Raw genomic sequence first — 135,444 nt, forward strand, 5'->3', positions numbered from 1 at the left:
TCTAATATTCCATCCTCTCCGGGTCTGTTCCCGTGTTCATCCCTTTATGTCAACGTAGAGATGCTTCTGAAATACTCCAAAGATCCTATTCAACTTGGAGAATGTGCTGCGGTGTTCCCATGGATCATGTGGTATCAATGGAAGGCCAACAGCAAGTGCTTTAGTAATCATGACACTACTCCCTTGGATACTCTGCAACTGGCAAGTCAGGAGGCAGAAGCTTGGAAGATGGCTCAAATGGTAGAAACGACCTTCACAGCAGAAGAAAACAATCAGACGATAGCTCATCCTATCACCGCACCAGTCATGACGAGCAGCTGGAGATGTCAAGTCGATGCTTCATGGGTGGAGGCAAGCGATGGAATAGGGATATGGGCTTTGTACTGTTAGACCAGGAAAAAGAAGTGATAAGAGGACAGTGCAAAGGTACACAAACAGAATCCCCACTCCAAGCTGAGGCGGAATGCCTATGCTGGGCGATGAAAGAGGTTAGCAAACGCGGTTTGTCTCAGGTGACGTTTGAGTCCGATTGCCAACAACTGGTGCATATTATTCAACAGAAGAAACACTGGCATGCTCTGGATCCTGAACTGGACGTAATTGAAGCTATGATACCTTCGTTTAATGTCTGTTATTTTAAGTTTATCTCTCGCTCTGCAAATGTCCGTGCGGATAGTCTTGCCAAGGACGTCCGATCACGAGTGCGAAGCTTCAGTTTTTTTGAAGTTAAGGATCTGCAAAGGTTAGCCGTAGAAACTAGCTTGTATGAATCTTCATAAGATTGGAATGAATTTTTTTGGATGACAAAAAAAAAAAAGAATGCATATCTCAATTCAAACTTTTAATTTCGAACAAATTTACCAACAAGGCAAGCACATTTGCCCTCATAGTTTTCCAGGAATATATTTTTACGACAACGACATCAAAAATATATATCATATAGGGACGAAAGTGAAAGGAAAAATCCATATAAAGAAAAAAAAATTCTTAACTCCGGCGAAGAAAGACAAATTCACTTTAAACTTATTGGGAAGCTAATATATTATCTACATTTGATCATATTTCAGAATTAGAAATTCAAAAAGAAGAAAAAAACCTTACAAAATCATTCGTTTATATATTTTATATAAAACTCTGAAAAGTCAGATTACTATGTACTCCCTCCATCTTCCTCTATCATCTGCGGCATAAACAACAACATAACGAAATGTAATATCAAATAACTCTTTACTAACATTAAGTTGACATTATACCCTATATCAACTGTTAATTAACATTATTTTTAACGAGTGATATATTCAATAATGTATATTGCCTTTGAAATCTTCTTGTGTGCATGAGTTCAAGTCTCTTACCTTTGAAAAATATGGAGCAGCTATTGGTTTTTGAGATGAGTGTCATCAAGAGCATCGAATTCCCAATCATTGATTTCATCTGCCAATAACTCTTCTCCATCGTCCAGTTCCAACTCCAGCTGATTCTTCGCCAAGTCTTCTTTCTCTGAAGACCCCTTTTTACTGTCTGGAGTATCAACATCAGCAAGTTTTTTCGGGACTGTGTCCGAAAGCGGAGTGTCGAGCGTCGTTTTCAGAGAGGGTGAGCGTGAAGAAGAAGATGTTCTTGCAGGAGATTCAATATCTAGAAGCGGGCGTTCGATGGACTCAAACTCTTCTTTTGTTTTGTCCAATGCCTCAAATAGTTCTTTCACTCTTTTATCGTCTTTCCTGGATCAAACAACACCAAACCATGAGAGAGTGAAGTTTTTTAACTCATGCTTTCATATCCATCCATAAATGAATATGACTATAATGACTAAAAATGAATGGACATGGTTTTGTAACTTTACCTGGAGATACCTTCCGTCTGTGAATAGAATGGCTTTTTCATAGCATCCACCACACTTAATGTTGTTACAAACTGAAAAAGTTAATAAAGAAGAATCATAAATATTGCACACTTTCTTGTCTCCGCGGTTGAAATCAAGCTTAGGAATGTTCTGTTTCATTATTCAAATAAAGAAAAGTGTCCTAGATATCTATTTTACAAAGCCACTTACCTTGGCTTCTAGGTCCAGATACTCCTTCTCAAGCTGTTTTCTAGAATCGATTGGCTTTGCATCCTTATCATCTATCTTTTTTTCTGCGTCTAACCTGGATATTTCCCCATAAACAAAGCTATCAGTCCTAAAAATTTGGTCAAATAAAATTTACAGGAACAGGTAAGTGATATATTACCCTTTATTTGGTTCCAAATTTTCAATAACGCTTCGGATCTTGGGTATAGAAGGATCCAACTGTTCCTGAGTTGATATTAAAAATATGAATGTGAGATTAATGTTTGATTTACAGTCTAAGGTCTGACATGATAGGAGGTGGAATCAAATATTTTAATTAAACGGCATAGAACTATGTACTGTATCAATGATAAAGTTGGCACTAATTTTGGGTTAAACATATAGAAGCACCTTGTAGAAAGAGAGGAGTTGAACAATCAGGTCGATGAAATGGTCACCATATCTCTCCATCTCCCCACTTGAGTATCAATCCATGGCAAAATATAGATCACATGCAAAGTAATTAAGGAAGCAACATAATTGCTGAGCTCTTTGCATAAGTGGATATAAGACATACCTCACTTGCATTTCCTTTTGTTGATCAAATTTAGACTGTATAATCCAGGTATCTTCCAAAAATTTGATCCACTTATTTACAACATCCGCCTCTACTCGGCATGAACATATCGAACGAGTTAGCTCGTCTTCCTACAACGTAAGCCAGCCAGACATCACGAAATATTCTCATTGGCTAATTAGTATGTTATGACATTTCTTATGTTCCATCTAGCTGATTAGAACAAGTAAGTAGTTAAGTTACCTTTGACTTCAGGTGCAAAAGAATTTCATTGCTTGCATTATCAAACTGCTCTCTTTCTTCTCTAGCATTGCGAAGGCGAGCCCGGACTGATGTTATTGAGGTGTTGACCTTCAAAAAAACAAATTATGACCTACAAATCTAAAACTCTACCAGTTCAGTAAATTTGCTAGTGTATGAGTTCTTATGGAAGTTACCCTTTGCAGCTCAGTTTCAAGATCATCCTTCAAAATCTCAAGTTTTTTTAGTTCTGCCTCTACATCCTGAAAAAGAACGTACAAGAAACTGAAAAAAAAACATCCAAAGCTCGGGCTAATATTTCATTAGCAAGGTTAAGGAGATTATGGGTTGCAAACCTTCTCCTGCTGGCTGACTTCAGTAGTTTTGGAAAGTCGGAAACTAAGAGCTTCTTCTTTCTGACTTCTGCTTTTAGATATGGAAATAAAGATATATGTGAATGTACTATGATAGTTTAGGAAGCAGGTAGCAGTTTAGACTACCAGGTTACATTTGCTCTCTTACCTATGGTCCACGATTCTGTCTTCAGCTTTAGAGGTAGAACTGAGTAAAGATTCTGACAGAACTTTGAGTTTATCAACCTGCATCAATACATAGTGAACTTAGCTTAACATTTAAATGCGAAATTAGGTACATGAGGTCGTACAATAGTGACATCCATGCAATAATAATAATGAAAACCGAGTTCGATCGGTTCTGAGTTGTGTGCAGTTTTCACCTTCTCACTGTGCAGTTGAAGGGAATCGCCATTTCTCAGTGATTTTTTCTTCAGCAAGAGTGCTTCTAGCTTCGAAAAAGTGCGAACTTGCTCAAGAATTTCTCGGAGAGCCTGCAGCAGCAACCAGAAATTTATCAAAAAAATCATGAAAATCCTTAGGAAATAAAACAGTCCCATAAAAGATTCTCACAGAAGCCTTATGGAATTTTTTTCACTTGGCTTATCATTGAAAAAAATAATTTACACACAGTATTAAGACTTGAGCACCGTTCTACACAAAAAAAAGGTGAAAGCTAATAGCTGGAAATCCAAGACCATATCTATTGTGAGCGAACAATGAGGAAGAAACAATCTCACCTCGGTTGATGCAGCATTGGTTCCAGCGGTTTTTGAACTATCCTCATTTGAAGCCTGCTCTAGAACCTTGACCTTCGTCTTATCAAGTTTCTCCATCAGAGCATGGGATTCGATATCTATTCTGATCCAGTCACAAATGAGAATTTGAAACGAGATTAGTAAATAAGACATAGACACACATGAAAATTAAGAGAGTGTGTAAAAAAGGGTTATGATCCAATAATACCTTGCAAGATCAGCGCTGATTTTTAGCCCTCCAATTGCACTTTGGACATATTGAAGAAGTTCCTCACGCTTTGCCTAGGAAAAAAAAATAATACAAGAAAGAGGCATTACAGGTTTGTTCAAGAACATTTAAATCCAGTGAGCTTGTTGATTTTGCAAAGCCAAAAGCATGTGTGCTTAGAGATTATCAAGACTGGAAAAGAACAAGGCCTAGGTGACAGAACACATCCTTACCAAAACTTCATCCTTGTATTTGGAAAACACAATAGCTAACTCCTGCACATTTTGAATCACTGCTTCGTGAACTTCCTTCTCTCCTGACAAACAGAGCCTGTATGTATCAACCAATGTCAATACTCGAAAAATAGCTAAAGTAATAGTTTCAGTGGGCAATAAAGCATCACCCAAACAGTTCCAGAAGCAGCTGGACTTCTTCTTCGTTTGGTGCTTCCAGAATCTGATTTAAAAAAAAAAATAGTTAAAGAAAAAACTACGGTTAAACTCAGTGTATCTCGTGTTGCCCAAAAAAAAAACTCAGCTTGGTGTTGTTGCTTCTGTTGCAAGTTATTTTTTTAATGTAAATAAAGAGGAAGAAAGCGTTGGACCCTAATACCAGAAGCATGGCATAAAACATTATTTCTATCATGTTTCGAATTTAGGATTACAAACATCACCAACGTCTGCGCTTAAACCACTAGTCTACCACATATGGTAGTCCCTATTGCAATGTTTCATAACCAAAGAAAACACGAAGAATCTAACTTACCATAGATAGTACCATTCCTTCAAGGGCCTCGCTGTGAAGAAACACATCTCTAAAAGTCATTGGCTCACCGGGAAGACCAGGATCAACGTAGTAAACCTGTTCCAATTTTCACAAACACCGGTCATAAGTGAAAGCCACGATGAACCAAAGACAACGTGGGATTGAATCACTCACGGTGGTAATAGTTTTGGGAGAATCTTTGGCTTCTTCGGAACTAGGTTGGTTCTGATCTTCTACATTCTCTGACGACGTCATCCTCTCGATCTCTCTAAGAGCGACAAGCCACCTTCTCAACAACTGCACTCTCTCGCCACCTCGGGACGAAACCGAGACCTCTTCTAATCTCTTCACCGCGAGGCTAAAGCTCTTGACGTTCCTCGATCCCTGAAAACCAAACACATCGGCGGCGGTTAGAAACTAATTTGAATTTTCGAGAGGGAAGGAAGAGGATTATTACGATGCGATCCTGGATCAGTTTGGCGCCTCCGGAGACGGCATTGCCGGCGGTGAGGACGACGGAACCGGCGTAACCGCGAACGGTGCGGGTTATGGGGTTCTGCCCGCCGACTTCGACTGCTTTGTGCACCGCCGATCTCAACCACGACATGTTATTATTATTGATTCTCCTTTACAACAACAACAAAAAAATCACAAAGCTGGATTTTCGAAATTTAGAAAAAGTAAATGAAATTGAAAAATAAGATTGGCATTGGAGAGAAAATTAAACGGAGTGCGATTCGAGAGAGGGGGAGAGAACAAGTCAGACGCACCGTGTACGTACGTGCCGTGCCTTCTCCTTCAATATTTTTTCCCGGGTGATGATCGATGGTCTTTATTTTATTATTATTAATTATATGCAATTTCAAGATTATTTCAAGGCCAAACAGGTTTTGTTTTGTTTTTTGTTTTCCTACATTTATCTCTGATTTTATGACGTAATCTGATTTTTTTTTCTTGCACAAATCCCCACTGATTTAAAATAGTGAAAACGTAGTTTTTAGTATGAAATATCCTTTTTGGTATAATTTCAAAGTTATAAACTTAGAATCTGTTACTGATAAGATGAAAAAGATTAATTATAGTCCTGATTCCTGAATATAGGAGCTATCATTAAGATTTATTTTCAATAATTAATTATTTATGTTGATTTTATCCAACTTTAAAACTTTCAAAATTGTTTTTATGTGGATATATCTAAATTTAGGGATTATATAGATTTATGTAGATTGACTTATTTTCATAAATATATATTTTTTAATTAGGAATCAAGTAGGGATTACAATTTCCTGTATTTATTCTAAATTTTAATCAGGATAAATTAATGTCATGTAACTATGTCATTAATCAGGATTAAAAAAAATGTCATGCGTTCGTGTATTTAGTAGCTAGCTTGTGGTTATATTCATTCCGTAGCCATCTCTACAGAAAATGGTGGTTACACCAATGACGAATTAGCATTAGCTAAGTCTTTGCTATCGCGTCTTTAGGTTGATGTTAACCTGACGTAATCATAACGTATTTAAGTGAGAACTTCTCTTAATCATATAGCATATTTGCGAAAAAAGTCTACCTAAATCAAAGAAGACTTGCATGACTATTTATAAAATATGCTCTTCTTCTGCGTTAACCTTAGCACACTTCTAAAATCTGCTGAATGTTTCAATCAGAGCAACATGTTATAATTTTATACAAAAGAAAATCCATAAATATATGTTTTAATTTGATAGGGATTGAAAATGACGACATGCAATTCAGTTTTCAAGACTAGGCATACTAACACGTGCTTAAAATGGCATGTTGCAAGCAGTCAATATGAGCCGGTTATAAAATGTTTGCTACATGTTTTTCTTTTTCAGTAATTGTGATTTCAACTTCTGAGCATTGATTATGATACATCTTATTTTACTCTAAACCCCTACTAATATCTATGTCTTTTCATGATCCTTAGATGTAGTCCAATTATACCCAATGGAGAGGGTTAAGGTCCCCTTGAATTCCCCATGTGGGATACTTTATCCGAATAACAGCAAGGCGGATCAGACCATGATCAAGACAATAGAAATGACAGAGACAAAGTTGTTAGTCCAGTTGTGGGACGCAATGGTGACAACCCGAGAGAGGACCGAAGCCCCCATTGATGATGATTACGAGCCTAACTGTGCTTCCCATAGAGTCAACTGTGCTTCCCATAGAGTCACCTTGACTCTAATAGCTCGCCGCCTCAGGTTGCAGGCACTCTAGCATGTTGTACTATTTGATTGTTTTGGATGTTTTTTGTTCAGGTTAATTACACAATATGTTTTTAAGACATAATGGTTTGGTTTTCAATTTCAGACAATTGGCAAATGTTGTTGAAAGTATAAGGATGATTAAAATTTCAACTTGAGAAGACATGAGTTTGTAACTGGTAAGCTTTAGTGAAGAAAGATGGCCAACAAAGATACGTACACATGATGCTACTAACCGTGGCTGCTCCAACAATCATGTTCATCACAACGATCTGTAGCTGAATAGCTTCAAGAGGCGACGCTCCGCCCATTATCATACCGGTCATCGCCCCTGGTAGAGAGATCAAACCAACGGTTTTGCAGCTATCCAAAACCGGAGATAGAGATGTCACCAAAGCTCTCTTCACCTGTTGCAGCGTAGCTTGTCGTGGTGTTGCTCCTAGTGCTAATGCCGTCTCCACCTATGGTTTTCCGCACATCAATTAAACCGGAAACTTAGTTCGATTAAGTTTGGTAAAATCAATGTTCTAAAAATTGGTCATAGCAAACAATTTTCTTAAGATCTGATTTATGTGATTCAAATCGATTTAAAGCTTTATAAATTGATTAAAACACTCTAAATCTGTTTACATCAAGATAAATTAGTCTAAATCTCTTAAATCAAGCAATAATGTTCCTTAAAATCCACAAATTTGTCTAATTTATTTTCTTCGTTTTTGTATATCTAATTTTTATGATTTGTAAAAACTATTTTATAATATAACTTAAAAACTAGAATATATAACATAAATGTAAAATATATAAAAATAAATCAATTTGTTAACAATTATGCTCTGCCTAGACTTACAAACAATCCGCATAGTTGATAAAAAGCTCCTAGTAACTTTTTGAACTTGGTTCGGTTAAGTTTGGTAAAACGTAAAAGTAAAATATGTACCAGGTTAAGTTGCATCTTGATGTCATCTCGTAGCTGTTTCATTGTAACTCCAATGACCGTCATGGCGTTCCCAACCATCATCCCCGCCACAGGGATCATATACCTCGGAGTGAAAGGAAAGACGTTGAGGACAACAAGCAGAAACATTGTTATACCTGTTCCGGCGAGGATAGAAACCCCGGCCACGTACTTTCCACGTGGAACGTGCTTGGCACGTTGTCCGGCGGTGTAACCAGCGACGAAGACCATGAAGAGATAAGCGAGGATGATCCAGCCTGCGTTTTCTTGGTTAAAGATGAACTGAAGAACGAATCCGATAACAGAGAGCTGAAGAAACGATCTGAAAACAGAGTAAATCATTTCTCCTTCCAAAGAGAGGTTCTGTGAGTAGGAGAGAGCCACGGCTAGCAGGACCACGGCGAGCGCCGCCGCGGGCTTCACCATGTTTCTGAGATACTCGATCAGCCATTCGTAGTCCTTGAGGAAAGTTGCTACCCAGTCTAGATCCATGCCTCGCTCTCTTTTTTTTTTTTTCTTCTTTTGTCGTTTTGGTAGTGGTGGAGAGGTGGGAATAATAGTGGACAACAAGTTACAAAGGAGTGGAAAAAGAAGACACTTTCCACTCATCTTTTAATCATCGACTCATGTAGTCATGTGTTGGATTCGATCACTTTAGTTGTAGACATCTTTGTTTCTGCATTATCAGATAAATAATTTAAAAATCGATGTTTATTCAATGCTTCTCAATATTTAAGAAAACGCTAGACTTAACTAGAGTTATTGATTAGACGAACGTTTAGATCGTTTTTTGTACATCTAAACAGATTTTTTTTCAAAGTTATTTCGTTTAAGTTGAACTTATCGACCATGTGAACTAGACCGTCTAGAACGATTTTTAAACACTGAAAATTCCAGTTAGCACTTAACAGTAAATAGCTAAAATATGAAGAAAATAATGTAATAAAAACGAATAGAATAGAAAATAAGATAAGTTCAGTTGCCACCTACAATAAATAACACAGTTGATGTGTTTCTCTATTTTAAAAAGTTACCTAATTACGTGTACAATAAATAACACAGTTGATGTGTTTCTCTATTTTAAAAAGTTAACTAATTACATGTTTTTCTTAAAAAAACTGGCCTAACTGATTACGTGTTAAGCAAGAACTAGTGATGGATTGCTCAAACAGCTTTGCATTGCAGAGAAGTTGACTTTTAAAAACGACCGTTATCCAAACCTGAATTAAATACAATATCAATCGTGCAAACTCATACTTCAGAAGTTAAATTATAAACCAAAAAAAGTTATTGTAAGAGTGACTCCACTTTTCATTATTTTATTTTCACTTAAATTATTATATACAACTCCTGGGTGCATTTTACCACACTATACAGCCATATTCACTTGATTTCGTCTTGATTAATAAATTAATTCAAAGTCTTTTCGTATAGTTATAGAGTTGAAAACGTTAAAAGTAAAAAAGACGCCGATGTGTGTAAAAGATAAAGTCTATTGTAATATTATTGACTTATCTGTTATGTGTTGTATTAGAGAGGTTCCATGAGATCTACAAGACAATGAAGAACATAAACAATCTCTACTATTCTACAGTTACTACCATCTTCAGCTTTAAACATGAAAACATCGTTATCAATCTCAATCCAACTACACCCTGGATTCGTCTTCAGCCCTTTATCTTTCATCGCTTTCCTCACCATCGCCGCCTCTTTATAGTACCTCACACTAGCGTAAAGATTCGCCAGCTGGACATGCGTGGCTGCACATTCAGGTTCAAGCATCAGCCGTTCCTCTGCAGCTCTGATTCCCGTCCAGACATCTCCGTGAACACGGCAAGAGAAAAGAAGAGATCCCCATATCACTGCGTTTGGTTCCATCGGCATGGTTTCGATCAGCTCTAAGGCTTCTTGCAGCAGACCAAACCTCCCGAGAAGATCTATAAGACAAGAGTAATGGTTGAGCTGTGGTTTCAAGCCGCGTTCAGACATCGAATTGAAGAACTCTCTTCCTTCTTTTACCATACCAGCGTGTCTGCAAGATGAGAGGACTCCAAGATACGTGATTGCATCAGGCTTTGTCCCACTTTTGGCCATCACTACTTCAAAAAGCTCGATTGCTTGCGTCGCAAGTCCGTGCTGCGCGTAACCAGCAATCATAGAGTTCCAAGAGACGACATCTTTGTCTAAAAACTGGTCAAAGACACGGAAAGCATCCTTCAAGTCTCCGCATTTACAGTACATCGAGATGAGAGCGTTTGAGATATGGAGACAAGACTTGAAACCTGTCTTAAGCGTCTGGCAATGAACGCTTTTTCCTTGCCCTAACGCTCCGCTTCCAGTACAAGCGCTCAAAAGAGCAGTGAACGTGTAATCATTCGGTTGTTCGGAGGTTGAGTTTTTCATCTTTGAATAAAGCTTCAAGCAGATATCCACACGCCACTCCTGCGCAAACCCTGAGATCATAGCCGTCCACGAAACCACGTTCTTCTCAGGCATTTCAACGAACAACTTATGTGCATTATCTATCTCGCCAGAATCTCTGTACAAAACGACCAAAGAGCTTCCTACGTATACATCTGAGGCAAACCCACTTTTTAAAGCTAAGCAATGAAACCCAGACCCGGTTCGAAAGTCACGATCCGACCCGCAAGAGCTCACGTTGGAAGACAAACCATAAGCATCGAAACTACACTTGAGAACTGAAGAATGCTCGAGAATAACTTCTTCCAGGACGCTTGAGACTCCATGTTTGGTTCTTGAGAGGCCATGATCATCTCTGAGATGCTTCGAATCTGTTCGCAGAAAGTCCGTAACGATTCCAAGATTGTTCTGGCGACTCGAAGTTCCACCTGGTTTTGAATATATGATGTTTAGAACTCTCAGAGCGCGAGCTCGTCTGTCGACCTCACTTGCGTCGTTCGATATAGCACGATTCAGTGAACGAACTCGAGAATGATATTTTCTCAGACAAGACATGAAACTCAACGAGTCTTGTCGATTCCGACACTTCACTTCCCTTTGGATAAATAGATACAATTACATATGGGTGTAAGCCAATTTAAAAGCCCACTTAATTGCCTCTTGTTGGGATGTTAATGATAGTGACTTCTGTGACACTTGGTGAATAATCGTATAACAATGTAACCATCCTGTAATCAAAAATAGTTAAACTGCAAAAAAAAATTATTTAGGTTACGATTTTTTTAAAAAATTCGCGGAATGATGAAATACATGTTAAATTGATCAAAAAATTTATATAGTATTTACTTTGTTATAAAGAAAAACAAAATGTGAAAATAACTAAAATTTATTAAAAGTACTCTAGTTCCTATTATAAATATTTAGCTTATCTTTCAATACGTTTTAATAATAAATTGACATTTTATAATACTACAAAACAATTTATAGTATAACTTTATTTACAACATAGCTATTTACCACTACAAAAATTATTGCTATTTATTTAAAATTTAAAATGTTATTAGCATATAATTTAATGATATGAAAGTGTTAATTTTGTAAAATTTTCCACAACAATATACTAAAACTCACTTTTCCACCTAATGAAAATTCTCTTTATATTTTTGTCAGCAAAAACACAAACCTGCGTTTTTGCATTTTTTTTTTCATTCTGCAACTTTTCTTGGTAAAATACTTGCGGAATTGCGTTTGAAACGTGATTCCGCCATTCCGCAAGGTTACCAATCAAAGCCAATATGGTTTAGTAATTAATTTTCCTTTGGAATTAACGTCAAACAAGATTAGGGATAAGTTTATGTCATTAATTTAACAAATAGGATGATTCCTCTTGTTCACTCACATGAATATTTATCAAATCATATAATATAAACAAAACCTTGCAGTAAAAAGTTGATTTTATACTTTTTTTCTTGAAAAGGTCTTCTTGATGTGAGATATTACCACGCACGAGAACTGCAGATTTCTGTGTCTTTTAGTTATCCAAAACAACAAAGGTAACAAAAAGTCCAATCCCATATCCCTTGTCGTTTTGCTTACACACACACACTGTCCTTTTGCTAACAATCAGAGTTATTTACTGTCCCTACATCACAGGAGGGTTTTAGGTTCATTTCACTCCTCTCTCTGAAGTGAATGGATTTGAATCTGTTTTTCAATTTGGACTTCAGAATATTCTTGAGTTTTTCTTTGGAAGAGTGTCGTGGTAAGTTGATTTTTTTAAGGTATGATGTTGATATGTTCTTTATTAAATGAATGTAATGTAAATCATAATGACATGATCTAGCAACACATTGGTCTTACCATTGTTAGTTTACCTTTTTGCAGCTAGTTGTGAGTTGAGCTTTATAAGCGTTAACCAATTAGGTTCTCGTTGTTGAATAAATAAAGAACCATATGACGACGATTGATCTGATAACTGTGGAGTGTCTAAGAGGGAGACTACTTGCAGAGAGGCAAGTTTCAAGGTCTGCTAAAGAAGAAGCAGAGCTCATTACCAGAAGGGTAATAACTACTTGTTTAGGAAACATTTTTTCCCACTTTTTTTTCTAGATCTGTATGATCAAGAACCATGAAAGATGCATTTTTGTTACTTAAGTATAAAGAGAGATTCACTTGCTCTGTTCTCTTTTCTTATAACATTGGACCGAAGAGGAGCTGTTTTTTCTTTAGCTTTTAGTGTCATCTGTGTTTGGTTAAAAGCTAATCTTTTGAAAACAGATGAAAGAGCTGGAGAAACATCTGAAAGAAGAGATCAGATTAAGGGAGAAAGCAGAGAAGAGACTCAAGTTTCTGATGAAAAAGCTTGAATTCATTAAAGGATCATCACACTGTTCTGAGGATTCAGAGCAATCCAGTTCATCTGAAGCTTCTTGTTTGTCATCAGTTTCCACTTCAGCAACCAAAGAAGAAGAAAAAGAATCTCATGAAAATGGATTTGTGGAGGAAGATGAAATTAATCAAGCAACCGTTGAAAAAGAGTCACGTTCAAAGCTCATAGATCTTTCTTCTGGTGAAGAGAGTGTTGTTGCTTCATCCTCAAGTCATGAAGGACAATCCCAGTTGGTATTGATTTTTTCTGAGCGCTCAAAATACATCTTAAGAGTTCAAAATTTTAAACCGAGAAGTTCATGTTATGTTGTATTTCATTTCATTATAACTTATAAGTGGGTAGTTATTAGTTATCCCTAACTATTATGAGTTAGCGTTGACATTATCATGTTGTAAACCTATTGGTTTTGATGCATTAGTAATGGTTTTATGAAATAAAATTTACATTTTAAATGTGTCTAGTGGACGACAATGAACGATATCTTACGTTCTTATAACATTAAACCAGGTTACAAATAGCGTGACAAAAAGTACGTATAGCATGCCAGTACAGCAATTTCTAAATCCAAACATTGCTTATAAGTCTCATAGATCGTAATAGAGATTAACAGACCTAAACCGATTTGCATGTCTATATACGATATGATCATGGTTAAGCTTCAACTAGGTGATAACCCCACATCTTGCTCGGGATGAAATATCTACAATAATGACATGTTTGCAATTTAAAATCAATTATGTATTTGTAATTTTTGTTTATTTTTCTACGTAAAACAACGTGTTTCAAATTTAATAAAGCATAAATATGATACAAAATATTAAATAATGTTTTTGTTGTTTTTATTTTAGTGATTTGATGGTGGTAGCTTTTTAAAGATTGAGTTTGTTTTTTTGTTTACTTCATCATAATTGATTTTACATTTATAAAAACGTAATATAATTTTACATTCAATTTTATTCAGCCTATTTTACAGATTCTTAAAATCTATGTAAAGCCTAAAACGAATTCAAATGGACTGAACTAAAAATATAACCTTTTCTTTCAGAGTTTCAATGGAAAGAATCGAAATCATTCTCTCTCGGCAAAACGAAGAAAAAAAAGAGTATGATATGCAACCAAATTTTGCTCAAACTATTCTGTAACATTATATATACAAATATATAAAATTTGCAGGAATTCCTCCGTTTTCATTTTCCTTTTCCAATATTTATTTTCATAAAAATAATCTCATTTTTCTTTTTAATACATTAAATTACTAAACATCAAAGGAAATAGTTTAATGCTTATTTATTTCCATATTTGAATTTGATGATATATATTAAAGTATTGAGTGGTATATTTAATATCACTTTTTAATAATTCTAGTAAAGTCACTCCAATCATAAAGAGAGACTGAAGAACGCTCATACGTAAGCATGTTTTTCAAAATTGTCATTTATCCAATGTTCTATGATTAATATATAAAGGACTAGATATAACGAGATACTGGATGTGATTGGTAAGAGCTGTGATTTCATTTTTTGGCAGTAGAAATATTGATGTGACTTTTTTGGATTTGGCTCTATATTTTTAACTTTTAAAGTCTTTAAATTTGGGCTGTAAGAATTTGTTTCTGCAGAGCAATTATAAAAACATAAATTAAAAAAGTGTTGTGGACTTAAAAAAAGAGCCGTGAGTTTAAAAAAATATATAAATTAAGATTGGTGTAGATTTAAAACCGTGGATATAATTGTGGCTGCGAATAGGAACAACAACAATAACGAAGCAGATCCACTAATAGTAGTATAGTTAAGGCGTCCATTTCCAGATTTTAGAGATACTATATCTATCTATCTATCTATATATATAAAGAAATGTTCGCCTCTCTCCCGTGAAGCCACATCATCAATTCGTGCGTTTTAGGAGTGACACGTGTCCCATTTTATATTTAGGACCAAAATAAATGAATGCAGTTAAGGGTAATTGAACCCAACACCTCTAGCACTGGTAATTTCTCTTAGAACCACTAGGCTAAAGTCACTTTTTATAAATATGTGGCCGCGAAAATACTTATTATCGTGTCAGCTGGAAGTCCATGCTTCTTCTGCTTGTGGCCAGGGCCGATACTGAACTGACGTCAAGATGAAGATCGTGAAGTTAAAAACTTTGCTCCAAACAGTTTTGCAATGTTTCCAACCTTTATAATTTGATGCATATAATATATATCAAAATACATTTGTTGTACACGCTTTTATTAGTTTTGCTTTTAAAAGAAGGTATTTACAGTTATAAATGTTTTGTGCCACTGAAGTAATGGTTGAAAAATCTCTATACATATGTCATTTTAAAATAACACCCAACTTCTATATATAGTCAATACATATGTCCATGTTATATTCTAGACTAAATATATGTATTGACTATATATTTTCTCTTTTAAAAATATAGAAAACAATTTTTTTAGTCTACAAGGAAATGTTGTAGAGCAAGTATGCATTATACAAAATAATATATATTTAAAATCCATACACAAAAACATAAAAGTTGTTATAGGCCTCTTTCTGAGACATGCACACTCCACTATGAATAAGAATTAAAAAAAAAGACAGTATTGTCATCAAACTTTATCATAAATCCACATTTATACATCTATAATTATGAGTTGGACAATTAGTTAATTTGATACAATACCAAAGCAAGAATAATCGAAAAACAACTATACCACCGCATACTAATAAGTAAGACATAACAGATAACCAAATTCTTGAATCTTAAAACAAATTTCAACTCGAGTATTTAGTGAATATCAAATTAAATAATATTCCGCCCGTAAGGCGGGCCGACCCTAGTACTGGATACAATAATGATGAAACCTATCTCAATTTATTTGTGTAGCTCAATTTCAGTTTTTTTTAAAAGAAAAAATCTTCAAAATTAATATACAGTATAGATGTTATGAAATTACGGAGATTTCTTTCAATAAACATTTATTTATTTATTTTTCTCAAAAAAAAAAAAAACATTTATTTATTGCTGAATTTGAAAATGAGAAGATCATCTGTTTTTTTTATGTTTCATGGAAGATAATAATAAAATAAATAAAAAACAATTGTGATCGTGGATATGACCCGATCATGGCGGAGAAACACTTGATTGTTGTCCACAACTATCTCAAAGACAGGTGACTCAACATTTTTTTGTTTTTTTCTCTTCTTCTAAATATATTTTTTAATTGTCTCCTGATTAATCGATAATCTAACATTGACCATTTCTTGATCTGCCATTTGCGGGGTTGGGGTTCTCCATTTTTTTTCCCGAAGCACCAAACCTTTGATCCTAAACTTTAATTTTCTTCTTTTGATCTTAAATTGTCGTGTTAGTGTTTTGTTGTTGTTAATTTTCGGTGCATGATTAAAGCTTTGTGTAGATTAATTAAAACAAAAAAAAAATCGTTTGAAATTTGTGAGATCGGTGTAATGTTTAAGTAAAAGAAAGCTATGGGAATTAAAAATACTATTGTTTGTGAAATATGTTGTTATCTTTGGTGAGCAAGCGCTCACTGGAGGTAGATTCCAGGTAAGTTTTGTTGTTTCTTGATCAATTTTGTAATTTATGATTAATATTACAAAGAAATGAAGATGGATTGATATTGTTTGCAGGGACGCCTATGGATTTGCCTTGAGACCTCAACACGTTCAAAGATATCACGAATACCTTAGCATCTATACGGTGAGTGATTTCTTCTCATGTTACATTGGCTGTCGTCTCAGATAAATATAGTAAATGAATCTCTGTGGTATCATTACTAGTGTTATGAATGCCATGTTTATGTTGTTGCATAATGGTTTCATGTAATAAAACTTTTACTTTTATTTTTAGCAACATGCAAGAATGTAAGAGAGAACAGGAAATGTAGTGAGTTGCTTTTAGTAATCAGTTTTTGTTAAATAGTTTAGGAAGCTGGTTAATGGTTCTTGATTTCTCTCACTAGTAAGCTCTGTACAATCTTCCCTGCTACTCATAATATATGAGCTAAGCTAATTGAAATACTACTACTTACTGGAATAGGAGGAAGAGACAGAGAGGGGAGAGAAATGGAAAAACTTTCTTGACCGGCTTGACCATTCCCCTGAACCTTGTTCCTCTGAAGAAGAGTTCCAGGATACATTCCCTGCTGAGGATGGTTCGGGGTCTGGAGAGGAGAGTGCTGCTTCAGGGGAAGGTTCAAGTAAGGAGAAACATGAATCTGAACTCGGTGATGAAGAAGTGCAACAGTTTGAACAATGTACCTCAGAAACAGTTGATGAGCTTTCAAAAGAGAATGAATTAGACAAGGATCAGGCACATGTTCTTGAAAAAGACAGCAAACCTGTGGAGGATGATAATGAACAACTTGAACCAGACAAGGAGGCACAGGTTCTTGAAAAAGACAGCAAACCTGTGAAGGATGATAATGAGCAACTTGAATCTGAAGAGGAGAGTACTGCTTCAGGGGAGGGTTCAAGAAACGGGAAACATGAGTCTGAACCTGGTGGTGAAGAGGTGAAGCAAGGTGGTCTTGAAACAGTTGATGATCTTTCAAAAGAGAGCAAACCAGACAAGGAGGCACAGTATTTGAGAGTGAAGAGTCTTGAAAAAGACAGTAAACCTGTGAAGGAGCAACTTGAATCTGAAAAGGACAAGGAGAAGGAGCATTCAGACAAAAGTGAACCTGATGAAGAGAAACAATCTCAATCAGTAACCGAAGATCATGCACACATTCAACAAGAGAATGAACCAGAAAAGCCTGTGGCAGAAGCAGATAAATGTCATGAAAAAGGACAACAACACAAGAAGTCCCGTTCAGTCATAGAATGGGCTGACATTAGACCTTGTCTTTCCTCCATAGAGGATATGATGTGCACTCGTGTTAAGAACGTAATGTATGTGAAAAACAGTCGGAGCCACCATGCTTCACGGATAAACAAAGCACTGTCTTCCATTGGAGAATCAGTCGGAGAAGAAACTGACCATGACAGTGAGACTTCCGCTGGTAGATCGGATTCAGTAAAAGAAGAGAATGATGCTCAAAGTAGTAGTGTTACTCCAAAGCCATTCTTCCCTTGGTTTGAAGAGCTTGAAGTACTTGTTCGTTTAGGAGTACCAAAGGATCTCAGAGGAGAGGTATGGCAAGCCTTTGTAGGTGTGAAGGCAAGACGAGTGGATAATTACTATCATGATTTGTTGGCTCACATAACTAACTTTGATGAAAGCAAGGAACATGATGTTCAAAGAAAATGGAAGAAACAAATTGAAAAGGTTTATTCTTGTTGCTTATTTTTTTTTTTTGGTTTTGAAAGTGGTGATCATGATCAATCTTCTTGCTTTTTTTTTTTTTTTTTTTGATTCTTCAGGATATACCTAGGACGTTCCCAGGTCACCCTGCTTTGAATGAGAATGGTCGAGATTCCTTAAGGAGGATACTTCTAGCTTATGCTTGTCACAACCCATCTGTTGGATACTGCCAGGTGACTTAAGCTTCTATTTTAACTGAGTACATAGTCTCAAAAGATATGTTAATTGTAATGCATCTCTAATATCATTACAGTTAGCAGTTAATTATTACAATTGTTCCTGTCTAAGCCAACAATGACCCTGTGGAAATATGCAGGCTATGAACTTCTTTGCTGGCCTCTTTCTTCTGTTGATGCCAGAGGAAAATGCATTTTGGTTGGTTGATACAAACATTCTGGCATGCATTGGTATGTTACAATGAGCTGACTTATGTGTTACTGAAACAATTTCAGGACTTTGGTTGGAGTCATTGATGAGTATTTTGATGGCTACTATACAGAGGAGATGATAGAATCTCAGGTGCCAGTTCATGGAAATGGACTTTGATTGTTTGCTTTTAACAACCTTTTGTGTAAGAAGATGTATTGTAACCACTTTTCTCTTAGGTTGATCAACTAGTTTTTGAAGAGTTGATGAGAGAAAGATTCCCAAAACTCGGTTAGTTTTTTTCTTCTTGATCTCTTCATCTAAATTTCATTTTCCCTCTTTATACAGAACAATGTGATTCCAATAATGCTCCTGGTGCAGTTAATCATCTGGATTACTTGGGAGTGCAGGTAGCATGGATCTCTGGGCCATGGTTTCTATCTATTTTTGTAAATATACTTCCTTGGGAATGTGGTGAGAACTCAGAAAGTTTCCTTTCTCATCCTTTCTTTAACTAAAGTTGTGTGTTTCATCTTGTATGTTTCTTCTGGTCCTAGTTTTGAGGATGTGGGATGTGCTTCTCTTTGAAGGGAACCGTGTAGTCTTGTTCAGAACAGCATTTGCATTAATGGAACTATATGGTATATTACTAATACTTTCTGTACATATCAAATGTAACACTCTTTTAAGTGTTGTGAAGATTTTTATTTATCTTTATCTCCTTAGGTCCCGCAATTATTGCCACACAAGATGCAGGAGATGCTATTACTTCATTACAAGCACTTGCTAGTTCAACATTTGATAGCAGTCAGCTTGTTCTGACCGCATGCATGGGGTACTTATCGACGAATGAGGCTAGACTAGAGGAGCTTAGAGTAATACATAGACCGGCGGTGTTAGAGATAGTTGAGGAAAGAATGCAGAAAGGTCGTGTCTGGAAAGACAAGAAGGGGTTGGCTTCTAAGTTATATAGCTTTAAACATGAAGGTTCTATCTTAGGTGAACACACTCAAAAGGAAGAGGGTGAGAATCTAGAAGATGGCTCAAATGTTGATTTAGAATTAGACTCTTTACCAGATCTTCAAGAGCAGGTGACTCATTTGTTTTGCTAACATGGTTGAGTTTCATCAAGGAAGATCTTGTGTAGATGATTAGTATGAGAAATCTATTATAATATGCAACTCCTTTTAAATTTCATCCATAACAGTTATTGTGCAGGCGGTATGGTTGAAGGTTGAACTATGCAGACTGTTGGAGGAGAAAAGATCAGCTGTATTAAGGTTATTGACTTACTGTTACTTCATTTGTTGCAACAAGACGGTACTAATCTTATGTGTTATTCCTTCTGTACAGAGCTGAGGAGCTAGAGATTGCTTTGATGGAGATGGTCAAAGAAGATAACAGACTGGAACTAAGTGCAAGGGTAAATCTTTTATAGACCTCCTCCAGAAGTTGTTATCAGGTGGCAAAGGAATTCATTTAAAGTAAAAACTCTAAATGTTTACAGATTGAAGAACTGGAGAAGGAAGTTAGAGATCTAAAGCAAGCACTTTCTGACAAAAAGGAACAAGAAACAGCCATGCTTCAGGTCTGTTCCATATAGTTGTTACTCCCACAAGTGTTATCCTTGCTTACATGTTTGTTCGGTGGATACTTCAGGTCCTGATGAAAGTTGAGCAAGACCAAAAGCTCACTGAAGATGCTCGGGTAAGTGCAGAGCAGGATGCAGCTGCACAAAAATATGCAGTACACGTCCTTCAGGTGATTTGGTTACTGCAAACTCATTACATTACATGACTATTTTGCGGCTTTTACCTAAAAAATGACAAGTCATATGCAAAATGTCTTCATTATACAGGAAAAGAATGAGAAGCTTGCAGCTCAGCTCGCTCAAATGGAGAAGAGAGTAGTTACAGCAGAAACAACACTAGAAGCTACTTTGCAATATGAGTCAGGTCAAAATAAAGCACTATCATCTCCAAGGTACATCATAACTCAGCTCTTACCTTTTATAGATCTTCCAAAACTTATACAGGAAACCACATAGCTCTCTCTTTTTTCTTTTTTTCTTTATAACATGCTTAGTGAGTTGTGTACCTTCAGTACTACTGCCCAGGTCCATATGATTGATGATAATTATTTTCTTCTATGTTGTGTAGGTTTGCTCCACAGGAGACTCTTAAAAAGAAGACAGGCTTCCTATCATTTGGGCTTGGCTGGCGCGAGAGGAACAAGGTGAAGTGTACTTAACACTCTCTAGCTGATGAAATATTCAGCTTAGGATATGGTTCACCTATCTGTTTTATAATGATATTAACTCTGCGCACCTACTAATGCAATGTTTTAAGTAACAGGCAAAAGAGCCTGAAGAAACAAATGGTGATAGCACTAGTAATGCAACATCTGAAGCCAAATCTCCTGAAGAAAGCAAATCAGAAGATCTTTTAAATCCGGAGACAAAACGCTAACCTACAAAGAGTCTTATACTGCTATAACATTTAGGTAATTTTTCAAATCTCTCCTAGCATCACATGCACCTTCCTGTGAGTTCTCTGCCCATATTTAAGAGATGAGATTGATCTGTGACCCACATGTGTTTGGCATAGATGACTAAACAGATTGTGGTGTCTGTGGAGTCCTAAACACATTGGTGTTCTGAAGATCCTGAACCTGCTATAAAATCTTCTTGCAGATTCTGTCTATACAGGTCGTTGAAGAGGGCTCATGCTTTGCCGGAAATTCATTTTTCTGATGAAGTCCCACTCTTAAGCTTTTTTTCAAGGCTTTCAACTTCAAGAGCTTACCTGCAAACTTTTGCTCAATGTTTCTTTATTAATTTTGACTAGAATAGTTTAACACTCTGCACAAAAGAGCAGTTCACTTTAAGTACATTTTACAATTATTTTGATAGAATTCATACTGAAAACAAGAACCTGCTAACTATCTCCTTGTTGGCATAATAGTGTTCATTGTTGACATATCCTTGTGGTCTCCATCATCTTTTTTGAAAGTTGAGTTTGGCAACAAAAAAGGCAAACATAGAAGCCAATGCAACTGGAAACGCAATAAGAACAGCGGCTGTAATCACCAAACGGTCATGATGAAACCCAAAATACTCCTCCAAGAATCTCGCAACGGTCGTGGATTCTCCAAACGCATCGATCGTTTCATGAATATCACCGTACTGAGACGTGAAGAACACGTTGAGCGTCCAAGAGGTTGGGGTTAGATAGTAAAGCCACACCCACCACTTTGGTATTTGCTGCATTGTTTTCAACATCAAGAAAACACTATTAACCATAGGTAAATAGATGATAATGAATTGTTCAAAAAATATCTTTACCGGTTTTGGAATCAAGAAACCAGCAAAAAGGTTGAAAGCAACGAAGAAAAGAGACTGGAGAATAGCTGCGACCATGAAGTTCGGAGTCACGGAGATGAGGAGCAAGGCGACGTAGTTGAAGCATAGCAAGTTGCAGAACATTGAGTAGAGACACCAAAGGACTTTAGAGTAAGTAGCGTAGAAACCGATCATTGGATATATTATGATCACAAACTCTGCGCTTTGGATGAATATGTAAGGTATCTCGGTCACAAGCTGAGCCAATGCGTAGGCGAACGCAGAGTACATTCCTGCGAATCTTTCGCGGTACATCACATTACGTTCTGTCTCAAAGTACTGCAAAGCTGTAGCGCAGTTGTTTACTCCCAAGAAGAGGACAAGGCCATAGATTGCTCCGAGGACTGTGAACAAGTTCTGTTGAGTATCTCTGCCAAAAAAGGAAAGTGAATTAGTAAAGATAGTAATAATGAAACTTAGGGTTTGTAGATTTTTTTGGTAAGTTAGTTATATTACATCTTGTGGCCTTGCTTCCAGAAGAGTAGACCAAATATTAAAGAGGAGAATAAAGTGTGAAAGATTCGCATCAGGTTGTAAGAAGGGCTTCTCCAGTAAGACAAGCTCATCTTCCATAGACAAGACTTGAACTGTTCCCACCAGCTCTGCGCAAAAGTTCTGTCGAAATGCAAATCGGTTGACCCGGGATCCGGTTTGCTAAGATCTTTAACAAGTTCAGAGTTGCTTCTGCGGAAACAAGACATGACCTCATCAGACTTATACAGTTTATGAACGTGTAGGCCAGGTTTTAGTAGTTCTACTCACTTGTAAAGATCTGATTCGTTGTAAAATCAATGTTGAGTTCAGTCTCTGTAGACTGTGAAGTAACCTCTAGCATCCATGTTGCTGGATTGTAGTTGTCTCTAATCTTAGCAACTCCAGAGATACTCTGTTATAGAACCTAAAATGTCAGGTCCAGGGTTAATATATAGTTGTTTCTTGTATAACACGCTAACCTCAAAGTACTTGATGACATGAGAAGAATGTTGTCCAAGGTGTCCAGTGTAAATCATACTACCTCCTGTCTTCAGAAGTACCAACTGAACACGGTAAAAACATTATTGTAAGAAAACATTGATAAACTAAATTATAAAAAAGAAAACATTATAAATAAAGTTAGAAACACTTGTTGTACCTCGTCGAAAGCTTCGAAGATGTCAATGCTAGGCTGATGAATAGTGCAGACGATGGTACGTCCAGTCTCAGCTACGTTCTTGACAGCTCTCATCACTATGGCGGCTGCTCTTGCGTCCAGCCCTGTGGTTGGTTCGTCCATGAATATGATCGACGGATTCGCCACCAACTCAACAGCCACCGTCAAACGCTTCCTCTGCTCCGTCGACAGCCCGCTCTCTCCTTCAACTCCCACCAACGCGTCCTTGATCTCCTCCAGCTCGATCGTCTCCAGAACTTGCTTCACGAATCTCTGCAGCCAAATTTTAGGTCATTTCTAGGTCACAGTGTTAGATTGTTAGAATCATTTTAGTGCTTACTATTTTGGTTTCAGGATCTATTTCTGGAACTAGACGGAGCCAAGCTGAGTAAATGAGAGACTCTTCGACTGTGATGTTTGGTGAGTGTATATCCGTTTGCTCACAGTAGCCAGACACTCTTGCAAACGTTTCTTGGACCTTACGGTATCCACTGATTCTGATGTCTCCTTCGATGTATCCGCTTGTTTTTCTTCCGGCGAGAACGTCTAGTAGAGTGGTTTTACCGGCTCCACTGATTCCCATCAATGCCGTTAGAACGCCGGGCCTGAAAGCTCCGGTTATGTTGGAGAGAAGCTGCAGTTTTTTCTCAGTGTATCCTTGACCTCTCATCTCCTGATATTGGCAAAGATCCATGGCTTTTTATAACCTTTGGTGGTCATTCAGTGGTAATGCTAAGTTATATGAATGAAACTATTACCACAGGAACGTCGACGTAATAGTTCAAGTCTTGAAATGTTATGGTGAGTGGCTTAAAAGGTAACACCATCTTCCCTGTTGAATAAATTGAGGGAAAATTGAGAAGAAATAGTTTGCTTGTCTGACAAGAAAGACAAATATGTTTAACCTGAATCCTCTTCTGTCTCTGTTGACTTGTTTTGCTTCTTGTCTGATTTATCTTTTGTTCCTTGCAGCTCAGAGAGCTTGTCATGGGAAATCATGGCACGAGATGACGTTGGAGCTGTCATTGTGTTAACAGAAGCTCTTTAGTATTATCTCTGTGGCATTTATTTGCCCTAATATGTTGAAACTTACATTTCAAGAAACTCAAAGCAAGAGTGAAAATGGTGTTATAGATGAGGGCTAGACCAAACAATGCAGATAAGAAGACCCAATACATGTAATCATCATAGTTCAGTCCTCGGCTTTCAAGTATTGTTCTCCCCAGTGTAACATTTGTAGGTAGCATCTCCAAACATAACCAGAACAGAATACTAATTAGTCTTTGGAGAATTAAATGAAATTCTAAACAAGGGAATTGATAGAAAGTACCTGCTGCCATCTTGGAGCTAAAAACTCATTTACAGAGAGTCCAATCTCAGCATAACTTATAGGATTCACCCAAAAACCCCACTTCAACCACCCTGGCATATCAGCTGCACCAGACCAAGGTCATGTTTCAAGCTTTGGAACAAGATTGTAATGAAAAAGAGTACAAATGTCTTACTATATGGGATGGCGAAACCGGCGAATACAAAGGTGATTAATACAGCAAAACCACCAGCTGCCATTGAAGCAACTCCTGTCTGAAAGATTCCAGCTATACACCGGAACATAGATATCGTTGTGAAGTGAACAGCAAATAGCATAATGAACTGCCTTAAGAACCTGAAACATCACAGATCATTACTTCACACTTGATTCTTTCGTTTCCAATTTAAAACCAATTGGCGGTAACTGAAGTTGTCCAAACCCCTTATATATTCACATACTCTTTAGAGATTAAGTTTATGACCCATTAATCTCTACATAGTCCCAATAGATGTGAAAAGAAGGTCTCAAGGACTCACCTGGAGGCTTCTGGAGTGTATCCGATGACATAGTAAGTGAGGCAGGTCCAAACTAGAGACTGAAAGAAAGAGAGGGGGACCTTCAATACTGTTGCTGGGATTGCATAAGCCCAAGCTGGATAGAAACACAGTTGCTTTTGCTTGTAAAACACGGCAAGGCGTTCAACAGTCATATTAAGCTCTGGAGCACCATTAACCAGAAGCACAACGGTTGCGAAAAAGAGGCAGCTCATGTAAGAGTTTCCATGAACGATGTCTACACCCATCCGTGTTCGAATAAACACAGTCATGGTGAGGATTGCAGACAGAATAAGCTGTCCAATATAAAGGTTCTTCAGAATTAACACTAGAATCTCTTATAAAAAAGGAAAGAGATGTGTAATAATAACCAGAAACGTGTCAAAGAGGTAGACAAAGTAGTTTCTCTTCATAAGAAGAAACTCTCTTGAGAGGCATGCTCTGAACAGCTCCCAGTTTGGAAGAGAATATGCATTGAAAGAAAGAGAATCATTGTGGGTTTTTGATCTATCATATGGCTTAGAGAGAGCTTCCTCAAGCTTTCTGCCAATCTCTAAGTCTTTGAATCTCTTTGCAAACGTTTCGACAGAGACAAAGCTATAAGGCAAGGCCTGGTGCAGCCAGTACTGTCCTTGGTCCTTTCTAGATATAACCTGGCAAAGCAAAACAACTCATGACCATGTCAGTGTTCAAGGAAACAGAAGTTTTTGTTTCTTACCTCTTGTAGAAAGTCTGCAACACCTTTCCTTTCCGGGCATCTAAATCCACATTCCTCAAAAAAGCTTAAGACCTGGTCTCGTGGACCGTGGTACACTATTTTTCCTTTATCCATCAGCACAATATCGTCAAAGAGGTCATATGATTCTGGAGCAGGTTGAAGAAGTGAAACAAGCACCGTTGCATCAGTAATATGAGCTAGCTGCTGAAGAGACTTAACAATCTGAAGAGCGGTTGAACTGTCTAAGCCGTTTGTTATTTCATCCATGAAGAGAGCTTTTGTTGGACCAACGATCATCTCAGCTGAAAAACAGTTTGGAGCTTCTCAGACAGTAAAAAGCTGACCGGTTTTCGGATGATTCTTAGCTATGAACCAAACCTGTTGTAAGACGCTTCTTTTGTCCTCCGGATATGCTTCTTCTCATTGCATTACCAAACAATGTTTCTGCACAAATGTCAAGCCCTAGGATCTGAAAAATGCAAATAAAGACATACTTAAGAATCTGATCAAGAAGGGACCAACTGTATCAGAGAAACTACCTTCAAGATGTAATCTGTTTGTAGACTTCTTTTAAGTCCTCTAACCGAGATTGCCTGCATAAAAAAAAAGATATATACTAAGGCTATGTTCGTTTGTGTACTTAATGCGTCATCTAGATGTAGCATTTGAATACAACATCTAGATCTTGTATCTAAATGTTGTTCGTTTTTATAGTTAGTATTAGCATCCAGATGCAACATCTAGATACTAGAGCAATTGAGTCCAAACGAACAACATCTAAATATTTGCATCCAAATCCAGCAAAAAAGCGAACATGGCCTAAACTGTCTGAGTTAAAAGATCAGTTTCAGGAGTGAACCTTCATGTAAGCATCTACTTCAGGGTCAGGAATGATTCCACCATCCTTTTCTCTTTTAATGACCTCCATCATTATATCTGTTTAAAAGAGAGATAAGTTATGTTTGTCACAAAAAAAGACCACTGTTCTGTGAAGAGATCTACCTGTTCGGCTAGCAACACCTTGACAACGAGCTGAGAAGTCAATTGTCTCCCTCACTGTCATCTCTGCAATGTGCAGATCGTTTTGACTTATGTATGCTGATGTTTTCTGAGGAACAAACTTGTTCAGTCCTTGTCCATTGTAGGAGATTTCACCAGAAACCTTTAGATTTTTGTCTAAATTTCCAGACAAAGCCTTAAGCAAAGTAGTTTTCCCACATCCAGGAGGACCTAGCAGCAGTGTTAGCCTTGAGAAACATGTAGAGACATTAGTTGAGTTTCATTATAGCTTGGATGAAAAGAGAGATACTCCAGCAACTAACCTCCCCGGGTTAATGATGCCACTAACATCATTAAGTATGCTTATCTTGGCTTCTTGTGTTCTTACACCACTCAGCTTCACCAGTTCCTGAAAGAGAAAAAGAGTATAAAACTCATCATTAGCTACTGCCAAGTTTCAATATGCATTATAGTATACTCACTATGAAAACGTGCTTCAAGGAGTTCCATAAAGTTGGAAGCGCCTTCCCTTCAACGACCTCACACTCAGCTTCAACACTTAAATGCTCATACCTCACCTCTATGCTCGGAAACTCCACCCCAACCCTGCAAGTAAACAATTCAGTTTCAAGCTTCACAAGGTTTGTTTCCTTATCTAATATTTTCACCTGTCTATTCTTTTTCTGATCTTCTTGAGCAGCTTGAGATTATCATTCTCAATGTGTTTGATCAGCTTCTCAATCATCAGATGACGTTCCATGGCTCCTAGCTTGGTGACATCAGCCACCCTCTTCCCATTCTCCTCAGACTCACCTTCTTCATCGACCAGAGATGATCTCAGCCGCTCAAAAGTTGGCAATCTCTGGATCTCAGCCCATTGGAGAGCATACTCTGCCTCATCCTCAGGCTCGTTTCTCGAAGAGCTTCTCCTGAAACTAGGTCCCATATTTCTTCCAATCTCTGAAAGCTCCACTCTCATTTCTTCTCCACCCATCTGAGTCAAGCCTCAAAGAGTCCCAAGTTTTCTGATCAAGTATGAGGTATACCTTTTTATTTTATTAATAATACATATGTAATTGTACTTTTCAGACTTAGAATAGTGAGGTGGTGGAAGATTTAAAAAGTTCTAATGAAAAATATATTATAAGACACGACCAGCTTGTAATGAAGTTCTTTTTTTTACTGCAAAGTGAGATTAGCAAACACTTTGACTCAATTATACTGGTAATCTATAAGCCACTAAAAGTAAATTAATGTAAGTTTCATATTTCAAAAATGAAGAACTACTATTAGTTGATAGTTTCATCATCTTTTATGGATAACTTCAAATCCTAGCAATCTCAGTAGGTGATATATGACATGGTGTGTTTGCCTCTATCTAAAGGTAGATGCCGGATGTTCCTTTCATGTAGTTGGAATTTTATTCTTCTTTTGTAGTTTCCTCCCACTTTCCAGTGCATAGATGGGGAGCCAATGGGCCGGCCAATCTACAGAGAATGTTCTTTCTTTGCAGTTTTCGATCCTGTGGGTCCACGACTCCACGGGTTCGACAAATATTATCAAAACCTCCCTCTATTGGTCAGGGCCGGTCCTGGGCAACGCCGGATGAAACATTCGCTTAAGACCCCTAATTTTTTTGAAAAAAACTACATAAACATAGGTCCCCAAATTTTTTAAAAAGGCCCCCAAATTTTTTAAAAAAAAAATTTCAATGAAATCTTTACGAATATCGCCTAAGGCCCCCGAAATCTCGGGCCGGCCCTGATATTGGTTATACATATCTTCTCATCAATATATTTATGACTAGTTGATAAGTATTCTAACATAAAAAATACATAAAGAAAAGCTTGAGTTGTTTTGATGATGCATCTATCGTTTTTGAAAGTTAAGCTTGGCAACAAAGAAGGCAAACATAGAAGCCAGTGCAATTGGGAATGCGATGAGAATAATGGCTGAAAAGATCAAACGATCATGATGGAATCCAAAGTAGTCCTCTAAGAATCTTGCAACAGTCGTGGATTCTCCAAACGCATCGATCGTTTCGTGTATGTCACCGTACTGAGACGAGAAAAACACGTTGAGAGTCCAAGAGGTTGGAGCTAGATAGTAAAGCCAGACCCACCACTTTGGTATTTGCTGCAATTTTTCAACATCAAGAAAACATTATTAAGCATAGTTAAAGATGGTGAGGTATTAATATTAATAAACTCACTATCTTGTACTAAACTCATTTAAATATTAATAATATAATATTTCAAAAAAAAAGAGATAAAGATGGTGATGACTTGTTTTAAGGATCTTACCGGTAGTGGAATCAAGAATCCAGCAAAAAGGTTGAAAGCAACGAAGAAAAGAGACTGGAGAATAGCTGCGACCATGAAGTTTGGTGTCACAGAGATGAGGAACATTGCAAGGTAGTTTAGGCATAGTAAGTTGCAGAACATTGAGTAGAGACTCCAAAAGACTTTGTAGGCAGATGCGTATAAACCCATCATAGGATATATCACGATCACAAACTCAGCGCTTTGGATGCAAATGTAAGGAACCTCGGTCACAACTTGAGCCAACGCATACGCAAACGCAGAGTACATTCCCGCGAATCTTTCACGGTACATAACGTTACGTTCTGTCTCAAAATACTGTAACGCTGAAGTGCAGTTGTTTACCCCTAAGAAGAGCACAAGACCGTAGATTGCACCAAGGACTGTGAACAAGTTCTGTTGAGTATCTCTGCCCAAAAAAAAAAAAATACAAAAAAATAAACACAAATAAAAGTAATTAAACTCGTCTTCAAAACAAGTGAAACTTACATCTTTTGTCCTTGCTTCCAGAAGAGTACACCGAAGATCAAAGAGGAGATTAAAGTGTGGCCTATACGCATCAAGTTGTAAGAAGGGCTTCTCCAGTAAGACAAGCTCATCTTCCATAGACAAGACTTGAACTGTCCCCACCAGCTCTGCGCAAAAGTTCTGTCGAAATGCAAATCGGTTGAACCGGTATCTGGTTTGCTCAGCTCTGCAGCGAGCTCGGAGTTGCTCCTAAGGAAAGAGCACATGAGATCAATAACCATGAATGAGTCAGTCTTTAGCTTTTTAACTTACTTGTAAAGATCTGATTCGTTGTAGATTTTTGCGAAATCAATGTTGAGCTCAGTCTCTATGGACTGTGAGGTAACCTCAAGCATCCATGTTGCGGGATTGTAGTTGTCTTTAATCTTAGTAACTCCAGGGATACTCTGTTTTTTTTAGCACAAAGATTTAAAAAATTATAGAAACTAAACTGACATGTTGTTTCTTGTGTAGCACGCTAACCTCAAAGTACTTAATGACATGAGAAGAATGCTGTCCAAGTGGTCCAGTGTAAATCATGCGACCGCCTCTCTTTAGAAGCACCAACTAAACATCATAAAAACAATATTTTTTTAAAAAAATACCCTCAAATATCATTAAATTAAATTATTGTCCAAAAGATAGCAGGTAAAATCCCTAAAATAGCACATTAAAAAATCAATTGGCTTTAGATTTCAGGAATTAAAATTTGAAGTTTAGTATTTACTGAGTGAAATTATGGTTAGAGTTTACAATGTAAAATATTTAATGTTTTTATTGATTAACAACTATTATTGTGGAGATTTTTCTTTTAAAATGCTACTTTATAACAAAAACTAAAAATGTTACTTATAACTTTTCCCAATATTTTATTAGAAAACAAGATATGAGCCCGTTGCAATGCAACGGGTTTGTTTGATGTTTTAATTTAATAAAAACTATAAAATAATATTATGATTGTTTTTTGCATATGTTGTTTGAGATTTATTTTAAAACTAAACTTTTTTCACACATAAGTTCAAGTTAATATTTATATTTTATAATCATGGTGCATAGATGAGTTATTATAATTAAACTTTATCCTAAGGATTAGAGAAAATAATATATATAAACATTTAAACTGAACACAATCCAAAATAAAAAATGAAAAGTAAAAAGAAATGAAAGTTAAATACACCAATCGAATCAATGACAACATTATACATGTTCGTATATACTAATTTAATGTTTTATTAAATAAGTCTTTAAAATTTTTTTTGCTAGGATTTTTAAATAAAAGGAAAACATTCTATTTTATAGATCGCCTTTTTTATTTACAATAAAAAAATTAATATTAAATACTCTTTTACAATTTTGTTTAAGATTTTAGAAAAGGTAAATTACTGTCATATGACCTATTACAATTATCTTTTTCTTTAGAATTCCAAAAAAAATATTTTGCTATCAGACAATTATTTTTGGTTATTAATAAATATTTTAAAATTGCTATTTTTACAATTCATATCAATACTAATTTTACACTTCTTTTGTTAATTAAATAATTTTTAGTATCATGTTCATCATCAAACACTATCCTAAAAATATTATCAAATAAATTTTTACAATTCTCTTTTGGTTAGGACTTAAAAATATTGTATTGTTTAGAATTTTCTTATAAAAAAAAGAAAACAACTATCAAATATTCTTTTACAGTTTTCTAGAATTTTAGAAAATAAAATTAATATTACATAATCTTTTACAATTATATTTTGTCTACGATTTAAAAAAATAAAATTTCTATCAAATAACTATTTCCAGTTAATATTAACTATTTTTATAAGTCGCAATTATCAAAATTCATTTTTTCAATATCATTAATATTTTTACAATTTTTCTTGTTAATTTAATAATTGATACTATCATGTTTATCATTAAATTTTTGAAGTAAACCTTACTATTAAATAAAATTCTACAAATCTCTTTGGTCACGATTTAAAAAAAAAAAAATTCTTAATTGGTTAAGATTAGAAAAGAATTTTCTTTTAGAAATCTCTTTTATTTAAGATTTTAGGAAAAGAAGAAGTTATTTTCACATAATGGAAGTTTTTATTGACATAATCACAATCATATCATGTGAAATATTTGAAGTTTATTTTGGTTTAGATTTCTTTAACAAAAAGTTATTAAAAAGTAAAGTTAGTTAATTATAAGAAAATTAAGATTACTTTTACGTTTTATTTTATCAAGACTTTTAAAAAGGAAATTAATTATTTTATTTATTTTATTTATTTTAGATTTTTATACAACTATTTTATTTTTAATAGAAAAATTATGTTTAATTATTTATATATTTTTTCTTATACATAAAATCCACATATTTATCATATTTACACATACTCATGTAAGACAATAACATCAAAATTAAAAGTTATGCTAGGCATCATAAGATGTAATTAGGATAATAAAAAGTTGAGTTGTATCAAAAAATTAAAAGAAAATACTCAGGTAATACTTTTCATGCAAATACCATTGTGTTTTGTAAAAATAATATGTGAAAACTTAAACCTAAATATAGATGTGATTATGATATAGTTTAACACATATAACATTTTTAAATATATAACTACCATATGTCACAATCATGTTGATTAGAAATTTTGAAAAACCAAGCTCAATATAATCTTTTATAATTATATTTTCATTAAAAGTTTAGAAAAGAAAAATTAGATTAAATAAATTGTTTTCAAATCTATTTTTTAGGATTTTTAAAAAGGAAAATTTCTAAAAAAAATACTACTAAATATTTTTTAAAATCGTTTTTACTATTAAATAATTTTTAAAAGTAGTTTTTTTCAAAATTCGTTTTTATTATATTATTATATATATTTTTAATCATTATATATTTAAACACATGTCACAATATTAAAAGAAAAATTATTATCAAATAAACTTTTGCAATTATCTTTTGATTATGATTTCAAAAAAGGAAAATTACTATTAAATAATATATATAATAAGATTTTAATAAAATTCGTTTTTGTTAGTAACTTAGTATATATACTTTTAATTATGAGATAAATTAACAATTGTCACAATCTTAAATATACAATTGCTATGTGTTGCAGTAATGTTAATTAGCAACTTTGAAGAACTAAGCTTTATATAATAAGATGAGCAAAGAAAGCCACTTATAAATAAACTCTGCAACCTATTTATTTTGGTAAAAAACTTTGCAACTTGTATTTATACCTCGTCAAAAGCTTCAAAGATGTCAATGCTGGGCTGATGAATAGTGCATACGATGGTTCGTCCAGTCTCAGCTACGTTCTTGACAGCTCTCATCACTATGGCAGCTGCTCTTGCGTCTAGCCCCGTCGTTGGTTCATCCATGAATATGATGGAGGGGTTCGCCACCAACTCCACCGCCACCGTCAAACGCTTCCTCTGCTCCGTCGAAAGTCCGCTCTGGCCGGCGACTCCCACCATCGCGTCCTTGATCTCCTCCAGCTCTATCGTCTCCAGAACTTGCTTTACAAATCTCTGCAACGATTTTTTTTCAGTCGATTTAATTTCTAGGTCATTGTTGATTGTTAGAGTCATTAGGGCTTACTATTTTGGTTTCAGGATCTATCTCTGGAACTAGACGGAGCCAAGCTGAGTAAATGAGAGACTCTTCGACTGTGATGTTAGGTGAGTGTATATCCGTTTGCTCGCAGTAGCCTGAGACTCTTGCAAACGTTTCTTGTACCTTACGGTATCCACTGATCTTGATGTCTCCTTCTATGTATCCACTTGTTTTTCTTCCGGCGAGAACGTCCAGTAGAGTGGTTTTTCCTGCTCCACTGATTCCCATCAACGCCGTTAGAACGCCTGGCCTGAAAGCTCCGGTGATGTTCGAGAGAAGCTGCAGTTTCTTCTCAGCGTACCCTTGACCTCTCATCACAGGAACATCCACATAATAGTTCAAGTCTTGAAATGTTATGGTCAGGGGCTTAAAAGGTAACACCATCTTCCCTGTTGAACGAATTAGAGTTTATGGAAACTGAGAAAAAATAGTTTGCGTGTTTGACAAGAAAGACAAATATGTTTCACCTGAATCCTCGTTTGTTTCTATTAACTTGTTCTGCTTCACTGATGAATCTTTTGTTCCTTGCAGCTCAAGTAGCTTCTCTTGGGAAATCATGGCACGAGATGTTGTTGGAGCTGTCATGTGTTAGAATGACCTCTTCAGTAAGTGCTCATGTCCTTGGCATTTTTTAGGTATTTCGGAAACTTACATTTCAAGAAACTCAAAGCTAGAGTGAAAATGATGTTGAAGATAATGGTCTGACCCAGCAAGGCACCTAATGAAACCCAATACATGTAATCATCATAGTTCAGTCCTCGGCTTTCGAGTATGGTTCTCCCTAATGTAACATTTGTAGGTTGCATCTGCAAACATAACCGGAATACTGATTAGTCTTTGGAGGATGAAGAGAAGATAAGTAAGGGGAAGAGAGACTCACTTGCTGCCATCTTGGGGCAAGAAACTCGTTTACAGAGAGTCCAATCTCAGCGTAGCTTATAGGATTCACCCAAAAACCCCACTTCAGCCACCCTGGCATGTCAGCTGCACCAAACCAATGTCATGTTGATAGTATTAGAGGCAGTCTCCCACATCGGAAGTTGGAAGGAATATATAAATATATAAAAGAGATGAGTCATTTAAATTATAACCAATTGGTTTTAGGTTATGTAACTTAATAAATAGAACTTTGGAACAAGATTGAAATGAAGAGCACAGCCTCAAAAGTCTTACTGTATGGGATGGCAAAACCAGCAAAGACAAAGGTGGCTAATATGGCAAAACTACCAGCTGCCATTGAAGCAACTCCTGTCTGAAAGATTGAAGCTATACACCGAAACATCGATATCGATGTGAAGTGAACAGCAAAGAGCATAATGAATTGCCGCAAGAACCTAAAACATCAAAATAAACATTACTTTTCTCTGACATGTTCTGCGAGTAAGGAGCAAGCAAGGGATGGTTTTAAAAGCTCTCACCTGGAGACTTCAGGGGTGTATCCAATGACATAGTAAGTGAGGCAAGTCCAAACGAGAGATTCAATAAAGGAGAGAGGGACCTTCAACACTGTTGCTGGGATTGCATAAGCCCAAGCTGGATAAAAACATAGCTGCTTTTGCTTGTAGAACACGGCAAGGCGTTGAACAGTCATAGAGATCTCTGGAATACCATCAATCATAAGTACAGTTATTCCAAAAAAGAGACAACTCATGTAAGAATTCCCATGAACAATGTCTATGCCCATCCTTGTTCGTATAAACACAGTCATAGTGATGATTGCAGACAGAACAAGCTGCACAACAAGAAGGGTTGTTAAGAATTAAGGAGAGATATATGTCTGAAAAACGAAGAATGAACAACCTGAAACGTTTTGAAGAGATAGACGAAGTAGTTTCGCTTCATGAGAAGAAACTCTCTTGAGATGCATGCTCTGAACAGTTCCCATTTTGGAAGAGAATAGGCTTTAGAGGAAAGAGCATCCTTGTGTGGTTTTGACTTATCATATGGCTTAGACAGAGCTTCCTCAAGCTTTCTCCCAATCTCTAAGTCCTTGAATCTCTTGGAAAATGTATCAACTGGGACAAACCTATAAGGTAAGTCCTGGTGCATCCAGTACTGTCTTTGGTCCTTTTTAGATATAACCTGCAAGGTCAGTGTCAGTGTCAGTGACCATGGGACTAAGGTCAGTGTCAGAAGGCCGGTCCTAAAATTTTGGAGGCTATAGACGATTTAATAAAAATTTAGTAACGGTTTATGATTTTCTTTAAAAAAAATCAAATTTGGAGGCCTATATACATAATTTGTTTCTAAAGTTTTGGAGCTATATGCCAATGCTTCACTTGCTATGTTCAAGCCCGGCCTAAACAGATGTTTGGCTTCTTACCTCTTGTAGAAAGTCTGCAACACCTTTCCTCTCTGGGCATCTAAATCCACATTCCTCAAAAAAGTTTAAGACCAGGTCTCGTGGACCGTGGTACACTATTTTTCCTTTATCCATCAGCACAATATCATCAAAGAGGTCATATGATTCTGGAGCAGGTTGAAGAAGGGAAACAAGCACGGTTGCATCAGTAATGTGAGCTAGCTGCTGAAGAGACTTGACTATCTGAAACGCTGTGGAACTGTCTAAGCCGTTTGTAATCTCATCCATGAATAGAGCTTTTGTTGGACCAACGATCATCTCGGCTGTAATTACAAATCATTAGAAAACATGACATGCCACCAAAACTATGAACATTTTTCAGGATTCTTATGAAACAAACCTGTGGTAAGACGCTTCTTTTGACCCCCGGATATGCCTCTTTTCATCGCATTCCCAACCAATGTTTCCGCACAAATGTCAAGCCCTAGGACCTGAAAATGTAATACAAGACATGATCAAGAAGCTAATCAAAGTCCAGGACTACAAATCTGAATAGTGTCAGAGAAGCTACCTTCAAGATATAATCTGTTTGCAGATTTTTTTTAAGTCCTTTAACCGATATTGCCTGCACAATGACATTACGAAAAGAAAGGTTTTGTAATAAACCGTCTTGGGTTAAAAGATCAGCTTCAGGAGTGAACCTTCATGTAAGCATCTACTTCAGGGTCAGGAATGATTCCAGCATCGTTTTCTCTTTTACTGACCTCCATCATAATATCTGTTTCAGCAGAGAGATAAGATCCATTTAGAGAGTGCTTTATAAAGAGAGTTTTTCTATAAAGACATGTACCTGTTCGGCTAGCGACACCTTGACAACGAGCAGAGAAGTCAATTGTCTCCCTCACTGTCATCTCTGCAATGTGCAGATCTTGTTGACTTATGTACGCTGATGTCTTCTGAGGGACAAACTCGTTCAGCTGGTGTCCACTGTAGGAGATTTCACCAGAACGCTGTGGAATATAAAAAGATACATGATTACACAAATATGCTGCAAAAGCATCTGAAAGGGACTTGAGAAACAGAATCTGAAACCTTAAGGTTTTTGTCCAGGTTTCCAGACAAAGCCTTAAGCAAAGTAGTTTTCCCACATCCAGGAGGACCAAGCAGCAGAGTTAGCCTTGAGCAACAAGAAGATGCACTAGTTGAGTGCATTACACAAAACTCAAAGCTTAGATCAAAGGAGAGGTCCTCTTTCGACTAACCTTCCCGGGTTAATGATGCCGTTAACATCATTAAGTATTCTTATTTTTGCTTCGCGTGTTCTAATACCACTCAGCTTCACCATTTCCTGAAGATGAAAAAGAGTAGAGTTATCTACACTAGCTACTGCCATGTTGCAATTTTGTTGATTCTAGAGTGAGTAAAATCTCCGTGAAGCATTAAAAAAACATATAATTCTATTGATTGGACTAATGAAGTTTTTCTAAAAAAAAAAAAAAGAAATATTGGGGTTTGAGGCTGTATAACTATGGGTCTATAATATTGTAAATTATTCATTCACGTAATCAATATACAAACTGTAAAACTGATATTTACTTCAATCGTGTTTTGCTCTCTAAGTTTCTTGAATTTATTCGTGTTTGTTCACAATAAATATGCATCATGTTCTGGAGTATACTCACCAAGAAAACACGCTTTAAGGAGTTCCATAGAGTTGGAAGGGCCTTCCCTTCAACGACCTCACACTTTGCTTCAACACTTAAATGCTCATACCTCACCTCTATGCTCGGAAACTCTACACCAACCCTGCATGTAAGAAACTTCGGTTAAAGCCACAAGTTCAAAATTCACAAGGTTTGTTTCCTAATCTCATCTTTCACCTGTCCATTCTTTTTCTAATCTTCTTGAGCAGCTTTAGATTATCATTCTCAATGTGTTTGATCAGATTCTCAATCATTAGATGACGTTCCATGGCTCCAAGCTTGGTGACATCAGCCACCTTTTTCCCTTTCTTCACAGCCTCACCATCTTCATCGACCAGAGATGATCTCAGCCGTTTGAAAGTGGGTAACCTCTGGATCTCAGCCCATTGCAGAGCATACTCAGCCTCAGCCGCATGCTCATTACTTGAAGAAGAGCTGCTCCTGAAACTAGTTCCTGTACTCTTTTTAATCTCTGAAAGCTCCATTCTCAACTCTTCTCCATCCATATCTCAGTGAGTTTCTTGGCGTCTTCTCTTAATGAGATGAGCTCAATTATGAGATATGGCATTTATCGTCTACTTATAATGTAACGTCTATAATAATATTAAAATATAATATATGTTTGATCAAAAATAAAATAAAATATATGTAATTGTGCTTTTCACATTTACAAATAGTTAGGTGATGAGTGGTAGAGTTTATACATCATAACTCTTCCTAAAAGTATTGTTACGTAAATCTATCTAAAATTCTTCACATCATTATGTTTGTTCTCTTTTAGGTTATTTTCGTCCTTTATTCCATTTTGTTTTTAAACCATCAAATTAATTCGAACTTTCGGAAAGCAAATCAATTTAAATTATTTTTAGACTGCAGTTTTGTGTGGTCAACAAAGTGGGAAATATACTATTATCTAACTTTTTGAAAATCAAATAGTAAATTGAATGATCACTTTGTTGAAAAAGTGATCATTTTATTTTATTTCGAGCTAGTACTTCTATTACGCATGTGTACAACTATATATACATTCTATATATATTCTACTGTAGCAAAGGAAAAAGCGATGGATGAACAAACTATCGATCGAGAATGGATAGAAAAAATGTCTTCTTAAAAGAAACGCGCTTCACGCGCTTGACTCCTTTCTCTCCCAAGACGCGAAGCCTTTCGTTTTCTCTTCACCGTCGCCGATCTCGGCGGCGGCGGCTCCCACCTTCTCTCATGGCAAAAAAGAAACCCCCGAAAAAACAATCTTTCGGTCGTCTTCCCACTGGAACGACCAACCCTTCCTCTAGCAAGCAACCCTCGTCGGCGCCTGATTCATCCTCAGCCGCTAAATCAAAGAAACCCTCTGTCTCCGCTCTGGCTGGATCCCCCACCCAAACGACTCAGACCCCATCCTTGCCCAGGAAGTCTTTATCCCTATTCTGGCCATAGACACCGAAACCCCAAAATCCAAAACCCTAGCTACAGTAAACCCTATTGTACCTGGTTCCGCAACCCATTCTTTGGCTCCTCCGGAGACTGAAAAATCCACCACAACAGACAAAGCTCCGCCTTCTATCGCGGCTCAACAGTCACCGACGGACCTTTGGAAAGGCTTTGTAAAAGAAGCCTCTGTGAAGCTCTTTCCAAAGGAGACTCCTTACACGCTAGATTCTGGTGAGAAATGTGTAACGATTCCGAATGCAGTGGTTGAGAAAAACAAGAAAACTTGGGAGTGTTTCATCCTGGGCCAGTTCTATGAAGAAGTCCCTGCTCGTGGAGCCGTTCATGCTATCGTGAATGGAATTTGGAGTCGTCAAAGACGGGACATAACAGTCAACAAGATGGACGGAAATGCTTACCTTTTCCGTGTACCCTGCCCCAACGTTCGGCGCCGTATCCTCAGCCAGAACCTGTGGCAAATTGATGGCCAAACCATGTTTGTTGTCAAATGGTCCCCAGGAATCCAGCAAATTAAACCTGAGTTGGAAATGGTTCATGTCTGGCTTGAGCTCACTGATGTTCCTTTACAGTTTTTCAACAAAGACGCCCTTCAGAAGATTGCAGGGCTCGTTGGGCATCCTGTGTGCTTACACCCGGCAACGGAAAACCTCACTAACATGGAGGTTGCAAAAGTCTATACTGTCATTGATCCTCGTGAGTCTCTACCGGAATTCGTAAACGCACGTTTTGAAGGAGGTGACACAAGGAGAATAGTTGTTTCTTGTCCATGGCTTCCCTCTCGCTGTGAGTCTTGCAAGAAATTTGGGCACACCATTTCAAGATGCAAATCTGCTCCCCGAACCTGTGAAACCTGCAACTCGGTGAAGCACACTACCGCTGCCTGCCCGAGAACAAACCATCTTCCTCCTGACCTCAGGAAACAGAAGGGCAAGGCACCTATAAAAAGTTTGCTCCCAATTGTGGGTCAGCCAAAGACAGCTCGGAAAGCGAAATGAACTAAACTTGTGGACACGTTCGAAACTGTGGCTTCAAACTATGAGGGCACAGGACCTCAGAAGAACTCAGCTGTTGTCCGCTCCTCTAGTGAGCAAAGTGATCACACGGTTTCTACCCACCATGATTTGAGCAAATGAAGTCTATATAAGGACTTATCAGCCGATGGTAAACTACCTAAACAGCTATCTAGCTCTACCTCCTCGTCCGATACATCTCTCTCAGCGGATGAGGACGATCCAGATGATGACAGTGATGAGTTCATTGAGTTCTTCTCCAAACGCTATCAGAAGCGGGCGAAGTTGAAAGCTAGGGCTGGAGGCTCTTAAACCTTCTAAACCCCCCCTTTTTTATGGATTTTTTTTTCTTGGAATGTAAGAGGAATAAATAATTCTGTAAAGCAGCGTAGTTTTCGGAAATGGATTCGTAAGTATAATCATTTTTTTGGTTGCCTCGTTGAGACTCATGTACAGCATCTTAATGCGGTGTCTACGATTAATAATATCTTGCATGGCTGGGTTTCTGAGGAGAATTATGAGTTTTCTGATCTTGGGAAGCTCTGGGTTGTCTGGAAGCCTTCAGTACAGTTGAAAATAATATCTAAGTCCCTCCAAATGATCACCTGTCTTGTCAAACTGCCATTTCAGTCGTGTGAGTTCGGAGTTTCTTTTGTCTACGGTTCAAATTGCAGAAAAGAACGAAGACTATTATGGGGCGAGCTTGAAACCACTTCTTGCTTACCTCAGCTTTGCGGTCTTCCTTGGATTGTTACGGGTGATTTCAACGAGATCATCTCACCTTCAGAACACTCCCGCGCTGATCAATCAACCTCCTCAAGGGGTATGCGAGACTTCAGGGAATGCCTTCAAAGGTGCTCCCTTTCTGATCTCCAGTTCAGTGGTACTACGTTTACCTGGTCCAACTCATCAGTCTCCAAAAAGCTTGATCGTGTCCTTTGTAATGAAGAATGGTTGGAACAGTCTCCTGAATCTATTGCAGTTTTTGGGGAACCAGGAATGTCTGATCACAGTCCTTGTTGTGTTTTCCTTGATCAACTGAAGCCTCTGCAGAAGCGGTCCTTCAGATTCTTTGCCCACTTGAACCTGCACCCTGACTTTCCAGAGCTTATCAAAACAACTTGGAACTCTTTGTCTTTTCATGGTTCAAAGCAGCTTTGTGTGTATAAGAAGATAAAGCACCTGAAGCCTCTTATTCGTTCATTCCATAAAGAAAACTACTCGGACTTGGAGAAGCGAGTCCAAGAAGCTTTTGATCAACTCACCCGATGCCAACACCTGTCTCTAACCTTCCCAAGCTCTACGACCTATGAAGCAGAGCGGGAAGCCCATTCCAAATGGTTTGAATTAGCACGAGCTGAAGACAAATTCCTCAGGCAACGTTCTCGGATCCAATGGACAGTGGATGGGGATGCAAACACAACCTTCTATCACCGGGTTATAAGGGTCAGACAGAATCAGAACCACATCCACTTCCTCATTGATGACGATGACACGGTGATTGATACTCTTGATGGAGTTAAGCAGCATGCTGTAGCATATTTCCAACGGCTGCTTGGTGGTTCTAACGCGCCAACAACCTCTACACCAGAGGACATTGCTTCTCTCATGCAAGTTAAATTCTCTCAGGATGCTATCACTGCTCTATCTGCTCCCTTCACTGACATGGACATTCAGGATGCCTTCATGTCTCTTCCAAGGAATAAATCCCCTGGACCGGATGGTTACCCTGCCGAGTTTTTCATCGGAAATTGGAAAGCTGTTGGCCGAGACATGATAGGTGCAGTCAGAGAATTCTTGAACACATGGGAGCTTTTACAGCAATGGAATGCGACCCTTATCACTCTGGTCCCTAAGAAGGTCAATGCCAACAATATTACTGAGTTCAGACCTATCTCATGTTGTAATACAGTCTACAAAGTGGCCTCAAAGCTCCTTGCCAATAGACTAAAGGTACATTTGCTGACCCTAATCTCAAGCTCTCAGTCGGCTTTTGTTCCAGGTCGTATGCTCGTTGAGAATGTTCTTCTGGCTACAGAACTTGTCTCGGGTTACAACTGGAAAAAAATCTCAAAGCGTTGCATGCTAAAGGTTGATCTCCAAAAAGCATTTGATACCCTTGACTGGGACTTCATTCTCCATACCCTGGAAGCACTTGATTTCCCTCCAGTATTCAGAAACCTTATCAAGAAATGCTTGACAACAACTCAGTTCTCAGTGGCTATAAATGGCGAGTCTTGTGGCTACTTCAAAGGAACAAGGGGTCTCCGCCAAGGTGATCCACTCTCTCCTTACCTATTTGTCCTTGCTTTGGAAGTGTTCTCTCAGCAACTAAAACAGAAGTACTTAGATGGATCTATTGGGTACCGTCCAAAAACGTCTACTCTCCAGGTCACACATCTCTCCTTTGCTGATGACCTAATGATTTTCACTGATGGAACATCCCGCTCTGTACAATGTATTGCTGATACTATGGAGGAATTTGCCTTATGGTCGGGTCTGAGAATGAATAGGGCAAAGACTGAACTCTTCACTGCTGGTCTGAACGATGCAGAGACTCTTGACATCTCTAGGCTTGGATTCAACATGGGTTCAATGCCAATCAGGTATCTTGGGCTGCCATTGATGTATAGAAAGCTGAGGATATCAGATTACAGATCACTGTTGGAAAAGATCTCTTCAAACTTCAACTGCTGGTCTGCTAAGGCATTATCCTTTGCTGGTAGGAGACAGCTCTTATCTTTTATCATCTATGAATCCATAAACTTCTGGACGTCTGCTTTCATTATGCCTAAAGGATGCATAAAAAAAATTGAAAGCATGTGCTCTCAATTCCTATGGGTGGAACTGAAATGAAGAAATGCATTGCTAAAGTTTCGTGGCAAACTGTTTATCTCCCTAAGCGTGAAGGTGGCCTGGGCTTAAGAGACATCAGTCTTTGGAATAAGACTCTGTGTTTAAAGCTGATCTGGAAACTATTCTCTAAAAGTGACTCCCTTTGGGCTAGCTAGGTGAAAGAATACCGAATGAAGGACGAGAACCTCTGGTCCCTTGATGTAGAGAAAACCACATCCTCGACTTGGAAAGCGCTGCTGTCGTTGAGGGGCCTAGCAGCTCAGTTCATCAGAGCTAAAATTAGGAATGGTCAGCGGATAAGCTTTTGGTTTGATCACTGGACTCCTTTAGGACCACTCATCCACAGATTTGGTGACTTGGGGCCAAGGGAACTATCTATCTCTATCTCCGCTACCGTCTCTGAAGCTTGTACTCAATCTGGTTGGCTTCTTCGTGGTGCTCGATCCCCAGCAGCAGAGGAGCTACAGACTTATCTCACATCTATCCCGCTTCCTACTCTCTCCCCAAAAGACGATTATTATGCCTGGGAGATTGAAGGAACCGAGCTGAATACTTTCTCTACTCGTAAGACATGGAACGTGGTTCGAAATAGAGAAGAGGAGAAAGACTGGACTCGAAATATCTGGTTCAAGGGTCATGTTCCCCGTCAGGCTTTCACGGCGTGGATAGCTCACCAAGACCGCCTCCCTACCAGGACGAGATTGATAAGTTGGGGTATGAATATATCATCTTCTTGCTGTCTCTGTAACAGGGTGGATGAAACCAGAACACATTTATTCCTGCAATGTAAAATCAATAGGAAATTTGGGTTTTGGTTCTGCGGAGACTTGGGTATTCTCATCGCGCGTTCCACACTTGGATAGCTTTTGCAGAATGGACAGCGTTGAACGACTCTGTAACAAGTAGAACCCTTAAGAGGCTGGTCTCACAAGCTACAATTTCAAGCATCTGGACTGAGAGGAATAAGCGCCTTCATGACTCCGAATCCCGAACTCCAGCAGCTATTTTCAAGGTGATTGATCGCTTCATCAGAGATGTCCTCCTAGGAAAAAGGAAGCTCAAACGCTTTCAACCCCTGATGCAGCTTTGGTTACGATATGAGTAGTAATCTTGATCTTTTTACTGTCAACTTAGCCTTGTTTTTATTTTTTGTTTTGGCTAACTTGACCTAGTTTAAATCCCTTTTGTATAGTTACAAACTCTTCTCATATTTATATGAAATTCACATTTTGGCAAAAAAGTATGGATAGAAAATATTGAGATAGTTAATGTTCTAAAGTGTATTAAGAAATAGTCTTTGTTTGATTAATGCAATAATCAGTCTGTATATAAGATTATTGAGTTATGGTTAACGTCGTGAAGACTCCACTGCTGGTTTTACGCTCAGGTGGTAAGCTCTCCTCAGGGGTTGTGTATTTTACGGCGAATGTTAATAGTTGATAGTTTGAGCAAAGATTATTTCAGATATTACAAGTTTTATTATATGTTACCATTGCATCAAACTAAAGCTAGATGATCGATGTTTTTCTGTCTTTCTTTTGATCACTTTTTGTAGCCTTTTCCTGCGTCTATTCACATTTGAAAGAAAAAAAAACGATGATCTGTCTTATTAGCCCAATATAATTGTCTTTTTGGTAGCAGTTTTCTATTGTATGGGACCACGGATTTGTATCAAACGTCTGTAGAGTGTTTGTGCTATATTTACTCTAATGTAACGTGTATCGTAAACCTAATGATGTGTTAGCTTCTCGATGATACGCTCCTTCCTTGTTTAATTACAAGTCAACAAAACGCAAGTCATAGTTTAGAAAGATCAAAAGCATTAGTTAACGGGCCCAATTAATGCGTTGTTGCGTCAGTAGTAATATAGAAATAGTTAGTATATTAAAAAAAGTATGATGGTTGAGTGACAGAAGTTGTATGATGAGTGTGTAGTCATATTTCAAAGAAAATGTATTGCTCGCGTTTTAAGAATGATATAATTGTCACGTAAGATTGTAAGAACGAGGTTGGTGGGCAATTTTAGAACAAATTCAACGCAAAGTATGATGATATATTACATAGAAGAGATAAAAACGTGCACGAGAAGTCGAAAAGAGCTCTTTAATTTAATGCCTATAAACCTAACCTATGCCATGTCTATTGCGTGACCTGCGATCGGCGACATGCGACCTACGACTGATCGCAGGTCGCAGGTTGCTGTTTGTTTTGATGTCGCGTAACATGTCGCATGTCGCAAGTCGCAGGTTGCTGTTCGTTTTGGTGTCGCGCGACTGATTGCACGACCAGTTGCAGATTCCCATTCAAGTCGCCCGAAAAAATGGCGACTAAAAATTAAGAAAATTTTGATCGCGCGACTAGTCGCAGATCGCAGATCGCAGGTCGCGCGACACGTAAACGAATGTAATCTAATCGCAGGTCACGCGACACGTAAACGAACATGAACCCTTCCTAACCCAATAAAATATAGTTGAGCAAACACTAAATATCTTTATCATATAGCAGAATTTTTCTATTAATGTATTAAGTAATTGTTATTGATAAAGAACCTCGAATATATATATATATATGACTTTTTGAAGATTAACAGCGATTTCGGTATGAACTTTCTCCAACAAATAAAAAGAAAAGTGGGTCTAAAGTTTTAAGCTCCATTCATGCATGTTTTATGGCAGAACGTCTTGGACCGTTGACTGTAAATAATTTTAAGTTGGTCGTTGCCTTATTTACCGTATTGACTCTATAAATAGATAATGGGGTGTTTTTTTGACCCGGTTAACGCCTCTAGTCAACCTATAATCCAAGTCGGAGAGAAACAAAAGAAAGAAAAAACAAACCCATTAACAAATGAAAGAATACATTTCAAAAAGCCCATTATTGCACCACTAATGGGCCCAATAAAAACACTCTAAGTAGCATAGAATTTTTAGGGTTTTGATTTCTTCATTTTAGACCTACCTTCTTCAAGCCGCGGCTAGCAAGATAACCTACTTCTCTTCCCCACACGACGCTTAAGAGTTCGAGGTATTGCTTTCTTCCTTAGATTCTCTCTATTCCCTCGCTTGTTTTTAGCTAATCCTCTGTTCGCCTCTCAGCCATGGCCGCCGCCGTAGAAATCGACGCTGAGATCCAGCAGCAGCTCACCAACGAAGTCAAGCTCTTCAACCGTTGGAGTTTCGACGACGTTTCGGTAATTCCCTCATCGATTCGTTCACTAATTTCACTAATAAGAGTGTGGTTCGTGTCTTGTAATTGTCTTCCACTCTTCAGTTTCTTTCTACTTGTGTTGTGTTCCATCGGTTCTGTTTATTTGCAATTTAGTCCTTTGTTTTTTCTCAAATTTACTTATTGGTCTAATATTATACAATAGTCACATTAGCTCCACTGTGTGAATTACATGTATACCCTGAAGATGAATAATGTATAGTTGCTCTTCTTCTTAGTGTGTCTAATGATTAGGCTAACATTTGTTTTTGTGTATTTCGTGTAATTTGTAGGTCACAGACATTAGTCTTGTTGACTACATTGGTGTTCAGCCTGCGAAACACGCAACCTTCGTCCCCCACACCGCTGGAAGATACTCTGTGAAGAGGTTCAGGAAGGCTCAATGCCCTATCGTCGAGAGGCTCACAAACTCTCTCATGATGCACGGGAGGAACAACGGTAAGAAGCTGATGGCTGTCAGGATCATCAAGCACGCCATGGAGATCATCCATCTCTTGACTGACGCCAACCCTATTCAGGTCATCATCGATGCCATTGTTAACAGGTAAGCGAATCTTGGTACTACTTTCTTGATTACTACTTTGAACAGTATTCTGATCGTGTTTGTTTTATCGGGTGAGGCAGTGGTCCACGTGAAGATGCGACCAGGATTGGATCCGCTGGTGTGGTTAGGAGGCAGGCCGTTGATATCTCTCCCCTGAGACGTGTGAACCAAGCCATCTTCTTGCTCACCACTGGTGCACGTGAAGCTGCATTCAGAAACATCAAGACTATCGCTGAGTGCCTTGCGGATGAGCTCATCAATGCTGCTAAAGGATCTTCCAACAGGTAAATAAAACAAAACTCCCGACATTGTGTCTCTTCGCATTTGTGTTAGCTAATAATAGCATCTTGCCATCTCTCTGCAGCTACGCCATCAAGAAGAAGGATGAGATTGAGAGAGTTGCTAAGGCCAACCGTTAAGGGTTCTTTTTGCATTATATTTCAAAGAGCATTGTGCTGTTTTCGTTAGCTTTGGTTATGTATCAGAAGATTTCTCTTATCTTTTAATGAAGTTTTGACGCTTTAATCGACCTTGTGATCTTTGATCAAACAGTTTCATATTTAATAATCTTTTCATTTATACTCCCTCTGATTCAAATTGTAAGTAAATTTTGTTAAAAGCACCAATAATATTGAAGATGTACTTGTTAAAAAGTATAATTTAATATATATAACCATTTACATGAAAGTCTACATAAATTAATTGGTCATATAATATTGAGATTATTGGCCGAAAATATCATAATGGAGTAGTATTTAGTAAATACCAAAACTATTTATATTTTGAAACAAAAGGAGATGGGGTATATTGCTAATGTAAGAGTTGGTTGGTTACAATGGGCAATATGGCTTCTATCTTCAGGTATTTTTGTTTGCATATTAACCAAAATCAATTATAGTAAATGGAAGCAATAAACAAATTAAGTTTGAATTTCATCACTCTTTCTATTTGCCTTTCTTTTGTTTGTTACATGACAAATGTCATTAATGTCTTGTTGTCCTTGAAACATTGATGTAAATAAACAAATCCACAATGGTTAACAAGAAAGATTTTTTTTGTTCAAAACAAGAAAGATAATGTAAGTAAACTTGCAATGAAGATTGAAGAAGACAAGTGGAGGTCATTAAATGGCTTGATTAGAATGTTGTGGGGAGCTAAAAGGAAGAGTAGAAGAAGTTGGAGGCCTCAGTTGCAAATGGTGGTGATTGTGTTTACCTTCGTAGGTTGTAATGAAAGCTCTTGAATCATCACTCGCTCTCTCCACGCGTTTCCTTGCTCTACAATTCACGCTCGTGCACCTGTAGTAACTTCTCGGATACGCATTCCCTCCAACCGCTTTCTGTCCGTACTTTCTCCACTTGAATCCATCTTCGAGACTGTCCGATTCCCCTGAGCTTTGGGATACTCCAGCTACACTTGATTGCTTCTCGTTCTTCATGCTATTACCAACAAACTCAATGTTAACTGTAGATGCAGAAACTGGTGTTTGAAAACAATCCAAAACCCTAATTACCTTGTCTTGCTTCTGCTTGGATCATCAAGCTCTCTTTCATCACACTGGCTACTTCTGCAACCGGAATCCGAAGTTCCACCACTTGAGTTTGCTGTTCTTGGAACAGCAAACTCGAATGGTGTTATAACACACCCTTCATTCATCTTCTCTTGATTGCTCCAGAGAGGGTTAGGTTCTTCCCCCATTGATCCTTCAGATGGTGTCTGAAACCCTGAAGAGGATGAAGATGAAGCCCGCCGCGGAAGAGGACAAGAGGGTTTAGAGTGATTATGCTCACCTTGATACACAATCTCTGAAACCTGACCTCCCATTGATCTCTCTACTCTCTTCTTAACCGGACATTTGGGGTGTGTGCATTTGTAGTAACCCCTTGGAGAGTCACTTCCTTTGACTTGCTTCTGTCCGTATTTCCTCCAGTTGTATCCGTCCACGTAAGATCTGTCCCCAGTGGATGTCTCTGATTCTTTAAAGGTTGGAACTCTAGGGATTAGGTTAGGACCTGCTCGATGTGTGCCTTGGCTAACACGCTTCCCATACGCTACTGCTTCTCTTTTTATCCAAGTCTGTTGACAATTTCCCGGAAGCTAACAAATAAAGAGTTAAAACCTGAGGTTCTAAAAAGTGTCGTGATCTTGAAGCCTTGAGAAAGCCACTTACCATATTAGCCAACGCAGAGACGGTTGCTTGGGAGACAAGCTTTGCTTTAGGTTTATAAATGACATAATTTTTGCTCTCTGAATCATCACAAGATTTTCCATTGCCACTTCCTTCCACCTGTGATTATCATATAGACTAAAAGTGACAAGAACGCAATGCGGAAGATTCAGAAAGAAGATAACACGACCAGTTAGATGAATCACCCGTGGAGATGAGACAGAAGCTGAAGCTGAAGCTGGCTGTTTAAACCTCTCAGTCTTTGGTCTTATAGAAGCGTCTACAGTCTCGTGACAGTTCGATTGTGGAGAGACGGTAACTGAATCAGTCATAAGCTCAGTGAATGTCCTGACGCTAGAGCATGAAGGCCTTGAAGCCACTGGTTTTACTATTAGCTTTCTTTCACTCTCTTTCACATCCATTATATTATTCCCAAAAATAAGTAATTAACCTGAAAGAAAGCTCCACGGATTAAAAATAATAATAATGATTCAACATCAACTCCATAATACGTGCGTGATCTTGATTTTATATAAAGCTTGAAAAGAGGATGCATAAAATGATAAAATAGCATAAAATGATAAATTTTATGATACCCATACACTTGTGATAAAGACAAAAGAGAGACAAAGAAGATGGTAAAGTAGTACTCACGGTGAGAGAGTTCATGCAAAACCTCAAGTTCTGAAAAGGATTTTAAGGAAAGAAACCCTTTCTAATGAGTTAAGAAGATCCGGTGCTTGTCCGAATCGATCCGGTTTTTGGTTGTGGCTTGTTGGTGTATCCCTCGTATCAGATCAGTTCGCTGAGGCTCGTTGACACTAAAAGGGACACGTGTCAAATTAGGATACGTTGGATGGATCAAGGTCCGTGCTTAAGATGAGCTTGTCTGTAGTGATGAAGAAGGCGATGAAAAGGAAAGAGAGGAGAGGAGACCAATAGTTTCGTTTGAACGTTAGTTGAGTTTAGAAGAAGCTCTTTGAATGTTAGTTGGAAATACGCGGCCAAAGAAAACGATGTCGTTTCCTTATTTTAAGCGCCAGCCAGCAACAAAAAAGGGACTAGTGGTTTGTTGACACGCGCAGAACTGAACCAAAAATGATCGTACCGAAATTAAAACCGGTTAGTTTCGATTTCACCTATCTCACTTTCACTAAGTATGAGGGGGGGAAAAATTCACTGTCACGTTGTTCTTGTCTCAATTCCATCTTATCGAAAAAACATTATTGCCTACTTAATGTGGACTATATGGAATGGAACATTAACAACCTAGACTACACAAAGTATTATAAAATGATCGAATATGTGTTAGCATGCAGAAGCATTTATCAAAGTTAGCAATGGTTAGTTTGCAACAACTATTAGTGTTAGACAGTATTAACGGTCCAGCAAACAGTTTGTTAGGTCAAGAATTGCTAAAACAAAAAGTTAGTTAAGCCTTAATCAATGTTCATAAATACACTTGCCCACAGATACAATTTAATTAGTATTCTTTCCTATTCATAACTATTACCAATTTACTTAAGTTCAAATCTTCAAACTGGAAAAATGGTTTGAACATATTGTTTTATTTGCTTAATTGTTTTTTATACGAAAAATTTAGTTATTATGGTGATAATACGAGCTTATCACATGAGAGAATTGCAATTAGCCGCAAAGCAAATATAATTTGAAATTATTAAAACATATTTCTAGGAGAGACATATTCAAATAAAAAAAAGAAAAATGATTGTAGCTACCTGAAATATAGGTCACCATATGGCTGACCATGCAAAGTAAATTAAGAAATGCACACTCAACTACACGAAGTATATATGGTATGCATGCTAACATCCATGAACTTTATATTGTTATGTACCTAACATCATTAGCTTAATTTAATTAGTCGGAAAGCGTCACGTGGACGTCGGAAATGGTAACGCCGTGTGATTAGCCGTTTGGTTAGTTAAAAGCCGACCCACCCGACCCAAATTAAACTAAAACTCTACCAGTCCAGTTTTAAGAGAGGATTTTTATTTTGCCACAAATGATATATTTTGGCCTAACAAAAACCTAATATCTCTTTTGGTCTCTTCTTTCACGCGACGGAGGGACAAAATCCCATAATCTAAGGTTCCATTCGAAATCGTGAGAGAGCAAGGAATGTGTCGAAATTGTTTATGGTTATTGATCGAAACCAAGTGACGAGTGTGAATCGAGGGTGAAACCGCGTTAAAATGAGATGGAAGCTGATTTCATGGCTCGGATAGGAGGAGACCAAGCACACGAGAAGGCTGAAGTTCAAGATGTTTCTTCTACTGCACGACAACCAACTCAAGTGCTCCGAAGAAGCAGTCATTTGGCTTTATTGTTGTTTGGTTGTTCTTGTTTTAAAATGTTTCAAGTATCGATTATCATGTCTATTTGTGTTTTGAATATTTTAAAATGTTTCAAGTTTCAGGTATTAGGTTCTTTTTTGGATTAACAATGTGTCATGTCTCGGGTTTACTTTTGCTCATTTTGGATGTGTGAACTGGTCTCTATGACTTAACATTCCCTCACATTTGGTTGTATGATCTTCAAAGCTCTCATCTTTATAACATTAAGTGTGCTTTTGGTTGAATATGTATGAAGAAGATATAAGATAAAGAAAGAAACTTCAACTTCATTGTTCAATAAATTACATAAGATCCATAATATCATTCACTAAAACTTGTATCTCATGGAAATTGCTTTTGTTCAACAACTTCACAAATTCATTACAAATGTTCTCTTCTTCTCCATTTCTACAACATGGTTTCTCCACTGCTCCAACTTCATACGAAGGAAATTGACAGTGGCAGTTAGTTCACTTATCCGTTTTTTCTTCTCTCGAATTTCATCTCGTGCTTCAATCAAACCCCTCTTTGGCCAACCATTGACTTCTTCATCAAGCCACTCAAAGTAAGAACAGTGCTTATTTCCTCCTTCCTAATGACACAACAAAACATGTTACAACCCATCCCATTACCTACAACATCCAAATATCATTTGTTCGATCTACACCTTGTACAATTCACACCCAAAGAACCTTCAGCCAGGATTCTTGTATGTCCAAGCCGTGAAAACCTTTGTTGGCAACCGACAAGCACACAATTTGCGACCACCATAAACTATGTTTCTACTGTTTCTTTATGACCCCGATTTTAGATCCATCTATCGAAGAACCAGTCAATCACTCACAATCGAGAAAAACCTAAACATCTCTTTACTGGGTTCAATGAATCTTACATGTTTACCTCTGTCGAATGGTGTCTCTTCACTTCAATATCTTTTGATTTCGGTCTCTGGTTTTCTCCAGCAAAGAGGATGAGGAAGGAAGCAACCGGGTTGGAACATAGTTGTATTTCATTGGGTTGGGTTGGTTTCTTTTTTTTTAATTTGGGTCGGTCTCGGGTTTTAATTTATCAAATGGCTATCGGGTTTTAATTTATCAAATGGCTAATCACACAGTATTGCCTTCTCCGACGTCCACGTGGCACTTTTCGACTAATTAAATTAAGCTAATGATGTTAGCTACGTAACAACATAAAGTTTAGGGATGTTAGCATGCATACCATATACTTCATGTAGTTGAGTGTGCATTTATTTACTTGGAATGATTAGCTATATAGTGGCCGATAGTTCAGGTAGCTGGCAATCATTTTTCCAACAAAAAAACATGAAGAATAAAAAGCGCAGCCGAAATCCAAATGGATCAAGACATAAAATCAGATATGATAATGTCAATGGAGCCATCATTTGTCAATGGTAGCACATAATCCCGTCTGTATTTCAGTTAATTGTAGACCAAACACCAAATGCAGCTTGTGTTGTAAAACCATAATGGTGGTATATACGAGTTTAGCATACGAGATAATTACATTAGCGGCCAAGTAAGTATAATTTAACTTTAAAAAGTGTATTAATCCATCAATAAATCCAGCAGCTTTTTGAATAGCTTCAAACCAACCAAATATGTATGGAGGAATGACAACCGTTAAACCAATATGACAAAAAAAAATTGTTAAAAAAAAGAGGTTAGAAACTAAATAATGAGAGACAATAAAAGAAACACAAATAAATAATGAAAGACCATTAAAGTTGAGTATATGAATAATGCCAAAGAACTCAATTCATTTGGTAGGCGCTTCACTACCTGCGTACACAAAACAAATCAATTATCAAAACAACTTCCAGCCAAAATTCCCACTTAAAACAAGAAAATAAAAATTAAACATGATAGAGAAGAAGAAAGCTAGAGATGCAATAGAATGCAAATGATCTACTGAGTGTAGAAGCTCAAGTGAGTAGACATGTTCCAAAAACTAAGAATTCTAGACGATAGATAAACAATTCTTTAAAGCATGAAAAAATTAGTAAAATATAAAAATCAAATAGAATAAGTAAAGAAAAAACAATGTTGTGTAAAATATGACTATGTAACAATCTAAATGACAAAATTTACGTAATAATTGTCGGAAGAAACGAAAGACGCAAAAACAAAGATGATTCTGATGGCATAGAAAATAATTGGTTGTTTTATTGACATGAATGTACAAAGAAAGCACTAATGACTTCAGTACCAAAGTACCAAACAGTCAAGACAAGTACCACTAAACCAAACCAAATCAAACCAAAATCAAACTAAATCAAGTAAGTACTAATAATTTTCCGGATAGTTTTCACTATCCATTACAAGAATTTGATTGTCAAACCATACTGTATTATCTGAACTGATTTGAATTTGAACATGTTTAACTTGAAAATCTATACAAATTTAAGTATCAAAAAAATTATTTGAAATATTAATAAATATTACTCAATTCATGTTTATAACACTTAATTTTGATTAAGATAATTGGGTATATATAAAAAGTGAGATTCGTTTTTGACACCAAAACCATCTCCAATGTTTTTTGCTATTTTCTTTCTAAAATAGAAGAACTATACAATAGAGATGAGATATGTTCCAATGTATCACTCTATAAGAGCAATTTCTAAATATATAGTAAAAATAGAAGAATACTATCGTTTCCTCTATAATAGCAATAAAGAAATAAAAATGGGGTTGACCAATTTTACCTCTAAATGTTATTATAAAAATAAAAATAACAATGGGTTGGAAATGCTCTAAGCTTAGATTACGTATTTCCGGAGACAAAATCTTTGAACCAAAAAATATCTAAACTAAGACCAAATAAAACTGAATAACTAATTCTAGTTAATTCCGACCAATTATGAAGCATCAGCAAAAAAAACAAAAACAACACCTATCAGACACAACTCAATTCATGTTTATTTTGATATCTGATGTAATACTTAAAAACAACTGAATTTATAATATTGTCAACAGCTTTGAATAAATTTTAAATATAGCTAAAACTATTATTTAAATCCGAAATATTATTCATCAAACCCGATCTGAATAGATTTTAAACATAGCTAAAAATAATGTTTGGAATCCGAAATATTATTCATGGAACCGGAACCGAATATATAGAAGATCCATATAACTAAATCCAATTTCAACCGGAATGGGTATGTTGAAGCGACGCATGGAACTAGAGATGACAATTGGTCACTCCCGTCCCGTCCCGTCCCAAACCGCAGCGGGTTCGTCTTCGAGCGGGTCACAGCGGGTCAGTCCCGCGCGGGCTGCGGTCCTTAGAATGGCTGCCCAACCCCGTACGGCAAAACATGTAGGCCTTCGCGGGTTGGCCCGCGCAGAGGATTACAAACATGCATATGGCGCATCAGTACGCTTCAGCTGCTTCATGGCGCATCAGTACAGTTCAGTATATGAGTCTAGTCGAGGATTGAACATGATCATGCAATAAACGTGTTTAGTTGAACATACACGTTCACAATTTCAAACAATTAACTAAGCTAACCGAGACCGAAACATAATACATTCACATAACATCAAACTAAGCTAAACATCAAACATCACAAGCAGTACAACTATATCAGAGACAAAACAAACAACTAAAGAGGAGAACTGGAGAAGAAGACGATCATGCATGCATCTAAGGAGAAGCTCCAGTGGTGGATCTTAGAAGAACATAAGCTCCGGCGGTGGATCTAATAAGAATAGAAGCTCCGGTGATGGATCAAAGCAGTCTTCCAGAAGAAGAAGAGAACCCACCTGAAATAATGAGTTAGAGTTTTAGACCTGAAAACATATAAAGCGACAACAAACCAAAATTGATTTTTTTACTTGTGACATGCATGCAGTCACCGTCGCTGAAAAACCCATTGTCGGAGCTGGATCTTCGTCTTCAATGGAAAGTGAGTTTGCATACTTTTCCCGGTGGCTTACAGAAGTTCTACTGTTGGAGATAGAAGACTCATGGGACACCGGAAGCATCATCGACCCTCAAATCACTGTCACCGGAACTCCATAGGTCATCGGCGAACATCTAAGGCTGAATTGCCTTCTCTCTCTCTCTCTCTCTCTCTCTCTCTCTCTCTCTCTCTCTCTCTCTCTCTCTCTCTCTCTCTCTCTCTCTCATTTTTTCATGTGAAGACGGAAATGAAGATTATAGTTGCGGGTCTTCAATATTCCGCAAGTCAACCTGTGGTCCATCCCGCATTCGGCCCGATCTCGCACAGTCCCATCCCGCGAGGCCCGTTTTTTTACGGACCTACTAAAACTTGTCCCAATCCCGCCCTGCAACAGGCCTTTACGGGAAAGGCCCGCGGTCCAGCTCCTACATCGCCATTCCTATATGGAACCAACATTCGCCGTTACCAAACCGAGCTGACGTGGCGTTTATTTTCTCTTTCAAATCTGCCACGTGTAATAGACAACCTCCACGAGATTCACCAACGGTTTGAGTTACATTAGGATTTTTTATTCAGCTTTCCCCGGAGCAGCAGCAACCAACAATGGCGGTTTCTCTCTCCTCGTCGTCGACGATCACTCCCATAACACTCCAGCCGAAGCTGAAACCGATTCATGCCATAGGGACAGTAAACTTCGGTTATTCGATCAATTCTCACGGTATCTCTCTCCGGCGTAGCGCCGTGGTCGTGTCGGCCATTACCGGCGCTTCAGGTAAAGCTTAAACACCTTCTCTTCTGTTCTGTTTTGGAGATTCCAGATGTCTGACAAGATTGTATCGAATTCTCCGACAGGAACTGAAACTGCCGATTTGCTGGAGACGGTGAAAGTCTCGGACTTGAGAGGAAACGAGATTCCGATCTCTGATTTATGGAAGGATAGGAAAGCCGTTGTTGCGTTCGCTCGTCATTTCGGGTGATTAAATATCTTTTCAGACAAGCTTCGAATGAGTCTGGTTACTATGTGTAAGAAGAAGTATCAAAAAGCTTTTGTCATGTTTTTCAGATGCGTGCTTTGTCGGAAACGAGCAGCTTATCTTGCGGAAAAGAAGGTAATGTTTACACCGTGTCATCCATTGGTCACTGAGTGATATATTTTACTCTTCTTTTTTTTTTTGTTAGGATGTGATGGATGCATCTGGTGTTACGCTTGTTCTCATCGGACCTGGAAGTATCGATCAGGTAATGTCACACACACACACTTATTGTAACCATTTAGATGTTACAGATTTGTCATGATGTAAACTCATCTATGCAGGCCAAAACTTTTGTGGAACAGACGAAATTTGAAGGAGGTATGCTGTGTTATTTTTTTCTTTGCGATCTCATTCTAATCTATAAACAAGTTTTTTTTCTTTCCCTCAGAGGTGTATGCTGATCCTAACCATGCATCTTACGAGGCGCTTAAGTTTGCTTCAGGGGTTTCGGTGACATTTACACCCAAAGTAGAGTGACTTCTCTCCTTAACTAGGTTTACCAAAACGTTACATGTCTTTTGTGTGTCTCAGTGACTTTATGTGGTGTTATTGTTGTTATTATAGGCTGCTATGAAGATAATAGAGTCTTACATGGAAGGATACCGCCAAGACTGGAAACTCTCGTTTATGAAAGATACTGTTGAAAGAGGCGGCTGGTAAGTTAAAAAAGAGTGTCTGAATCATTCCTTCATGTTTCCTTACTAATAATGTGTTTGAACGTTGGTCCTGGACCTCGGTGCAGGCAACAAGGTGGAATCTTAGTTGCTGGTCCTGGGAAAGATAACATCTCTTACATCCGCAAGGTACTCTTGTCTCTCTTCTTCGTGTTATACTCATGTGATTAGAGAGGTAGTAAAGAATCACAACTTTGTATTCAAGAATTTGTTTGTTGGGAACCATTTCAGGACAAAGAAGCTGGAGATGACCCGCCTGTTGAAGAGATCCTAAAAGCGTGTTGCGCTTAAAAGGAATCACAAGCAAATCATAAAAAGACATCATTGTTCTTAATAGTAGAGTCAGTCTCTCCTCTCCTCCACAATGAATGAAAATTCCAACTCATTCGTTCATAGGGGACATAAACTTGATAATACTTCGTTCAATAAAACGTGATCTTTTTGTGTGTTTGTAAGATACAAACCTTAAACAGATGTAGTGTATATATCTCTCATTGTCGTTGATCAAGAGCTTAAACCGAGAAGGTAATAACACAAAGCAAGCTGATGTTCTCTCTAGAATGATTAATAAAACGGGCCAAGGAAGCAAGAAAGAGAAGAAACAGAACACAGTCTCTCTATAGAAAACTTAAAGAGGTGAATCTGTATCGTTTTCTGATTGTTTTTTTAACCACCGTAAAAAAAAATTCCTAGTTGAAAGATGATTTGATGAGGATTTTCACTTTTTTTGCTGGAGCAAGTTGAGGGGAAGATCTGTGCTGGAACAAGAGTTACAACTTTCATTGGCTTGTAGTTAAAATATCTGATCTTCTCTATAGATTTTTGTTTTGCCTTTTGGTATGAGACGTGCCATCTCCACTGTCCTCAGATCTCATCTCGCCCATCACTTCACTTCATATTATGACAAGTAGTTAGTGGGGACCACCGTCCAATGAAACCATAAGCAAACACAACCAACTAAAAGCACATAATCACAAAATATTTGGAAAATTATGAAAAAAAAAAACTAAATTAGAAAAGCAAATTAAATAAGACCAACATAATTCTTCATAATAAACACTTTCGACACTAATTTATTATTTTGTTACAAATTAGAAAAATATTTCATAAATGATTTTACAACCAAGATATGTTTTATGGTCAATCCTAATTTTATTTGCTACACACTGAATTACGTTATGATTTTCTAAGTTTTTATGGTTCTATTTATCTTATATTCAAAATATTATATAAGTTTTTTTTATTAATTAGTATAATTATTAACAAATTATTTTTTAGGAATTAGAAACTCAAATTTCGAATTTCATAATGTAAAGTATTAATAAACTCTTAGTTAAATTGGTGCATTAAGAGAGTTTTTACATAATTAGTTTTTAATTATACTTTTTAAAAACAGTTACAGGTTAAATTTGAAAACAAAAATCATATAAGATAATTTGTGCAAAGCGCAAAAGATTTCATTTCGCGGATAAATATCAAACACTCTGCATCCATCCCCAAAGCCAAAAACCTTATCTCTTCTCCTCTCATTCACCATGGCAGCTTCAGCTTCAGCTTCCTTTCTCGCTCTCTCCACCTTCAACCCTAACTCCCTTCCTTTCTCCGTCTCCCGACCCTCCTCCCTCTTACCTCCTTCCGTCTCCTTCAAACTCAACTCCCTCTCCATCTTCTCTTCCTCCTCCGCCAAATGCACCTCTCCCGCCTCTCGCTTCCTCCGTAACGTCGCCGTCACGGAAGACTTCTCTGTCGAAGAAGAAGACGGCAGTTTCGCCGACGACGCACCGCCGCCGCCGCAGGAGCAGTCCTTCTCTGCTGACCTCAAACTCTTCGTCGGTAACCTTCCGTTTAACGTCGACAGTGCTCAGCTCGCTCAACTGTTCGAGAGCGCAGGGAAAGTTGAGATGGTTGAGGTATGAAGATACAATCCGACAATAGATAAAAAGATTGATACTCTGTGTTGTTTAAGTTGTGATTCATCGTTTTTACTTTTGTCTTTGTTAGGTAATCTATGACAAGGTGACAGGAAGAAGCAGAGGTTTTGGGTTCGTGACTATGTCTTCTGTCTCTGAAGTTGAGGCAGCTGCTCAGCAGTTCAATGGCTATGTAAGAATACATATCTCTCTAGCTTAGTCGTAGCTTTAGTTATTTGGTATGAAACTATGATGTGTCTGAGGAGATGATGTATACTTTCTTGTTGGTATGCATTTGTGTTTTTGTGTATTTGTATTCATTTCCACGTCATTATGTGGAGGCTTAGTGTGTTATGTTATGTAATATGCTAGTAATAATCTGCATATTATGTCTTGGAAATTAAAAAAAAAAATTCTTAGATTAATGAAAAATCTTCAAACCTCTTCGATATAAAATGTGAAACCTTTTGTGTGGTTGATTTTTTTTTTATTGCAGGAGTTGGATGGTAGACAATTGAGAGTTAACGCAGGTCCTCCACCACCAAAGAGGGAAGACTCCTTCTCCAGAGGACCAAGAAGCAGCTTTGGAGGTTCTGGATATGGTGGAGGTGGCGGTGGTGGTGGTGGTTCAGGAAACCGTGTTTACGTGGGTAATCTCTCGTGGGGAGTCGATGACATGGCTCTGGAGAGTTTGTTTGGGGAGCAAGGAAAGGTTGTTGAGGCTAGAGTTATTTACGACAGGGACAGTGGTCGATCCAAGGGTTTTGGGTTTGTCACTTACAACTCTGCTCAAGAGGTCCAAAATGCAATCCAAACCTTGAATGGTGCTGTAAGTATCTTTCCCGCTCTGTCTCTTGCTAACATATACACTTTACAATGTGATCAAGAAAACAGCTATTGATATGTTTTTTTACGGTGGTGTTATAGGATTTGGATGGGAGACAGATTAGAGTGTCGGAAGCTGAGGCTAGGCCTCCTAGGCGCTAGTTTTGAACACCCCAAACGATGGCTTCCTATTCTCTAAAACGCGTATTCTTAGAGGGTATGACTTAACCATTGTTACTTATAGATTGCATTAACGACTTCATGACTGACTTATTGAAGTAATCGAAATCTAACAGGCGCTTCGAAGCATATAGAGTTTTGTGAGAGGATGGCAGTTTCGGACCCGTTCTTCACCTATGTTTGTTATGCAATGGATGCACGAATGGTTTTTTTTATTAGAAACATATAAGTAAAGATTATAAGTGAAGACCATGTTCTTGTCTGCCTGAATGCTGCCATTGACTGCTTCGCTGTGGTTTGATTCAAGTTTTATCTCTATTCATGTTGCTTCTCTATTTAACAGTCTAGTTTGTTTTATCTTCTGCGTTTATGAATATGAACACATTTGGAAAAGAAACCGCCGAAACACTAAAATCACGCAATATGACCGAACCAATACATTATTACGATGTAGAGTGAACAAATTGACTTGAGCGTTTGTGGGTTTGGTGGTTCCTTGCTTTGAGACGTACAAGCCAAGTCAATCAACAGATTCAATGCATAGCTCCCCAGCCGGCGTTAATTCCTTGAGGTGGGTTCTTACAAAGCCCAACTCTTTGAATGTTATGGACCCAATCTTAAAAGCATTTGGTCCAATTAGCTCTAGTGGTCGTACACAAAATGTTAGTTCAACTGCTACACGTTGGCTAATTCCATCTATTATATGGAAGTTGGAATACCAAGCTCTCAAAGTCTCCTTTCCTTCAAAAAAAATTGAATGCTTAATTTTTTTTTTGAATGCTTAATTTAGTAATGGAACAAAGAGATTAACCAGATAAGTGAATGCTTAAGACCGTTTTACTGCTTCAGTTTCAAGCATAACCAAATACTCACGGTATATGCCATTCAATCTGGTTTTGAAAGTGGATAAATTTCCACATCGAAAATTTCCGTGGGAAAAAATAATATATAAGAGATTTGAACTAATTAACTTACCATCAATTAGTTTAACTAAGGACATTGCTTCCGCGCAAGCGCGGGGTTGTACATATATTTTTTTTTCATCTCAATATTTGTTAGGGTTATTGTAGCTGTGAATTTTGCGTTTTGGATTGATCATTGTTTTTAAAGTTTTTTATTGTTATAGGGTTAGAGTTGTGATGATGTATTGTGTATGCACTGTTCTCTACTCATGAAGAACTAAACTGTGTTAGTAATGTGATTGATATAGTTCGTACTTCGTAGTGTTGTTTGCTGTGTCACTGAGACTTGTTGTTTGTTTGTCTTTTTAATTTTTTACATGCACTGTTGAGATTACATAAATTATATTAAGGATGTTGAGAGTACCTTTTGTTTCTTGATATTTTTTCTCCAGTTTAGTTGTGTAAGTTGAGTGTATTAAGTAATAATTTTTTTTATTCTTATTATGTTGGTTATATGTTTTTTTATTGTTAAACTTGTTGCTTTTACCGGACTTTTTAAAACAAATACATGAAGACTTGTAGAAATAACTATAAAATGAGTGACAATTAGTATTTGGGCTTTAAAACGAATATATATATTTCTCATAAGAAGACAATAGCATTGGTCTGTTGACATTGAGCATGTAAGCTATTTTCATAAGACAAGAGGAGTGAGCAGGTGGAGATGTTGTAGTCGCTTTTGTATCTGTTGGGATTGTCTCTTGTATTTGTTGGTGTGGCTGTGTTTATTTCTATTTTATTTGATGGTAATATGTAAACAAAAATCATTGTTAATTGTATTTATCAAAGTTTGTAACCTACTCTGTTTTTTTGTTTAGGTAATTTCACTGATCTTGGTTGTCGTCTTCGTAAGCATCTGCGAAAGTAAGTTTGTAAATTGTTAAATAGTTGGCCCTGTAGTTTGTATTTGTTTAGATGGCTCAATGTATGTGTCGTTGAGTTTTAGTTGAGTTGATTGGTTTGGTATATTTGTTTTGAAGTTTATTTGTAAGATTAGACAAAAAGAGAGGTGGTCATTAATGATTCGTCTTTTTGGGGATTCTAGTTTTTGGTGTTTTGATTGTTTGGGTTATTGTGGTTTCTTTAAAGCTGTAAAATAAAGATTTGTGTACAATTAGATTGATAAGTAAGGGAGATAAATAGACGACCACAAATCTTGGGTATGAAATATTTTTGATTATTGATGTTAGCATAATATAGACAGTAATATAAAGGGAATTATGTGTTGATTGTTTCTTACGTATCAATGAGGAGACAGATAACGACTCGAGTTGTTTCTTTGGTGAGGTCAGAGCCCTGGACATAACGGATTTGCCCAACAACATCTGTGAGTTTAAATATCAGTTATGATATCAAAACATAATATAAACCCAGATGCAATATGATAATATACCTGGGAGTTCTAGGTTTGTGTTCGCAATCACTTGGAGATTGTTGAACAGTCTAAGCTTGACTGAAGATTGATCTCCGGAGCACCCGTGATGACTTCATCAATAATGGTTAGTGAGATGAAATGAATGAGGAATAGATGATCAGTTATCTTGTACATGCTTGAGCACCTAGAAACCTCAAAACGATCGACTTTCACAATGGAACCAGCTTTCAAAGATGGTATGTAATGATTAGCACGTCCGACGGGAGTAAACCCATGAATCACAGAATCTGCAAATAATATTATTCAACAAAGAATAAGAAAATAAATTAAAGCAGTTATGTTAAATAAGTGTTATAGATCAAAGATTAACTTACTTTCTCATCAAGGAAGAGAACTGTGATTCCCACAAAATCCCTGTCTTTCTTGAAGTTCAGGGAATCCCAGAAGCGAGGAAGCCAGAGGCTATGCTCTGACAACTACGACCAAGACAGAGAGATTCGAAGGTTGAGTGACGGACGTCGAGACGCCGGTTTGACGAATTGGAGAGGTAGAGATAAACATTTTCTAGAAGTTGGTTAAATCTAAGAGGAATCAATGAGTTTTGTGGAGATGCAGATTGGGTTCATCAAAGATGAGAATCATATATATAGGGTTTATATAGGGGCTACAAATCAGGAACATTTATGATCAAGCGATTTAAGGTGTGGACATGAAGAGTTCACCGGTGAAAAATAGATTACGAACAGACACAGGGCGCAACTCTGTAACTCAGACTTGTTTGAGACAGTGATGAAAAGAACTCAAACTCATGTTAAACGACAACAGTTTACAATATGAGAAAACTATAATTGTTGCAAACTTGAGCTTTTTTCATATAACGTGATGAATCTCATTTAAAAATGAAACCCATAACGCACTTGTAGGCCCGACCCTCAGAGGAAGCCGAAGAAACAAGAGCTTCCGACCTTCATAAATATATATTAGGTTCGACCATCAATGTACAAAGTATGATTTAGCTTAGTGGTATAAATGTTGGTGTTTATATCTCAATAACCCGGGTTTGAGCCATATACTTGACATTTTTTTACACTTTTTAAAAGTGGGGTCCACAAAAGCGCGCCACGCTGAAGAGTGAACAAAAACTCATCTATTATAATATAGATTTAAGATAAACTCAAATTTAACATGGTATTAAAATCCAAACAAGCATTGAACAACTGAAACCAAAGTCGATGAGGCCGGTCAAACAGTTGATCTTGAACTGGTCTGACCCGAAAATGAGTCTGGCCGGTCTGACCCTAATACTGCAGTGGAATGTTCTTACCATTAGTGGTTACAAAATTTGTGTTCAAAAAAAAAAGTGGTTACAAAATTATCATCTCGAGGGGGTGTTCTCACACTATGAATTTTCACGAGACATAGATAGTATGTAATGGATTTGGACTAATTCACTTACTGCCTATTATTTATAAGTTGAAAATTGATGATGAACTCAAATTTAACATATATACCTAAGCATATAGGTGTAATAATATTTTATGCAGAAACGTGAAAGATAACACTTTGGAAGTAGTTTATGATGATGAAAGGCATCACTTGTTACCGATGCCAATTGACGTATTTCTCTTGGTATTGATGCTATCCACGAAACGTTAGTATCTTCCTAATGTTTTTTCCGTAAGTACAATCTCTTACAGCAAACTACATTTTTGTTACATATGATTGAATTAAAAAATTTGGAAAAAGAAGTATATATATTGTAAGAAATGAGTTTCTGATACGAAATTGTTATGAAAAAGAGAAATATATATTGAATACTAGGTTTTTTGTCCGCATATACGGGCGGGTATAATCTTCTTATGATTACTTATTAGTTTACGTATTATTAATCTAAAACCAACATAATAAATTATTTATGTTTTCAAATATTTACATCAAACATCAAAGTATTTATATAAGTCAAATATTTTTCATCAAATATATACTTATTATTATGTTAAAGTTTTTAAAACACTCATATCTTAGAAATAATTCAGAAATATTTCTTGACTAATATTTAATTATAAATTTTTTTCTATCTTAATTTTTAAAAATTTATAATAAAAATATTTTTTAAGTATGTTTTTTGATAATTTTATTATATTATTTTATAATCAATTATTTAATATTTAATATAACATAGAAATTTTATATTATAAAAATAAAATTCATTTTCAATTATATATAAAATTCATTAAGGGTATTGTTTAAATTAATAAATTAGTGAACCAGTTAGAAACTAATAATAAATCAATAAGCTAGGTAAAAGTCTAAAACCTAATAAAAATATGACAAATAAGAAAAACTAATTGAATACTTGATATAACATACAAGTTTGATATTATTAAAATTAAATTCATTTTAATTATATATAAGATTCAGTAAGGATATTTTTTTAAAATTAATAAATTAGTGACTCAGCTAAAAACTAATAATAAATTGATGATTTAGCTAGAACCTAATAAAACATGACAAATAAGCAAAATTATTTTAAAATTATGGAGAACATGACAAATCAGCAAATTCACTTGTCAAATAATAATATAGATCGTGATAAAGCATATATAATTTTGAAACTGCATTTAAGTGTAATTAAGGATATCATAATCTCACAACGGATGGCCTTATTGTAACTAGGTTGTTGTAAGAATAACTACAGAACAATTGTTATTCAGTCTGCACAGTGAGGAGATTCTCCAGAAAAGTTGCTCCACATGTATGAGCTAAAGTTACTAATATACTGCTTAATCCATTTTTTCTTGTATATTTAAGCTTTTAACCAACTCTGAACAATGATCTTGTGATAACAAGAAGGGGACTTTGAACCAGGGTAATGTGATGGTGGGCCATAGATTTATATTTGGTCAGCGTAAGTAGACCCACTTTGACTTATGAAACCTCAAAACATTGGACATGAGCATGTTCATTGTTTTCTCCTTCGCTAAAATCATATTAATTACATTACCCTCTTAGTAACCATATTTTAACATTATATATAGTAAACTAATGTCGACGCCAATACTTTCGAAGTCTGGTCAATTCAATTTCATGTCTAAATGGAAAGATAAAATCCAAAATCTCATGAAAATATTTATAACTTACTATGTGATTCACATGGTGTAAACAGGTCGAACTAAATACTTGGAATAGTAGGCGCACAATATGAGCTTCATAAACTTTTTTTTTTCTTAAAGTAAACCAAATGGGGTATAGAGACGGCCGAAAGTTTGAGGGAATTGAAATGGATGTTAGATAATGTCCCAAAAACTAAGGACATAAAAATTTAATTCCCAAAAGATTAAAAAAACACAAATGAATGTTTCTTTGCTTCTTGGCTTCATCATAATTTCACCACTCTTCTTGCCTGCAAATTAGCTATTTCCTCCTATTGTCTTCATCAACTCCTTACGTACGTGTATACATATTTTGCTCATACCTACTAATCTATTACGTTTACAGACATATATGTTCATCGACTATGTCTTTTTGTCTCGTATGGTCGCTATTGTTTTGATAAATCCGTTTATACACCGTCTATTATTAAACCCATACCTGTTCATACCAATTAGTGACTGAAGAATTATAATACGCAAAACACAAACGCAAAAAAAAAATGGTTGTAACCTAAAATCACGAAAAATCAAAGTTTGATTGGATGACAAGTTTTTACAAAAAAAAAAAAAAAAATTACAAATGGTCGTTTGGTTTTTGGTACTTAAAGCAAATGACCCTTGTTAGAAAGTGTACATAAACATTTTAATTTTATTATAAATGAAAGTAATTATCACTAAATTCTTGAACATGTCACATTTTTATTTGGAAAAACAGAATGTCAGCCTGTAATGTTTACTGTAAATAGCATATTGTACATCTCTTTTCAAATTACCACTACTTTTCCAAAACATAGATTGATTGATGGTAGAGCTGGAAATTTTAGTTTTTACCCGCGGGTCCCGCTCCGTTTGAACCGCTGCGGGGCGGGTACGGGTCGGCCATTTCGAAAAATTCAACATGCGGGTGCGGGTCGAGTCGATTCTACGCGGAGCGGGTGCGGGTCGGTCGATTTTGAATCGCGGGTACCCGCTAACCCGCAAAAAAATAAAAAAAAATAAAAAAGTTCAAAAAATAATATATATTTTCGTAAAAAATATATAAAATACTATAAATTCAGAAAATAATATATAATATAATTATTTTATTAAAAAATAAGTATTATATAATTAAAATATAATTAAAATAATTATTTTATTAAAATTTATATTACCCGCGGGTCCTGCAGGTTACCCGCAAACATGGGCGGGACGGGTGCGGGTATGTGAATCTTTCTTTGCGGATCATGCGGATCGAAGTTTTGAGTGAAAAAAATGAGTCGACCCGCGGGTTGGCTGGGCGAGCGGGGCGGGTTGACCCGCGAACCCAGCTCTAATTGATGGGAAAGTAACTTAACTGGTTACCAAAGGTAATAACTAAAAACACTATTGTATATTACTTTTCAAATTACTACTATTTTTTTACAAAATATAGAGTTACTGATGGGATGGTAACTTAATTTGTTACTAATTGCTAATTAGTGATGAGTGATAACGACATAGATAGGCCTGGGCACGGGTCAAGTACCCGGCATTTTTTAGGTACTTGTTACCCGATTTTGTTTGTTCAAGTAGTTGTATTTGTTACATGTATTTGAATTGTTCTGAACGAGTACTCGTTGTATCAATTAATTGCAAACTTTTTTAATACTTGTAAATTACTTGACTTTGTTTATTACTTGATTTTATGTTTTACTTAATTTGATACTTGATCTTTTCAATTACTTAACCTATTTTCCTTGACTACTTAAAGTTAAAACACATAGTTTTACCTATACGGCTCTGTATATAAACGTCAGATCTCCGTTGGGCTAAATCGGTTAGTACTAGCCCAATAGTTTAGTAATGTTGGGTATTGATATTTAAAGACACAATTCTTTTAGTTTTGATAGACATATAATACATCAAATTTTAATTAACTAATAAACTAGATACCAAATATTTTATAAACTAAATAATATATAACAAGTAAAGGAACAAGTAGAAGATACGAAGTAACAAGTTAAGTAACAAACTAAGTAGTTAAAAATAAAAAAAAATACTTGTTACTTGACTTGACTTGTACTTATGAGTAATAGAATCCGTTTACTTGTTAGTCGACTTGACTGTAGCAAATACTTGTTTTTTCAAACCGAGCCAAGTCTAAGTAGCAAGTATAAACCGGGTATCAAGTAATAGTGCCCAAGCCTAGACATAGACATTTGACAACGGTATTAACTGTCCGACACTTTATGATAACTACCACACAACGGATTTGTCACTTTGTGACCATTGACTGGCCCCCTTTTGACCATGTTCAAATCCATGTTCTTTCCTTTTCTTCTTGTTTTGTTGTCTCCTTTTTCTTCAATTCCTTAATTTGTGGATTTAGCGTCGGTTCGTAGGGGGGAAATAACAATTTTGGGGGTTCTGTTTTCACTTAAAGCGGTAAATAATTTCACGTAAAAGCCATAACTAAAAAATTTTGTCGGAATCATATCAACCTTTGCTGATGGTTATGCTTTAAAAGTTTGACGTCTTATGCATTCAAGATTTTTACCCGGGCAATCATAGTCTCCTACGTGGTGTGTCCTTTTCTTTAAAAATGATCATTTAAAGAATAAACTACACTTAAGTTACAAACAAAAAAAACTACATAAATATGTAGGTTTTTGAGTCTCTAAAACGTTATAGTTTTTAGTCGACCAACAAACCGTATAACGATAGGTCATAAACTCCAATGCACATGCATGTAGATTGTAGAGTACACTATCATCCGTTCATGTCTACTTTTTACTTTTAACGTATCAAACACTATCCTCAAGATATAAACGTACAACATCATTTTCATTATGCTTTATCCAAGACGGTTCAAACATTGTTTTACTGTAAATAATTCGATGGACATTCAAGTAAGTGAACGTATTTCATAAATGACTAAATCAATCCACTTTTGGAACTCTCAGTTATTCTCTCTTTGTTTTCCGAACAAATTCAAAAAAAAAAGTTTTGATAAATAACTCGATAGACATTCAACAACAAGAATTTTCACGTGCCTCCGAATTAACATATGCCGTTTGCATCGAATATACAATAATACAAACCAACTAAAAATATTTATTAACCCATGATAAAACCAGATAAAATTAGGGGTGGACGTTCGGGTACCCATTCGGGTTCGGTTCGGATCTATTCGGGTTTCGAGATTTTATGGTCAAAGATTTCAGCTCCATTCGGGTATTTCTAAATTTCGGTTCGGGTCCGTTTCATATCTTTGCGGGTTCGGATAACCATTTAAATTATTTTAAAATTTTAAAATTTATTATATACTTTAAATTTCTCATAATCTATAAACAAAATAATATATTACGTGTAAATTTGAATAAAATAAGTCAAAATATCTAAGCTTAACATATAAATTAGTTTGATTTGAATATTTGGATAGAGAATCAATAGATATTTCAAGTATTTTTGGTGTTTTGCATATATTTTAACTATTTTATATATTTACTTTTGATTATATATATATATATATATATATATATTATTTTTCAAGTATTTTAGATAGCTTAAAAGTATCTTATATATTTTGGATGTTTTTAAATATACATTAACTCCTAAATTAATTAATATATTTAGATATATAAATCTATTTCGGATATATTTGGGTATCCGAAATATTTCGGTTCGGGTCGGGTTCGTTTTTTTTCTTTTAGATACCAAAATTTTGAACCCGTTCGGATATTTAATCAATTTTGGTTCGAATTCGGTACTACTTTTTCGGAACGGATCGGATTCGGTTCGGTTTTTTGGATACGGGATTTTTGTCCAGCCCTAAATAAAATTCATTAAAAAGGTCCATAAAAACTATTCTAGCAATAGCTGAAGTATATCGTCTTCTTTGTCAGATGTATTTCCCAACAATTAATATGGCAAACAAATTTTCAGCCTTTTGTGACAAAAAGAAAAACAAAATCTTCAGCCTTTTATTAATCGGAGCTAAATATGGAAAATGATACTAATATATATTTTCATTTTCCATTGATATAAATCAAATCAAATTAATTAAGCAATTATTTTTGTAATCAGGGATGAATATTCTAACGAAGACAAGAATATTCTGTCAGATAGAAAGTGTGAAACCTTTCCTTCATATATGTAGAAACTAGGGGGGTGTCCGCGCTTCGCGCGGAATATTGTTTTATTATTGCTAAGAGCATGATTTTTTTTGGATAATGTAATTATGTTATCGTTTTTATTTGTTAAGATCATTATTTGATGTTTTTAGTTTGTTATGTAGTAGGTGATAAGTTAATATATTTTGCATTTGTTTTTTTTTGAATAATGTGTTGTTGTGTGTATATTACTTGTTATTAGTCAAATGAGTCTCTAACGTAAACTAATATTGAATTTCATTAACTTTGCATCTACGCATTTGTTGATTCTAAGATTAACGGTTTCATCGTCAAAATTGTATTATATTTTTTTCATATTTTTGAAAATTATAATTTTTAAGATTTTTTTGCCCTCTCCCCATATTTTAAACTTGAGCCCTCACCGTCTATATATTTCGTTACAAATCTGGTGTGCGGTGCTTCTCACCATCACCATAAAAAGACTCACATTTTTCTCTTGTTCTTCTTGCCTTCTTCACCTATGAGATTATATGGTATTTGTTGCAGATCGGGTTTATGAGTTTTCAGTTATTCGGTTGCTTCCCAGAGCATTGTAGGCTGTTCCAGTCAATATTGATTGCTCCTCTTCTTCCTTAGATTTCAGCTGATGTTAGGAACTGCATCTCCTTGATTGGGTCAGAGTTTATTCGTCTTTGATTTTGTATTCCTCGTCGTTGGCTTACCGTCAATAGTCTCTGCTCGTTTTGGTTTTCAAGATCCAGTTTTTGGTGTTCTGACTTCTATGCTCTCTTTCATATATAGCTCGAGGACGGCTCCATAGTTTTCTGATTTCGCTCCGTCTCCCTTTCCCTCTCTATTCTTGCATCTCTTTGCAGCTTTCATCGCATCTCTGGTGGCTCTCCCTTTCACCATGTTTGCCAGTCGAGATTTGGATAATGTTTTCGTTCGTGTATGCTATGTGGGCTTGGAAGGTTATTTCTGGTCTCAAGTTTAGTCTCTGATTTTTTGGTGGTTGTCTTCCATTCTCCCTCTCTCAAGTTGTTTCTTTTCTTTCCATGTTTTCCTTGGTATAGGTGTGCGGAGTTAGTCTCTTGGAGCTTTGGTCCCTTCTATCCAGAGATTTGTGGTTTTTCAGTTGCATGCCGTATTGTATGTTCTTTTTTAGTCTGTGAGGTGTTTCTTTCTTTTTAGTTACTGGTTGTGATTCCGGTGTTTTAGGCATATATTTTCCTGCTTTTTGGTGGCTTTGGCCTTTAGATTATTATTCTCCCTTTGGCCCGCTTTTTTAGTTTATGTGTTGGTTGTCTAGTTTCTTATTCTTAATTTGATTATCTTATGATACTAATATTGAAATAAATATAATTTGTAAATGAAATAATAAAAATTAGTAAAAATAATAAAATGATGAAAAGTCTTGCTATTTTTAGGTGTGAATAAATTAAATATTTAAAATATATTTATATTATTTTATTTATTTCTTGAATCTTAGAGACCAATAAGTGTGAGAATGATTAGATAATACACAATTAGAAATTGATGGAGAAAATTGCAATAATTTAAAAGAAAAAGAATTTAAATACAAAAAAAAAAACATGAGGACACATGTCAACAAACCCCCCTTCCACATGTCATAAGAAGGGAAAAAGCCAACTTTACATATAAAGATTGATGAGCTTGTATTATACTAATACATTCGCGCCACTTTGTCGGTTAAATAATTTACTCGCTTTATAACGAAGTTACGAGAAATATGAAGGAATTACGTTAACAGAAAGTAATCGTAAAACGGTCAATGTTTCACCAACAAACAAAAATAATACTCCCATATTTAGCTCCGATTAATAAAAGCTTCAGCTTTCGGAGCTAAATATGGGAGTATATGTCGCCGAATTGATCAAAGCTTCAGCTTTCGGAACTTTTATAAATTATATTTTTCTATATAAATTATATGTTTACAACTGAAACTTTTACTCAAAAGAAATTCAAATATGTTCCCCTTTTCTAATTACAAAAGGTGAACATTCAAAACACTTTATTTATGAACTACTTCTATGACAACTAATACTCTTTACAAAAATAATCAGAACACTTTTCAAGTGATTTGAAATTCCGTTAGGTGATCGTTAATGCTATGTTACTATATAAGTCTTTGACATCATCATGTAAAAATCGATTGAAGACAAATATTAACCTTTTTTGTTCAAAAAGATACTTTGTATTTCAAATATCCACTTTTAAAAGTCATCTTTTCTGTACATATTTATTTAAAAAATCGAGTATGAAACATCATGTACTGTATATGTATTTACCAATTTTCATATTATAACCTTTCAATATAATAACTAGACTGCAAGTATTATCTACTGAAATTGTGATATCACTACCATCGTCATGGTTATTAATATAGAATATAATTGGGTCAGAAGTCAAGAAGAATGTGGAGGGAAACTAGAGAAGAAGATAAATGCGCATGCAAGCATGCAGATAGTAGTACACATTAATTTACAAACTTACTTATTTGTTTATAATCTCAAAAACCCTACATAAAAGGAATGGGCAGCATCTACTCAGATCTTGGGATTGCAATTAACATTTTATTTTTATTAGTTAAATACTCACACGCTTATACACATATTATAAACAAGTAAATATGATCTTGATTATATTGTAAAGTGTCTGCTTGCAATTAAGTATAACTGTATAAAGAGTGTGTGGGTGTTACTGGCATTCCAAGCTAACAATTTAATGGAGTTATGATATAAGCTTTGTATGAAGCTAGTCTTTTTTCATTAGTTTATGCTATCACCTTTAAGTGTTTTATTTTTGTTTTTTTTAAACGAAACTTACATTTCATTAAAACTATCCTAATGAAAATAAAAATATAACAAGAACTGTATTTCTTTTTGTTTAAAATTTTATTTCTTTCTAAGAAAACACAAAACTTTAGAAATTGAACTGATGAACTGAATGAGCTCTTTATTTCAAAATGAAACAAGACTTAAAATAATTATTATATGGATCGATAATACCAAGTGGAATCAGAACGACAACTTAGTTACACAAGAAGATGGGGAGAAGCTAAGAACTATATTTTCATAAAATACAGAAAGGTTAAAATGAATAGAGAGGAATAGAAAATAGAATAAATGTTTCCTATGCAAAGAACAAGAAGAAGGTTGTCTACATAGGGAGGGTGAATTGGGATACATTGGTAATAAAAGCCATAACTCACATTGTGTTTCTTATTTCAATCATCAATGGCACATTGCTCCATATCCCAGACATCATCATCCACTAACTTCTTTATTCTATATATCCTCAAAAATATTGTGTGTAAATATGTATTGGTGTACCCATAACATTTACATGGTTCCCATTAAATTATGTTAGTGGGTTTTTCTTGTCTTGGTTATTTTTGTTCATTTTTCATATTTTTGTGCATGAGTATCAGTAAATAACGTTTGTACCCATCTTACACTGTCCAGATATAAGCTGTCCATTTTCTGGTCCTATTTTTTATACAGAAAATTAACTATTTGTCCTATTCTTGAGAAAGGGAAAAAAGCGAGGAACCTTTATCACTGAATCAATTCTAATAATCTAATTCTACTTCCATCAGATATAGTTACAAAACATTATTTAAAAACTTAAGAATTACTAAGTGGTTTTCCCATTGATTCAAAGCTTGTCACTTTGCCTATATACAAACGTAAACCTAATGAAAAGTCTATACAATAAGATGAATCACCAAAATATAAAATAAGAAAACAACTAAATACAACATATATGATTATATCTTCCAATAGTGTGAATTTGTCTCTTTTAACTTATGACCAAATCAAAACTAATCCTCAAATATAAATTAGAAGAATAAGATCTCATGCAATAAGTCACGTATAAGAGTTCAAATATCCAACTAAGAAAGCATTTTACAAACCTTCCATTAGCCTCAATAAAGTATATTTATATTGCATCTCAAACATTGTTCATCTGAAATTGAGTTACATTTACCAAACTGCAATGTGTGCATACAACTCAAAGGAGATTGATGTCCCAATCACAATCGAACTTTGTCAGTTCTGCGTCATTCAATGTATAATGGGACTAGAGTTATTATCCTCGTACCGCCATTTACACAACCTCTTATCTAATAGAGTGGAGATAAACTTCGTTTTACGACCATAACGAAGGTTTTTGGTACTATAATCTTATATTGTTTGACGAGTCCATATTTTGGAAAGGAAAAACCAGTTTGTTGAAAATTAACACAAGGAAAGATTTTGGTCAGGCGTGCCAACATGAGCTGTATGTGCGGGTTGTGAAAGACGCGCGTGCTTTAATCTCTCACGTGTGAAGACCTTAACATTTAACAAATCAGATTTTTATATTGATATAAATTAAAGGGAATTTTTGAAAAATAAAAATATTCTATGCTCTTCTTTTCTTTCACATAAATATGGTAAATCTTCGCAAATTTTTTTGTTATATATATTTTTCTATTCTAGGTAAATGATTTTGAAATATTTTGGTATTCAAAGAATTTTTTTTTAAAAAAATTGTGGTTTAAATGTCGTACTTGCGGAAATACCTAATTAAAAATTAACTAAATGAAAAAATAAATTAAATCGGTGACCAGCATGACGAGAAGACGCACTATATAACAATGAAGTGTTGAGCCAGGACGCATTAGTGGTAAAGGATACACTACAACACCCAAAAAAAACAGAGTTAAAAATTTCAATTAGGTTTCTTTGACACTCATATCTGTCTTAGATTCTTGTGCTCAAAGAAATCTTAAAACTGTTTACCTTTTTCTCTTTCCATACAAAGTTTAGATTTTTTCAAAGGCTTTTGATCAGAATCAATGGAGATCACAGCTGAAAAGATGCAAATGTCAAGGTTCAAAAGAATCTGTGTCTTCTGTGGAAGCAGCCAGGGCAAGAAAAGTAGTTACCAAGATGCTGCTGTTGAGCTTGGCAACGAACTGGTATTACATGAACTTCAACTCATTTTTTTTTATTTTTTTTTCTACTGGTGGATATGAAATAAGAACCATAAGATGGTGTACTTTGCTTTCATTATGTTCTGCAAAACTATATTCTTTTTGAGCTTTGGTAAAACATAGTCACAAGATGTTTTTGAATGTGTGTTTTTGTAACTTTTGCAAATGCAGAGCATTTTTGCTTTCTTCCTTGAAACGTGCCAAATGATATTTAACTTTAGGATATTCTGGTTGATGTTTTGTTAAATGGGTCTGAATCTCAAAACTTAGATTTTTTTTCCGTCTAGTTATTTGCTACCAAATCTAGGCTTCGTGTGTAACTCTGTTCTTTTTGTCCTGCAGGTTTCAAGGAATATTGATTTAGTCTATGGAGGTGGGAGCATAGGATTGATGGGTTTGGTTTCACAAGCTGTTCATGATGGTGGTCGTCATGTTATTGGGTAACTATTTTTCTCTAGTCAAATCACTTAAAACTATTGACTCTGTTTAATCTCCACTTAACTACTTTGTGATCTTTGGCCTCAAGATCTTTCAAACAAACTGTTTTTAATAAGTTTCTATTGGAACGAAACTGTTGGGTAATCTTGTTGATTACTTCTAATTCAACCTCTTTTTGTCATCTTGTTGTCACTCTACAGAATTATTCCCAAGACCCTCATGCCTAAAGAGGTAACTTTTCAAGTTTTTTTTTTAAATAAACATTGCTATTTGTTTATTAATTTATGTTTAAGTTCTGTTTTCTTTTCTCCAAATCCCAATTCAACCCCATTTTAATCTCCACTTATCCAGTCTTTGCTTAGGTTTTACTCTTCTCCCTACTTATAATTACCTTTTCTCCAGTCTCATGATTATTTGTAGTTTCTCTTTTCTGCGTCATCTTCTTTTCTTTTAGCTATCCTAAAATACAAATATCTTCATTTTCTACCTTAATTTAACTAAAAGATATGTGAAGAAAATGATTAAAAGAGGTGGTTACCTAGATTAGGGTTATGTGAAAAAATGTAGGAGATTTCAAAAACATCCAAATATTACGACTACTTGCATTGCCATCATTGCTTTTGCCTGTAGAAGAGTCCAAAGTTGCTTTCTCCCTTTAACTGCTTTTAATTATTACTTCCTTTTATTTAAAAAATTGGTGGATGCTCTTTGCAGTTGACTGGTGAAACAGTAGGAGAAGTAAGAGCAGTTGCAGATATGCACCAAAGGAAAGCTGAGATGGCTAAGCACTCTGACGCTTTTATTGCCTTACCAGGTTTTGTTTTAACCCCATCCACACAAATTTATCATCAATTTTTTCATTTTATATCGTTATAACTTTAGAATTTTGCTTTTCTTTCAAACAAAGTAATGATGATAAGGAAAAACTAGTCAAACTCTAGTGACACAAGGAACCTTAGCAGCACCATTTTAGGCCTGTTGCATCTTAATGAAGGGGGAATATTTGTTCATGAAAATATTTTTCGTTTTGTTTTTGTACTGATTTTGCAAAAGAGAGAAGAAAAGAATTTGGTAAAAACATGATTTCTTGGTCAAGCTGCAGTGTGAAAGCTACTGTGAAAAGTTCCTTTATTTTTGTATGGAAAAATGTAAAATAATAAGTCACCAGAGTCTAAGATAAAGGCCTTGACCCATCAACATCTGGCACTTAAAATTAGACCTTTTTGTTTTCTCTTTTCTTTACTCTGTTTATTGCTCTGCTTTTTAAACTTAGGGGGTATGCTCTGTATAGCTTGTGTAATCTTACCGTGACCAAAGTTTTCTTCTTACCCATTTCAAGTAACAGACAAAACCTGAAACAGTCCCACAAATAGCATATTTTTCCCACACTGAATCTGAAATTATTAATGGAAAGTCAAGTTGCTTCAAGATCCTGCTTTTGCAATCATATTCATACCATTGTACAAACTGTAAGAGAGATGGAGAAGAGTCTATTATTTGGTTTTCTCTTGTACATGACACATTTATTGACTTGACCATATCATAGTAACAGATTAATCAGCTCTTTAAGAAAAAGCAAAGCTAAGGTTTTGTGTGAAAATTGCAGGTGGATATGGAACCCTTGAAGAATTGCTTGAAGTCATAACTTGGGCTCAGCTTGGAATACACGAAAAGCCGGTAAAATAAACAAACACTCTTTCAGATTTTGAAATAAAGATTAAAACTTCAAATGGGAAATCCAAGAACCTAAAATCATTAAATTAATTCTGCAGGTGGGTTTGCTTAATGTTGATGGATACTACAACTCTCTGCTCTCATTCATCGATAAAGCCGTTGAAGAAGGATTCATCAGCCCTACTGCTCGTGAGATCATCGTCTCCGCTCCTACTGCTAAAGAGCTTGTGAAAAAGCTAGAGGTAAATTACAAAAAAAAAAAAGATGAATTGTTTCTCAAATTTTGCATAATCTCATACACGTTATTGTTTTTGTTGCAGGAATACGCACCTTGCCATGAAAGTGTTGCGTCTAAGCTTTGTTGGGAGACATAACGGATTGAAGAATGATCAAGATCAATATCTAATATATCTATCTATATACCTATTTAAATATCTTATATATAGATAATGAAAATGTGGGAGATTTTCAAGATTTCAATCTTACTAAAAAGGGAAGGAATAGATTCTGATTAGTTGGGGTAAAGTAAAAAATATTTCCACTACGGAGGAATTATTTTGTGTAAATTATTATTAGTTGTTGTCTTTTTAACTCCAAACTAAGTGTCTTTTGATTCTGTATGATCACCAACTCTCTTCTGTAACCAGACAAAAATAGTCTCCCACTTTCGTCTCAGATATTTTATTTTGTATACTCAGTTCTAAATAGTAAATACTACGAGAAAGGCACAAAAAAACAGAGGAAAACAATAAAGAAAAAAACAAAATATGATTTTCTTTCAAACTTAACGAGTTTACTAGTGGAATTTTTTCAGTCTGATGATTTAGTTAAAAGTTTATTAATATGTTTACATCCGAAAATTTGAGATTTGATTCCCAAAATGTAATTTTATTAATAGTTATGTAAATTAATGAAAATTTATAATTCTTAAGCTAATAATTCCAATAGTTTATTATAAAAATAGTATAAAAATGTATTTATTAAAGTTTTACTGTATGAAATACATTTATATACCACATAAATGTATTTTCTTTTGACAAAAAAAGAGTAAATGTATTTAACTTTGATAAGTCCCACCAAACTTATTCCAGTTTCAGACAGAAGTAGTCAAGTATCAGTGTCTTGCCTTTATAGGGTCTGAAACTGTCCGAATTTTTTTTGCCTCAGCGTATGATGAACGTGAGCCGACCGGCGGTTCACCCGGTGGATTCGGTTCCGGTAGCTCCGCCCGCTAACGATAGACCGCCAGCGAGGATGAAAGATGTTCAGGGCATGCCCGGAACAACCGGCGGCCTCATCCTCCGCCTCTCTCAATTCGTCCCCGCTCTCATCTCCTTCTCCGTCATGATCACCACCTCCGATTACCGCTCGGCCACCGCTTTTTGGTATCGATAGTCTAGAGCCTCCCTCCCCCTGTCTGATTTGAGATTCTGAAAAAAGTTAGGGACCTTTAGTGATCTCTTGGTCAACCTTTGATAAATTAGGGTTTTTGCTCGGCGAATTGGTGTGTAGTCCACGTTTTGTCCTTCTTGTTCATTTGTTTATTAGGGTTTTGAAATGTTTTTTTCTAAATTATGTTTGAACAATTTGGTTTAAGACAATTAGAATCTGACCAAACAACTTTCACGTGTGACAGCTGCTTGGTTCTTGCGGTTAGCTTGCAAAGCCTGTGGAGCTTGGCTCTTTTTTTCATCGATGCTTATGCTCTTCTTGTCAAAAGAAGCCTTCGGAATCACTTGATTGTTCAATGTTTCACTGTTGGAGATGGAGTAAGTACCTTGTGGAGCTTGTCTCTTTTAAGTTAGTTAATACGAGGCAGCAAAGTGGCTTGACTATCTTTTTTCATCTCAACATTGTTTTGTTGTTGCAGATCACATCCACACTTACATTTGCAGCTGCATCTGCGTCTGCTGGCATAACTGTACTCATCAACGATTTTGATAGATGTAACGTCAACCACTGCACAAGGTTCGAGACCGCCGTAGCAATGGCCTTCATCAGCTGGTTTGCGGTGTCTCCTTCCTTTATTCTCAACTTCTGGTCCTTGGCAAGCTTCTAATTAGCATACAAAGATAAAGTTCAGAGGAATCTAATCTAGTTATCTATCTTTCCTAGTATAATGTAAATAAAGGGTGGAGTATAACTATCCTTCGAATCTCAATCAGCCAATGTTTTGAAGCATATATTATTACATTGAGGAAATCATAGTATTAAAGAAACATGCATTGCGTTCTTGGTCAGACTTTTTGATATAAGACAAACGGTTGTTGAATGATAGTCGGTCACTTTGTTTAAGTTAGCTACTACGAGGCAACAAAGTGACAACCTAACGGGGAACCTGTCTTGAACCATGAAGCTTCTAGCTCTTGCTTTAATGTCTTTATCTGCATGAGCAACGCCGCATTGTCCTAACCCAAGAGACAAAGAACTAATGAGCCACAAGCATTTAACTGACCCAATCCAAATGGATTATTTGAAAATCCCAAAAACACATAAAATTTTTATTTGAAAATCTAAGTTAATATCTGAAATAAATATTTGAAATTAAAATAAATATCTTAAGTATTCAGTTTTATACTTATTTAAAAATAAATTATTATTATTATTAATCAAATCCGAATTTGGATGAAAAACAAATTTTAGAATATTAAGTTATAAAACATATCGAAATGACTCATCCAATAACCAATGTCACTCTGCAAGTGTCTACGGTAGAAGATCAGGTTTTGCCTTTCACTATTCTTTGCATCTGTTGCTATGTATTTGGTGTTATTATCGCTAGCTTGCTTGTACTCTATCACTTTAATATATCTTTTCCTGTTTTAAGTGAGCATTTTGGCTAGAATTTGCTTTGATAATTGATTTGTTTTTGTATGCGGTAGTGAAGCGTATACCAAATGAATTGAGTTATTCGGCATTGCTCATATACTCATCTATGATAAATGTATTTGTGTTTCTTTTATTGTTTCTCATTATCTAATCTCTAGCCCTTTTTTCTTACAATTTTTTTTCTCATATTGGTCTAATTGTTGTCATTTCTCCATATATACTCGGTTGGTTTGAAGCGATTCAAGAAGCTGATGGATTTATTGATGGAAAACACACTTTTGTAAGTTAAATTTTATTTACTTGGCGGCTGATGTAATTCTCTCATATGCAAAGCTCGTATATATCACCATGCAGCACAAGCTGCAGTTGGTGTTTGGAATTGACTGGAATGCAGCTAGGATTGTGTGCTATCAATACACAGCTCCTCTCGGTGAACGATGACTCCATTGACATATCTTTTTTTTATGTCTTGGTCCATTTGGATTTTGGCTGCGGCTTTGATTCTTCTTTTTTTGTTTAATACTAATATTCTCTTAGTTTTCGCTTAACCTCGATTGAAAGTCAATTGCTTAAACAAAATTATTGTTTCCAGAGCTCATGAAATGCTTCGCTTGATGGAGGAGCTTTGGTATTTGTAATTGTTGTCTCACCGGTACTAAGGAAGATCACCAAAATGATTTTCCCACAATCTGTATGCAGGTAAGTGACAGTCAATTGATCAATCCTCTGAAATATCACATATGCAAGTTGATATTTTTTTAATGCAGAATTCTGATGGTTGAACGGCTAATCATCATGGATGAAATTAGAGATGTTGTATGACCATCTGTGTGGTCTTTTATCATCTTCTACATTTACTATGGAAGAGGTTGTTTACTTTGTCATTGAACCTTATTGTTTAATATGGTTGAGACTGAAACTCAAAACTCATTGTTCAATAATTTTTCAGTAAAGGAGGAACTGGAAAGAAGCTACAGAAGAAAATAAATCAAAAGGAAAAGAATAATGGGATTTAAAATTGAGAAAATAAAGAGGAAGAAGAAGAAGAAGAAATGAGCCGTATTTTCCTAATCCAAAAGACAAAACACCTAATGAGCCACAAGAATTTAAACTAATGAGCCACAAGAATATATAACACATCAAAATAGCCATAAGAAATGTCTGAATTTTTTTTGTCCAAGAAAGGCAGCTCTATAGTAACATCAAACTTTCCATAAACAAACCGTCCAGTTAATACTTAATTGCACAAATGCAAAAGTTGATGTGTTACAAACAAGATACTTTCTAGATGGAGCTTTTAATGTCAAACTTAATAAGAGTAAAGTTGGGACAGTAACACATTAAACCTGATTACACAAGAGAGTGATAAAGTTTAGTTTAGCGCCAATGCTCGGTTCTCCATCCTCCTTTGCATTTCTAATATATTCCTCATCTTCCTTTGTTTCGATCTTCCTTCCTTTTTGCTTTATATTCTTCCATAGCTTCTTTCAAATTCCTCATTTCCTGAAATATCATTGAACAACCACATTAAGTTTTAAGTTTCATTTCATTTCAAGCACATTAAGGTTCAATGACTTATAAGTATCAAACCTCTCTGAAAGTAAATGTAGAAGATGATACAATACCAAACAGATGGTCCTACATCATCTCTAATTTCATCCCTCATGATTAGCAGTATGGCCATCAGAGTCATGCACAAGAAAAAAATAAGTCAATTGCATATGTGATATTTCAGAGAATATAGCTTATTAGATGCATGATCAAATGAATGTCACTTACCTGCGTAAAGACTGTGAGAAAATCAATATGGTGATCATCTTTAGTAAAGGTGAGACAGCAAATACCAAAGCTCCTTCAGCAAGACAAGCATCTTCTGAGCTCTGCAGACAACAATTTTGTTCAACCAAGATTACTTTCAATTGAAAATAAGCAAAAACAAAAGATATATTCTTATTCATACTTGAAGAATCAAAACCGCAGCCCAAATCCAAATTGACCAAGACATGACATGAGATATGCCTATGTCAATGGACCCATCAGTCGCCAAGAGGAGCTCTGAATTGATAGCAATCAATCCCAGCTGTGTTTCACCCAATCGTAGAAAAAGAACGAAAGCCAAGCTAGCCCGTCCTGCAAAATCATACGAGCTTAGCATACCAGAGAACTACATCAGTAGCCAAAACATTTAATCTTTTGCAAGGATTGTCGGGATTCTTGGTAAGGGAATGACATCTTATGTAATGATTCTAGCTTTTGATTGAAGGTAAAAATGTTTCCATTTTCAGATGATTCTTTGATCTGTACAAGAAACGCCCTAAAATCAACTGCTATAGAAAAGTAGTGCTTCTTGCACCGAACTATCCAAAAATCCAAACAAATAAAAATTGGATTCGAAAATCTAAATTAGTATAAGAAATACGAAACCTAAGCCAAATATTCATTTTCATGCTTATTTTGATATAATAACTAAAATTTAAACACCAAAATATTATTAACTAAATTCGAAATGATTTAGGATGGAAAATAGATCTTAGATAAATTATAAACATATCCGAAACAATTCAAACATATATAAAATCTTCAAGACTGAATCCGGAAACACGATCCGAGGATACCCAAAACTCCCAAACAATCTAAAAACGGTTCTATCAAACCGAGAAAACAACAAACTAAACCATAACAGAACCGATGTTATAAATTGTACACCTTTTGACTAAAGCCCATAAAGATCACTCTTATCGGGCCCAAATATGTACAAGGGTGACTTCGTCGTATTTCTTCATTTCCATAAACCCTAATTTCGTCTTCAAAAACACATTTTCAAGCGAGGAGTCTCCGAAGCGATCGAGAAGAAGAAACCTCTTTAACCCCCGCAAAACAGCAATGCCGCCGAAGCTTGACCCGAGCCAGATCGTGGACGTGTACGTCCGCGTAACCGGAGGTCCGCTCGGTCTAGCTCCCAAGAAGATCGGAGAAGACATCGCGAAAGAAACCGCCAAGAAATTCGAGAAGTTGGACCCGAGCCAGATCGTGGACATATACCTCCGCGTAACCGGAGGAGAAGTCGGAGCAGCGAGTTCTCTAGCTCCGAAAATCGGTTCGCTCGGTCTAGCTCTCCCAAGAAGATCGCGAAAGAAACCGCCAAGAAGTTCAAGAAGGTGAAGTTGAGATTCCTGAGAATTAATAAAAAGGGGATTTAAAGATTTTATTTTTTTGTTTTTGAGATTTTAATTATGTTTCGGTTGAAAAACGTTTCTGTTGTTTTGCCGCGTTTATTTAATCACAGGCTTATGCAATGCTTTGCTACTTTTTCATGACCATTTTTAAAATGAAATGGTGGAACTTTATGCCTAGGAATCTCAATCTGTCTTAGTTGAGTAAATGCTCATCAAATGATATTTAACTTTTTTTTTATTCAAGATTATGCATAAGGTCATTGGGTGTTGATTCGCCTCCATTTCTTGATGAGTCTTTTACATGTCTAATGAACCTTGAGCAAACTGTGATGTAGTTTTGAATAAACAAGACCCAATAAAACAAGTATTAGATATGAGATTAAAAAAAACGAAGGCAGTGCCTGTCTTGTTTCACTGCAACTTCATCTACATTTCCCAAATTGTGCTCATCTTAAGCCTCCCGAGTAATGGTCTCAAATTAAGACAGTCGCAGCTTAGGTTCTTTTCTTTTCTTGTCTTATTGTATCTTCTTCGTTACAATTATCGGGTTTTTGCACTTTTTTTTTTTTTTGGTAAAATATTAAGATTATTATACCAAATTTTCGGTTTTTGACAGAAATACAAAATAACAAGAGGATTAAATGAAACTAAACAACAAGCATACAACGCACGACAGTCAAAACAATAACTAGAAAGAGGAGCAGCTCGATCGAAGAGAGTCGAAAGTATAACGAGGCGATGGCAAACCAAACAACACCAGAAAGATTAGAAGAGACAACCCGATTGCCACGAGATACCGAGAGATAGGGCGCCCTCAAACCCCAGAAGCACGGTTCCTACAGCTTCCTAGTCACTAAACCGCAACAAACTGAGCCTAGAATCCACCACGGACCTGCAAACCAACCCGGACAGGGAGACGCCGGGAGGATAAACCGACAAACCGATGATGCCGTCGTTCGGTAGAGATAACCGGAGATTACCGCCTCTAGCTCAAACTACCGTGACCGTATACACCCTTTTAACCAGAAGACCCGGAAACCGAACCCTAGGCCGGCGACAACCCATCACGCCTCCAGCCACAGCCACACCAGAAGTCAGAGATGAGCGCCTTCGAAACCTAGCCGACGCCACACGCGCTGCCAAACTCTGGAGAGGGCCGCCACAGTCAAGAGAAAATCGCCGGGAGACAACCAGACCAAACGTCGTCACCGAGGGAAGGAGGGAGCGGTCCTCACGCGCCTCCATGACCGTCGAGAGCCAGCAGATCTAGCAGAGCCGCACCGGACTGAACGCAGCAACACCACACCACCCACCGAGAAGAAACAGAGATAACCGGAGAACAGAAGGGAACAGAAGCAAACATCGAAAGGTGCCTCCGGCGACCGCAAAGCGGAGGCGGCCGCCGGAGTTAGAGGAAGCTTTTATGAAAACCCTAGTAAAGTTGAGAGAAAAGAGTTATTCTTGGGTTCACCCCCTAGGGTGAACCTCTAGGTTCACCAGCCAATAGGATTTCATTATTTCAAATTCGATATCTTTTAAAAAAGGAAACAAAATATTATCAAATTATATTATGTTTTTAAAATAAAAAAAGTGAAAAAAAAATAGCAACTACAGAAAAAAAAGAATTAAAAAAACATTTTTAACGTCGTCAGCAAAACACAAAACACTAAACCCTAAATCATAATCCCTAAACCCTAAATCCTAAACCCTAAACTCTAAACCCTTAGGTAAATCCTAAACCCTTGGGTAAACTCTAAACCCTTGGGTAAATCCTAAACTCTAAATAAAAACAGTAAACCCTAAAACTCTAAACCCTAAACCCTTGAGTGTTTTAGTGTTTATTGATTTTGTTTTAGAGTTTAAGATTTATCCTAGAGTTTAAGATTTATCCTAGAGTTTAGGGTTTACCCAAGGGTTTAGGGTTTAAGATTTAGGGTTTAGGGATTAGGATTTAGGGTTTAATGTTTTGCTGATGACGTTAAAAATATTTTTTTTTTGTAATTACTACTATTTTTTATTTATTTCTTTTTACCTTTTAATTTTAAAAAGATAATATAATTTGACAATATTTTGTTTCCTTTTTTAAAAGATATCGAATATGAAATAACACAATCCTATTGGTTGGTGAACCTAGAGGTTCACCCTCGGGGGTGAACCCAAGAATAAGTCGAGAGAAAATGTGTTTTAGGAGAGAGAGAAATCGAGTTAATACTCTGTAGTTTACTTTTCGGGTTTTTGCACTTCATTTGTAGATTCATTTCTTACTGGTTAGAGCATGATTATTGGGGGTTCTTAGAGCATGATTATCCCATGATTCTTAAGTGAGTTTCTTAATGATTATTTAATATTTTAAATGTATTTAAGTGGGGTTAAGAACTCTATTTAAGAAACTTCCATTTTGAGCGGTCCAATGAGAGTTTCTTAATTAGGGGTTCTTAAAAAAAAAAAAAAAATTTTGTAAAGATAAATTTTATTTATTAAAAAACATATTAAAAGATAATATTTAAAACATAGATTTTTTTTTTAAAAGAACATAAAAATAAAAATAAAGATTAATACAATAATCGAGAATAATTTGGAACATAAAAACAAACCGGGCATTAAACATTGAACATTGAAACCAAACCGGGCATTGAACATTGAAACCAAACCCCGCATTAAACATTGAAACCAACCGAGCATTGAAATAAAACAAACTGACCATTGAACATTTCACATAACATTGAAATAAAACACATAGACCAAAGATAGAAATGTACAAACATTTAACAGCTTGTTTTTGAGATTTAGATGAATATTTAGAAGATAGAAATTGTTTAGAAGATTGTTTAGAAGGTAGAAATTGTTTTAGAAGAATGTTTAGAAGATAGATTGAGAATGAAGAATATGAGAAAGAGAAGATGGCACGAAGGCAGAATTCTAAAGACGATACTTTCATTACAAGATACAAATTCAATACAAGATTGTATTTTAAAGACAATGACACAAGAAAACAACAAACACAACACCACTTCCGTGACTCATAATAGACAAGAATACAAGACACTCATTACAAGATAAAAAGACCAAACAAGTGTGTTGATAATAGAAGACCAAACAAGAGTCCGTGAGTGAATAATACACAAGGATAGAAAAGTTTGTGATACACTAGCAAAAAAAACGTGAGTGACGACAATGACACATCTTCACTAGGCCGATCATACAAAACGTTACTGCTCCCACAAGCACTTTTATGCCTTTGTCCTGTCCTGCATATCAGCAGCATACACTCATATCATACAAACCCAGAAATCACAGTCTCATAGTTTCGTTACAAAGCCTATATACAAGGATATAATCTATTAATCTCAAGCAAACCGTACTGGTCTTGTTTTATTTTCCACCTAAGTGATGTGATCAAACTTCTACCATTGTCATGTAATATAATTTTGACTAAAAACCAATTGAGTTTTACAGATAACATTAAATAACGAAACCTGATGGATCATGGGTAACACAATGAACCAATACTACTAAAGTCAACCAATAGAGAGAAGAAAAGAGGGTACAAACCTTGAGCTGGAGAAATCGCAAGCTCCTTAGCTTTCTTTAGAGTCAACCAGGGGCTTGTAATTTCTCTCATAACTGTATCACAACAACAAGACTCTCATCAGTTACAAGATTTTTTAGAGACAAATTCTATTAGGCTAATACACACACGATCTACAAGCACCGTATATATCATTCAAATCGAAGAAAGTACTAATCTTTCTAACAGTATCTATGGTCTAAACCAGAACCCAATGAATCGAAGCAAAGACCAGTCATTTATCGGAAAAAAAAAAAATCAAAAAAGTGGAATCGAGAATCAGAGGAAACGAAAGAGAGATTAGAGATGAATCAGATACAAACCTGGAGAGAGAGAGGTTGATTTGGTAGCTGAAGAAACAAAAGAAGAGTGCTAAAAACTCAGCGGAGAAGCCCAGAGGAGAAGGAGACGACGACAGAAGACGGAGATAAAAAAAAAATTGAAACTTCGTGGTTTTCCGACACGTGTTCTAAAAACCTCTATCTAAATCGGTTCCCAAATAGGGGTGTTCAATCCGGATATCGGCTCGGTTTCGGTTCGGTTTTTTTCGGTTTTCGGTATTTCGGTTAGTAAAATATAACTACCATTCTAAATCCATATTTACTTCGGTTCGGTTTATATACCGTCGGTTTTCGGTTTATTCGGTTTATTCGGTTTATTCGGTTTTATACCAAAAAACATAATTATTTAGTTTGAGATCATATAAAATGAATTTTAGAGTCATATTGTCAACACAATCATTTATTAAAAATATATTATATGTTCAAATAAATGAACAAAAACGTAAAAATGCTTCTACCATCAAATCTATAATTAAAACCAGAGCCTGAAATTTTGAAAATAAAAGTATGAAACAAAACAGAAACATGAAAGAAAAGTTTTTTCACTCTTTCATATTTGGTGTTCAGTAAAGTCATGTTTTTTCGATTGAACACGAAACTCTGTTTGTTTATAGATAAGAAAAAAGTTGTGAAAATTTTCCATTAATTATTTTTCATCAAATTTTTCATCTTCATATTAATTTAGTGAATACTAAAATAAAGAAAAAAGATATAGAAAAACTTAGAAAATAAGATGTATTGTTATTTAATTATAATTCAAGTGTTTTACAAATTATATAAGGTTCTTTATTACTATAACATTATGGTAATAGTTATTAACACAAATTTAACTTATATAACAAATAGATTTTCATGTATTGTTATAAAATAGATACATATTTACATGTTTCTACTTTTAATCGGTTTTGTTCGGTTTATTCGGTTTAATCGGTTATATACCAAACCATATCCAAATCCTACGGTTTTTATAAAATTATATCCATTCGGTTTATATGGTATATACCAAATATTGAACAGGCTCAAACTCTCCTATTAAGGATCGACTACTCCCATTTTAATTATTTTTGATTTAATTAAATTACTGATTTTCTTAAAAACCATACTTAAGGACCTGGGATAATGATGGTCTTAACGGAATATAAGAACCCGTCTCTTAACTTTTAACTAAAAAAGTTAAAAACAGACTCTTAAAACTCTTATTTAAGAACCGATTCTTAGTTTTTTTAGTTAAAAATTAAGATACGAGTTCTTATATTCCGTTAAGAACCCACCCTAAGAACCTCCAAATAATCATGCTCTTAGTCGAGATATCCAATGCGGGTTGGAGACTGACTTATTAACGTTAAAATTTACACATCGTTTAGAAAAGGAGATCAATAAAGAGAAGCAGAGTAATCGACTTTTTATCAGGGAACAAACTCACTGAAATTGCCAGGATGAAAACATAAAACACTCCATTGACTTGAATTCACACAAATAGAAGCAGAAGCAAAAAAAAAGACATAGGAGGACACATTTTAAAATCACGTGCCCAAATTAGACATAATAGTAACCACTTTTTTGTTTTGTTTTGTGTGGCTAAACTCAAACGTTGGCAGCACTTCTGAAGGATCCGAGGGATTTGGAACCAGAAGCTCTTAGAACGAATTGGTGATAAAATGCAGCTATGGCAGCTCCAATAAATGGTCCCACCCAGAATATCCACTGTAATGAAATGAGACCAAAAGTATTCAGTTATATTTTCCATTTAAAAAATATAACGATTGTTTAGAGAGACAGAAGAAACATACATGGTCATTCCACGGCTTGGACTCGTTGAAGATAACCGCAGCTCCGAAACTCCTGGCCGGGTTAATCCCGGTTCCGGTGATTGGAATAGTGGCCAAGTGTACCATGAACACCGCAAACCCAATCGGAAGTGGTGCCAACACCTTTCATGTATAACCACAAATTAATTACTCAGTTATAACATGTTAAACTAACCATCTTATATTATTGGAACTAGTTGATAATAAATACTTACGGGAACGTGAGAGTCTCGTGCGTTTCTTTTGGGATCTGTAGCGGAGAACACCGTGTAGACCAAAACGAATGTTCCGATGATCTCTGCCGCGAGTCCAGTCCCTGTGCTGTATCCGTCTGCTAGAGAGTTTGCTCCTCCACCGTAACGGACATAGTAAGAGCTTTGGAAAGCTTTGACGAAACCAACTCCACAAATAGCACCCAAACACTGAGCCACCATGTATAACACCGCTCTAATCAACGATACCTTCCGTGCCAAGAACAAGCCGAATGTCACCGCCGGGTTTATGTGACCACCTTCATAAAGTTTTGGGGTCAATTTCAAATAAACAAGAAATTTATAAAAGATGTGAACCGATATGAGCCGGACCGGTTTGTTATATTATTACCTGAGATACCGGCGGTGCAGTAGACAAGGATGAAGATCATGCCACCGAAGGCCCATGAGATGCCGAGGATTCCGACGCCTCCGCACTCGTCGCCTCCGGCCTTAGTGTCGGAGGAAATCTTGTAGCCGATGACAGTCAAAACAGTGACATACAAGAAGAGGAGAGTGGCTACGAACTCGGCTATGACGGCTCTGTACAAAGACCACTTAGTCAGCTCCTCCGCATCGAAAAACGGAGTTGGCGGCGGATCTTCGTAGTCCCTCGCCGCGAATCCCTCTGCTCCTTCCACGTCTTTAGCCATATCGTATTATTATAGGTAATGGATGTTTCTTCTTAGGAACTATTTTACTTCTGGTTGAGAATAAGCTAGAGCAAATGGTTCTTTATATAGAGTTAGCTCTTGATTTGTGCTACTGAGCGTATATCTGACACTTTTTTATCAACACATTTCAAATGTTATTTTGATGATATTTTGTAAGGAAATAAAATTCGGTAATTTCTTTTTATTGGATGCATTTTTGGTAGCAAAATTGACCTTGACTATTTAATGAAGAAAATAGTAATAATCTTTCTAGATTTAGTCATCAGTATTCACATAAAACGAATTGTGATTTGAGCCCATAGAGTGCATAAAATTCTATTAGCTAATTCTATATTTGCATGTAACATATAGTTTGTTTAACCTTTAGTCAACACTAAAAACAGGAAATAAATTAAATCTTTCTCATGCGGTAACATTTCCAAATAACTCCATTGTTTCTACTGAGACATCAACGTCCCATAGTAACGTCATTAAATTTGGTTAAAATGCGACCGTTGACAAACCAAGCAACAACCAATATTAAAACGTGAGCAAATTACTAGAGCGATGAACATAAACAATTGCGATATATAAATTATAAATTGCATATTGTTATACAAAACATAGCTGATCTGTAAGCTGTACCAACATTCATAATTGCATTGCTACTTTAAAGTTTTTGACAAATATTAAAATATCATTTGTAAGCATGAAAAAGTATTTGTCTCCATCGTATCAAAATATTCGTGTGTGTTCCTACCGTTTCTAGCACATTCTGGACTACTCTTGCATCTTTTTCATGCTTACACTAGTAAATATATCACAAGCGAATATTTTTTTTATAATGAAATTAGACTAATCTTGAATCATTTTTTGTGTTATAAAGCATAAACATGTAGTTTGAACCTAAACTTTATTTGTGCAATAAGCTGCAGAATGTAAACATAAAACGAACAACTAGTGTTAATTTTGTCACAGAACACTACATCAGTAATTATGACTCTATGATGCATTCACTATATGTATATTCACACATGCGTAAATCAGTGTATTTTTTGTTATCGTGGATTCATTGTCAGCAAATGTATATTACTTCGTCCAATAAAAGCAGAGGGACGTCGCTAAAACGATAAGGTTATGCAACATGGCAAAACAACAGCCACGAAAACCACAATACGCCACATTCCTTTTGTCCGTGTTCACGTTTATGTATTTTAATTTCATTTTCAATAAATAATTTGTGAACTGTATAATTTTGTGGGCGAATCTCTCAAAAAAATCCAAAAATGTTTTCAGATCAAAAGGATACTTTTGCATTTTTGAAAATATTACTAAAATTATTATTTAAAATTTTGATTATATATATTTTTAATCCTAAACGCATTCCCAATCTAAATTTTAAGTATAAATTAGTTAATTCTATTAGTGTTTTTAACTTTTTTACTGAAACTTATTTTCATCATTTTTCTCATTGTATATTATATTTTTGATAAACAAAAAAATTGTCCTATCCTAAAATATTTCTCTAATTCATTTTCTTACGGCAATACATATATTACATATGCATCTAATTATGGACGTAAGAAAATTGCAATTGGAATTGAGGATAGAGGGAGAGTGATAGGAAATGATTATTGACGGCTTGTGGGTCTCACTACGTGGCGCGACAAGAGTGGTTAAGTGGAACCGACGGCTGGACTGAGTTGGAGTTAATCGGACGGTGCCGATGTATTTGTCGGAGCTTTTGGACGGTTTCTCATGCGCAGTGAACCCCACCTTCCACGTCACCTACCCCAGTTCCATTAGATTTCGACCTTAGTGGAAACAGAACCACTAAAACGACGCCGTACCTTCTATCCTGTCCATGTAATAATTATTTATTGTAATGGTAGGGTTAGGTTAAACATATATGTAATAATTTATGCTTTATATGTGGCTATTTAGCTTTTTTCAAGAGAGTATTGTAGATACAAGATTAAAGTAGCAATTGAAAGATGTTAGAATATACATATCACAAGTCTCACCCTTAATCAACCTTATCTAGCTATATAAAAGTTTTCCACTTATAACATTATGACACCCTAATTAAAATCAAATGTTCAAAAACTTTGCAAACGTCTGCAATTTGATAAGATTTATTTACTATTTTTATGTGCAAAAGAGTGACAGTTTATATTATTCTAGGGGGAGGACAAGGCTCATGACATATGGACAAGGGGAAAGAAAATATAGCCGCATATAGTATATTAACGTCGGTCCAAATGAAAGCTACGTTTAGGTGTGGGGCGGCGAGGCTAAGTTAATTTAACCATAAAACTCCATTATCTACCATAATTTAAGAATTAAGAGGTCGCTGTTCTTACAACCATTCTTCTACATTATCCAAACCTCAAGTAAATTCAGATTAAGTTTATAAGATTAGTAACACTAACTAAAGCCAAAAATAAACTTGAGTTATAACTTCGTTAACAAAAACATATTCAAATACAATCATTTTGATATGACAAATACTAATTTAGATGAAAAGATAACATATGGATCCACAACAATTTAATTTATAGGACTGTTTACTTAAATATATTATGAAAATCCGAATTATGATAACAAATGCATATAATGGAATATATTACGCAATACTGTATTGTTAATTATGAAGCAATGATTAGATTGGTTATATCATGACAGCTTGCTAGGTAATTAATTAGTGGAAGCTAGTTTCCACAAAAATAATCATAATCGTCACATACATTTCTATATTCAGTTCAATGAAACGAATAATTGGATAACCATTAACCTGCCACGGAAAACATTATTTGTAAACTAATACGCACACCTTACAATTATTAACATGTATATACAGAAGTAATCAGAGCATTCACTACGAACTCACTCTATATAAACAACCTTCCTTTATCCCTCCACAATCACAAAACAAGAACAATAACCAAAAACACATTTTCTTGATATATTAAAATATTAAATGGCGAAAGAGGTGGAAGGAGCAGAGGGATTCGCTTCGAGGGACTACGAAGACCCGCCGCCAACTCCGTTTTTCGATGCGGAGGAGCTGACCAAGTGGTCTTTGTACAGAGCCGTCATCGCCGAGTTCGTAGCCACTCTCCTCTTCTTGTATGTCACTGTTTTGACTGTCATCGGCTACAAGATTTCCTCCGACACTAAGGCCGGAGGTGATGAGTGCGGAGGCGTCGGAATCCTCGGCATCTCATGGGCCTTCGGTGGCATGATTTTCATCCTTGTCTACTGCACCGCCGGTATCTCAGGTATTAAGATAACAAACCGGTCCGGTTCATATCGGTTTATACTTTTAATAAAAACGTAGTCTTTGGTTTCTTGTTTATTTGAAATTGACCCCAAAACTTTGTGAAGGTGGTCACATAAACCCTGCGGTGACGTTCGGCTTGTTCTTGGCAAGGAAGGTATCGTTGGTTAGAGCGGTGCTATACATGGTGGCTCAGTGTTTGGGTGCGATTTGTGGAGTTGGTTTCGTCAAAGCGTTCCAAAGCGCTTACTACGTACGTTACGGTGGAGGAGCAAACTCTCTAGCCGATGGATACAGCACAGGGACTGGACTCGCTGCAGAGATCATTGGAACATTCGTCCTGGTCTACACTGTTTTCTCCGCTACAGATCCCAAAAGAAATGCCCGAGACTCCCACGTTCCCGTAAGTATTTATCATCAGTTACTTCCAGTTACAAATATAGTTAAGTGAACTTATGATATAACTAATTAATTTGTGGTTATGAATTATGAAATAAAAGGTGTTGGCGCCACTCCCAATTGGATTTGCCGTGTTCATGGTACACTTGGCCACTATTCCAATCACCGGAACGGGGATTAACCCGGCCAGGAGTTTCGGAGCTGCAGTTATCTACAACGAGTCCAAGCCGTGGGATGACCACGTATGTTCTAATCAAACTATTGTTATATTTTTTTTAGTGGGATAATAGTACTGAATATTTTTTGGTCTCATTTGATAACAGTGGATTTTCTGGGTGGGACCATTCATCGGAGCTGCCATAGCTGCATTTTATCACCAATTCGTCCTAAGGGCCTCTGGTTCCAAGTCCCTCGGTTCCTTCAGAAGTGCGGCCAACGTTTAAATTTAGCCACACAACACAAAATAGCAATTACAAAATGATTGTTATTATGTATGTACAAAATTGGCAACTTTGGTTTTAAAATCTATGCTCTGTTTTATTCCTTTTGTCTTTCCTAATTTCTAGCTTCATTGTGGGATATGTGAATGTTTGTGTACTCGGGAAAAACAATCAATGAAATCAAATTGTTTTTGCCTTGTTTAACTTTTTTTTTACTACCATCAACATTTTCAAAAATAAAATGTTAGAAGTACTACAATTTCAGATAAAATCAACAAATGGTTCAACACTTGATGAACGTATAGGTTTCATTTGATTCACGTTAGCCTCTATGGTATGAAGAGGAGTAAGACATATCAAACGAACTGAACGTAATAATCTCCAGTTGGATGACGCTAGTCTAATGTGCGTGAAAGTGAACACTTTTTATGTTAGACATTCCCATTCACTATTTCTACAAGCAATTAGATTTTGTAATGGTTCATACAATTATGTGCCTTTTTCTTAAATATACAAAGGTCATCTTCTAAAATAACAAAATGAAAAAAAAAATAATAATAAGATGGACACACAAGTTTGGAGCGATTTAAAATATAATTAAAAGCCGCTAAAGTTCTTCAATCTACAAGTCGATTATCCAAATGCAGCTCAAGACCAAAATAAGGGTGTAAGATCATCTTCAACAGCCACTTACTCTTCATAATTTGAGGGATTTTCTTTCAAAACAAATATGATGTTCACATGGCTTCCTTTCAAAACTAATATGATATTGTCCCAGTGATTAAATTAACTGGAACCACCCACCTTGCTGATCAAATCTCAAAGATACAAATCTTCTGGTCCCTTTTATCAAGACAAATCCAATTCCACACACTTCTGGTCAAGGTGAGATAATCACGTTTTCCTTTTCTTGAACCAACCCAGTAAAGTCCTGAGGTAAGAAAGGTAGAGTCATTTGAATTATTTTCATCATAAACTCTATCTTGATTAATTCCAAAATCTTCTCTCTTTGTATTTTCTCTTAAGCCGAGTTTTATGCTTTCTAGGTTTTAAGAAGTTGTAATCTATTAAATCCCCTCCCCCTATGTACCTTTTTATTCACCGTGAAACAACACTTGTCCTCTCTTTACATAGTTTGAGACATGTATACCTTATTAGTTCAATATAAGCTTGTGTTTACTACAAGTATCACACAATTTGTATGATACACATTGATCCACTCTTCATCTCACATCATCCCAAAAATCACTGGGCTGATTATTTTTTTTTGGTAAATTCACTGGGCTGATTTAGTTTGAGTAGCTCAAACTTTTAGCCACCCTTGCTTTTGCTTTTGAGATCCTACAAAACTTGTGATAGTCCTGAGCTTGTATCACTGTCCAGCTGGATTTTATGTCTGCGCATCTTGATGGCTCGTTGTTGTAGTTGTTAGTTATTACACATCCATATATTGGTTATTGGATTGGATTAATTTATTTTCTTGTAGCTCACTCTGTCTAGAAGACCGTAGATATAGAACAATATAATAAGATGTTTTCCATCTTTCTTTTTGTTAATAGATTATGCAAGGATTGCGTCTGTGTCTTCGTTATTGTTTTAGACTTTTATTGTGAGTTATTCAATTTTTGCTATTCTTTATCCAGTCTGAAGTAAATCGGTTTGTTTCTAAGGTTAGTCTTTAAGCTTTTCCTGTCTTGGGGCATGTCTTTGGAGGTTTGGAATAGAGAAAAAGACAAAAATAGCACTAAATCAAGTTAAGTTTTTGTTCCCAAACTAGCATTTAAGGTCAAAAGTCACAAAAATATCACTTAATGTTTTATCAAAAGTCACAAACTTAGGGTTTAGAGTTAAAGGGTGGGGTTTAGGATTTAGGGTTTAGAGTTTAGGGTTTAGGGTTTAGGGTTTAGGATTTAGGGTTTAGGATTTAGAGTTTAGGATTTAGGGTTTAGGATTTAGGGTTTAGGGTTTAGAGTTTAGGGTTTAGAGTTGAGAAATGAGTTTTTGGGGATAAGATTTCAAATTTTGAAAAATAAAAAAATTAAAATTTTCAAAGGATAAACTTAGAAATGTGCTATTTTGATCATTTTAGTTTTTGAGTGCTATTTTTGTGATATAAAAAAATTGCTATTTTGGAGGTTTGCCCTTTGGAATATCCCGGTTTTGTATTTCACAAATGTATTACACCATGTATGGAAAAATATAAAGATGCTCATAGAGATCTAGGATTCTATAAAAATGCAAAACTATAATCATCACACAAAAATAATTCTATATAATTGTACGAACGAAATTATTGTTTAGTTACATGTCATAAATAGGACACTAGAAAAATATTACATCGCCTGCAGGGAACCACAAGATTCTCTAGGGTAAACAAACTTTTAATGCCCTGAACTTCAGCGAAACTTTTCCAACTAAAAAAACCCAACAAAGAATATAAGTATTCATTTAACTTTCTCAAGAAAATACAAGAAAAAAAAAAAAAATGTAAAACCCATTATTACGTATAGCCCAACCTTCGGTTCTCCGGTACGAGTTTCTCTCCGAGCCTCGCAGGCTCCGACTTACAGCGCGTGAGTACCATACACCGTCGTTGTGGCGTCCCCAAAACGCAACGTTTCACTTCTTCCGTAACACTCGAAACCGACACATTATCCGGCGATGCAGTGACGTCATTACCATGTCGTTGGAAGTGAGATTCCTTTGTCTCTTCTTCCAAAAAGTTATCACCCAATGAAGGAGATCTATACGGTGCAGATCTGCATCGTGTTAGTAAGAAAGCGTTTCTCGGCGGCGTAGCTGGGAATGACTTGTCTGAATCTGCCTCATCTTCTTCTTCTTCTTTACGTTCTTTCTTTCGAACCTCCTCTCGTTCTTCTGGCTCCACCGTTGACCGGCTAAAGATAGGCTCACTCCTCGACGAGCTTGATCTCTTCTCTGACTTTCTCGAGAAACTAACATTAGTAAACGACTTCCACTTGCGCCAAGCGGGGCTAAAGCAAGTCGGTTTCAGTTTCCCGGAGAAAGGGTGGCACGAAAACGCGTTCTTGACCCATCCACACCGTCGACGGCTCTCCGTTGCACCGCCATGCAAGTGACCTCCGTTGACCCGGTTAGTTCCGGGTTTGGGTTTCTTCGACCGGGTTATCCTTACTTGGCCCATGCATGTGACCTTAGGCGAAGAGGGTTCTTGCGTCTCCGTCGCGTTTTTTCGCCGAAAAAATATAGGTCTTCTTGAACGGGGACGAGAACGGGAACGGTGTCTGCTTCTGCTTCCGGCGTTGGTCCGCAAAAACCGCATAAGTAGAGCCGGGTTTTCGGTTCGACCCGGACTCGAAATGGGTCTAGAAGAAAAACTCATCTTCTTGTTGACTAAATTTTTTTTTGAAGCTCTCACTCTTTTTAATGTTTTCTCATCTCTGGTCCCTATATGATTCAGATCGAAGCTTGTGTAATTTTCTATTATATTTTTATGTTCACACGTTTGGTTAGGGAAAATTGACGGCCAGGATCTTTTATACAAGATCGATGGTTCTGCACGGTTATCCCTTTTCTTACAATAAGATGTTGTAGTTTTTGTCTGTATGCTCTCGAGTTGCTTGTTAAGATCTCTTGTTGGATTCACTTTTCGGGACATCTTACTTTTAGTTCAAAATCAATATCCTGACACTCTTTTTAAGTAATGAAGAGCACGGATAGTCATTTTACCAATCAGGTTGAAAAATACTTCAGCTAACTTTCAGCTGAATACAACTAAAAGTAGTGTAAATGAAAAAAAAAGTAGTGTAAATGATCTCATTTGTTTTGAGTAGAGTAAACATTTACTCTCGCTTTCAATTTTATGTTCATTCTTTTTTCTCTTCTTTGTGTAACTGTGTTACTCTTAATTACGCTGACAACACCACGTATAAAAACATGGTACATTATATATATGAGTTATTTTCACTCTAAGGCACTTTCCGTGTTTCTATGTCATAAAAAGGCATTTTCCGCTACTGGGACAGTTTCCATGTGAAAAGACTCAATTTGTCCTTAAGAAGACCTAACCAGCTTGTCCCTTTTCTCGTTTCTTAGTTTGGTTGTTTGAATTTCAAATTTTAAAATCCGTGTGATGGGTCCATAGGCGAAAGAAACCTCAGTTTCAATTAATATAAATTTTAAAGACGTATTTGTAAGGATAATTATTCACTTTCATCTTTGCTTTTACCGAGACCAGAAGGAGAAAACGAAGAGGCGATTACGGGGGTAAAAATCGACGGCGAGGTTCGGCGACGTTAAACGAGATGTCTCGACGGCGGAGTCTGCGTGGTAAAGAGATTGCCGAAGGTTAGAAAAACGCATTCCCCCCTCTTAGTTTGATTTAGTTTTTTGTGTATTTGGTCCTGAATATAATTGTCTGTTATTTTGATTGGAGCAGAGGGGGTAGAGGATGTACCGGCTAGGCTACCGGAGAGGTTATTTGCAACGGATCGGTACCCATGCGAGAGAATCAACATGTACTCGACTATAGATTATCTACTGTGCGTTAGAGACGCACTAAACGGCACCGAGGAGATGGCGATGTTGTTGAGGTCTTGCTTTGGAAGCCTTTTTAGGTTGCTGGTGAGGAGGTTGCTGATGGGGAAAGTGATACACGGGATGCTGACTAGGCATGTGTTAACGAAGAAGAAATATGAGTTGTGGCCGGTTTTTGGTGGAAACCCCTTTAGATTTTCTTTGGTGGAGTTTGGGGAGGTGACTGGGTTGCCCTGTGGTGAGTTCGAAGAGGGTTATAGCATCGACTACGAATTGCAGCCAACGGAGGAGAACTAGGCGTACTGGGAAAGGTTGATTGGTCCTGACCGGGATGCGACAATCGAAGAGCTTGCGGCGATGGTTGTAGGCGACACGGTGATGCCGGCCTCGCACAAGTTGAGGTTGTGTTTAATAATAATTGTTGAAGGGGTGCTAGTGCCTACATCTCAAAAACAGAAGCCAAGTCTGAAATATGTGAATCTTGTGAAGAATCTCAAGAAGTTCCTTGCTTTTCAGTGGGGAAGGGAGTCGTTTTCGTGGGCAATAAGGACGATGAAGCCAGGTCCAAAAGTGATGGGTAAGTGCGAGGATCCAACTGGCGATTTATGAAAGAAGCTGAGGCAGAAGACTATTGGGATTCTGGGTTTTCCGCTGGCGTTGCAGTTGGTGGCATTTGAACTTATTCCCCAGTTGCTCAAACAAGCACGCGGTGATGATCGCACTACTTTGCTTACTTTCCCGGGGCAGGTATTGCCACAGCATGCAGGGTTGACTGTGGTGGATTTGCGCAAAACGGAGCATGATGCGGGGGTAAGGACTTTGTTTTATGTTTCTTGGTCTTAGATGTTTAGTAGTTATTGTACCCTGGTACAATAATATAGTGTACATGAAAAGGCTTATGTTCCCATGTATTTGTATTATAGTTGTACACAAATACTTGTAGCGTGCACACAACTAAACCACTCATGCGTAGTTGTACACATGGACGTATAAAATACTTAACGGGTTTTATACGATTTCCTTTTTGCAGTTGGTTGTGCAGCCAATGATGGAGATCAGTGGTACGCATGACGAGCGATGGGCAGCCTGGGATGATGAAAAGTATGACAAAAAGGTGGACAACATGCTTGGGATGATAAAAATCGGGCATGTGTTTAGCAAGGGTGATTGGGGCGGCGGCGATGGAGGGGATCCAATTTACAAGTACCGTGAGAAAGTGAATGCTAAGAAGCGGAAGGGCGCAGCGCACGTTGGAGTTACTGAAGCACCAGTTTTAAAGCAGAGACGTGTCAGTGGTTATTTCAGGCGTGAAGCTATGGTGGGTGCAGAGCAGTATAGGAGGATGGAGGTGCATGTCCAAGAACTGGTGTTAGAAGTTCAGCAGCTCAAAAACGTGGTGGAGAAACAAGGTAGGAAGTTTGAGAAATGGAAGACCTTTGTTAAGGGGAAGAGCTCAATCAAAAAACAAGGGAGTATTAAGAGTATGACCAAAAGAAGAACCGTAGAGGGAAGGAAAGGAACCGAACGACGTTTCCAGGACGAGGAGGCGGAGGACGACGACGACAGTGTGGAGGATGGTGTTCCAGCTTTCAACGCCGGTGGCACGCAGGGTGAAGGAGACGTGAGAACACCTGAACCAAGTTCTCGGTCAATATCGGAGGATAGACCGGCTTTGTTAGTTAGATTTCCACCGGGCGACGGTGTGCCTTTGCAATGGGTTGAACCAGGGTCTACGGACAAAGTTGTATATCGTGCCGTGCACAGTCAAACTTTCTTTGTGCACAGTGAGGAAGAGGTTTGTTATGCGCCTTTGTGAAAATAAAACGTAGAGGATTATCTAAGAAATTAGGTGTTTGAGATGCTGTGCAGGGTAGCAGCGTTGGTGGTGGGAGCCGGGATCAGGGAGGATCGGGTGACGGACTGGACGCGAGTGTAAGTTATTTGTAACATATTTTTTATGTTTGTATTCAATGAGGGAATTGAAGTTGATGGCCTTAAATGCGTTTTTCAGGCAATGGCCGATTTGGATGCTCTAGTGTTGGCTGCTTCCGGAAATATGGCTGGTGGCAGGCAATCAGAGGTACGAAATATTTTGCATTGGCTTGATGCTCTAGTTATAGTAATGTTATTGATGGTGGTTCACTATTTTTGTTAGGGGACCCCTCCCGAGGTGGCTGATATTGCGCCCCTTAGGGGTTGTTAGGAAACTGGGGTTGGAACAGAAGCTGAGAAAAAGGTATGTTTTGATTTTTTATCAGACTCTTTGAGTGTACATATGTACTAAGTAATTTTTAGATGTACATGAGTGCAAAGAACCAGATGTATGCATACGTGGACCGTATAGTAACCTTTTTATTTTTCTGCGCAGGAGGAGAACCCCGATGAAGCTGAGGGAATGGATGAGCAACCGAGTGTGACTGAGGCTGGGAGAAAGCAGGTACCATTGTGTGGCAATATAATCTTGGCAGACTGATGTGTATGCGCCCGTGTCCTCTATAGCTGAGTAAGATTGATGTATTTGTTTCTGCAGGAGGGGCAGAGTGGTGGGACCGATGGATTGTGTGGCGACGTGCTTGAAAACAAGAGAGAGGTTTAGTTTTGTGATAAAAAGTCTTGGTCTCCACAACTCATTCGTGATTGTTGGTGCTTCAGCCGTACTAACGGGCTTGATATTGTTGTTCAAGATTTTTTTGAGAACCTTGGGACAGTCGCTGGGCTGGGTGAGGCTAATAAGTTGGTGATAGAGACAGAGGAGAAGGTATTTTTACTCTTATTCCGTAAATTTTAAGTTGTTGTAAGATAGTTTTTTTAGGTACACATGTACTATATACTTTGTGAGTACACATGTACTATATACTTTGTGTGTACATATGAACTATGCACTTTTGTGTGTACACATTTACTATATAGTGAGTATTCTTTTATTTTTTGCGCAGGCGGAGAAGCCCCAGGGAGCTGGGGAAAAGGCTGAGCAACTGAGCGTGGATGAGGCAGGCAGATCTGAGGTATCATTCTGTGGCAAAGTTATCTTGGCAGACTGTCATATGCGAGCGTGGGCTCTATAGCTGAAAAAGTTTGATGTTTTTGTTTATCCAGGAGGCCAAGAGTGGTTGGACTGATGGATTGGGTGGTCAAGGTGGTGACGTTACTGAAAGCGAGAGACAGCTATAGGTCGTACGAGGTTTTTACTTTGTTGTATGCGTGACATATTAGACATTTTAGGGTGTTTAGGTCGTACTAACAGTTTTTTGATATTTATGGTGTTTAGGATGCCCCTGAGAATGTTGGGGCAGTGGTTCTGCTGGGTGAGCCTAATAAGGTGGTAATAGAGAAGGTAATTGTGCTTGATTTCCGTCGATTTTATCGTCCACGTGTACGTTATAGTTTAATGGTGTTGTTTGTCGGCTTTGAGCAGGAGGGTAAAGCTGAAGAAATGGGTGAGGAACTTAGGGTGGAAAACGAGAACGATGAAAGCGATAGCCAGGTTTAGTTTTGTGTCCACCTACCGTAGCATAGTTGTATACTTTTTTTAGTACACGTGCGGGTAAGTGAATCAGGCTTTTTGGTTCATGGCAGGTGGGTGATTCGGAGGATGCGGAGATAACAGGGGTGGGTCCAAAAATGGCTGTTTTGGATGCTAGTGATACATCTGATGGGGGCCAGACTACAAGGCACGAGCCAGTTGAACATGAAGGGGAGCTGGCTGCAGTGTTGCTGGCAAAGGATCAGTACATTACACCGGCTATTATCCCAATAGCTGAAGATTGCGATTACGCCTACTTCGAACGAGTGCTGCTTGCCAACCTTAAAGTGTAAGCGTTGAATATATATTTTAATTTGTGGTTACATATATAGACAATTGGTAGTGGTGTGTTACTTGCAGGATGCATACTAATGCGGGTGGATATGATCTGGACAACGAGTTTTTCATAGATCTGGCGACACCTTGCAAATGGGTTAGTAGCACGGTATGTATTTTCTCCTGGGCTTTGTGTTTAGTGGTACTATGAACTCTGGTTCTTGGGTTTGATTCGTGTACATAATGTTTGCCTTGATTAGCATATGGATGTGCTGGCCGACTACGTTGGAAGATTGCATGCGGAGTACTTAAGAGTAAACCGGGCGATGTTGGTTGCGCCATGGTTTTCAGCACACTTGCAAGTGAAGGAGAGGTCTGTCAAAGCGGCAAGACGCAAAACCCGCATAGCAACTGATGTGAAGCTAACAAAGTTCCTTACAAGGGAGGGGAAGAAGTGGGGTGTTGACGTGGACACGCTGTACGCCCCTATGATTTGGGGGGGGGTCATTGGGTGGGGCTTTGCATACGGCTGGCGACGTGGGATATGTTGGTATTTGATCCGAACCCCTGTTTGAAGACTGAGGACGAAGTAGCTTCGATGATGGAACCTGTTGCGGCAATCCTGCCTTACCTTGCGAAGAAAGTGTGTCCACCGCATGCTGTTGGGGAGCATCAGCTGGCGCCGTTCCATGTTGAGAGGGTAGTTGGTTTGTATGAAAACCGACGGAGCGGGGACTGTGGGCCTTTGGCCATTAAATTCCTGGAAATGCACGCGACTGGCAATGACTCACCAACGATGGCTTGCCTGACTGATGACCTGGTGGATATATTCCGGAAGCAGTATGCGATGGAGATTTACAAAGACTGGGCAGTGCCTTTGTACTTGTGATGATTGCGGAGGGAGGGTTTATTTTGTGTTGTTGTGACATTGCAGAATGGGTAGGAGGTATTTTTTTGTTTTGAAACTATTTTTGTTTGAAGAACATGTTATGTCATGACGGATTTTGTAGTATCGGGTATGTTCGGACGTTAAGGAAAGAAAATCTGATCTATATACTTATCGTTGCATTATTGTTTGGTCGAACGGCAGCAAGATACATATGATTTAGTCTGTGTGTATGTTAAGACGAATGTACACATGGACACCTTTAGTATGCGATGTATACATGTACACATGTAGTATGCGGTGTCCACCTGGAGTATGTAAAACGAATGTACACATGTAAACATGTACACCTGTAGGTGGAGTCAGGGGAGGAAACGTTTGACGAGAGTGTCCACACTAATACTTGTAAACGTGTACTTAAAGTAAAATTAATGTATGTACTGATTCTCCAATGTGTACATGTGTACAATGTATTGATCTGTGTGTTAGGTGGAGTTGGGGGAGGAACCGTTTGTAGAAATCGTCTAATACTTGTAAACGTGTACTGAAATGTATTTGTACGTGTAAGCATGTATGGACGTGTACATGTGTACACCCAAACGTGTAGTTAAATTTAATGCCGAAATTATTATTGTAGAAATCTCTTGGGGTGGAGACCAAATAGTAAAAGCGTCTTCAAAACAACTCATACATGTTCATAATTGCTTAGACATGCAACAAAACCAAAAAATCCCAAAAGAACTGAGAAGTGAGCTGATGAAAGGTGAAGGCGCTATCCAAAAGCGGGACCTTGTGGATATCGAATTCACCCCCATTATATGGGAACCTTGCAATTGGTCCTGTTGTGGCCAGAAACACCACAACGACCACACCTGTTGAGTTTGGTTTTCTTGGGAACCTGAGGAGATGAGATTATGAACTTCTAATCAGTTTGGTGTGAAAATGAAACTATGAAAAGAAGAAAGAGGAGTTTGGTAACCTGTATTTCTCATGTGGAAGGGATGCGTTTGTCCTTAGGACGCCCAGAGGGGCGACGGGTCTTGGGAGGCTGTAGGGAGAGGTTTTCAATAGCTGGAGGCAGAGGGTGGTCCCCTAAAAGGGCCTCGGGGTAAATGACACAGGAATATGTTTCTTTCCATGTTTGTGTTTTGTAGCAGTCTCTAAAAAGTTGGGAATGTGGATAACCGATGGAATCAGCGGCCAACAGAGCATTTCCGCAAGGGATTTTGAGGTGTTGGAAGACTTGGCATGTGCAAACTTTGTTATCAAGAGAAACAGTGTTTGTAACGCCCCCGAACCATTCTAGGCATATGTCAAACCACCGGCCAACAATCAAACAAGAACATGACCGACGGGCCGACCGTCTACCAAGGATCGGGAGCGCTACATGACGGGTTAACGGCCGATCCGGCCAAGGTCACAAAAAGTGCAATTCGTAACTAGGCCAGTCCGCCCGCTAACACGTCCCGTCAGACCAAAGCCTAAGGCTTCTCAACCCGTACCCCAATCTGATGTTGTGTTAGCTTGGACAAGCTAATATCAGAAACAACAAGGCATTTACACAAAACATCGCTTTATTTATCTTATATAATATCTGGTTTTCAACACACAAAATATTACACAAGTAGTGGCATGCCAAGAAAGCGAAAATACATACTTATAGTCTGAAAGCGTCTTAAGCAAAAAGATGCAAATCTACACCAGCCAGCCTAGCTTCCCGCGACCTCTACAAGCTCGCTACTGGTCACCTGAAACAACAACGAGTGAGGAGTGAGTAATCTAGCATTACTCAGCGAGTTACAATCCCCAACTAACAAATACAACCCCTCGCTATCCCAGCCCAAACAATCTAAAGCGAGAAGTTCACCTAACAACACAATTCAATAACAATAAGCAATATCAGAAATACGCAGCGGTAAACGATAGCAAGATAACTAGCATTATGCTAATTACAAGCTCATCACCAAACTCAAACTCGACTTAAACCAGAGTTCAATAACCCGAAACACGATATAATATATATAACAAACTCGGGCCCTGGTGACGTTATGTTCCTCCTTCACTATCGGCAATATCATATCTTCCTACCACAAAGGCCAGAAGAAGGAACTTTCAACCGACCGCGGCCCACAGTCCTTCGGGTAGCCGCGCGACAGCCCACAGTCCTTCGGGTCACTGCCACATTACACCGTCGTGTAATCACTCAGCCATAGGCCATGACCCCGTCTATCTGAGTCTTCCCGATCCAGCGAATAAGGGGTTTCCTTGAACCCGCCGGGTATGAGGTCTGAATGAACACTAACTCACCCCAATATGCCTAGCATTGTGGGTTACACAAATGCTATCGGCCAATATACGATTAATACTAAACCCGGTAAAAATAACACAAGGTTCCTAATATTAATCACCACACAATCAACACATTCCACCTCAAACATGCCTAGCATTGTGGGTTACACAAATGCTATATGGCCAAAATATGATTACTACTAAACCCGGTAAAAATAACACAAGGTTCCTAGTATTAATCGCAAATTAACACAATCAATCATATTCCAGAATCTAGCATAAAGACTAATTCCAGAATACCTAACTATCCACAACTTAGCGATATCATCTAAGCATTCCGCATTCGCTAACTAACCAATCAACCTACATTAGCATGCTACTACGGTTCTCAAACAACTAAGCATGCTATCAACTCAATCAACCAAACCTCAACTATTAACTAATCAAACCGTTACTCAGTTAGACCCGGCCACCTGCCATGATCCAACTTCCAAGTAACGGGAACCTGCATGAAAACAAATCAGCAATCAATTGATCATAACTCACAGTTTTTGGTTGACCGTGGCCTTGACCCCAAACCCGACTTCTGCGATCCGAACCCTTTCTCGACCTTCTCAAGTAGACCCACGTCCAGACTGGTCTTGAACTGGTCTCCACTATATCTGATCTCCCTTCACTTGAACATAACCTTCTTCAGGTGCTGACTCAAAATCGGCAGAATAACAGTTCTCGAAATTTGCCTAAATCGCTCGAAAACTATCGAAACTCGATCTTTCTTTCTTTGCTTTCTCTCTCACGTTTTGAACTGACTTTCAAGTGTTCTAAATGTGTTCAAAAGAGAGGGGGTCGTGGGCTATTTATAGGAAACAGCAACCAATCAGGAACAAGCCGTGTGGCAGCCCGTGTGTCGCTTCGCATGGCTCCGGACGCATGCGCGGCGACACCTCGTGCTCCACATGGCTGGCAGAATGTCTCAGTCTCATGCAGGATGACACACCCACGTCTAGATGGCCAGCTTCATGACTGAAGTGCATGCAGGTCGACACACCATCTCACACATGGCTGGCCGCATGCTTCAGTTGCATGCATCGCAACACCTTGTGCTTGGCCGTTCCACCTCGTGCTCCACATGTCTACTTGCATGTACAGGTTGCATGTACTGCAGCACCTCCTGCTTCCCTTGACACACACACTGCCAGGAGCTTGCCACCACGTCCTGAACACACACACATCTAGCCACCTCGAGCTTCTCGGTCAATTGTCCGATATCGGCCTTCCAGTGAATTTTTCGTCCCGCGATCATTGCCAATATTTTTCGACGCCCGTTCTGATGATCTGATTATTTTTAATAAGCTCCATATGAATCCTGACTTGATGGAAAATATTTCCCGAGTTTCCGGCTTCTTCGAAAAATTCCATAATACCTAAATTAGGGTTTTTCGCCCAATTTCCGGTCTTCCTGTTGTGCTTCCAAAAGTGTCATGCTTCAAACGTCCTTTGAGTAAATATACCACATTGTCTAACCATTGTTTAGTGGGATACGTGACTCATGGTTCAGACAAAAACAATTTGATCGTCCGCGACTCGACCACCCAAAAGATACTCGACCATTCTCTTTTTTTTTTTTTTTTTTAATGGGTTTCTACATTCTCCCCCCCCCCCCCTTAACAGAATTCGTCCTCGAATTCTAAGGTTCTGAGGGGCCTCCTTCTTCCATCACAGCATCCTCTCGGAAGAACTCAGGGTGATCGGTTTTAAATCGCGCTTCATCTTCCCAAGTAACATGAATCCTGTTTTGTCTTCCCCAGAACACTTGTACTTGAGCAATCTCACGATTCTTCAGCTTCCGAATACGCCGTTCTCCCAATCTGATTGGTCCTTCCGGATACGTAAGGTTTGTCCTCAACTCCTCTAGTCTCTCGGGTTCAACAGTACTTGGATCCCGTATATGTTTCCGAAGCATGGAAACATGAAATACAGGATGTAGACGCATATCCTCTGGCAGATCCAAACGGTAAGCTACCTCACCAACTTTCCCGATGATCTTGTATGGACCAATGAACCTGACCGCAAGTTTCCCGACCTTGCCAAATCTGTCCTTCCCTTTCTGTGCAGTAACTTTCAAATAGACCCAATCTCCTATCTCAAAAGTTACCTCTCTTCTTGACTGGTCTGCGTACTTCTTCTGGCGGTCCTGAGCCTTCTTCATGTTGGCCTGAATCGTCTCCAGCTTAATCATGGTCTCCTGAACGATAGGTGACCTAAACATTCTTCTTTCGCCCACTTCCGTCCAGCACATAGGCGTTTTGCATGGCCTTCCGTATAACGCTTCATAAGGTGACATCCCTATGCTCGAATGATGACTGTTGTTATATGAGAACTCGACCAACTGTAAATGCTTCTCCCAAGTTCCTGCCCAATCGAGAATACACATCCGAAGCATGTCCTCGATGGTCCGAATGGTTCTCTCCGTTTGGCCATCCTTTTTTGGATGGAACACCGTACTTCTGAATAGTTTAGTTCCCAAGGCTTCTTGTAGTGCTTCCCAAAATGATGCCGTGAACCTTGGATCGCGATCTGAGACGATGTCTGAGGGTACTCCATGTAACTTCACGATTTGGTCGATGTACAGCTCGGCCAATACTTCAACTTTATCAGTGTCCCGCATAAGCAACAAGTGTGTAACCTTGGTTAACCTATCCACAATCACCCATATCGAGTTGTTCGATCTACCTGGAGCAGTGGGTAATCCAGTGATGAAATCCATGGAAATAGAGTCCCATTTCCATTGAGGTATCCGAAGACTCTGCAATAATCCTCCTGGAACTTGATGTTCGACCTTGACTTGTTGACAAGTTGCACACTGCGCGACCCATTGCGCTACTGATCTCTTCATTCCCGGCCAATGATAGTATCTTCTCACGTCTCGGTACATCTTCGAACTTCCAGGATGGATACTAAGTAAAGAATGGTGTGCAATCCTTAGTATCTCATCTCTCAGCCCTTGTCCTTTAGGAACCGTGATCCTCCCATTAATTAGCAAGGTTCCATCCTCCGCCAAGTAGTATCCATCATTATTTGGCCTGGCTTGTCCTTTGAGTTCTTCAGCAATCTTCAGTAGCTTCCCATCCTTAATTTGTTCTTCTTGAATTCTCTGAATCAAGCTGGCCTGACTCACCGCTTGAAGTCCCAATGGTTCGCTCGCTTGCCCTTCCAAAACGACCAACTTCACTTGTTTCAACTCTTGGTTCAATAGCTCCACTTCGTTCTCTAAATCTGCGTCCAACTTTCTTCGACTTAAGGCGTCCGCAACAACATTCGCTTTACCAAGATGGTAGCGAATCCTTATATCGTAGTCTGCCACAAACTCCATCCACCTACGCTGGCGCAGGTTGAGATCTGGCTGAGTGAAGAGGTATTTAAGACTTTGGTGGTCCGTGTATACCTCCACTTCTTCTCCATACAAGTACGATCTCCAAATTCGCAAAGCGGACACCACGGCAGCTAACTCCAAGTCATGTGTACTGTAGTTATCGTCATGCTTTCGTAGTTGTTGTGAAGCATATGCAATGACTCGTCCATCTTGCATAAGAACACAACCTAACCCAACTCGTGAAGCATCCGTGTAAACCGTGTAAGGTTTACCTTGCTCGGGCAAAGCTAACACAGGTGCGGTCGTGAGAGCTTCCTTCAACTTCTTGAAAGCCTTCTCGGTTTCTTCCACCCATAAGAAAGGAACTCCTTTACCGGTAAGTTTAGTTAAAGGCTTTGCAATGGAGGAAAAGTCCTTAACAAACTTCTGATAATAGCCCGCAAGTCCGAGAAAACTCCTTACTTCCGTCACAGTGGTAGGTCGAGGCCATTCCCGTATGGCTTAGACCTTTTCTGGATCAGCAGCAACGCCCTCTCCTGATACTATGTGACCCAGAAATCCTATCTCTCTCTTCCAAAACGAGCACTTGCTGAACTTGGCAAATAGCTTCTGATTCCGTAACCTCTCCATAACCAGTCTCAGATGCTCTTTGTGCTCCTCCTTACTTCTCGAGTACACCAGGATGTCATCAATGAAAATGATCACGAACTTGTCGAGGTAGTCGTGAAACACTTCATTCATCAAACGCATGAAAGCCGCAGGTGCGTTCGTGAGACCAAAGGGCATAACTACAAACTCGTACTGCCCATACCTCGTCCGAAACGCCGTCTTCATGATGTCTGACTTGGCAATAGGAATTTGGTGATACCCTGATGCCAAATCAATCTTCGAAAACCAACTAGCTCCCTTTAGTTGGTCTAACAACTCGTCTATCCTCGGAAGAGGATACTTATCTTTTATCGTGATGTTGTTGATACCACGATAATCGATACACAACCTCATGCTTCCGTCCTTTTTCTTCACAAATAGCACAGGAGCTCCCCAAGGTGAAGAGCTCGACCGAATGAATCCCTTTTCCAATAGATCTTCCAATTGCTTCTTTAATTCAGCCAACTCCGCAGGTGCCATCCGATATGGTGCCTTAGCTATAGGTTTTGCTTCAGGCTCCAAATTGATGGTAAAGGGATTACTCCGAGGTGGAGGTAATTCCTTTAGTGGTGCAAAGATATCCTCGAACTCTTGGACCACTTCTATGTCTTCGACCTTAACTTCATCATTAGTGGCTCCTCCACTAACCGATAAGGTCACCAAATATACTTCCCCATCTTGAAACAAATCTTGTACTCTCATTGCTGCTACCAAAGACACGGTCATACTAGGACTGATTCCATAGTACACCATCTCTGGTCGTTTACCTCTGCCAAACAACAACCTTCCCTTTCCACAGTCGATCTGAACTCTGTAGCTCGATAACCAATCCATTCCAAGGATTACTTCGTACCCTTCTAAAGGCACGACTAACAAATCTGCCACAAACTCTTTGCCTTGAATGACCAATGGAACATTCTTGATACACTGATCTGCTTGAAGGGTTCGGTCTGCGGGGGTCAAGACGGCCACGCTTATCCTGTCAACCACAAAACAATCCCAAAAACGGGCAGCTACTTCAGGGGTCACAAAACTATGTGTTGCCCCCGAGTCGAACAATACATGTGTGGGTTTACCCGCAACATGTATGGTTCCTGCCACAGTAACCCAATCAACAATATCTCAATCACAAAAACTAATCAAAATTCGCACAACCATCAATCATCAATTCAAAATTTCTAAACGCGCAACCTAGCGATCAAGCAATCTATACTTAACCAGCATACTAACTAGTTTTCAACAACTAAATTCCATTCAATAAACAGAGGAGGTTAAGCACCCAATACCTGTGATGGGACCGCTTGACGGTCCTGCATTATCTGGGTTTTCTACCCCTAAGGCATAAACTCTACCTCCTAGGTTTTGTTTCTTTGGTGCTGGCTCAATAGCTGGACGGCTAGGGGGAGCTCGGATCGCGAGAGGGGTCGCAGGGATTGGCTTGTTTGGACATGACGATGCATAATGGCCCTTCCTTCCACAGAAGAAACAAGTAACATCTTCCATCCTCAGCGATGAATAACCCTGCTGGTTACTCCATGGGTTATTCCGCTGATTTTTTGGACAAAACCTCGAAATATGTCCCGGATGATCACATGTGTAACATACTCCAGTGTTATCAAGATTGTTGGCTTGGCCTCCAAATCCTCGCCCTTTGCCTTTGTTAGATCTTGGACCCTTGTTGAAATTCGGTCTTTCTCCTTGGCGAAACTTGGTATGTCCACCAGAATGTTGTATAATCTTCCTTTCCGCCTCTAACACAATCTCAACATTAACAGCTTTTTCCACCAGATCCGATAAGCTGCTAAAGTTGCTTCCAGCTAAACGACTTCCAAGCTCCGGCTTCAATCCGTACATAAAGTTACGGATCATAGTTGCTTCATCTTCACGCCCATCAAAAACATGTCGCCTCAACCTTGTGAACTCAGATTCGTAACTCCTCACTGGCCTATCTCCTTGAACAAGGTTCATGAATTGGCGCTCCAACCGATGCTTTGCTTCTGGAGGAAAATACTTCCTCTCAAACTCTCCCTTGAACGATTCCCATGATGTGATGGTGTGTCCACGCTGCCTGTCTATACTGTCCCACCATCCTGTTACGTCGCCTTCCAAATAGTACACCGCGATCTTCTTCTGATACTCCTCCGGACACTCCATAGCCTCAAAGTTCTTCTCCATCATAGTAATCCACTTGCCGGCTTCAAGAGGATCAGATCCTCCTTTGAACTTGTAGGATCCAATGTTCTTCATGGTAGATAATAGCTTGGAAACTTCAGGGCGTTGAGTACGCCTGCCTTGGTTACCAAGTGCCTCGGTCATCACGTCATGTAAAAGCTTCAGGGTGTTTTCCGCTCCTTGATTTTGTGGTCCTTCAGTGGCACGGTTCTGATCTGGCCTTGGGTGTGATTGAACGGATTGATCATGTTGATGTCTCCGGTCCCAATTACGACTTGGGCCAATACTCGCCAAACTGTCTTCCCTCACTCTAGTCTTGTTACCGTACACATGAAAAGATCTTGTTCTCTGCAGAGGGGTCCTATCGTGTCCAAACATCTCACTGATGCCATTTCCATTCTCCTGATCTGATCTTTAACCCAATCCTCCGCCTGTCCAATCCATACCCTCTCCCCATATCCGACCTCGTCCATCATCACCTATCCCACGATTAGCCATCTGCACACAATCAAAAGGGTAAGTCATATTCCTATTACGGGAAGCGACTGGTTTCCTAATCATCTTTTTGCGACTCCCTTGACTCGATAAAATCGTTAAAAAGCACTTGTGTCACGCATGGACGAAACCATGCTCTGATACCACCTCTGTAATGCCCCCGAACCGTTCTAGGCATAGGTCAAACCACCGGCCAACAATCAAACAAGAACATGACCGACGGGCCGACCGTCTACCAAGGATCGGAGCGCTACATGACGGGTTAACGGCCGATCCGGCCACGGTCACGAAAAGTGCAATTCGTAACTAGGCCAGTCCGCCCGCTAACACGTCCCGTCAGACCAAAGCCTAATGCTTCTCAACACGTACCCCAATCTGACGTTGTGTTAGCTTGGACAAGCTAATATCAGAAACAACAAGGCATTTACACAAAACATCGCTTTATTTATCTTATATAATATCTGGTTTTCAACACACAAAATATTACACAAGTAGTGGCATGCCAAGAAAGCGAAAATACATACTTATAGTCTGAAAGCATCTTAAGCAAAAAGATGCAAATCTACACCAGCCAGCCTAGCCTCCCGCGACCTCTACAAGCTCGCTACTGGTCACCTGAAACAACAACGAGTGAGGAGTGAGTAATCTAGCATTACTCAGCGAGTTACAATCCCCAACTAACAAATACAATCCCTCGCTATCCCACCCCAAACAATCTAAAGCGAGAAGTTCACCTAACAACACAATTCAATAACAATAAGTAATATCAGAAATACGCAGCGGTAAACGATAGCAAGATAACTAGCATTATGCTAATTACAGGCTCATCACCAAACTCAAACTCGACTTAAACCAGAGTTCAATAACCCGAAACACGATATAATATATATAACAAACTCGGGCCCTGGTGACGTTATGTTCCTCCTTCACTATCGGCAATATCCTATCTTCCTACCACAAAGGCCAGAAGAAGGAACTTTCAACCGACCGCGGCCCACAGTCCTTCGGGTCACCGCGCGACAGCCCACAGTCCTTCGGGTCACTGCCACATTACACCGTCGTGTAATCACTCAGCCATAGGCCATGACTCCGTCTATCTGAGTCTTCCTGATCCAGCGAATAAGGGGTTTCCTTGAACCCGCCGGGTACGAGGTCTGAAGGAACACTAACTCACCCCAATATGCCTAGCATTGTGGGTTACACAAATGCTATCGACCAATATACGATTAATACTAAATCCGGTAAAAATAACACAAGGTTCCTAATATTAATCACCACACAATCAACACATTCCACCTCAAACATGTCTCAGTCTCATGCAGGATGACACACCCACGTCTAGATGGCCAGCTGCATGATTGAAGTGCATGCAGGTCGACACACCATCTCACACATGGCTGGCCGCATGCTTCGGTTGCATGCATCACAACACCTTGTGCTTGGCCGTTCCATCTCGTGCTCCACATGTCTACTTGCATGTACAGGTTGCATGTACTGCATCACCTCCTGCTTCCCTTGACACACACACTGACAGGAGCTTGCCACCACGTCCTGAACACACACACATCTAGCCACCTCGAGCTTCTCGGTCAATTGTCCGATAACGGCCTTCCAGTGGATTTTTCGTCCCGCGATCATTCCCAATATTTTTCGACGCCCGTTCTGATGATCTGATTATTTTTAATAAGCTCCAAATGAATCCTGACTTGATGGAAAATATTTCCTGAGTTTCCGGCTTCTTCGAAAAATTCCATAATACCGAAATTAGGGTTTTTCGCCCAATTTCCGGTCTTCCTGTTGTGCTTCCAAAAGTGTCATGCTTCAAACGTCCTTTGAGTAAATATACCACATTGTCTAACCATTGTTTAGTGGGATACTTGACTCATGGTTCAGACAAAAACAATTTGATCGTCCGCGACTCGACCACCCAAAAGATACTCGACCATTCTCTTTTTTTTTTTTTTTAATGGGTTTCTACAGTGTTAGTATGACCAAAAACCCCTTTGATTTTATAGCTCCAACTAGTAATATTTGAGATTTTGCTACCTTTGGTAAGCCTAATGTGTGTCTGCATAATATCCTCAACCTCCGGTGTTACAGTCCCCCTGTGTTTTGCTGATTTGGTTCTCCTAGCCTAATGTGTGTCTGCATAACATCCTCAAGCCTAATGTGTGTCTGCATAACATCCTCAACATCTTTTGGATGAACATGAACAACTCTACAACAGGTGAAGCCCTCGACTTGGATAATGCATTATTGAGTTGTTCGGCGACGTTGCTAGTGAGGAGGTTGTATCGGTCCCTGGGAAATATGTTCTGCTCCATTTTGCAGTCCCAATGTCTTCGAGGTATTTTGCGCACGCTGCACTAGCTTGTCTAATTTTGCCGAAGTTGTCATTGAAATCTTTGCGTCTATAAGAGAGAGCTGCTGCGCACACCATTTTTGCCAGACCCTTGTTCTTGAATCGTGAGACAACATTCCGCATGCTGTGAACAATGCAGGCCCCGTGGTGTGCCTTTGGGAATACGATCTCCTTAGCTTTAAGTAGGGATTTGTTGCGATCTGATATGATAGTGAGAGCGTTGGAATCCGCAATAATCCTTTCGACTTTAACTAGGAACCAGTACCATGATTCGCCAGTCTCCCCGTCAACGACGGCGAAAGCCAAAGGGAAAACCTGGAAACGTGTTGAAAATAAGGTTTGTTAATAAATGTAAACGTGTTAGTGTGGCTGCGGACACATAAAACATGTACAAGTACATATATAGGGTACACATGTACATAGGGGGATATAACTTGTACACGGCCTCGAAGTCATGGCAATTTTTCCGATCCAGAAAGCAGAAGGGGATACCTGGAAGTTGGCATCTTACCCGCTGGCCGTGAGTAAGACCCCCTTGTATTTTTCGGACAGATGCGTGCCGTCCACAATGAGGACATGGCGTACACGGCGGAAACCCCGAATGGACGCTCCATAAGAGAGGAAGGCATAAAGAAAACGGGTCTGGCCGAAATCATCTAATTCTGTCTCGATGGCAGTTACGGTGCCGGGGTTAGTGGCTTTAAGTCTCTCAAAGTATGAGGGAGCTCCAGATAGGAATCCTCAGCGTTGCCCGTGGTGGCTTCGGTGGCTTTTTCCTTTGCCCTGTGGCATTTCATGTATGAGGCAGAGACTCGAAGATCTTCAAAAACCATATGTTGCAGCTGGGCTGATTTGGGTCCAACGTTTGGTTCACCATATCGGGAACGGTAAACATGGGCGATGACTTTTGAGATGGCTCTTCTTTTGTAAAGGTCCAGAGTGTCGAAGGGGAAAATGTGTGCAAGGTTAGCCTTTTTGATAGTGTAGTAACCACAATTGGTGAGTTCTTGTGCTAAGATCCTCCAGTCACAGTGAGTATCGTGGTAAATAAGAACAAATGAATGCCTTGTGGTGCGGGTTTGCCTAAAGTGAAAATGTTCCTTTATTGCGTAGATAGCACATGCAATTTGACAGTCTTGCTTGGATGCATATGGCTTCCCCACTGTTGGTTCCCCGTCGGGGTCGTCGAAATTGAAGTCATGGACATCATCAGCCTGGTATGAGATATCATCAAACATAGGGGTACGTCGAATTCCTCGTCGCTAATCTCAGAAAGTCGCCTCGTCTCGCGAACTGGCGGAGTGGGGGGGCCTGCTGAGAACAACCATGGGACATCGGATTGGGTGTACGCGTGGACGACTCGGGTTGTGGAGTACCCGTGGACGAACGGGATGATTGTCCACCCGTATGTTCCCTCTGATGTACACCGAGAAAATCTAGATCATTCTTCCAGTCAGTTGGATCTTCGCCCAATAAACGGAGTGTATGATCGAAGGCATTGTCGTTTCCAGTTGTACAGTGGATGACAAAAGGCAATAGCAGAGGGGCTGTTTTTGGAACTTTTATCCCAACCATAACCTCAACTGCATCGGACCCACCAAGGTGTTCCTCTAACAAAGGATCCCAAAAATCATGGTCATATCCAGCAGGCGGGACTCCATCAGTGTCTTGAGGTTGCGAGCTTTCTGAGGCAGTCTCCTCGTCGTCGTCAACTAACCAACTGTCAGGAATGTTGTCGGGGTCTTCCTTGAACATTTGTTCAAGCATCTCATCTTCGCAAGAAAGAGTTTCTTCGTGAAGGGAATATCAGTTTATTTTGCGGACTCTTGGGGAAGAGGGGAAAGTACTAGGAGAATGTAGGGAATTACTAGCATCAACAGGATGGTGGGTTGGGAAATCGTGTAGGAGGTCCTCATCTCCAAAAAGGGAGAATGAAGGGATTTTGGAGGAGGCTGTAGAAGGGGGTCGAAACTGGTTGAGGTTGTGTTTTATAGGTTGATTTGGTGCGGTAAAGGGTAAGGGATTCTCATCCACTTGACTAGCTGGCTGGGTGCCGGCTTTGGCTTGGAAAGTGACAAGCTCCGTCGTTTGTCATTATAACTGGCGGTGTTGTTAGTCCGGTGACAAGCTCTTTTGTGTTAGGAGGCCAGTAACTCAATACAGGGAGAGGCGCGGTCTCCGTTGAAGTAAAGAACTCCTTCGTAACGTTGCATTCTAACTCTGACAATGTCATCCCAGAGCGTACAAGGACAATCCTGGACATTTTGTCTTTATCGATGGCGAAGTTCCAACCACCGTCGCCGGAAGACTAGGCGCCAGGTATTACCATGCAGTGAGTCGACATGATGAACCCTGCAAGAGTGAAAAATTACTTAATCTAACAGTTAACATAGATTAATTTGTTAATTAAAAGTTATAAAACTAACCACAAGTTTAGCCGAAGATATTTGTAGCCAAATAGATACAAAAGTGTTGATTGTGGTGACTGTTCTTTCTGGAAAAAGAAAGAAAGAAAGAAAACGAGGAATATGAAGACATTGGGAAGTAGATAAAATCCGGACCGCACAAATAAAAAGTCAAATTGTTAATCTAAGGATTAAAAATTTTGACAGATATCTGTCTTGTCATATATGGCAGTAACATTATGGGACGTCGGATGGGGAGGGAGATGTGCGGTGGTGTGCGGTTCCCGCCCTTCTACTTGTTGGGTCTTTCTCAATAGTAGTTACGGATGAACTGTATTAGTTAGGAACAAGTAGAGAACGGAGAGCTTGTTAGAAGAAACTGCCCCAGTAGCTGAAAGTGGCCCAAAGTGTTATTAGAAACTTGTAAACTGCCTTAGAGCGTAATTTTCTCTATATATAACCACAATTATATGCTGATTGTGAAAATTTCAAAATGAGAAGAAACTTGGGAATGTATTTGTCCTTCAATGACTGCAGACAACTTGCTCACCTAGTGTCTCCTTGATTAGGTTGCTGCTTTCCTTTTCCTGCTAAAAGTTGTTTCAATGAGATTGAAAAGCTTGGAATCATTCTATAGTGGCATTGTATTAAATTATTAATGGTAATGACATATTTTCATTAAGTATTTGAATGTCATGATATAACTCCCCAAATTATTTTTAACTTTTTTTTGGCTAAAGAACGTGTTATTAACCAAAATAAAATGACATGCTTATTATCAAAGTGGTCTCCTTTGCAACTGAACTATAAAAACTTTGTGACGTTGGACTTCTCCTTGCAAATTTTTGAATTTCATCACTTCTCACTCCTTAAAGAGTATCTTCTATATTAGGAGGTACTCTGATCAAGAGTTTATAAAATAAAGCTAAAATAAAATTCAAAATGAAAGAAGATTGTTACTTTAGAATATAAAGTATATCGTCTTGGCCCATCACAACATTTTAAAACTAAGGCACACCAAGATTGGCCCAAGGCATGCGGGTCTTATACACAATATAATGCAAGAGACCAGACCACATACAAAATGATGTAATCTAGTTAAGAACCACTATTGTGATTCAATCAGTATAAGAATATGTGAGGTCAAAGACAAGTTGTCTCTCAAGTAAACGAAAATGGTTGATAAGTTTGTGTAATCCCATTTTTAATTCAACTGCTCCATATATCAAACCGCCAAAATTTATCTTACAAAATGACAAGTTCCTATTTTGATCATTAACAATACTCATCGCAACCACTACAATAAGAGTTAGTAGCATTAAGATTCATTAGTAAGCAAAGTTTTTATTTTAATATATTTGTTACTAGCTATGATTTTCTTTTATTTCCCAAACATGTTTCAGCTAATGAGTTCCAATCCCAACAACTGGTTGTTGCAGAACACAACCAACACAAGCAATCATAAACATCCAATACTATCACCGTAGCTCACAGGTTTCAATCACACACCAAAAATATAAAGACAAGAACTATACAATTGTCATAATAATCTTATAAATCATAGTCTTCAAACATTGTTCTTCCCAAAAAAGAAAGGAAAATCACTCAAGAAACACTCTTTCTTAGACGGAAGGTTGGGTCCTGATGGGGTCTCTGGAGAGATCAAAGAAGAAGACTCAAGTATGGAAGAAAGCTGTGATCCATTTCTCTTTATGTTTTGTAATGGGTTTCTTCACTGGCTTTGCTCCTGCTGGTAAGGCCTCACTTTTCTCTAATTTCGAAACCACTCCCTCTACTATCTCCAAATCTCAGATTCCTCCCCACCCTTCTGAAAACTCTACCTATACACCCAATTCCCTCGCTGATAAAGCCTTGGTCAATTCCCAAGTCCAAGCTCCTAGTCCTTTGAAGTCACAAGAAGCTGAACCAGAAAACAGATCACTCTCCGAGACAGAAGAGGAAGTTACACCAAAAGGTCTAGTGATTGTTGTAACTCCAGTAATGACCAAAGATCGCTACAAAAACGTTCTTCTAAGGAGAATGGCCAATACGTTGAGGCTAGTCCCGCCTCCTTTATTGTGGATAGTCGTGGAGAAACACTCGGTAGCTGACGTAAACTCTTCATCTACGATGTTAAGAAAGACTGGTTTAATGTATAGACGTATAGTCTTCAAGGAGAACTTCACGAGCTTGGAAGCGGAGCTTGATCATCAGAGAAACCTAGCGCTGAGACACATTGAGCATCACAAATTAAGCGGGATAGTTCATTTCGCGGGGCTCAACAACATCTATGATCTTGATTTTTTCGACGAGATTAGAGATATCGAGTACGTAAATTACATGAAGTGTTATGCCTAACTACATTAAGTCTAATCATCAAATCATATAGTGTTTTTAATTGTTTACTTTGGCAGGGTATTCGGTACTTGGCCAATGGCGTTACTATCGGCTAATAGGAAACGAGTGATAGTAGAAGGGCCGGTTTGTGAATCTTCACAAGTATTGGGGTGGCATTTGAGAAAAATTAATAATGAGACAGAGATAAAGCCTCCGGTTCATATATCAAGCTTTGCTTTTAATAGTTCCATACTTTGGGACCCTGAGAGATGGGGTCGTCCTTCTTCTGTTGAAGGGACCAAACAGGTAATTAACTTGAGCTTCAAAGTAATTTTATCTATTTAACTTATTTTCTATATCATTTGCTTTAGGAAAAGAATGAATATACCTTGAAGATAATTTGAAAGTCCATGGGTTGGTAAATAAGCACATGTCATATATGTGTTTATATCTAAACAATTCAAACCAATTGACTCCATTAATCATTAGACTATAAACACATAGGATGACTTGATTAATTTCTCATTTGTCTCGGCATGTATACAGTAACAACTATTCTTATTATACCTTATGAACATTTTGTTATACTATATTGTTTTTATATTATGCATAGGATTCGATTAAATATGTGAAGCAAGTGGTTTTGGAAGACGATACAAAGTTGAAGGGACTTCCGGCGCAAGACTGTTCCAAGGTTATGCTTTGGCGTCTCAATTTTCCCACAAGAACACGTTTTAGCACCTGATTTGCTTTATTCTATTCTAATACTCCTCCAATTTAGTCCGTTTCCTTTTTCAAAGTAAAGTAGAAAGAAAGAAAGAAAAATATATTCGGATTGTGAATGAGTCGGAACATGATCGGTGATAACCACTCATGCATGCCATTGGTGATTTCATCACGGAATACATGAAAAAACAACCGCAAAGGGTATCTTACCTTTTTGGATTATTTCTAATGAGAACCGAAGTCGTTTGTTGGTTTGGAGTTCCTAATCACATGAATTGAAACTGAAAGAAACTAAACTTATATAAAAAAAATAGGAATCTTTGAAGCGAAGCAAGACGTTCTTAAACATGATTATGAATCATAGACTACTTTAAATAAGTCACATAGACTACTTTAAATAAGTGTTTTGCCTTGCGCACCCGATGATTCAGATCCTGACGTTTCATAGGACATGATCCAAGGGTGTCCATATATTATTCAAGTATGCAATTGCCAAAATGATTGAGATGAGATCCTGAATTTTTTTTTTTTTTTGAACACATAGATGAGATCCTGAATAAATTAACTTAAAGATTACCAAAAAAGGAAACAAATTAACTTAAAGAACAGCTTCTTATTATGACGCGCTTTTTATAATTTGTATGATTCATATAACCGTAGAAATTTGATATATAATGTCCAGATTGCAATATTAAATTTCCAAGAAAATTATGCTTTGCTTAAAGATATGAAGGCAAGTACTATGAACGTGTTTTTGAATTCTCTAACGCGTAAAGCATACCATTTGTATCTCTAGAAAAATGTCTTTTTGTATGGTGAGTTCTGTTACCTAAGCCCATCATATTCGTGTTTGAGTTGTCTGAGATCAATCATTATAGTGTACAATCTATATGCAAACAAATATATTTGTCTATGCTATTTGAATCTACATAATAATTATACTCGCATAGGTAGCCCATTTTCATCGGTTTATCTACTACTTATCTATAATATGTATAGACATTTTGGTCATTAGATCATCTAATTTCGATACGGACTGTCAAAGTCAATAGCGTCAAAGCAGCATGTGCACATGGAATAATAGTCCCAATTAAATTCTTTGAATGTAATGTGAGGGATGTGGACCGACCAAAATTTGGGGATATCAAATGTCAATAAATAAAATTACGCACTACGACCATATAGTATATATGTATTAAAATAATAAATATGCAGGTTGCATTTATATCCCGGTAACCTATTGCGGTGGCAACTGGGCATTCCTAGGATCCCCGATAAGATAAAAACAGTAATGCATGGACTCCCTAAACTACCAATATTATTATGAGCACTTCTCCATCAAAGTATACACAATTCAAGTATAGACAATTCAAAATCTAAATCAGAAAAGGAGCTAGTACATGGTTTTAATAAAAGTCCACTGTCCACTTTTTGATGTTTTCTACGGCAGTTATATGTGGTTGTTGGATCAGTGGTAGTCTATTTTTTTTTTTTTTTTGCTAAATATGTTAATATCATAAAAGATAAAAGAGTTCGCTACATAGTAACTAATCTATACAAGCACAACCCTGGCAAAAAAAGAATGTAAAAAACAGGGAAGTGATACAATTGGGATTCGAAGAAAACCCTTATCAAACCTTTATCTAGCACAAGAGCTTAGATGAGCCAAAAAGTCATGAGATTTCTGAATTTCTTCTGATTTCTCAAAACATGGATGAAGTTAATGACCTGTCTGTTTATGTCTTTGAACAGAACCAGAGCATGGATTAAAGATTTGTTGTGCAGCATGTTATTTCGCTGCTGCCAGATGGAGTAAGTGAGCGTCTGAATAACCAGCATCTTCAGGACATTTGGTGCTGTCGGGGCAGAAGCGCAGGTCCATAGCATAAGATCTTACCAAGAGTTGAAGGTTGTAACATGACAAAGTAGGCGCCGACGAATCTCATACCATATTTCTAGGACGTACGGGCAAGACAGCAGTAGGTGGTCACGAGTTTCTTCATGGGCAGAACAGATGCAGCAATGAAGAGTGACCTGCATACCCCAAGAATACAGCCTGGAGCGGGTAGGGAGTCTGTCCATATTTGTGACCCACATGTGGAAGGCGTGCTTAGGCGTTGCTCCACTAAACCATATGAACTTTGCGTGAGCTTGGATACCACCGCGGGGTCTTAGTACCTCCCACGTTTTGGAAGAGGAGTAAGTTTCGCTGAGGACACCATTTGTAGACCAGCTAAATGAATCAGATCCCGTTTCCTGAGAGGGCAAATTCATGGTTGATAAGTGAGTGTGGAGGATTACTTCTTGATCCGATCTGGGGTGAGGGAGTCGCCATCCACTGGAGTTGCAGGAATCCGCAACAGACGCATCAATCCTGATCCTGAGCCTTCTAGTCCCATCGGTTCCAAAAACATCAACAAGAGGGCCATAACCAGTCCAGCTATCGTACCAAAAGCTTGTCGAAGTGCCATTTTTTACGTTATTGAAAAGGAATTTAGAAGCTAGGTCTCTGAGTCTAAGCAAACACCTCCAGTTCCAAGGTTGTGTGACTGATTCCTGTTGAGACCAGAACTGGTAATTGGATTGACAATTATATCTCCTGTGCCATGCTACCCAGAGCGAATCACTGCCTGAGAAGAGGAGCCAGACCAGATGCAGGAGAAGAGTGGTGTTCCTTTTCAGTAACGTAACAGAGAAGAGTGGTAGTCTATTTTAACTTAACATTTTTGACATTTATAATGGAGTTGGATTTGTTCTGTGAAATTGATTTGTTATATTAATTTTTTTATTTCAATGTCACTAATGCATGAAGAAGAGAGAGATAGTATTTCCGAGAACAATGTGATTCAAATAAACCTGATAAAAAAACTGGACTGAGGGATTAGGTGTATATTTTTAGCAAAAAGGTAGATGATAAATCTTTTGTCAAAAAAAAAAAAAAAGGTAGATGATGGGAGTATAAAAACTATAAAGTATATAGAAAATTGCATCCTAAGTCTTAAGTTATTCGCAATAAACTATAGGGGCGTGTGACTCATAATATTACCGTTGGCAATTAAGGAGTCTTATGAGGCCGAACAATGTCACGTGACTGGCGCGTCTTCAAGCTTTTTACTGTTTTACTACTTTCTTTCACTTCATATATGGACATCTTTTTACTGTTTTTTGGGATAAAAAACATCTTTTTTACTGTTTAACTCCTCATTTTTTAAAATTTGTTGCTTTTATGTTTTTTTTTTTGTAATTAGGTGGTTCAAACTCTTTTTAAAATTTATCAATGTAAGACAAAAAAAATTCATCAATGTAAAACAAAAACAAACAATACCTTTTTTTTCAAAAAAAAAAACAATACATTTTTTTTGCTAAAACAAACAAAAGCTACATTTAAAACATCTATACTTACTGAGGTCACAGTAGAACGACTCAAACCTTAGCCATCCTACCCCACAATGAATTATTCAATAATTTGACAATCATGAATTTGATAAGTTAGAGCGCATTTTCCGCTTATAGTCCTAAGATTTTTCTGTCCCAAAAATCCTGATTTCAAAGTAATAACATTAACCTGTTCGTTTTAACGACTAGGGGTTTCCAATATACTCGTGTTTTTTGTATGTGTATAAAATATACTTTCATCATTCACAATCACCAACAGACTGATAGGCTAGGCTATATGTGCTTTACAGTTTACATTGCTTTTGTTTAGTCCTACGTTTTCAGTTGCTGTATATATGTCTATGTAGTCCTCTTTCGTAATATTAAGGCGATTATTTATTCTAAATTCAAATGGATGATAGCTAACATAAATTTGCACATGATATAGGAAAGCGAGTTGTGACGCACAAAACTCAAAGAAAATCACTAACTGATACTTCTGTTGAATTACTCTTTGTTATAAGATTTCTTTGAAACTTCGAACTATTAACTTTGATTCACCAATAATGCGTTACTATCATTTTTCACTAGCATGTACAAAAAAATATTGTTCTGAACATTTTTTGGGACTATTTTGGGGGTAATTTAATAACGCTAGATTTGTGTTGGCATTAACTAGAAAGCAAAAGAATTAATCTTAACACTAGTTTGAGAAGTAATGTCATTTAGTAAGGCATACTAGATTAAGACTCGCACCTTGCGCGGGATAAAAATTATATATAAAAATTATTTTATGTATTATATGTTCTTACATATTATGAAATAATAAATATATATTGAATAATTAAAAGTCAGTAACTATTACATATATAATTAAATTGGTGCGAACGTATAAATCAATTTTATTAATCCAAACAATTTTTTAAAATTTTTTGATAGGATATGTAATTAAATTTAAATGATATTAACATATATAGTATATTTTTAATATTAATGTCTATATATTTTTTTTTTAAATGATGCTTTCTACTCATATATTTTTTTGATCATTTGTATCTTTAATAGCAAAAACTTTAATTTACTGATAACAAAATTTTCATTGTGGGATTAATAATTTTAGTAATTGATAATTTTAAAAGAATTTATCAATGTTAGTTCAAAACTTTTATCAAAAAAAATTATTCAAAGTAAATTTTGAAACTAAAATATTTATTTATTCAATATGGTTTATAGTTTAATTTAGAATGATATATATACATATATATTTTAAATCTTAATGATTAATTAAATTAGACTTTTACTTATATGATTTTGTAATTATTTGTATTTTGTCATAACAAAAATTTTAAACCATGTATCGCAAAATTTGAATGTGAGACTTTTAACAGTTTTAGTAATTTATAGTCATTTTTTAAAATTCAAAATATAAAATATACAGAAAAATCTAAATTTTTATAATATGGTTATTGTGTTTTTTAAAAGTTATTTTAATAGTTTTAAATTAAACAAATTTGATAGAAGATACATTTTTTTTATCAGATCTTTATTATTCAAAATCATTAATTGTCATATATACTTTATCCACATTAGGTAATTTCGTAATCTTTATTTAAGGAAATAATAAATGACATTAATAATGAATTTATGGTTGGTTTAATAAAAAGTTTATTATATAATTAGATGGACCAACCTATTTCTCTAGTAATTCTAAGAATCATCCTAGTGATGACATGTGGCTACAAAAAAATGTTGTAATGTTTCACAAATAATATATAGGGGATTAACAGCATGAAAGGTGTAAAGTAGGTTTTGAAGCCACCATTCAAACTTAAATAATTAAAAAAAATAAAGTATTTATCTCTGTAACATACTACAAAACTAGGTATTCTTCATGCAAATAAATTTTTTTTTGGCAAATTAATTTAAAGTTATGGAATTGTTACTTTTTTTCTAAACAACTCATATCAGTCAAGGTCGGAAAGTGAAGGGGAGAGAGGGGGGTGGGGGGTAAATAAAATAGGGACCATTTTACAATTTAGCAAACGATTGGGGGTAAATCATGATTTCACAGAGATCTATTTTTCTGCACAGGTCTCTATTTTCTCTTTCTGGATATTAATGTAAACAAATAGACAGTTCAGTGGAAAAAAAAAAAGACTTGGGGAAACGAGTAGAGTCCAGTAAGAGAACAACACTAGGGACAAAGAGAGAAGAAGATTCATGTCTGAAGCTCAATTGGTCTGAAAACTCTTCAAAGTTTGGTCCTTTCCTCTTTTTATTTCCATATCTTAGCATCTCCGATCTCTCTCTCTCTTCTTAAAGCATTTTGGACCAAAAGAGAGAAGCAGCTGAAGCTACAGTTTTGCAGGTGATGAACATTGAACACTACTTTCTCTTCTTTGAATTAGCTTTCAAATGATCCTCTCACAGACTATTTGGTAAGAGATTTGATGTGTTTAATATACCTAAAATTTAAATCAATTTTTTTATGCATTATTATGCTGCAGAAAGTACAAATCTTTTAGAGTTTGGTTTAAATATTATGTTTACTCTCCTCTGAAAATTAGACATCTGTTTCTTTTTGGATTGTTATTAAGCTTGAAGATTCAGCCAAAAACTTTTAATAATAATTTTTCCAGGAAAAAATGCAAAGCGTTTCTCTGTTGTTTTCTTTTAAAGAAAATTATTTTCTGTGGCTTAAATTCAAATTTGTTTTGCTTCTTTTTTTTCTCTTCTTAAAGATCTGTTATAGCTATTTTGGGGAAAATACACCTAATAAAACCAGAACCCACCGTTAACTAAATGACAGATAATGTTATTTTCTCCCACCAAAGATTCCAAAATTTGAAGACATTAAAAAATTCTAAAAATTTATGACTTGACAACTAAAATAGATTTATGTGGGATTTAGAAACGTACTTTCTTTGCTTGTAACTTGGTTTATCTTTGTGATTAGATTGAAACTTATCTTGACTGTGAACAGTTTTTTCTTTTTAATGTTTGTCTTGTTGCATTGGTTTGGTGGTAGTGTGGTAGTTAGTTTCAGATGGAGTCTCTTTGAAGCTAGTGTAGTTTTAGTTTGTTAGGTCTTTTCTGTATACTTGCTTAAGTTTTGTACTTCGGTTGAGTTTGTTGTATATGCTGCTTATGATAATATCTTATAATACAGATTTGTGTGTGTGTTTCTTGCTTCTTTCTCACACACACATACAGACTTTCTTATTTACCAGGCTCTTCTTCAAAGGGAGTGTTTTCAAACTCTAATCACAAACAATGCAGACTCCAAAACCGAGGTGATAATAATAACAATCCTCACTCTTGTCCACAGCTTTTCCCTGTTCTGTTCTTTTACTGTCTTTGTTATGGTCACTGGGACTGAGTTGTTGGTTGTTTTTTCATTGTGATTATGATAGGCCTGGATCGTTAGAGGTGCCTCAGAAGAAGTCTCCTACAGCAACTCCTAGAACTGCTCGTAAGCTCAAAACTGCAGATGCTGACCCTGTTTCATCTCCCAACCCGAAAATCAGGACGCCTAAAACACAGAGCCCAAAAGTAGTTGCTGATCGCCGTTCTCCAAAAGCCCCTGTAAATGAGGTACTAGTAGTAGCTTTTACAAAAGGCTTTTCTTGATCGTTACCTATATGCTTTGACTCATACTTGTCTCAGTTATGGACCGTTCACTAAATTAGTACTGCAGAGAGCTTCATACTCAATTTAGTCAATTATGGTTCTGCTTCATGCTAAAGTATCTCTTTGGTGTTTGTGTATTTTTTCTTACAACTAAATGAACCCTTGAAAGTTGTTAAGTCTGGAACAATAATGTATAGTTTGTACCATGGTTCTAAAATCGGTCTAGGTGCAAATCGTCCTAGCCGAAAAGATTTTCGAATTTATTAGACTCAAATCGATTGAACCATTCTAAATCGGTTTTAATCGATCTAAATTAGTCTAATCTGTTAAATTAAGTAATAAAGTTAGTACAAGTCCACAAACTTTGTCTTTTTGTTTTGTTTTGCATATCTAATTTTGATAATTTAATAATTAAACCCCAAAAACTAAATATATCTTTTATAAATTAAAATATATATATATAATTGAGTTGTTTTGTATTTGTTGTTGTTCATGCATGCAAGATTCAGAAGAGACGAACATGGGGAACACCAGAAGCAGCGGCATCTCAGCTATCTCAGCTGCAAGAGGAGCTAAAGAAGGCCAAGGAACAGCTAACCGCTTCAGAAGCTTCCAAGAACAAAGCTCAAGACGAAGCAAACGAAACAAAACAGCAGCTAGCAGAGATCAACGCCTCAGAGGACTCAAGAATCGACGAGCTCCGCAAACTCTCCCAAGAGCGAGACAAAGCGTGGCAGTCCGAACTCGAAGCAATGCAGAGACAGCACACCATGGACTCCGCCGCGCTAGCTTCCGCGATGAGCGAGGTACAGAAACTCAAAGCGCAGGTGTCTGAATCCGAGTCAGTTAGGATGGAACTTAAAGAGGCGCTGTCTCTCGTCGAGGAGCTTAGAGTTGAGGTGTACGACGCAAAGGAAGGAGAAGCTAAGGCGCATGAGGTTGTTTCAGCGACTGAGAAGCAGTTGGAGATAGCGAACTTGACTCTTGAGATGCTGCGTTCGGATGGGATGAAGATGTCTGAAGCTTGCAACGCCCTTACGACCGAGCTAGAGCAGTGTAGATCCGAGGTGAAGTCGCTGGAGGAGCTTGTGAGACAGCTGGAGGAAGAACGAGGTAGCACTAATGAGGAGGATGATTCAGAGATAAACGCTGCGAGGGAAGAGATTAGTCAGCTGAAGAATGCAGTGGAAGTGACTGAGAGAAGGTATCACGAAGAGTATATACAAAGCACGTTGCAGATACGAAGCGCTTATGAGCAAGTGGAGGTTGTCAAGTCCGGATACGCGGAGAGAGAGGCTGAGTTAGATGAAGAGCTGAAGAGAATTAAAGCTGAGAGAGAGGCTTTGCATGAACGTTTGATGGATAAAGAAGCTAAGCTGAGGATACTGGTTGATGAGAACGAGTTACTCAACTTGAAAATCAAAGAAGCTGAGGAGGTTAGGGGGGAGAACAAGAAGGTGGAGAGTGATATGATGGAGCTGAGAGGGAATCTAATGGACAAGGAGATGGAGCTGCAGAGTCTAAGGAGCGAGATGGAGAAGATGGGGAGGGAGAAGGAGGAAGCCTTGGAGAGGGTTGGGAGTTTGAGTGAGGAAGCTGATAAGAGCGGGAAGAGAGCGGAGAACGCGAGGGAACAGCTAGGAGCAGCGCAAGTGACTAACACGGAGCTAGAAGGTGAGCTTAGGAGACTTAAGGTTCAGTGTGATCAGTGGAGGAAAGCGGCTGAAGCTGCAGCTTCTATGCTCTCTGGTGGTAACAACAACAGTAACGGTAATGGGAAGTATGTGGAGAGAACGGGGTCGCTGGAGAGTCCGTTGAGGAGGAATGTGAACATGATGTCTCCTTATAGAGATGAAACTGATGATGACTTGTCTTCTTCGCCGAAGAAGAAGAATGGGAGTATGCTTAAGAAGTTTGGTGTGTTGTTGAAGAAGAGTCAGAAGTGATTAACTGAAGTCAGAACAAAAAAAAATCTATCATTGTTGTCTTTAATTTTCGCTTTGTTGTTTTTTCTTTAAGTTTCAATGTGTAGACATGTTTTAGTTCCCTAAGCTGTATTGTGAACTGCTTTAGCTTCTTTGTCTATGTGACTAAGCTCAAACTCTGATCAACATTTATGAAGCTGAACTTTGGTTGTTTACTTGGAACGCAACAACAGAATTAGGCCTGCGGTTTTGAACCAAACCAAGCCATTCGGGTACAAGTTTGGTTCAATTCTGACAGGTTTATAAAAAAATTTGGTTTATGATTTGGTAATCGGATATTTCGGTTTTTCAAGGAAAAAAAAAGATTCTAACTAAACAAACCTAATTAACCAAAATTTCAAAACAAATTAACCAAGAAACAAATTAGCCGACCTAGCCAAAATTACCCAAATTTAATCAATTTTAACCAAATTTTCAACCAAAGTATAATCAAAATAAAAAATTTCGGTTAGTTTCAATAAAAAAATATTAAAAAACCAACTTTTTGGTCAAACTGAACTATCCGAAAACCAAACTACTTGAACGCACGTGCCTAAACAGAATAATAGTATAGAAAAGCCAGTCAAAGGTTAAAGTAAAACATGAGTGAAAGTGATGCATCTGTACAAAAGCTGAATCCTGCAACTACCTAGCTTTTGGCTGCAACACAGACTCATCAATAGCCACAAAGTTCTGCGAACCAGCCAAGTCATGCATTCCCATGTTGAGAGACGACGAATGCGCCGAGCTCCTAGAAAACTCATCTGATAAGCCTCCTCTGGCGGCCAAAGCTTCCTTCTCAATCCTTATAGCGTCTTGAATATCTTTCTGCACCTCAGACATGGAGGGTCTCATGTTCCCGTGAGGTCTCACACAGAGCAACGCCTTCTCTGCTATCTTCCACATTGACTGGAGACTGTAATCATCTTCAGCTAGTGCTGGATCAATGATCCCTCTGATGTCCCCGTTCTCTATATGCATCTTGGCCTACACAAACCAAACCGAATCCACTTTAAAGACCGGTAATAATCTCTTTTTGGACCCGAAGCTCTAATACCATTTTAAATTTTCTGAACTTTCCACTTAAAACCAATTAGTGATAAACATTTCTATGGGATCTCAACAAACAAAAACCGAAAAGCAAGAAAATAAAATAAAATGCAACTAACCCATTGGACTATGTTTCTGCAGTTGGCTCCGAAGTTTTCATTAGAAATGGCTTCTTGGCCTGATATAAGCTCAAGAAGAATGACTCCAAAGCTGTATACGTCACTCTTCTCCGTTAACTGTTGCGATATATAGTACCTTAAAACAACATTAATGTTAGTGTCAAGTTAAAGATATGTGGCGTTAGTTATGCGTCTATAGCTTACTCAGGGTCTAGATATCCAACTGTGCCACGGACAATGCTGGAGACATGTGAGGCTCCATCAACTGCGAACTTGGACAAACCGAAGTCTGAAACCTTTGCCCTATTGTGTTTATCTAGTAAGATGTTACTTGTCTTGAGATCTCTGTGTATGATCGCTGGTACACACCCTGTGTGTAGATACTCAATCCCTCTGGCTGCATCTTCAGCTATCTCAAGCCGTTTAATCCAACCGATTCTCCTCTCTCGTGGTACCACACTGTAGAGATGCTCCTTCAAAGTCCCGTTGTGCATGAACTCATACACAAGCATGTTTCTTCCCTCTTCTTCGCAATAACCAAGAAACTGCACTAGGTTTCTATGATGTATCCTTGACAGTAATGTAACCTGAACAAAACTCTTGTTACATCCTAAGCAAAAACAAAACCTTGATACTTGTGGTTTAAGGCATGTGTATAATACCTCGTTTGCGAACTCTTTCTTTCCCTGGAAAGAGTTATTACCAAGAACTTTAACAGCAATCTCCTTCCCCTCTCGTGTTTTCCCGTAGTACACAATCCCAAAACCTCCCGAACCAATCCTCTTCTCAAACTTCTTTGTGGCTTCCTCTATCTCATATAGTGTGAAGCACTGTGCAGCGTCTCCGTGTGCATCACTCAGGGTAGATGATGCTCTTTGAACATGCAAGGGACGGTTCGTTAACTCGGCCGAAGTTTTCCTCTTGCTGTTCTTGTTAGCTTTGCACAACCAGATGCAAGAAAAGATTGTGGCGATAAGAAGAACACAAGCACCAAATGATGCACCAATGATGACACCTAGCTTCTTCCCTTTATCTCCACGTTCTTTAAGGTTAAGGTTACCAGTTACGCTGCAAACACACAAAGATAGAGGAACTTATAAGCTACTAATAGTGTTTAAAGCAGCTTAACTCTGTACTTGAAAGGGACAAGATACTTACTTCGAGTACACGTTTTTGAGGCGTGATGGTATTGTCCCACTTAACATATTGTTCTGCAGGTACCTGCAACACTCAATGCAGGTTAAGGTGCGGTGCACACAAATGTATTTTCCACCATATCAAGAAGTCTAAGTAGCTTACACTTCCGTCAGATTTGGTAGTTTAGCCAACGGGGAAGGGATCTTTCCGATTAGTCGGTTGTTCTCGAGGTGTCTGCCACATAAAAACAATCCATATAAAAACCAATAGACACTACAAAATCCGGAAGAGAGTGTTTTGTTTTCTTTTTTACATTATCTTCAGGTTTGTGCACCGAGAGAAATCTGGTATTTGACCCGTTAGAGAGTTCCCATCAAGCCACCTGCCATCGACAAAAGTTGAAACATCAATAACAAACCCAAAGATACAACAAGAGTCCCAAGAGATAAGTACACTTACAACTCAACCAAACCAGTTAACTTTGTCAAGTCAGATGGTATCTCTCCTGTCATGTTCTTATTCGACAGCTTTCTGCAGTTAACAACAGGCAAAGGAAAATAAGTGAACCATAACATAGTCAAAAATCATCTAAGCAGCACCCAGAAGGCTTAAAATCTGATTTATACGACTTAAATCGTTTTTAAACCTTTCTAAATCGGTTTAAACTGTTCTAAAGGTGTTTAAATCTGTTTTAAATCGATCTAAATTAGTAGAAATCTGTTAAAGTAAGTAAATAATGTAAGTACAAATTCATAAATTAGTCTAATTTATTTTATTTTGATAATTCATCAAAATAATTTTGTAACTAAACTCAAAAACTAAAATATCAATATATATACTAAACAAATCATAGTTTTGTTACTGCCCTGACGATTTGTTGAACATTGGTTGAAACATATGTGCAAATTCTACTGAGCAAGCAGGGATAGACATCCTTACACGGCAACAACTCTTGGTTGCGGATCCGAGTTACATACCACCCACGACCACGGTGAAGGTAAACATGGATCACCACCTTCCTGACCCCATTCGGTTGAAGAATACAGAGACGCCACATTAGCCATAACAGTTGCTGCATCACAAGCAATCATTTTAGATTCATCAAATGTGAGCACCACAACACTAAGAATGCAAAACTCACCATCTACTGAACCATCCGTCTTCTCCAGATACTTACAAATCTCCATAGCATTCAGAATAGGCCCTCTAGATGAATCAGCCGTCTTCGCGAACCGAAAGTTGAGCACGTAAGGAAGGGTTATGTTATAGTACCCAGGCTCATAAACCTTGAACGCTCTCTGAGTGTTCTCCCTTATGTTAACAATCGCTTTGCTATAGTCAGGCTGGTCAGGCAGAACCAACCTGAACTTCCTCGACTTGTCATCAGCCAAATCCTCAATCTCAGCGAAGTAAGTGAACGCCCAGCCGTAGCCAGGGAACCCCTCGAGGTTCATCCTGTAAGTTAAAGACCCGTTGGTCCCCACCACGGCCGTCTGCATAACCTTCTCCGGCGGTCTATCGTTGCCACCTGCTTCAATAGCCAGTGCGGTGGACACACGCTTGGTCCCAGCAGCCACGTCGACGAGATAGTTAGCTCTTTTGACAAGATCAGACTCCCATATTCTATCGTAGGGATCGTCTGGATACCGTACAGGATCTTCAGTCTCTGCGCCGAAGTTAATCCGAGCAGCCACGCTTAGATGGAACCTGTCTTCGTACTCGGTTAAGTACATTGAGCCGTTTAGCTGTCTGAGCTCGAGTGTTGAGATAAACGGCTGTCCTGTAGTGGCGTTTGACAGACAAACGCTAACGCTAGGAGCTAAAGCGAGGAACACGAGCTCTGCCTTTTCGATGAGGTTGGCGTCTGAGATGACGACGGTGGTCCAGTGAGTGGCTCCGAGGGAGATGTCGAACTTGGGGTACACGTTGTTGTTGTCGAAGTTGCCGTAGAGGAAAGTGGCTCTGATGAGGTAACGGTTACGGCTTGTGACGTTGAGTGTGTAGCAGTATTTTCTTGAATCTTCGGCGGGGAAGTGTCTTAGAGTTGTGTACTGTGTTTTGGTTTGGTTAAGGGAAGAGATTGTAGCGGTTGTGCCGAAGAGGAGGTGAGTGTCTGGTGACCATTTGAGTCCGAGTTCGTCGGTGAATGGCTCTGCGCCTCCACAGTCCAAGCTCACAAAACCTGCCCTTATCAACAAGAACAAGTAAAGTTTCATTCTTTATGTTAGAATTGAGTTCAAATCTCATAAAGACTCCATCTTTATAATCACAAAACCTGCCCTTATCAACAACAATAACAACAAATAAAGTTTCATACTTTATGATAGAATTGACTTCAAATCCAACAAAGACTCAATCTTTTTCTCTACTTGAATTCAACTAAACATACAAACACCAAAGCTCTTGAGATTTGTGATTCAAAGGAAAGTTTTTTCTAAGACCCTTGTTATGTTTACATCCATTACAAGTAAGAACACATCAGAAAGTGCTCCAAAAAAAAAGACAATTACCTGGAGATTGGGCAGATGAAGAAGTGAAGAGACAAGTGGAAACTAGCAGACACAACAGAAGCAGTGTGTCTCTCACCATCTCCCTGCTCTGAAGAACACGCTTTTGCAACAGTTTTACATAAAAAATGGCGATAAATAAAGAAAAAAATGAATGTGATTTCAAAAAAGTGGAAGAAAAAAAAAATGTGGTCTCAGAGACAGAAAACCTGAAGTTAAACTACTTCTCTAACTTGTCTTAAAATTCTTAAGAGAGGGAACTAATGATAAACGAGAAAACGAGAAAACGAGTGTGGAAGCGTGAAGAGATGAGTTTTGTTTCTTCTTTGTGAAGTGTCTTTGCTTTTTTTTTAAGGGGAGGAGCTTGCATAGCAGTGGGAGGAGAAAGAGATAGAGGTTAAAGGTGGAATGTGGGGTCCATCTTGGACCTGACTCTCTACTAGCTTCAAGTTTTAAGCTACATCTAACGGTTCATATGGCTTTTAATTTTAATCTAATGGTCCAGATCCTTGCGCAGTTAATGTGTGGTCAACTTTCCATGTTGTTAGAGGATTATCAATCATAAACAGTGTCGTTATATTTCCGGATTTTAATAAGCGACATTCTCTGAATCTCTGCAGTTTTTAAATCATGATATCTGTTTTAGAAAAAAATAGTGTGTTTTATTCAACCAGGGAAAATAATAAAATTCTATAACTACGTGATTCTGATACGCTAAAAATGAATGTGATCGATATCTTGATTATCTCGAAATTCAGTTTTTATTCAGATATACTTGACTTTATTCTTTATTTGATTTTGGTCAAGATACTTGACTAATTTTGCCAACAGTTAGATAGAAATGTAAGATTTTGTTCGAATAAATTTAAATTTCTTAAAATAATATTTGATGTTATCTCTATATGATATTTTAAGTAATTACTAGAGTTTGACCCGTGCGACGGGGTGTTTGTTTTAAGAGAATTGACAAATGAAATTTTTTTATAATGTAAAAATATGTAATGATTGCACAAACATGTATGGATGTTTGTTCGATTTCTAATATATAACATTAGTGATAAATCAATGGTTTTCAATTTTCTGTAATTTGGTTTTGTTCATATTGTAATTGAATATTCAACCAATCAAAATAATATTTATATAACATATTCGTCCATTATTTTTTAACTACATTAAAATTATATATTTATCTATAAATTAAACCATCAATTAGTATGTTTATGTATATTAAATTTGTATGTCAAATTAAATAATAAAAACATGAATTTATTAAAAATTAAAGTTTGTATGTCACATTTTAAATAAATCTATTTAATCTTATTGTAAAATTGATTAGAGAATAATCCGGTTAGATAATAATCCAATTAGAAAATAATCATAAATTTGGTTAGAGAATAATCTAATAAAATAAATGATTTATTATTAATTAGTTAATAATTGTTAATTTAGTGGCATAAGTTATAAGTAATTATTACTTTATTAGGACAAATTAAGGGCTATTTTTAAAGGATGATTTTTTAATAGAATCTATATATATAAAGAAATGTTCGCCTCTCTCCCGTGAAGCCACGTCATCAATTTGTGCGTTCTGGGAGTGACACGTGTCCCATTTTATATTTAGGACTAAAATAAATGAATGCAGTTAAGGGTAATTGAACCCATCACCTCTAGCACTGGTAATTTCTCTTAGAACCACTAGGCTAAAGTCACTTTTTATAAATATGTGGCCGCGAAAATACTTATTATCGTGTCAGCTGGAAGCTCATGCTTCTTCTGTTTGTGGCCAGGGCCGACACTGAACTGACGTCAAGATGAAGATCGTGAAGTTAAAAACTTTGCTCCAAACAATTTTGCAATGTTTCCAACCTTTATAACTTGATGCATATAATATATATCAAAATACATTTGTTGTACACGCTTTTATTAGTTTTGCTTTTAAAAGAAGGTATTTACAGTTATAAATGTTTTGTGCCAGTGAAATAATGGTTGAAAAATCTCTATACATATGTCATTTTAAAATAACACCCAACTTCTATATATAATCAATACATATGTCTATGTTATATTCTAGACTAAATATTTTCTCTTTTAAAAATATAGAAAACAATTTTTGTAGTCTACAAGCAAATGTTGTAGAGCAAGTATGCATTATACAAAATAATATATATTTAAAATCCATACACAAAAACATAAAAGTTGTTATAGGTCTCTTTCTGACACATGCACACTCCACTATGAATAAAAATTAAAAAAAAAACAGTATTGTCATCAAATTTTATCACAAATCCATATTTGTACATCTATAATTATGAGTTGGACAATTAGTTAATTTGATACAATACCAAAGCAAGAATAATCGAAAAACAATTATACCACCGCATACTAATAAGTAAGACATAACAGATAACCAAATTCTTGAATCTTAAAACAAATTTCAACTCGAGCATTTAGTGAATATCAAATTAACTAATATCCCGCCCGTAGGGCGGGCCGACCCTAGTAGATATATAATATATGATACTAAATAGCGTGAGAAACGCCATTAAATGGTTTATAGAATTTTATTAAATATGAATATAATTACACTTACGAAATTGACACTATGAGACAGTGCATAATTAAATAATAGCATAGAAAATAAATTTGTGAGATAAATGCATAAATATTAACAATCATTTTAGTATCACGTAAGCTATGTTGCACTGAAGCTTCATCGGATGTCTGTTTCTCGCTTTGGAACCGGAATCAGAACCTTGTGAAAGCTTACGGAATCTCGCTTCCAAAACGCTTCTAAAATATTCTCTTTAAAAACACGTTGGAAGCTTACGATTCCGTTTTGGAATCACGCTTCCGTTCTTAAA

The 135,444-nt window shown here is 37.4% G+C and overlaps 20 protein-coding genes, 2 long non-coding RNA genes and 1 pseudogene across 31 annotated transcripts; 12 read left to right on the forward strand and 11 right to left on the reverse strand.

The window, feature by feature from the left end:
- Positions 1 to 980: 980 nt before the first annotated feature.
- Positions 981 to 7,056, reverse strand: LOC106395371 (polyamine-modulated factor 1-binding protein 1). The gene is made up of 19 exons (XM_013835848.3): positions 5,412 to 7,056; positions 5,129 to 5,338; positions 4,955 to 5,050; positions 4,593 to 4,645; positions 4,423 to 4,519; positions 4,190 to 4,263; positions 3,964 to 4,084; positions 3,607 to 3,717; positions 3,393 to 3,469; positions 3,227 to 3,293; positions 3,068 to 3,133; positions 2,874 to 2,981; positions 2,631 to 2,761; positions 2,465 to 2,531; positions 2,235 to 2,299; positions 2,057 to 2,150; positions 1,847 to 1,917; positions 1,356 to 1,724; positions 981 to 1,180 (listed from the first exon to the last, which is right to left on the reverse strand). Exons 1-18 carry the CDS (start codon positions 5,559 to 5,561, stop codon positions 1,376 to 1,378), a joined length of 2,007 nt encoding a protein of 668 aa, XP_013691302.2. The 5' UTR covers positions 5,562 to 7,056; the 3' UTR covers positions 981 to 1,180; positions 1,356 to 1,375.
- A 236-nt stretch (positions 7,057 to 7,292) lies between these two features.
- Positions 7,293 to 8,914, reverse strand: LOC106396358 (protein ALUMINUM SENSITIVE 3-like). The gene is made up of 2 exons (XM_013836729.3): positions 8,120 to 8,914; positions 7,293 to 7,643 (listed from the first exon to the last, which is right to left on the reverse strand). Exons 1-2 carry the CDS (start codon positions 8,744 to 8,746, stop codon positions 7,332 to 7,334), a joined length of 939 nt encoding a protein of 312 aa, XP_013692183.2. The 5' UTR covers positions 8,747 to 8,914; the 3' UTR covers positions 7,293 to 7,331.
- Positions 8,915 to 9,612: 698 nt separating this feature from the next.
- Positions 9,613 to 11,281, reverse strand: LOC106396357 (pentatricopeptide repeat-containing protein At2g37320-like). Of its 2 annotated transcripts, XM_048753302.1 has the most exons (2): positions 10,162 to 11,281; positions 9,613 to 10,074 (listed from the first exon to the last, which is right to left on the reverse strand). In XM_048753302.1, the coding sequence occupies exons 1-2, from the start codon at positions 11,111 to 11,113 to the stop codon at positions 9,668 to 9,670; spliced, it is 1,359 nt and encodes a 452-aa protein (XP_048609259.1). In that variant the 5' UTR covers positions 11,114 to 11,281; the 3' UTR covers positions 9,613 to 9,667. The 2 variants fall into 2 exon arrangements, with proteins under 2 accessions (XP_048609259.1, XP_013692182.1); XM_013836728.3 differs by having other exon boundaries at positions 9,613 to 11,281.
- A 929-nt stretch (positions 11,282 to 12,210) lies between these two features.
- On the forward strand, positions 12,211 to 13,399 carry LOC106392598. Of its 2 annotated transcripts, none has more exons than XM_022701680.2 (3): positions 12,211 to 12,320; positions 12,443 to 12,619; positions 12,836 to 13,399. In XM_022701680.2, the coding sequence occupies exons 2-3, from the start codon at positions 12,512 to 12,514 to the stop codon at positions 13,304 to 13,306; spliced, it is 579 nt and encodes a 192-aa protein (XP_022557401.1). In that variant the 5' UTR covers positions 12,211 to 12,320; positions 12,443 to 12,511; the 3' UTR covers positions 13,307 to 13,399. The 2 variants fall into 2 exon arrangements, with proteins under 2 accessions (XP_022557401.1, XP_048609260.1); XM_048753303.1 differs by having other exon boundaries at positions 12,223 to 12,339.
- Positions 13,400 to 15,951: 2,552 nt separating this feature from the next.
- Positions 15,952 to 21,608, forward strand: LOC106396356 (ecotropic viral integration site 5 protein homolog). 3 transcript variants are annotated; one of them, XM_022702282.2, is made up of 18 exons: positions 15,952 to 16,107; positions 16,586 to 16,655; positions 16,995 to 18,224; positions 18,320 to 18,433; positions 18,577 to 18,635; positions 18,713 to 18,779; positions 18,866 to 18,917; positions 19,008 to 19,100; positions 19,184 to 19,267; positions 19,353 to 19,717; positions 19,845 to 19,906; positions 19,980 to 20,049; positions 20,134 to 20,214; positions 20,286 to 20,387; positions 20,485 to 20,609; positions 20,786 to 20,861; positions 20,981 to 21,128; positions 21,319 to 21,608. In XM_022702282.2, exons 1-17 carry the CDS (start codon positions 16,061 to 16,063, stop codon positions 21,092 to 21,094), a joined length of 2,811 nt encoding a protein of 936 aa, XP_022558003.1. In that variant the 5' UTR covers positions 15,952 to 16,060; the 3' UTR covers positions 21,095 to 21,128; positions 21,319 to 21,608. The 3 variants fall into 3 exon arrangements, with proteins under 3 accessions (XP_022558003.1, XP_048609258.1, XP_013692181.1); XM_048753301.1 differs by lacking the exon at positions 15,952 to 16,107 and adding an exon at positions 16,139 to 16,502 and having other exon boundaries at positions 19,353 to 19,649; positions 19,834 to 19,906; XM_013836727.3 differs by lacking the exon at positions 15,952 to 16,107 and adding an exon at positions 16,141 to 16,502.
- LOC106396360 lies at positions 21,411 to 28,334 on the reverse strand (annotated as a pseudogene).
- A 192-nt stretch (positions 28,335 to 28,526) lies between these two features.
- Positions 28,527 to 37,764, reverse strand: LOC106396355 (ABC transporter G family member 33-like). Its single transcript, XM_048753300.1, has 22 exons — positions 37,374 to 37,764; positions 37,176 to 37,299; positions 36,756 to 36,841; positions 36,586 to 36,670; positions 36,344 to 36,503; positions 36,195 to 36,271; positions 36,065 to 36,118; positions 35,894 to 35,984; positions 35,515 to 35,816; positions 34,992 to 35,273; positions 34,610 to 34,923; positions 34,365 to 34,525; positions 34,072 to 34,175; positions 33,844 to 33,997; positions 33,659 to 33,769; positions 33,177 to 33,580; positions 32,816 to 33,106; positions 30,071 to 30,154; positions 29,861 to 29,994; positions 29,570 to 29,797; positions 29,063 to 29,489; positions 28,527 to 28,895 (listed from the first exon to the last, which is right to left on the reverse strand). The coding sequence occupies exons 1-22, from the start codon at positions 37,700 to 37,702 to the stop codon at positions 28,629 to 28,631; spliced, it is 4,269 nt and encodes a 1,422-aa protein (XP_048609257.1). The 5' UTR covers positions 37,703 to 37,764; the 3' UTR covers positions 28,527 to 28,628.
- A 4,917-nt stretch (positions 37,765 to 42,681) lies between these two features.
- LOC106392599 lies at positions 42,682 to 43,374 on the forward strand. Its single transcript, XM_013833407.2, has one exon. It carries the CDS (start codon positions 42,682 to 42,684, stop codon positions 43,372 to 43,374), a length of 693 nt encoding a protein of 230 aa, XP_013688861.2.
- Positions 43,375 to 45,395: 2,021 nt separating this feature from the next.
- Positions 45,396 to 46,861, forward strand: LOC106390138 (40S ribosomal protein S5-1). The gene is made up of 5 exons (XM_013830534.3): positions 45,396 to 45,535; positions 45,607 to 45,701; positions 46,009 to 46,280; positions 46,361 to 46,564; positions 46,645 to 46,861. Exons 2-5 carry the CDS (start codon positions 45,609 to 45,611, stop codon positions 46,697 to 46,699), a joined length of 624 nt encoding a protein of 207 aa, XP_013685988.2. The 5' UTR covers positions 45,396 to 45,535; positions 45,607 to 45,608; the 3' UTR covers positions 46,700 to 46,861.
- Positions 46,862 to 47,094: 233 nt separating this feature from the next.
- On the reverse strand, positions 47,095 to 49,505 carry LOC106395462 (WRKY transcription factor 44). Its single transcript, XM_048754586.1, has 5 exons — positions 49,102 to 49,505; positions 48,654 to 48,898; positions 48,451 to 48,567; positions 47,794 to 48,377; positions 47,095 to 47,719 (listed from the first exon to the last, which is right to left on the reverse strand). The coding sequence occupies exons 2-5, from the start codon at positions 48,867 to 48,869 to the stop codon at positions 47,404 to 47,406; spliced, it is 1,233 nt and encodes a 410-aa protein (XP_048610543.1). The 5' UTR covers positions 48,870 to 48,898; positions 49,102 to 49,505; the 3' UTR covers positions 47,095 to 47,403.
- A 5,699-nt stretch (positions 49,506 to 55,204) lies between these two features.
- LOC106396638 (thioredoxin-like protein AAED1, chloroplastic) lies at positions 55,205 to 56,891 on the forward strand. The gene is made up of 9 exons (XM_013837088.3): positions 55,205 to 55,504; positions 55,585 to 55,705; positions 55,796 to 55,841; positions 55,912 to 55,971; positions 56,048 to 56,084; positions 56,155 to 56,234; positions 56,331 to 56,422; positions 56,509 to 56,569; positions 56,672 to 56,891. Exons 1-9 carry the CDS (start codon positions 55,336 to 55,338, stop codon positions 56,729 to 56,731), a joined length of 726 nt encoding a protein of 241 aa, XP_013692542.2. The 5' UTR covers positions 55,205 to 55,335; the 3' UTR covers positions 56,732 to 56,891.
- A 942-nt stretch (positions 56,892 to 57,833) lies between these two features.
- On the forward strand, positions 57,834 to 59,690 carry LOC106396414 (RNA-binding protein CP29B, chloroplastic-like). The gene is made up of 5 exons (XM_013836798.3): positions 57,834 to 58,350; positions 58,442 to 58,543; positions 58,847 to 59,179; positions 59,278 to 59,392; positions 59,472 to 59,690. The coding sequence occupies exons 1-4, from the start codon at positions 57,976 to 57,978 to the stop codon at positions 59,335 to 59,337; spliced, it is 870 nt and encodes a 289-aa protein (XP_013692252.2). The 5' UTR covers positions 57,834 to 57,975; the 3' UTR covers positions 59,338 to 59,392; positions 59,472 to 59,690.
- A 13,903-nt stretch (positions 59,691 to 73,593) lies between these two features.
- On the forward strand, positions 73,594 to 76,690 carry LOC106395167 (cytokinin riboside 5'-monophosphate phosphoribohydrolase LOG3-like). Its single transcript, XM_013835681.3, has 7 exons — positions 73,594 to 73,922; positions 74,280 to 74,377; positions 74,576 to 74,606; positions 75,090 to 75,189; positions 75,982 to 76,052; positions 76,148 to 76,291; positions 76,370 to 76,690. The coding sequence occupies exons 1-7, from the start codon at positions 73,800 to 73,802 to the stop codon at positions 76,421 to 76,423; spliced, it is 621 nt and encodes a 206-aa protein (XP_013691135.1). The 5' UTR covers positions 73,594 to 73,799; the 3' UTR covers positions 76,424 to 76,690.
- Positions 76,691 to 77,123: 433 nt separating this feature from the next.
- On the forward strand, positions 77,124 to 78,281 carry LOC106394456 (CASP-like protein 5A1). Its single transcript, XM_013835028.3, has 3 exons — positions 77,124 to 77,434; positions 77,686 to 77,818; positions 77,920 to 78,281. The coding sequence occupies exons 1-3, from the start codon at positions 77,220 to 77,222 to the stop codon at positions 78,106 to 78,108; spliced, it is 537 nt and encodes a 178-aa protein (XP_013690482.1). The 5' UTR covers positions 77,124 to 77,219; the 3' UTR covers positions 78,109 to 78,281.
- Positions 78,282 to 80,738: 2,457 nt separating this feature from the next.
- On the forward strand, positions 80,739 to 82,292 carry LOC125585473. Its single transcript, XR_007322390.1, has 2 exons — positions 80,739 to 81,819; positions 81,937 to 82,292. It is a non-coding gene; the product is annotated as an uncharacterized LOC125585473 (long non-coding RNA).
- A 2,677-nt stretch (positions 82,293 to 84,969) lies between these two features.
- Positions 84,970 to 86,138, reverse strand: LOC106396223. The gene is made up of 3 exons (XR_001279442.3): positions 85,946 to 86,138; positions 85,607 to 85,678; positions 84,970 to 85,302 (listed from the first exon to the last, which is right to left on the reverse strand). It is a non-coding gene; the product is annotated as an uncharacterized LOC106396223 (long non-coding RNA).
- A 1,202-nt stretch (positions 86,139 to 87,340) lies between these two features.
- Positions 87,341 to 88,876, reverse strand: LOC106396224 (aquaporin PIP2-2). Its single transcript, XM_013836564.3, has 4 exons — positions 88,375 to 88,876; positions 87,987 to 88,282; positions 87,754 to 87,894; positions 87,341 to 87,667 (listed from the first exon to the last, which is right to left on the reverse strand). The coding sequence occupies exons 1-4, from the start codon at positions 88,673 to 88,675 to the stop codon at positions 87,548 to 87,550; spliced, it is 858 nt and encodes a 285-aa protein (XP_013692018.1). The 5' UTR covers positions 88,676 to 88,876; the 3' UTR covers positions 87,341 to 87,547.
- A 2,501-nt stretch (positions 88,877 to 91,377) lies between these two features.
- On the forward strand, positions 91,378 to 92,998 carry LOC106396434 (aquaporin PIP2-2). Its single transcript, XM_013836821.3, has 4 exons — positions 91,378 to 91,956; positions 92,063 to 92,358; positions 92,456 to 92,596; positions 92,678 to 92,998. The coding sequence occupies exons 1-4, from the start codon at positions 91,656 to 91,658 to the stop codon at positions 92,795 to 92,797; spliced, it is 858 nt and encodes a 285-aa protein (XP_013692275.1). The 5' UTR covers positions 91,378 to 91,655; the 3' UTR covers positions 92,798 to 92,998.
- Positions 92,999 to 94,986: 1,988 nt separating this feature from the next.
- BNAC04G08110D lies at positions 94,987 to 96,219 on the reverse strand. Its single transcript, XM_013835447.3, has one exon. It carries the CDS (start codon positions 96,153 to 96,155, stop codon positions 95,295 to 95,297), a length of 861 nt encoding a protein of 286 aa, XP_013690901.1. The 5' UTR covers positions 96,156 to 96,219; the 3' UTR covers positions 94,987 to 95,294.
- An 11,903-nt stretch (positions 96,220 to 108,122) lies between these two features.
- Positions 108,123 to 110,854, reverse strand: LOC111205649. The gene is made up of 2 exons (XM_048755426.1): positions 109,591 to 110,854; positions 108,123 to 109,398 (listed from the first exon to the last, which is right to left on the reverse strand). Exons 1-2 carry the CDS (start codon positions 110,852 to 110,854, stop codon positions 108,158 to 108,160), a joined length of 2,505 nt encoding a protein of 834 aa, XP_048611383.1. The 3' UTR covers positions 108,123 to 108,157.
- Positions 110,855 to 117,287: 6,433 nt separating this feature from the next.
- LOC106385559 (beta-1,4-xylosyltransferase IRX9) lies at positions 117,288 to 119,067 on the forward strand. Its single transcript, XM_013825470.3, has 3 exons — positions 117,288 to 118,065; positions 118,153 to 118,381; positions 118,689 to 119,067. Exons 1-3 carry the CDS (start codon positions 117,383 to 117,385, stop codon positions 118,818 to 118,820), a joined length of 1,044 nt encoding a protein of 347 aa, XP_013680924.1. The 5' UTR covers positions 117,288 to 117,382; the 3' UTR covers positions 118,821 to 119,067.
- Positions 119,068 to 124,288: 5,221 nt separating this feature from the next.
- On the forward strand, positions 124,289 to 127,946 carry LOC106388518 (interactor of constitutive active ROPs 2, chloroplastic). 6 transcript variants are annotated; one of them, XM_013828607.3, is made up of 4 exons: positions 124,289 to 124,544; positions 125,390 to 125,469; positions 125,590 to 125,770; positions 126,316 to 127,946. In XM_013828607.3, exons 2-4 carry the CDS (start codon positions 125,450 to 125,452, stop codon positions 127,750 to 127,752), a joined length of 1,638 nt encoding a protein of 545 aa, XP_013684061.1. In that variant the 5' UTR covers positions 124,289 to 124,544; positions 125,390 to 125,449; the 3' UTR covers positions 127,753 to 127,946. The 6 variants fall into 6 exon arrangements, with proteins under 6 accessions (XP_013684061.1, XP_013684057.1, XP_013684058.1 ...); XM_013828603.3 differs by having other exon boundaries at positions 124,290 to 124,544; positions 126,310 to 127,946; XM_013828604.3 differs by having other exon boundaries at positions 124,292 to 124,544; positions 125,346 to 125,469; positions 126,310 to 127,946.
- Positions 127,947 to 128,320: 374 nt separating this feature from the next.
- On the reverse strand, positions 128,321 to 132,958 carry LOC106388516 (probable LRR receptor-like serine/threonine-protein kinase At1g67720). The gene is made up of 11 exons (XM_013828602.3): positions 132,587 to 132,958; positions 131,218 to 132,258; positions 131,016 to 131,148; positions 130,536 to 130,607; positions 130,390 to 130,458; positions 130,239 to 130,310; positions 130,098 to 130,160; positions 129,602 to 130,007; positions 129,144 to 129,526; positions 128,940 to 129,075; positions 128,321 to 128,757 (listed from the first exon to the last, which is right to left on the reverse strand). The coding sequence occupies exons 1-11, from the start codon at positions 132,663 to 132,665 to the stop codon at positions 128,416 to 128,418; spliced, it is 2,796 nt and encodes a 931-aa protein (XP_013684056.2). The 5' UTR covers positions 132,666 to 132,958; the 3' UTR covers positions 128,321 to 128,415.
- Positions 132,959 to 135,444: the final 2,486 nt, after the last annotated feature.

The sequence above is a fragment of the Brassica napus genome, chromosome C4 (assembly GCF_020379485.1).
Source record: "Brassica napus cultivar Da-Ae chromosome C4, Da-Ae, whole genome shotgun sequence".
Lineage (NCBI taxonomy): Eukaryota > Viridiplantae > Streptophyta > Magnoliopsida > Brassicales > Brassicaceae > Brassica > Brassica napus.

What these genes read in the sequence shown, in the direction of transcription:
- LOC106395371 (XM_013835848.3), bottom strand. Translation starts at nt 5,561, where the DNA reads ATGTCGTGGTTGAGATCGGCGGTGCACAAAGCAGTCGAAGTCGGCGGG. An exon ending in ATCAGCGCTGATCTTGCAAG is followed by an intron (nt 4,085 to 4,189) that starts GTATTATTGGAT and finishes TGACTGGATCAG; the next exon opens with AATAGATATCGAATCCCATG. An exon ending in AAGTCAGCCAGCAGGAGAAG is followed by an intron (nt 3,134 to 3,226) that starts GTTTGCAACCCA and finishes GTTCTTTTTCAG; the next exon opens with GATGTAGAGGCAGAACTAAA.
- LOC106396358 (XM_013836729.3), bottom strand. Translation starts at nt 8,746, where the DNA reads ATGAGTGGAAAGTGTCTTCTTTTTCCACTCCTTTGTAACTTGTTGTCC. An exon ending in TCAAGATGCAACTTAACCTG is followed by an intron (nt 7,644 to 8,119) that starts GTACATATTTTA and finishes GGAAAACCATAG; the next exon opens with GTGGAGACGGCATTAGCACT.
- LOC106396357 (XM_013836728.3), bottom strand. Translation starts at nt 11,113, where the DNA reads ATGTCTTGTCTGAGAAAATATCATTCTCGAGTTCGTTCACTGAATCGT.
- LOC106392598 (XM_022701680.2), top strand. Translation starts at nt 12,512, where the DNA reads ATGACGACGATTGATCTGATAACTGTGGAGTGTCTAAGAGGGAGACTA. An exon ending in CAGAGCTCATTACCAGAAGG is followed by an intron (nt 12,620 to 12,835) that starts GTAATAACTACT and finishes TTTTGAAAACAG; the next exon opens with ATGAAAGAGCTGGAGAAACA.
- LOC106396356 (XM_022702282.2), top strand. Translation starts at nt 16,061, where the DNA reads ATGGCGGAGAAACACTTGATTGTTGTCCACAACTATCTCAAAGACAG. An exon ending in AAAAGATCAGCTGTATTAAG is followed by an intron (nt 19,907 to 19,979) that starts GTTATTGACTTA and finishes CCTTCTGTACAG; the next exon opens with AGCTGAGGAGCTAGAGATTG. An exon ending in GACTGGAACTAAGTGCAAGG is followed by an intron (nt 20,050 to 20,133) that starts GTAAATCTTTTA and finishes AAATGTTTACAG; the next exon opens with ATTGAAGAACTGGAGAAGGA.
- LOC106396355 (XM_048753300.1), bottom strand. Translation starts at nt 37,702, where the DNA reads ATGGATGGAGAAGAGTTGAGAATGGAGCTTTCAGAGATTAAAAAGAGT. An exon ending in ATTAGAAAAAGAATGGACAG is followed by an intron (nt 37,300 to 37,373) that starts GTGAAAGATGAG and finishes TCTTACATGCAG; the next exon opens with GGTTGGTGTAGAGTTTCCGA. An exon ending in GGCATCATTAACCCGGGAAG is followed by an intron (nt 36,671 to 36,755) that starts GTTAGTCGAAAG and finishes TTGTTGCTCAAG; the next exon opens with GCTAACTCTGCTGCTTGGTC.
- LOC106392599 (XM_013833407.2), top strand. Translation starts at nt 42,682, where the DNA reads ATGAAGGACGAGAACCTCTGGTCCCTTGATGTAGAGAAAACCACATCC.
- LOC106390138 (XM_013830534.3), top strand. Translation starts at nt 45,609, where the DNA reads ATGGCCGCCGCCGTAGAAATCGACGCTGAGATCCAGCAGCAGCTCACC. An exon ending in GGAGTTTCGACGACGTTTCG is followed by an intron (nt 45,702 to 46,008) that starts GTAATTCCCTCA and finishes TGTAATTTGTAG; the next exon opens with GTCACAGACATTAGTCTTGT. An exon ending in GCTAAAGGATCTTCCAACAG is followed by an intron (nt 46,565 to 46,644) that starts GTAAATAAAACA and finishes ATCTCTCTGCAG; the next exon opens with CTACGCCATCAAGAAGAAGG.
- LOC106395462 (XM_048754586.1), bottom strand. Translation starts at nt 48,869, where the DNA reads ATGGATGTGAAAGAGAGTGAAAGAAAGCTAATAGTAAAACCAGTGGCT. An exon ending in CTTCTGTCTCATCTCCACGG is followed by an intron (nt 48,568 to 48,653) that starts GTGATTCATCTA and finishes TGATAATCACAG; the next exon opens with GTGGAAGGAAGTGGCAATGG. An exon ending in TCTCTGCGTTGGCTAATATG is followed by an intron (nt 48,378 to 48,450) that starts GTAAGTGGCTTT and finishes TTTATTTGTTAG; the next exon opens with CTTCCGGGAAATTGTCAACA.
- LOC106396638 (XM_013837088.3), top strand. Translation starts at nt 55,336, where the DNA reads ATGGCGGTTTCTCTCTCCTCGTCGTCGACGATCACTCCCATAACACTC. An exon ending in GACCTGGAAGTATCGATCAG is followed by an intron (nt 55,972 to 56,047) that starts GTAATGTCACAC and finishes TCATCTATGCAG; the next exon opens with GCCAAAACTTTTGTGGAACA. An exon ending in ACTGTTGAAAGAGGCGGCTG is followed by an intron (nt 56,423 to 56,508) that starts GTAAGTTAAAAA and finishes ACCTCGGTGCAG; the next exon opens with GCAACAAGGTGGAATCTTAG.
- LOC106396414 (XM_013836798.3), top strand. Translation starts at nt 57,976, where the DNA reads ATGGCAGCTTCAGCTTCAGCTTCCTTTCTCGCTCTCTCCACCTTCAAC. An exon ending in GGAAAGTTGAGATGGTTGAG is followed by an intron (nt 58,351 to 58,441) that starts GTATGAAGATAC and finishes TGTCTTTGTTAG; the next exon opens with GTAATCTATGACAAGGTGAC. An exon ending in TCCAAACCTTGAATGGTGCT is followed by an intron (nt 59,180 to 59,277) that starts GTAAGTATCTTT and finishes GTGGTGTTATAG; the next exon opens with GATTTGGATGGGAGACAGAT.
- LOC106395167 (XM_013835681.3), top strand. Translation starts at nt 73,800, where the DNA reads ATGGAGATCACAGCTGAAAAGATGCAAATGTCAAGGTTCAAAAGAATC. An exon ending in GGTGGTCGTCATGTTATTGG is followed by an intron (nt 74,378 to 74,575) that starts GTAACTATTTTT and finishes GTCACTCTACAG; the next exon opens with AATTATTCCCAAGACCCTCA. An exon ending in AGACCCTCATGCCTAAAGAG is followed by an intron (nt 74,607 to 75,089) that starts GTAACTTTTCAA and finishes TGCTCTTTGCAG; the next exon opens with TTGACTGGTGAAACAGTAGG.
- LOC106394456 (XM_013835028.3), top strand. Translation starts at nt 77,220, where the DNA reads ATGATGAACGTGAGCCGACCGGCGGTTCACCCGGTGGATTCGGTTCCG. An exon ending in CGCTCGGCCACCGCTTTTTG is followed by an intron (nt 77,435 to 77,685) that starts GTATCGATAGTC and finishes CACGTGTGACAG; the next exon opens with CTGCTTGGTTCTTGCGGTTA. An exon ending in GTTTCACTGTTGGAGATGGA is followed by an intron (nt 77,819 to 77,919) that starts GTAAGTACCTTG and finishes TTGTTGTTGCAG; the next exon opens with ATCACATCCACACTTACATT.
- LOC106396224 (XM_013836564.3), bottom strand. Translation starts at nt 88,675, where the DNA reads ATGGCTAAAGACGTGGAAGGAGCAGAGGGATTCGCGGCGAGGGACTAC. An exon ending in CTGCACCGCCGGTATCTCAG is followed by an intron (nt 88,283 to 88,374) that starts GTAATAATATAA and finishes AACTTTATGAAG; the next exon opens with GTGGTCACATAAACCCGGCG. An exon ending in CACGAGACTCTCACGTTCCC is followed by an intron (nt 87,895 to 87,986) that starts GTAAGTATTTAT and finishes TATACATGAAAG; the next exon opens with GTGTTGGCACCACTTCCGAT.
- LOC106396434 (XM_013836821.3), top strand. Translation starts at nt 91,656, where the DNA reads ATGGCGAAAGAGGTGGAAGGAGCAGAGGGATTCGCTTCGAGGGACTAC. An exon ending in CTGCACCGCCGGTATCTCAG is followed by an intron (nt 91,957 to 92,062) that starts GTATTAAGATAA and finishes AACTTTGTGAAG; the next exon opens with GTGGTCACATAAACCCTGCG. An exon ending in CCCGAGACTCCCACGTTCCC is followed by an intron (nt 92,359 to 92,455) that starts GTAAGTATTTAT and finishes ATGAAATAAAAG; the next exon opens with GTGTTGGCGCCACTCCCAAT.
- BNAC04G08110D (XM_013835447.3), bottom strand. Translation starts at nt 96,155, where the DNA reads ATGAGTTTTTCTTCTAGACCCATTTCGAGTCCGGGTCGAACCGAAAAC.
- LOC111205649 (XM_048755426.1), bottom strand. Translation starts at nt 110,854, where the DNA reads ATGTTTGGACACGATAGGACCCCTCTGCAGAGAACAAGATCTTTTCAT. An exon ending in GTCAAGCGGTCCCATCACAG is followed by an intron (nt 109,399 to 109,590) that starts GTATTGGGTGCT and finishes TTACTGTGGCAG; the next exon opens with GAACCATACATGTTGCGGGT.
- LOC106385559 (XM_013825470.3), top strand. Translation starts at nt 117,383, where the DNA reads ATGGGGTCTCTGGAGAGATCAAAGAAGAAGACTCAAGTATGGAAGAAA. An exon ending in GACGAGATTAGAGATATCGA is followed by an intron (nt 118,066 to 118,152) that starts GTACGTAAATTA and finishes TTACTTTGGCAG; the next exon opens with GGTATTCGGTACTTGGCCAA. An exon ending in CTGTTGAAGGGACCAAACAG is followed by an intron (nt 118,382 to 118,688) that starts GTAATTAACTTG and finishes TATTATGCATAG; the next exon opens with GATTCGATTAAATATGTGAA.
- LOC106388518 (XM_013828603.3), top strand. Translation starts at nt 125,450, where the DNA reads ATGCAGACTCCAAAACCGAG. An exon ending in ATGCAGACTCCAAAACCGAG is followed by an intron (nt 125,470 to 125,589) that starts GTGATAATAATA and finishes TGATTATGATAG; the next exon opens with GCCTGGATCGTTAGAGGTGC. An exon ending in CAAAAGCCCCTGTAAATGAG is followed by an intron (nt 125,771 to 126,309) that starts GTACTAGTAGTA and finishes CATGCATGCAAG; the next exon opens with ATTCAGAAGAGACGAACATG.
- LOC106388516 (XM_013828602.3), bottom strand. Translation starts at nt 132,665, where the DNA reads ATGGTGAGAGACACACTGCTTCTGTTGTGTCTGCTAGTTTCCACTTGT. An exon ending in CAACCAAGAGTTGTTGCCGT is followed by an intron (nt 130,608 to 131,015) that starts GTAAGGATGTCT and finishes TGTTAACTGCAG; the next exon opens with AAAGCTGTCGAATAAGAACA. An exon ending in CTCAAAAACGTGTACTCGAA is followed by an intron (nt 130,008 to 130,097) that starts GTAAGTATCTTG and finishes GTGTGTTTGCAG; the next exon opens with CGTAACTGGTAACCTTAACC.